This window comes from Pholcus phalangioides, unplaced genomic scaffold (genome assembly GCF_987345545.1).
Source record: "Pholcus phalangioides strain wild (caught in Gottingen) unplaced genomic scaffold, Ppha-v1.0 ptg000007l_1, whole genome shotgun sequence".
NCBI classification, from domain to species: Eukaryota; Metazoa; Arthropoda; class Arachnida; order Araneae; family Pholcidae; genus Pholcus; species Pholcus phalangioides.
In genome coordinates this window covers 44,057,412-44,179,553 of record NW_028301600.1, presented here as the reverse complement: position 1 = coordinate 44,179,553, position 122,142 = coordinate 44,057,412, and the positions used below count along the sequence as shown (strand labels likewise).

Here is a 122,142-nt window from a genome sequence, read left to right as displayed (position 1 = left end):
AATAGTAATTAATAAGATAACGCTCCTAAAATCCTCATCGCCCATTCGCGCCCCATTCATTGCAGATATATTCATTGCATCTCCCCCTGAAACTATGCCGTGGATCCGCTTAATGAATCATAAAGATTTGCACATTTTTAAGTTCATGTCCTTATTTTGTAGAACTTGGATTACTCTTAATGCTTGGGTCTCACCTGGACTGGATACAGCCCGAGAACCTCATGACAACTAGATCCAGTTTGCGACAAACTGGTAGGCAGGTATTTTTAGTTTCATTAGGAGGGGGGGGGGGGGCTCAAATAAAATCAGTTTGTCCAAGGTCCCTATGAGCTGTTAAGAAGGCCCAAGCTTACTTTTATGGAAATTTCACGAAATCTCATTCGAAACATTCAGCATCAACGTGGTCTCTAGTTTGCAATATTATTAGTTTGTGCATTTCTGCCATTTTTTTAAAAGGCCTTCAACTATACAATGACTCGAAAATTCTAGGAGTTTTGCCGGATGCTTGATGATGGAAAAAAATGGTGCATACAAAATGTGCATTTGATAATTTTTTTTGTGGTGCTCGATTTTTCCTTAATGCCCTAAGCACATGCTTATTTTGTCGAATGATTAATCCATCCCTGCTCACACACTTTCTCAGCCAACGTTCACCTCTCATATCAACGGCACTTGGTGTTCCGTTAAACAGTTCATCTCCGTTAATTCGTTAATTATTTCATTTAATCGCAGTGGTGCCTTTGCCTAGTGAATGTACACTTAAATAACATCAGCAAGCAAATAGTTCACAAACTGCAATATACCGCACAAAAAAATGTGACTCGACTGTGTAAATCATCCTGTGCGTGTTAGGCCTATATTCTACTTCCTCTCAAGAGTCACATCAGATAAGCATTTTCAGGACTACGTGGTCTTTCCTCATGCTAAATTATTCAAACTACCTATTGCGAGACAAACAAAAGTCACGTTCAAACTCAATTGCAACAAACGTTTACCCGACAATTTTTCTTCATTATTCGAAAACGCAAAAATTTTGCCGCAGTCATACTTTTTTTAAAAAATAAGTAAACGTGTAGTAAAATTTAATAGTTTTAATATAAAGTAAAAGTAAAATAATATTTCCTTTTAACAAATGTTGATCATCACGTACAAGGACGGGCTTGAGTATTTTGCGGCCCTCTAGAACGGGGTTTCCTAGTGATCATGAACACCCTGGTGCAGGCCAGGTTTACATTGGCACCCGAGAATTACTATCAAATTATTATTTAATGGCCATAAAATAAAAACATTAGGCAATAAATCGGACGATAGGACTCACCGAAAAAATTACAAGTGTGCTCCCAAGGCACTTAAAGGTTGAGGGCTGTCAGGGCTAAAGGAAGCGATTATCTACCCAGGACAGCGACTGGATACATTCTTAGCCAAGCAAGCATATATTATGCCGTTTCTGTAATTTTAAATAATTTCAAAAGAAGAATTTAGCTCTCCCCCCCCCCCCTGGTCCAAAACCATTTTCTTGGTTTGGGAGGAAGGGATCCTGTCAAAACCCTAGGCCAGAGGGTTCAATGTCTGAGTTTTGGAGATCTCGGACAGAATTTCAAGCTATTGCTTTAAAAAGTTAAAGATATAATGCAATCAAAGTATTCTTATCCCGTTTTTTTTAGGCCCCCTGAAATTTAACGGCACGGTGTGGTAGCGTCCTTCGCACCTGCCTAGGTCCGGCCCTGACTACGTATAAATCACAGTCCATACGATAAAAAACTAATCCTTCATCTATCTTCATCTATCCTTATATCTCTAAAGAAGTGATAAAAATATCCGACATTAATTTTTCTCCTTAACTCTTTTAAATTTCAAAACATTTTTTTTCTCTCCGTAATAAAGTATTCTTGAGACATTCAATTATCTAGAATTCAGAAAATTTAAATAATTAGCTTCTTTTTCATTATGAAACAATAACATATTTTTTCTGAACAATAAGTTGCTATTTTTCACACATAAAGTGTATAATTCAGATCCAATGGTTTGCTTTGAGGATTTTTCGAAAACTAGCTATGTATTTGTTTTTAATCAACGAATATGGAGAAAACTGGATGAAAGCCACTACTAAAATCATTTTACCGCTTTCAATAGAGGGTTCACGAGCTCTTTTATTTTAAAAAACTTCATCTTGGACAAAGAAACCACTCTGTTATGTAAGAAAATGAAAATTAATATTGTCCTCAAAATAGTAACTATTCAAGAATATATTAGAATTCTCGTCTTGGCCGCGTGGTTGGGATCGGACATGTTTTTATCGCGCTCCGCTCTTCAGCTAATAACCGTAGGTTTAGCCGGGACCGTTGCCGAGGGATTGTCTGTGGTGTCGGTGGGCCATTTTGCGTTTTTCTTCGTTCTCGTGAGTTTTATTTAGCGTGTTTATTTATTAGGTTTTTGGGTCAAACTCTAAACTCTGAGGTGCATTCTTTATATTTCTAGATTGTGTGTTTAATTATTCACTTTAGCTTGATTTTGCCACCGGATTTTGAGAAAGACCAAAATTGTCGGATTTTCGAGATAAGTGGTTCTTTTTGTATTATTCTCAAGTTTTTTCATTTTCGTTGGGTATTTTCGATCGACTTAAACTTTTTTTTTCTCGCTCTCATTTCATTTTCATTCCACTTCCGCAAGGTTTTTGACCGTTGTTTCTTTGTCGATAGTCAATTTCTTCGTCCACGTGCTTGTATAAGAGGGAATATCTGGTTTTGTTTCCAGCCATTTTGGTGTTCTTTCCCGCTTCTTTGATATAATATCGTGGGTTTTTCGGGGCGTTAGTGTTAGCAAAAAGTGTATACTTTTTCCCGGGTATTCTCAGTAATTTTATTTGGGCCTAATTGTTTTAGTGTTAGTGAATAGATAGTTAGCTAATACTAATAAGTATAAATAGTACTTGGTATCTCAACACTTTTTAGGGATGCGTTGTTTAGGCTACTATGAATATATTCTGGGCACTATGAATGTACACATTAGGATGGAGGTATATTTTAAAAGCAATTATAGGGGGTCTCATATATGCCATCTCATCTGTTATCTTACACTTGCCATATTATATACGCAGGATACAAAAAAAAAACGAAATGAGAATCTTATGGTGAAATATAAGAACTGGGGAACAGGCTGTGTAGGGATTTTCTGAGTTTCAACCGCTGTTGTCTTCTTGGGGGGAAAATTAACAACGTTCGAGACGTTTTTCGTCGTCGAAAGTTGCCCTTGTGGGTTATCCTGTGAGTGGGAAGGAATCAGGTAGGAGCGGATATCAGTGAGTTTCTGTCAGAGTACCGGGACTTGCTATTATCCGCTCGGGATGGGGGTTCAGATGTGGCAGTGATAAATTAGTTCAGGTTATCTCTCTCGATGGGATTGTTACTAAATTCACAGATGACGTGAAGCTAATGGGGGTAATCGGGAATCAAAGCGATAGGGTGTTGCTTTCTGGAGCATAGGCAAGTGAATGGAGCATGTCTTTTGCGTTGACCAGTGCATGATCACTCATTTTGGTTCGAACAATCCACGTTTCTTTTACGAGTTGAATGGTGTCACTATCCCGGATGCAACTAGGGTCACCGATTTGAGAATTCTCATTGACGAGCGGCTTAGGTTTTCTGAACATTGTTCAGCGGTGGTCAAAAAAGTGAATAGAATGCTCGCGGGGGGCGGTTTCATCCTTAAAGAGGGTTTCTTCGCGTTCTCCTAAAGTTATTCTTCTTCTTTTCCGAGGCTTAGTTCGTCCTGGACTGGAGTATGCTGTAAGGTTTTGGAGACCATACCTACAGAGGGACATAGACTTGGGGTGCAGAGGAGAGCTACGCGTGCCCTTGTTGACACACGGGGCTTGAGTATTGAAGAGTGACTTAATTTTTTGAAGATGTTTACATTAGAAGAACGCAGGTGTCGGGGAGATGTGTGTGTGTGTGTGTGATCCACATGATTCCACATGAGCACCACCACAGGGAATAACGCATTGCAGGTGAGACAAATCTAGCAACGGCAGAGTGCAGCAGGTCCACATACACGGTTTACAACGGTGAACTGGTTGCGGATCAGGAGCTCAAGTTCTTATAACCGTCTCATTTGCATATTTCCACCGAAGTCGCTCTTACCCGCGCCACCTATCGGCTGTTTTTTAGGTATTTTTTCCTGTCTTGAAGAAATTCCCGTAACCTAGTGATGCTAACCCTGCAAACCGTTTTTTATTTCGGTTATTTTTCCGGGTTTTATGAATTTTTAAAGTTTCTACGGACTTTTTTCCCATCTTGTATAAATCATATTTAGTTTGTTTCATCGTTGCTGGAAAACAGGAGTTTGAGGCAAATTTCATTATTTCTGTTCATTTCAAGTCTTTTTTTCAAGCTTTCTCCAAGGTCTTAATTCGGAACTTTTTAACTTTCCAGGTATCTACGAAGCAGCATTAATCATTAAGATTGAAATGTTCGCACGCGGCTCAAACGTGCCATGAATACTGCTTATTTATCTTGTAAAACTTCAATACGATGATTACCATTGATTATGAAGAACCTTTAAATCACTTTTTGTTTAAAGAGAGAAACGGAAGATTTTTTTTATTTGAATTGCTCACTTAACCTTTTGCGACATAGGGCCACATCAGGAACTTCTCGTTGTTACAACGGCCCCTTACGAAAATAGGAAGGCCTCTATGAATTTGGCTTTCTCAGCGACACTTATAAGCTATAAAAAAAACATGAAGGAACAGACATCCAGGGGCCTTCCTCATTGTGGGGAGGCGTTATAAGGTACGAACTGCACCTATGAAGTACCAAAAAACCTCTGGACCGCAGTGTCCAAAGTCCCAAAGCAACGGAACTTGTTGTCTACCGGTGATGCATAACTTTTGTGTATTTATGTATTGGATCGGGCCATGGCCTTCACATAAAGGCTGACAAGGTAGTAGCCCGTTATGAATTCCATTAATTTTTTGCTGTTATACACATATTATAACTCATTTTCCTTCACTAAGATAATGCGATGATATTTTAGAATTTACGCAATCTATAATGAGAGATCTCTTGTTGGAACAAAATCATTTGATTGCACACATCGTGAAAAAAATCAATTGATATTTCTATACAAATGATTTTTTTAATATTCAGTGCAACCTCGCTACAACGATACTCTATAAAACGATAAATCCCTCCACGACGATATTTTTTCAAATCTTGTTTGGAATTGCATGTAGTCTAATGTGTTAAACTCCTCTCGATGCAACGATATCCATTAATACGATAAATTCCTCTATAACGATATTTTTGAGATTTTTCAAAACCACTACAACGATATTTTTTTAATAATAATAATAACGCGATCTTCTCACGTATTTCCAAGAGATCAGCATGATCCGTCCAGGGAATTTGTAGTGTTAGATTAGTAGACATCCATGCCGGAACCCAGACCTGCACAGTGAGAAGCTAGTTCCCTCCACTCGACTGCCAGGCGGCAAAATAATTTGCTCAAAATCATTTAAAATTTGATTTTAACTTCCTCACTCGTTTTCGTCGTTCTGAATGTTTCTCATTACACAGAATCAGTGAAAGCGCAAAGGAACTACATAATTGGTGTTGCTATTTTCTGTGTACAACACAAAAGTGCAACGCAATAAACAACTTTACGGGGACAGTGCATCTAACTGAATAATTATTAATCAACTAATCAATTACAATTTTTTGCTGCGAATAAATACCTGAAAGGGTATTTTCTAAAGATAGTAACAATGCCGATTTAGAAAAAATGACAACAACAGCATAAATTTGATGACGTGATGATAATGATGCCTTTCGATATAACGATAATACCTCTTCAACGATATGTTTTCTTGATTAGCAGAATATCGAAGTTTCACTGTACAATATAAATGTGATATAACTTTCTCAGTATCAACGATACAGCATCACATGCAATAAACGTTGCATTCATATGTGTGTGTGTTCCCAGGAATAATACCAAATAATGCATCGTCCAAATAATATACTGTAGCAATGAGCAATAGAAGCCAAAGAAAGCGAATGAAATGGTCAAAGGAGTGGACATTATTCTGGGAACATACCTAAACCCTAACCTCGTGGAAGCTGTAGGGAAGCAATCGATTTAATCAGGGAGCCCTCGAGCTTGTTTCCTTCTCCCGTCCAACCTGATTTAATGACATCACTGGGTGAGAGTTGGTTGTAGGTGATAGAGAGAGAAGGGAAAAGGCTATCGGTGTAATTATGTAACCTAAAAGCAAAGCTGAAGCATCGCCTGATTTACAGGCTAAACTGCCAAATTTGACGTTAAACACGGGAAATGCCGGTCGTATAACTCTTTCCGGCTTAATAGACTCGACGAAGGTAACGAGAATCGGGCAAACAATTCCATTATTAATAAAACTCTCGAAACAATGAACTAATTGATCGTAGGGAAAAGTTTCGGAAAATACCTTTGAACTAGCGTATTAAATTACGGGTTTTGCTGATATCACTAAAACACACTTAGCTCGACGAAGGATTCGAAATTGTTAAATGTTGAATGTCAATTCGAGTGAATAACTTATGTTAATATTTCAATGGATACGTCCCTTCGATGATTAGATAACTTAGAGTAGGAATACAAATTTTAATTCAACATACTTATTCTTGAACCTTCTTTAGTTCATCAAAATTGATTATTAACACACCCTTTTTTGTTATATAACACCCATTTATTACAGGCACGGGCTAATCATGGATAAACACCGAACTGTTTTCATAAAAAATATCGGAAAATTTATCTTTAAAAGTTCCTTTATGTACTTTATAATTTATATTTGTGTTGTCTCATATCTTTCTAAAGCCTTCGTCGATCGGAAGCGCGTTTTTGTTTTTACCTAAAGGGGGAAAAAAAAGAAACGAGATTTTTTGAAAGGCTATAGTAAGAGTGTCTGGGCAACTCTCTCTTCTTTTTTTTTTTCTCTACCTAGAAAAGATTTTGCAGGTCGTTTGCTGGCGATGTAAACTGCCATCATTTACTGGATCAAGCTTAAATCCCGGGACCTGGAAATCGATTTCCGTTAACGAATACGATAGTTATCGACAGATTTCGTTCACGAACCTCGACAAGGTGGAAGTAAGCGACTGTCCGTACAACAAGACCGTAATTGTTCTACCATCACAACACCTGCCGATAAAGCAACGAATAATTGATAGAAAATCCGCACACGTGTACCAATAAAAAGAGAAATATAATAAGAGAGTTGGGCTATATACTGATGATGAAGAAAAAGCTTCGAGGAGAATCTCGTGATAACGAAAACAAATATATAATACTAAGGTAAGGAACAAAATAAAACCAGATCTACCAAGGTCACTCTGGAAGTTTTTAGCATAACTCCATTAGATGGCGGCAATAAGACTGTTATCGTAATTTATACAAGCAGGGATATTTATGTAAGTTTTATGAGGATCTGGCAACTTTCATCTTCCTAAGGTGCATAATATAGTTGAGGAAGGAATCTTATCTAAGGCAAGGTGAAAAAAATTAAGCCAAAAAAAAAAATTATCTCAGTAATCAGTGTTGCCAACAGTCAAAAAAATGATCACCTAGATTCCTCGTCAAAAACAACTACAAACCAGACCTAAACAACCAGTATTAATTTTAAGTCATTATTATCGTGAAAATAATTATTAAAATTGGTAAAATCACATAAAGCACAAGTTGTCTTCAATATTCAATAACTTCAGCAGAAGTTGACACAATCCCTAAAAGTCATTGGAATCTGCGTTTTGTGTACATCAATCCAGTTTGTTTCAGGATCAATGCAGAAAATTTAAAATATGACAGCTCAGACAGATAAGACAGCCATAAGTATTCTTATGGGCATTGTATAATATTTCATCATGAATATATATTGTTTGTAATTGCATTTTTAATTGGGTTGCTGTATTTTTTAAATATATGACATTCATATTTATTATGAGCATCTTTTTCTCAGCCACCTCGTTGGGCATTTTGCCTGTTGTGGCTTGTATTTGTATTTCTTCTGCGTAGGCCGGCACAAATTCCAAAATAGCATTCACCATGTCTATACTGATTCTGTTTCTAAATTTTGTATTGATAAGAATTAATTTATTTAACCCTTTAACTCTTTAAGCGGCGCAGCAGAAATCACTAAAAAAATTTCAAAATGTCGTATCTTTTTTAATAAAGTAGGCTTTCTTCTGATTTTCAGCAGATGCAAACTAAGGGGTATAGGAAAAAGTGCTCCATTTAGAACTCAACTTTACAAAATTCTTTGCTTGTCAATATAGTACTAAAATAAGATGCTTTTAAAGAAACAAGATATCTCGTCAATTCCGCTTAGGGGATTAACATTCTTACCATCTACGTAGAAAAATAACTAGAAAACTCTTGGTATTACAAGCGGAACATTTTAAAGAACCTTGACATTCCTAATTCTAAATTTCAATCCAGATTTAATTAATTTTTAATTCATAATTTAATGAAAATTTATCGGAGTATTTCTTTCTAAAAGAATTTATATATCTGCATTTTATACAAAAAGATTTACATTAAAAAAAAGTAGACTGCAATCGCACAGGGAAATTTTTTTTAAATTACTAGATTTCTCACTAGCAACTATCCAGCTTTTTCTCAAACCAAATAATTCAATTCAATTCAATTTTATTCATAAATACAAAAAATACAGAATAATATAAGCGGGATAAAAATTGCTGAGAAGCCCAGATATGGCTCTTATTAGCAATCACAATTTTTTTGGGTTTTAGACATTAGTTGTAAGGATTTGATTCAGAATTAGATAATTCTGAATCAAATCCTTACAAATAAGATAATAATAAATAAGAGAAGACAAAAAAACCAAGAGAAAAAAAAAGGGCGGGGAACTCGAGAAAATAATGACATGACAAAATAAAAATAATACTTACTGGTTTCAATTGCGGTGCAGCAGCAATAGTAATCGGAAAGAAATTGTTTCATCTGTTTTCCCATCAGTTGATTCAGACATTTTGTTGGATTGAACTTAATTGATACGTCAAAAGAAAAATAATCCTTCAAAAAGACTAGATTCGATTGCAAAACAACCAAGTGGCCCACTTGAGTCATGGTTTTCTAGGGTTTCAAGTAGGGGTAGCATTTATAAATGAAGAGTTTTTTGAATATTTGGTGAAAACCTTTTATGTGTGGCATTGCACCTACCGAGCAACAATTGTAATCTGAAACCATCAGTTCAACAAGGGCAGCAGAATTTGGAAGATATCTTCTGCACGAGAGGATCCGCTAAAGACGTAGTGCTCGAAATCATGCAAGTTATGGTCATCAATGGAAATCTAAACGCTATTTGCTAGAAGATTGGTCAGATACTATCCAAAGTATAAGTCACTTTTTCAGACTTCTTCGCATCAATATTTCAGCGTATGAAAAGTTGCAGGTCATTTGGTGGAACATCTGCTGACGGGAGCACAGGAATAGGCTAGTTTATGTTGAAAAAAATTTCACAGCTGTTTCTAAACATCGCCACAGGTGATGAAACCTGTATTTATGCGCAAGAGCCGGATTAAGACATTCGAAGGCCCTAAGCATTTGAGTGATGTTGGTGCACTCCCCCCCCCCCCCCCACACACACACAAGTATATTTTACTCAATATCGAATCAATAAAAAAAGAACAGTAAATAGTTTTAAATTTAAGATAAATATCCTATTTGATAATTTTTCGTGGTGCCCCTTTTCTTCTGATGTCCTAATCACTAACTTATTCTGCTTAATGGTTAATACGGTCCTGCTTATGCGTATGATTTAGAAACCCAAACACTAACTGACAATTTGGACCTATATAGATGAAAAATCGTTGTTCCCTTGAATTATGAGAATATCTCCATGGAATGCAAAAGCAGAGATTCATAGGACATTTGAACGGTCTGTTAGATAGAAGTTTCAAAATTCTTTCAGGAAGTTGTCCTTAAAAAATGCAAAAGTGCATTCAATTTCAAGAGAATATTTCAAAAAGTTTCGAATTTCAACTCTGTTACATATGAAATTAATTCACTGCTGAAATCTTTTGGGTTGACCCTACATGCATAATAGATTCAATTGAAACGACTTAAATGAACTAGATTTCTTTTCCCACAATAATAAATAAAATTTTTGCGGGAAATTATATTCATTAAGAAACTTTTCATCATATTTATGCATTCATAAAAAACTAAATTTAAAGTTTAATTTCTAATAAATGAATAAATCAAAAGCATGCGACAAAATTTTTAAAATAAATCCAACTTTCGGGAGAAAAAAAAAGATAGTGAAAACGTGTTATCGGGAGAAAGAAAGACATTCCCATTCAATTTATTCAAAATTATTCAAACTTTAATAAAAAAAAACTTTTTTCCATTTTTCAGAAATTAAAAAAAAAAAAAAAAAAACCCCGAAGCTTGGTTCAAACGCAAACAGTATCAAGAAGCATTACAAGAAGGGAAATCGATACAAATTCTTTTTTTTATAATTTTTTTTCCTTGCTGTCCCGTATTTTCACTTTTTTTTCTTGGAGTTTTTCTTCTGTTATATATTATAATGTATACAAATATATATATATATGTGTGTGTGCATTCCATCATTTTTTTTGTTTTTGTTCTTCCTCTTACCCCTGGCATCCTTGTATTACGGTTCGAAATGCGGCGGAAGAATGATTCACAGAACAGATACATTTTCACGCAAATGATATCAGATTCTTTCTGCGCAGGTGATGGGAGCAGATAAGTAGAGCACAACACAGAATCCCGCCGCGAACTTGCGGATGCCGGTGAGCAAGATTTATCCAGTAGACGGCGCCCTTTTTCGGAATTCACAACATCCCGATCTGATCCTGGAAGAAGCAGTATTGGGAAAGCATTCGGCTCCCACGCTAATATTTTTGTCCAGTTCAATAGTACTCAAGGAAAGCAGTAGCAGCACACCACGGGCTCGACGTGTGCAGATTTTATAGTATATAGAACCATCAAAGAGCTTTTTTTCCCCTCAAATCCTATTTTCCCCCTTTTTTTCCCAATTTCTCCATCAAAAAAATCCTGAAATACCTAATAATAAGAGAACGAAAAGAAAATGATTGGTTCAACATGGGAAAATAAACAGCCGCACAAGGTACATAAATTTCCTTTTCCCTCAAAATAAAAAGGAATGAGGATCAAGTAGAAAGAAAGAATTTAGGTAAGAAATTGAGTTTTAGATATTTGAATTTTGAATTTTTTGTAACTGTTGAATGCCCATGACATTTTATGTGTGATGTCATAAAATAATTTACAGATACTTGAAAGATCTTCTGTCTCTGAAGAGATGCGATTCTCTGAAGTCTGTTTTAGAGGTCAAGGTTTCGGTAGCGTTCGATAAAAGCTCTATTCCCATAAAAAAGGATGAGCTATGTCATTTGAAATTCCAGGTGGTCGTAGCATGTTCAAAATTTTATTAATGGTATAATGAACACTATGCTTCTGTAAATAGTGTTCATTGATATTAGAAAACTTAGTCAACTGATATAATAAATTTCTTCACTCGATGGAATCGGTAGGATTTATCCGTGTTGGTTTGTAGTTTTTAACGTTGAATATGCACTCCTCGGGGAAAATTAGCTGTCAATCAGTCACACTGATGTTAATTATAAATTTATAAATTCCATTTTGACAAATGCGAAATCGATGAGCATAATATTTCAACATCATTTGTGTCGTTTTTCTTTTGACCCCTACTATATATATTTATTATTTATTTACTTTTTGACTTTTCATATGGTTGTTTTTATATGTCAAACGTTTAATTAGTTTAACCCCATCGAACAGCTCGCGAGTCATCATCAGCGTATCGATAAAATCAGGAGTTTCTCAATGAGTTTGTGATCTCGAAGTCCAAATATCCTTGGGAGTTCTCTTGTTCCAATTTTACACATTTTTTGGAGGGGAGGCGTCAAGATACAAACATACCGTCCATGTAATGAACTGAAATGCTTAAAAACACGTACAAAAAAGTATGCTCGCACTAAACGAAGAAATTGGTGAAAATTCGGAACAAATAAAATTTTTCAATAATTTAAGAGCCCTGTTTGACTCGAGGCCCTGGAACCTGCCCACGGCCACCCAGCTGTAAAGGTGCCACTGGATAAAATCTTTCGTTTAGACTAGCGATTGAGTAAAGCCGGGATTACACCATAACAGTTTGATAAAATCCTTTTTACAAAACTTGAAAAATCCAGCCAATAAAGCTCATAAGTTACATTCGAGCAAATACAACCCATAATCTTGCTGGTTGAATTTTTCAAATTTTATAAAAGAACTTTTGGAAAACTTTTATAGTGTAATCCCAGCCTTACCCAAACTTCATCTAAGTTGTGTCAAATACCAAGGAACCAAAGAAAGAAGAAAAGAACTATTTTATTAGGTCTATTTTTATTATCATTAAAAATCGAAATTATTTAACGCAGAAAAAATGTATATTATCGGAGCAAGTGCGTAGCGAGAGGTGGGGAGGGGGGGGGGGGTTTCTGCCCCCCGAAATATTGAAAAATGATTTATTTTTATGGAATAACATGATTAAATCTGTTGTTCTATCACTTTGTTGCTCCCCCCGAAATACTAGTCACTCCCCCCCCCCCCCCTCTGAAATAAATTTCTAGCTACGGCCCTGTATTGGAGAGTAGTACCACAAGAGCGTAGAAAAGCCTTTAACCTTTTACGTGGCATGGTATAAATCACCAAATCCCGGTGAATTGCCAGTCTTTTTAATGAAGTAGGATGACTTTCTTCCTATTTTCAGCAAGTGCTATGTAAGGGGGGTATAGGGAAAAATGTTTCAAATGCAAATGCCAAGGCCACAACACAGGCAAATTGCCCAACGAGGTGGCTGAAAAAATTATGCCCATAAAAGATATAGATGTCAAATACAGCAACTCAATATAAAAGCATATATCACCAAAAAAAATTAATAAAATTATGTTTAAATTAATAAATCTCTTGTTTCATTGAGAAATGAACTTTAAAAAATATCTGGGCTTATCATTGATCAATGCTTTTATGTATGTGAGCACCTTTGTAAAATGGATATCAATGCTAAAATAAGAGGCTTTCATGGAGGCGAGATATGTCGTTAATGTCGTTGAGAAGCTTAAATGACTTGATAACATACTTTGCGTAGGTAAGCTGTGCAGGGATTACTGTTAGAGTGAGCTCCGTGGCTCCCAAATGACTAAGCATATTGAAAACAGTCACAATTCTCAGATATTTAAACTGGCGTAGTATAGAAGCTGTCATTGATGAGCAACATAAAATAAATTCTTCTTTATTACTTTGAATATGTTTCCATGGATGGATTGTTTTATTTATTGCATCGTGTCAGTTCATCAGATCTTCGACAAATAAACTTAGTATATTCCTGTATAATATCGAACATACTTTTGCAAATTTGTTTCTGATAACTAATGATTACGATAGATAACAAGTAAGAACTAAAACCCATAAATTATGATGAGCAAACATTGATGAGTTAACTAAAACATTATTCGTGAAATGTTTCTGAACATTAGGGAGTAAAACGAAAGCCAACGAAAATGAGGGGTTATTCAAGCAAACTATAACAGCGTAACAAATTTTTAATAATTATTGATGATAGTTTGGGTGGAGTTCTCCTCTGCAACGTCCATTTCCCTTAAACTTGAATGGGATAAAGTATTTTGGCCATTCAACGAGGCTTCAGCAGCAGGTTTAAGTTAATAAATCTCTTATCCAATGTGACATACATCGTTCAAGTTTCCGAAAATTCGATTGTAAATGAATTCTGCAGTTACATCTCAGTTAAAGCTGCTCATCCAAGGTAAGTTTAACAAAACTGAAAAAAATTAACAGGTAGGTTGGATTTTTTTTTATTGAAGATCACTCACTCACTCTCTCTCTCTCTCCACGTGTGATTTCTTAAATGAGTATATTTATTTTAGTATTAAAAAATCATGTCCGAAATAAAACCGTAAAAAAATACTTAGTGTTATATCTGTCCAGCGAATGTCTTTCAGTTATGCACATCAGAATTCCCGAGGCCTTATAAGAAACAGAAGTGGACCATGCATATGTATGCATATGGTGAAAAATATTTCGAGCGTTTGGAGGTAAAGTTACTTAGATAGAGGCACTTTGCGGTGAAATTTGCTTAGATGGGTTTTTGCCAGCAACTTTTGTATGCATGATTTTCTTTTGCGAGTAGATGAAGCGAAGCACAAAAGAAAATTCAGCAATCTATCAGCACAGGAACCTCACGGGAAATGAATGCGAAATGCGCACTTCATCATTGAAATACGCCAACGATGAAGGGGGTAAATACAGGAGATTTTCTCTCGTGTTTGAGACTCCCTATATATATATATATATATAAACTATGAGAAGAAGTCTGAAGCATAATCTTAAAAGCAGAGAATCAGTTTTCAGCGCTAAGTTTCATATGCTTATCGTGTTCTCCATCTGCATAGCTACGAGTTTGAAAGATGAATACATTAAAAAAGCTGTTTTTCGTCCAAACTGACTTATCAGCCATTCAAATGCAAGCGATTAGGCATCATATGTTACCAACTTAGCAATTTTTATCCAGTTACCTTATTTTCACGCATTAGCTAGCATATCCAAAGATGATGCCACACTCTTTGCTATCCATTATCCGCTAAGGTTTCAACAGCTGGCCGATGCGAAGATGAATTCATGAAAGAAAGAAAAATCAACTGCCTTTATGGGGAATCTCGAACCTACGTCCTCTCATTTACCGAGTGAGCGTGCTACACCACTAGACTACAAGGGCAACGAACCTCAATTCTTCCTTACAGCTCTAGCTAGTTAGTGAGAGGACGTAGGTTCGATTCCGGCAAAGACAGTTGAATTTTCTTTCTTTTCTAAATTCATCTGTGCATCAGCCAGCTGTTTTGAATGTTGCAGTCTGGTGCAACCTCGGCATGATAGGCAAAGGAGTGGTTTAATGAGAACCACAGAAATATATGTAATAGACCGATATCAATTCTGTGCTCAGATGGCGAAATGTCATAAGTCACTTTTCCCAAAAAATTGAGTTGTCCACATTCCGGAGTCTCGTTCGTCAAAATTTTGGAAGGTGGCAAAATTTCGTCTTTCTGTTTCAGTTTATTAGGAAACAACCGAGGCAAATTGTAATAAGTCAAAAAGCCACAGTATCGCATTTTGGCAAAATATTATTTACGAATTTGCCATCGTGAAATTTTGGAAAAGCGACTTATAACATTTTGCCATCTGAGCACAGAATTTATATTAAATGCAGAATAAGTGCGTGAATAGCAATAAAACATTAGTTTTAACTGTAGCAAACGCGTTTTGTCCAGGAAATAGATGACGTAATAAAAATTGAGCATTCACTTACTGCTTCAATTTAATTATCGTCAACCTAATACGAAAAACAGGTACTGTATTCTATACGTTCTTCTGCATTTTTGAGAGATTGAAGAAATATGCTATCCCTTTTGTAATACGAGTACCTCACGTTCTGTCGTGCAATTTTAAATTTTTTTTATCCACCTCTTCCAATTTTACACACATGATTACAGAATACAAAAAATGCTTTGCAATCTATTTATGTTCTCATTTTTAAATCGTCTAATCTAGGCGAACTTGGTAACCGAAATTTTTGATCTAGATTCCACAAATCCAGATTTGTGGTAGCAGAAGGCTAAAAAGCTGTCTCAATGTATTTGTAAAACAGATTGGTCAGATTGACATTGATTTTTGACCCTAAAATGTAGAGAACAGACAAGTTTCGAATTAGCCATTTCAATCGATTCTTGGAGTCCAGATATTTAAGAATTATCCGAAATTTGTGACTCGAATTTCCTGGCGTGACAGAAAATTCAGGTATTCCCGATATTCTGGTCTCCCCCACAGTTTCCCGACCTAGCGGCTAATGCGGGAGAATACGGTATTCGTCATAAGATAATATAATAAGTCATTGATCATTTTGATCATTTTTGTCGCACCACGGTCATTTTCTGCACACGAGGGCTAATTAGACCCCGGAACCTATAATTTATTGCCGATTCCGAACGGTAGGCTTGTTTTTTTACTCATCGAGGGGTTGGTGCGCTAACCTCTCGATGGGGGACTTCCTGCGGTAGCAATTTTTTCTGTGGTCATGTCGCCGTTTCTGTTGTACCCCTGTGTCAGGAAAGTTTTCTGACAAGGACGAACCGGGTATCGAACTCGTGACACCTCTAAATATCCTTTGGTACTTTAGGCGAGTATGTTATCGACCTGGGCTACCGCACCCAATATAATAAGTTCACTGAGAGAGGAATGGGGAGTCATAAAATGTAGCATTTCTACACTTTTTTTTTTTGGAATACCAAATGATTTAGTGAATGTGTGGCTAAATGAAAATGAGAGAGTGCTAGTATGGCAAAATTTCCATACATGGTAGGTCTGATAACTGTTGAATACGAAAGAATACAGGGTGGTCCAGAAATCCTGACTCTTTTTGAAAAATATATTTAAAAAAGCTATTGAAGATAGAGACAAACAGCTTAAAGCATTTGAGAGATTTTTCAAAATTTTTTTTACTAAAAATTTTCACATGTGCACCTTTACTGACGCGCAGTATGTCAAGCCTATATAACATTTCTTGCCATGTTATTTATAATATGGGTGTTACAACGAATGTGGATGTAAAGTGGATAAAAAAATAAAAAAAAACTTTTTTATTATGTATAATTTATTGATTTTATTTTTATATTTGTGGCTGGTGCCACTGAACTTTTTAATTGACTCTGTGGATTTTTTTTGATTTTTTCATATCTGTACTTTCATAAAATTCCTGGTGGCCCAGAAGTTCTGACATGTTTTGAAGAAAACATGGAAGAAAAACTGGTTGTTTTTTTTATATTTAAAAAAATTTAAAGATAGGGACAAACGGCTTATATAAAGCATTCAAAAAAGAACGATCTGTTTTACCTAACTTCTATTCTTTGTAACAACCTTATTACAAGTAACATGATAAGAAATGCTATATAGGCTTGACATCCGCCGCATCACTGGAGGTGAACATGCAGAAATTTTGTAGTAAGTAAAAGAAAACGTTGAAACCTTCTCTCTTTCAAATGCTCCAAGCCGTTTGTCTATGTTTGAATGTTTTTTTAAATTTTTTTTTTTTTCAAAGAGGTCGGAACTTCTGGCGCACCTAGTATTTTCACAACACTGCTGAAGACGATGTAAGTTATAACCTCGCATGATTTCCTTGTATTTCTGGCATCCCCCATTGAAAAAGTTTAATCAGTTCTATTTCACCATTAAATATTTATCTTGAAATAATGCATTTTCTTTCTAAAGAATAAAAGAAATGAAATATTTTCGTAAAGAAATAGAAAATTAAGTGCTGTACATTATCGCAGGAAATAACAGGAAAAGTTTGCTTTTTTCCATAAAAAGACAGTGTGTGAGTCCGCCATGAAGACCAAGTCTTAATCACTAATCTCATAGTGAAACAGCAGCGGCCGGGACCCAAAATCCTTTAGGAGCTGTTTTTATCTGGTGATCTGACAGAAATGACAAGGGATCTTAGTAAAAGCTGTTTGCCTTAAGAAAATAGAGGGGAAAGATTCAAGTAGAAATCCTTTGTTGGCTCTAGCTTCAGGTGTCAAGTGAAGCCGACCTCTAACCGGTTGGATTATGAAAGTGGAATTCCTAACGATGTTCAAACAAATGCCTCATTCGATACCATTTTCAAAAAAATCATTGCTGGATACTTTTTTTTTTCTTTTTTTTTTTTTGGAAATAACTTTGAACAAAAATTTTATTTTTTTATCTTCCTAAAAAATATACATTATCACTATTACACTATAATGTTGTTAAATAGTATAGTTTTCGATACTTCGGAGTTACTTCTCGACATTTGTATAGAAAGTGCAGGTTACATGGAATATATATACCATTTCTATTTTTTCAATTAGGGTCAACCGGAGTAAGCTTGGCGACAGGCTGTAATTTTTTAAAATAATTTTGTAGCTCGATATCAAACATATATTACTTTATAATAAGATCTGGGGTCTCTATATATTAATTATAAGAAAGTGAAACAGGCACAATTAAACATATTTATTTTTGTCACACCAAAAGGATACTACCAAGGAATTAAATTTCAGATTCAGAGTTTGTTTAGTCAAATTGTGATATTTTCTGCCATAAAAAAGTAGTTACACTAAATCTTCACGAAAATATTCAGTAGAATTTTATTTACATAGTAGTACGTATATAATATCAGATTAATTTTTTAATTAGCAGTAATGAAATAAACTGGGGTTTCACTCTTATACCCCGCATAAAAATATACGACGGGGTAAGTGTGGCACCTGTAAAAATGTAATATTTTTCAAGCGATTTTTGTCTCAATACATTTGTATTAACATTCACATACAATTGATTTTCAATCCACTACTCGTGTTAACTGCATTTAACATGCATGAAGGAGATAATCTATGAGGTTCCATGCAAACACAAATATCCAAATACAAGTTATGCTAAAGAAAATTGATGCGTGATTGCAACACTATTTTTTCCTGTTTCAACAATTTGTATCTGAAAGTAGTTACAGCTCATCTTATTGAACATGTTTCGGCGGGGAACGATTTTTCTTCCAGTGATCATCGTATCGTTAGTTTTTTCTGTAACTTTTCTTCGATCAAGGTTGATAACAAAAGACTGGTTCCTTGTTTTTGGAGAACTAACTTTGATGTTTTGAGAGAACGGTTAGCAGAAGTTTTCAAAGACCAGTTGGAATCAGTCGGAGTGGTAAGTCAATGGGAGGAAGTTTAGTATGAAGCTGTCCTCTGTTTTGCATGATGTCATACCCTTTGTTCCAAAAAGCGTGTTTGTACATCGCACCCCCTATGGTTCACGGATACCGTGCGTAACATTTATCTTGAAAAGAAAAGAGCATTCAGGAAGTATAAAAGTGGACGAGGCGACCTGTCATTGTTTACTGATAAAAGAAGGGCATTAAAGAAAGTGATAAGGGATTTAAAGAAAGTTCAATCTAGATTTTCAGATAACATTGACTCTGACCCAAAATAATTTTTTAGATACGGCAATAATGGACGCAAGGGACCGTTGCCCCCCCCCCCCTTCGATAGGAGGGTTTAGGGTAGAGAGCAATTTCGGCATGTGCAGTGCTTCCAATCACTTTTTCGTATCTGTTTTCAATAGAGAAAATGATCTTCAATGTACGGGAGTTGCATGGGGTTATAAAATCCTCAATGATATTCAAGTGGAAGTCCTAAATCTTCTAAAAAATGTGTGTGCAAGTAAAGCACCGGGACCAGATTATATCTATTCCAGGGTCCTCCGGGAATGTGCTAATGAATTTTTGGGGGCCAGTTGCACAAGTGGAGATCCTCAAGGAAGTGTCCTTGGCCCATACTTTTTTTCACTTTTTATCGATAAACTCGATCAGGTTATCGATGGGATTGCTAGCAAATTCGCAGATAACGTGAAGCTAATGGGGGAAATCGGGAATCAAAGCGATAGGGTGTTGCTCTCTGGAGCATAGGCAAGTGAATGGAGCATGTCTTTTGCGTTGACAAGTGCATGATCGCTCATTTTGTTTCAAAAAACCCACGTTTCTCTTACGAGTTGCATGGTGTCACTATCCCGGCTGCAACTAAGGTCACCGATTTGGGAATTCTCATTGACGAGCGGCTTAGGTTTTCTGAACATTGTTCAGCGGTGGTCAAAAAAGCGAATAGAATGCTTGGTCTCATTTTCAAAAAGGTCTCTTCACGTTCTCCTAAAGTCATTCTTCCACTTTTTCGAGGCTTAGCTCGTCCTGGACTGGAGTATGCTGTAATGTTTTGGAGACCATACCTGCAGAGGGACATAGACTTGGTTGAAGGGGTGCAGAGAAGAGCTACGCGTGTCCTTATTGGCACACGGGGCTTGAGTTATGAAGAGAGACTTCATTTTTTGAATATGTTTACATTAGAAGAACGCAGGTGTCGAGGAGATATGATCGAAGTGTTTAAAATTTTCAATGGGATGGATAGGATGGACCATGAAATTTTAGTACACCGCCAATCGACTGCTTTTACAAGGGGACACCAGTATCGATTGGTGAGGGACAATGCAAGGTTATGGTGTCGCAGGGAATTTTTCTCTAATAGGGTTGTTAATAAATGGAATAGCTTACCCCCGGAGGTAGTTAATTGTAACAGAATTGACACGTTCAAAAAGAAATACGATAAACATGTTGGGGTAAATCGAGAGGCTATCCATACTTAGAATACGACAACCATAAGTATTCTTTATGGGCATTGTCTGATATTTTATCATGTTTATATATTGTTTGTAATTTCATTTTTAATTGGGTTGCTGTGTTTTTAAAGTGTATGACATCCATATTTGTTTTGGTCATCTTTTTCTCAGCCACCTCGTTGGGCATTTTGCCTGCTGTGGCGTTGTATTTGTATTTACATTTATAATATGATTGAGTCGTCTTTTAAGGAGCAGATGATAAAAATTAAGTAAAAGTGATGGGTCAAATGTGTACATGAATTAATTTAAAAAATGAGTTCCTACTTAGTGGGTCATACGTTTCCTTAATTCCATTTGATCACATACTGGCCGTTTTACAGAAAACACTGAAAACATTCGTTAGAATTCACAGCACCTTGAAATTTGTATCTAAAGTGCATGTCCATAAAACACCTTAACTCATCTTCAGAATTTATGTTTCTTTTTGTTTATTCATGTTTATTTTTTAACTGCACAGCTTTTAAAAACATGTTTTTTCTGGTAGTACATTTTTTTAAAGTTTTTTCAGGATTTTTATACTTAACATACTTTGTATTCAATGTTTAGAAGACAGTTTATCATTTTAGGTATGCAAAAATATTCTTGTCGGGAGGAAAGAAAGGTATCGAATTAGCCTCACTCTCTTATAGGTTCTCCGGTATTTCTCTTTTAAAAGGGGAAAAAAATTGATGTCACATTTACCTTTTTTGAAACCACACTCGCCCCAATTCAAGGGGTAGGTGTGGCATACCAACTAGCTTTCCAAAAAAACTTTTTCTGTTAAAACTATGACACATTTGTCCCAAATTGGATTAAAAAGTATTTGCACTTATTTTATGGACAAAATAATAAAAAAAAATTGTTTCGCAGCTCCATCAGTTTATCCACAGCATTGCTTCAAAGTCAAACTTTAATTTCTTGTGCCACACTTACTGATTGACCCTACTCTAATTTAAAACATTAAAGTCCGTTAAAACATTAAAGAAACCTGAAATCTGTATGTTTAGAAAATTTGGAATCTTGTTTTTGCATTTGACAAGTGTATCGCATTTGAAAATAAATATTATATCTGAGAAAAAAGGCATTTAAAAAAATCGTTTTTACGGGGCAATATGGAATAGAGGGTTGAAAATGAAGAAAACGAATTCAATATTTAATGAGTCTGTGAGAATGAAAAATGAAAATTTCATCCTCTTTTTTTTGTAGCTGATGATGCGGTTGTGTCATAGCCTATTTACAAGAGTCACATTGTTTGGAAGCCCTAAGCACTTGAGTAATTTTGGTGCCTCCCTCCCCCCCCCCCTCCCCACGACTTTGCAATTTCAATTTTGAATATCATATAAACAATATTGAATTCAAAAAGTCCTTGAAGAAAGAGAGAGATAAATATATAGAAAGATCTATTTTTTTCAAGAAATTAGGATTGAAAATTCTAATGAAAAATATATTTTTATTCGTTGAGTAAAATTCGCGACCCTTCTAGTTCGGCGTACCAGACACACCTGCTCCTCCTTCCCCCCCCCCCCAGTTGCAGCCCTGACTGAATGGAGCAAATCCAGGGAGATGATACCACTGGAGAAAAAATGTAATAACCAGCGAGTAAATACATGCACTGTTGAAAAAATTTTCTTGGATTGAAACAAACTGGTGCACTGCGTTCATTTTGTAAACTTTCCCTTATCAATAAACCCGTTTCTTTGAATACCATAGTTGTGCAACTCTAAGGTGCCTACACACTTTCATGTGCTTAATTTCTTTCTAAAACCCCCTCACCATACTAGTTGTTTGCTCTAAACCATAGTTTTACAAACTTTTTTGTTCCATCGCCCCCCAACTCCAACAAGCCCATAGAATCCTATGTTATAACCGTAGCTTCTATCGCCCCTCCCCCCGACACATTCCATCGCCCACCAGGGGGCGATATTGCCAACTTTGGGAAAAGCTGCTCTAAACTGTTGTTAGTGTGACTGATAATAACAGTGGAATGAAAAGGATAAATCCTCAACTTCTTCCGAAAAAAAAGGAAAATGAAATGAGAGAAGAAATGTGGAAATTTTTAGAAAATGACACACTGACTTTGTATACATATCCAAACACAATAAAATTATAACGTTATAACGAATTGCCGCTAAAACGGGTTTCTTACATTATAATCCGTATATGGAAGATTTTTTCACTAAAAATTAATAGTAAAATGCTAAATGGGTTTGGCGCTATAACGGGGCTTGACTGCACTTATAACAATGAGACGCTTTCCAGATTCATCAGTAACGCAGTGTGGACTTTATGTACGTATAGGGGAAAGTATATACATTAGGGAAAAGTATATATATTAGGGAAAAGTATATACATTAGGGAAAAGTTGGCATAAAAAGAAGCATTACGTTTAGAGAAAAAATATTCAAATTCACATATAAGTCTTCAATAATTTAGCTCCCACCCCTCTTTAACCCAGGCCCTTTAGCCTACTTACCATTGTACAGAATAAGTCTTAGTGAATCTGCCCAGTGAATTCTAGATACTGCTGTGGGAGTTGGTGGCATACGGGCTTCACTGAAAGTTTTAATTTGACCCACGCAAAATGTGTGTGTGTCTGGAAGGTTGGTGACCACTGCTGTAGAACTTGCCTCCCTGAGTGCCGTCTTAACACATGGACCCACCCGGGTACGGTTTGAGAGCTTCATCATAACTAGATCTGTTTACGATTTTTGAGTGTAAGTACGCAAATTGGTAGACAAGTATTTTCAGCTTGGTAAGTGAGCCTCAAATAAATTGCTTTCCCGGGAAGGGGGGGGGGTCTATGGTGCTATTTGGACGGTTTTCCACTTACTTTAAGGAAATTGTGCTCTTGAATTTCTACTGGATTATTAATGCTGGGTAAAAAATGTGATGCCCCTTTTCTCCTGATACCCTGAGCACGTACTTATTTTTCTTAGTGGTTAATCTGACCCTGGTCACAGATGCAATCCTCCTTCGCTATCCCGAAATTGTCAAGATGGGCCCCACAGATAACACGATACACATTATTCCTAAACATTTTTTTTCCTACTTTCGAAGAAATATTCTATTCCAACTCGGGAGATATTTATAATATTGCATATTATCGACACATAATCTTGAAAAAAAAAAAACAGTACTCTATCAAACCGAAGAGGATCGCTCGCTAAAAATGAGCACAACACAATAAAATACAACACTTGTGATGCATATTGTGCTTAGTTTCAAATTATTGGATACATTTCCAATAACTAAAAAAAACCTTAGAAAACTTGCACGAGCGAATTTCAGGAAGTGAAAAAACAAATATTGTCCTATAGCAGCTGAGATGATGGTGACAACCGAGTGACAGTGAGTCTATAGCATCATGGGAGGCGGGGGGCATTTTGAAGTAGCTTATAACTGTTCCATTTGGCGGCCATCCCTGAAAGCGGAGAAAATCCGGTATTCCATATTGCCCGACTACTCCATAATCCCCGCACTTTCTATATATGGTAGAACAGCAGGGCCAGGGACTTTGTCAGATGCGGAATGTGCAATTGCACCGGGCCGCAAAATATTTGGGGCCATAAAACTGAACTTTATTACATTGACTACGTATAATATTTTAATATAACTGCTTTAAAAGTCTAAACTTGAAATTCTATTGATTCTATGGAAAATGTGCGATTTATAAACAGACACACAAAGGTAGTGAACTCTCGCAGCCTCTACATCCTTAAATGGCGCCTTGATTTTTGACAGGACCAGTTTAAGATTTATTTATTATTATTTAGTATCTGGCTTTTTATATTGGTTTTTAAGAAAATTTATAGTTTCAACTACATGAAAAAAATATAAGTAAGACTTATACCTAAGGTCTCCAGAGTCCTGTCAGCGTTTCGAAATGGGGGGTGGGGGCATGGTTTTAACAGCACCATAGGAGATTCTCTGGGCCTGTCACTCTATCAGACTTGAGGTGCCAGTCACATCGATTCCAAATCTTATTTCAATATTTTGTTTTGCATATGTCTCGTTACGTGAAACTCCTTATCGACCTACGCTATCCACTATGTCCATGTGCTAAGACGGCCCTGCTTTCTGGAACCTCCTCGGAAAGGTTTTTTGATTGATTCGAATTTTCAGACTTTTACCAAACTTCCTAAATTAAATTCCAGTGGATGTTTTGAGTAAAAATGAGTTAATCTCTGGGCCTAATGCCTAACTCAAACACGATATCTCTCGTAAAATTCAAGAGGGCCACAAAACTGTTCTCGCACCGGGCCGCTAAATGACCAAGTCCGGCCCTGTAGAACAGTTTTCAAGAAGAATATGTGCGTTCATCAGCGGCCAAGAAAACTTTATTCATTTAATTTTTAATTAAGCTTAAGTGCTTTTAGAAGTTTGCATGTATAAATGGTATTCGACTTTGAAAAAATTGGAAAACTCAAGACAGAAAAAAACATTAGTTTATACCTCAACGTCGCACGCACCTCATGAATAGAAAAGAGAAGGATTTTTAAAGGTAACTTTGCTCTGGAGCAAATGAATTTTTAAGTTGTTTTCTTCTGATTATTTTTTTATCATTATTATTTTATTTTTTTTTTCCTCGTTTAACGAAGTGTGGATGAGAAAGAGAAGTAGAGAGAGGCTAAGGAATAATTTATGGCGAATTCCCCGTTTTTCCGCTCATAATAAATTACGCTCGATTTGATTTTATTCATTCCTCTTCCACGCATGTTGCCTATTATAAATATTAAATAAGAATTTCTCGCAAAAAAGAGAAAAAATCTGAGCACAAAATATTATATTTTTGCTTTATGAATCACATTCACCGAATTTCTTGATTTTTTTTTTTTTTTTTTTTTTTTGTGTTTCAAATGTGTCTGGTAACACTCTTGTGGTATTGTCACTTCGTTAAATATCAGCCACGGAATAATTTATTATAACGAGATTTAGTACGTGAATTATTAGTTTGAATTATATCACTTGACTTTACATTTAGGCACCTGATATCCAAATATTTTGCTCTTGTGTGTAAATAATTAACCCTGGCTGCGGGAATAGAGGGAGATATGCTTCTCTCTGAACAGTAGCGTAAAAAATATTTCCTTTTTATCAGTTGTCTTTTGTGAAAGATAGATGACACTCAAACTCATACGGTGCAAACAACAGTGAAACTTATATAAGGCCGGGATTACACTATAAAAATTTTATTGAATTCTTTTATAAAACTTGAAAAATGAAGCCAATAAGCCTGTTGGTTACATAAGCTTGAATGTCACCGATACGCTTTTCGGTTGCATTTTTCAAGTTTTATGAAAGAACTTTTCTAAAACTTTTATTGTAATATTGGCCTAAAGGCTGCTGCACACTACTCTGACTCTTGGACAAAGGCAGATTTAACGGCGGGGGGACCGGGTGCGAGCCCTGGTCCCGACTTTTGTAGGTTCCCGCAAAACCCCAATTTTACACTTTTTTTCTAATTTAAAGGGCCCATTATTTCCTTATCACCCGGGACCTCAACCGACTTTAATCCATCTCTGCTCTTGAGTGACATTCCTATGTCACAGAATTCCACACGAATGAGAATTCGCCATTTCACTGGCATAACGTGGGACCACGTCACGTCATAGTAGTATGTAATGACTTTTAGACGGAAACTGTATGAGGCGGAAACCTGTCTTCGACGGAATCAAAAAATGGTCCCTTCATTGATTAATGTGCACCTTTATAAAATGGAAACCTGTCTAAAATGGAATATTATCTCGGTCTCTTGACGTTCCGTTTCGTGCAGTTTCACTGTACACAATACAATTGAGAAAGAGGTGCGATACGGAAAATCTAGGTTTGAGCCCCCCAATCATCAACAAAACAGCGATCGGTGGTAGGCAGCCACTCTACCCACTACCCAAAATTACACTTCCGTCCAATATAGTATAATACAAGAAAATCTGTTAGAAAATAGAGAAATAATGAAAAAATATAATGTATGTGTTCGCCATCTATACGTCATTCTAAGAACTTCATGTTAAAAAGAAAATACTTGCCTAAAGTACCAAAGGATGTTTAGAGGTGTCGCGAGTTCGATACCCGGTTCATCCTTGTCAGAAACCTTTCCTGACACAGGGGTACAACAAAAAAACGGCGACTTGACCACAGCAAAAAATTGCTACCGCAGGGAGTTCCCCCCATCGAGGGGTTAGCGCACCAACCTCTCGATGAGTATAAAAAACAAGCCTGCCGTTCGGAATCGGCAATAAATTGTAGGTCCCGGTCTAATTGGCCCTCGTGTGCAGAAAATGACCGTGATGCGACAAAAATGATTAAAAAGAAAAAATTCAGATCTTCACAGGTTGATTGAGCAGGATATTACGCTGATTATCTGTGGTTGATGGGAGCATTCTGAGAAATAATGCTTGCTTGAGTGTGATCTACAAGTCAGGGAGAAAAGATTCTCTGCTTTTATATGCAAAACGTTGTAATTTGCTGATCCGTTGTCACCTTTCTGTTGAATATTTGACTCAACAACTTCCAGTTCGATAGGTCTGGGTTCAAATTGTACACATGGCGAGACGATCATGAACTTGTTGGTTAGTTCAATACTATATCCTCCATCGCGTCATTTAGTTCTCTTTTTTGTTAATGTATATGCTAAAACAATATCAAGAATGCTGGAATACGAACATGATGGCAGATTAATGCTTCTGTTAAGGTTTCAAGAGACTTTCATCTGTTTCATCGGATAAAAAAGGCAACGGCGGTTCGCTGAAAAGAAAAGAAAATTTATTTTATCAAAAAACTATTCAGTTTTTATATTTTCATTTCATCAATTGGTTGCTCAAGTTATTTTTAAACAAATTTTTTGTGTAGGTTTATGTGGTAATAGATTTATTTGCAAATGATTGTGAAAGCCCTTAGCCTATATGGGAAAATCGATATTATTTTCAACAAAAAACTTCTAAATCAAATGAAATGTAAACCAGACAAAAGTCAATTTTTATAGGCCTGCCTAACCGTTTAATATAATTTCAGTTTTAAAACTATATATTGGTAATAATTATAGACTAGCAGTTGATTGGTAATCGTGTATATTTGCGAAAAAAGAGGAATCACAATCACTCAGGGTTTAAATGAGAAAATAATACAAAAGGAAAGAAAATAGAAGAGAGCAAACTAACCTATCAGGTATAAAAAACATGGAGCTATTCTGAGCTAATCCGATGCTTTTCTTGTCATTGTTTAAGATGTAAGCAAACATCATTTTTACTCTTCAAGCGCAATCCTTCTTCTCTTTCTCTCTTTGTTAGAGAACAAATTCTCGTCACGTTCAAAAAAGACGTTCTTCAGCACCGTATTCTTTGGTGTGTGTATATATGGTGTAGATGTGCTCTCTCTCCACACAAGACTATGCCTCAAAACCGCTCCAGATATATCAAAGAAAATAAAAAACATATATATATGAAAGAAACCCAGAATGGGTAAGGGATGAGACGCTTCCAGCTAGTGGCAATGATACTCTCTATTCAATTGGATTTCCCGAATGCAGGGCAATAAATCGACACTTTGGCGCATCACAAGAATGAATCATACAATCGGCCCATCAGCAAGATTCTAGGCTTTCCAAAAAGAGATTTGATTCTTGCTCAAAATCTATTTTCAAGTAATTGAATTGGTAGGTGACTTCGGATGCGCATTTTTTTTATACTGGTAGATCTAATATAAACCCAAATCGTACATTTGTACTAGAAACATCTGTTTGAACGAACGGAAAATTTTATGGCTCGAAGTTTATGCGTGCGGAATTTGAATGTAACCGAAACACATAACGTTAGCATATATCCATTGTCTGATATTTACGTGAGGAGCATATACTCTAGATATACTTGGGAAAAGTCGTTCGCAAGGAAATTATACTAATATGAGATTGGAAATCATGAAATTGTTGATAATTTTAGTTTATTTTTAAATGAAAAACTTGGACAAGATACTCTATATTTGAATTGAAATCGAGATCTTGATGGAGTAATTTAGACAGCAACTTCCAATTCGAATGATCTGAGTTTCAATGTCTGTAATAGCATGAATTTAGTGTTGCGGTTTCGGAATTTGAAGCAAACTGTAAATTTTGGTACAATATAAAATGATCATTTAATCACAAAATGTTATTCACCGTTTGAAGAAAACTGAAAAAAGTGATCCTTTGCTTATGTCTACGAAAGAAATAGTTCAATGAAGCCAATGATAAAAGAATACACGAAATGAGTATTTTTAAATCAAGTCCACAAAATTTGGGAATTCAGTGAGTAAAATGTCATACTCAATGACTGATTGGGAGAATGCATGAATACAATAAAGCATCAATCTCAACTTAGGAATTTTAATTAAAGTTCTCGTCGTATATATATACATCTTGAATCAATAACAGATAAGCCGGCAGTCATGTCATATGTCTACGTTAGAATCCAATTTTTTGGCATTGGAAACTAATTATGTGCGAACATACTGTTTTTCTGTAAAAAATACCTGAGGCAATGAAATAATAATTCTCGTGTCATAAAAACTCGAACTTACGGATTTAGGTATTTTGATTATATATAAAAGCTTTTCAATTCTTCGAATTGTTTTTCCTACTTCTCACGTCAATTTGATGTTACTGTATATAATATCGATATTTTATATCCTCCCCCCCTCATACTAGAAGCATGAATGTGCAATGTCCTTGGGAAACAAAAGAACGCGGGAAAAGACGTATGAATCCTCTACTTTGCTATTCTACTCACGCTACTCTATGGAATTTAGTTTCCTATGTTTTTAACACGTGTTTCAATAATGATACACATTCGCTTTTCAGGCAAAATTTAGGTAGCAAAATAAGGTACCCAACCACCTGATAAAATGAAAGCGAACATTTTCACATTCTTGCTTCTAGCATGAGAAGACTTCTAGCATCAATCAGTGAAATTAATTTTTTAAGAACGAAAATTTCAAACTTGGAAAAAAAATGTTTGCATTAGTTTCACACAGTTATGCTGAGGATGTCAAGAAACATTTTAGAGAAGTTTTTTGTAATTTTTTAGAGTGATCTAGAATAAAGAAAACCATATGAACAAAATCGAATTACAGACACGGTTAGAAAAATATAAGGATCGATCCCCACGCACGCGAAAACCAATTTTTTCTGGTAAGAGTTCAGAACAGAAAAAAGTCCATCTATAATATCATTTCGAGCACAGTATCCATCAACGTCATCTATTCAAAGAAATTCGGTTTTTTCGATTTCTCACATCCGATGAACAAATCTATATCATATTTAAAAAAAAAAAAAATATATATATATATATATATATATATATATATATATACACAATTATGAAACATAATATAATTTCGTTTTAAACAAATTCTATTTGTAAAGTATTTGAACTTATCCTCCATGAAAGAATTTATGGCCACGTTCGTTCCTGGTTTTCTAGTTGTCAACATGGTTTTATTGGTAAGAGATCTTCGTTAACTAATTTAGTCGAATTTTCTCAAGATGTAGCTCAAACTATAGATAATAAGCAGCAAATTGATTTCTCAAAGGCTTCCGAGTCAATCAATCATATTATTCTTCTTCAGAAGGTCAGGGGTTGGGGCTTTTCTGGACATCTGCTCAAGTGGATTGAGTCATACCTTACTGGGAGATCTCAGAGAGTAATTTTCAATGGTTCTAAATCCTCTTGTTATGCATGTTTTTCTGGTGTTCCCCAGGGGTCGATTTTGGGTCCCTTACTTTTTATTTTATTTATAAATGATTTACCTGATTGTATCGATACTAAATGCTTAATGTTTGCTGATGATGTAAAAATTTTTCATGTTATTAATAATGCTGATGACACTGCTAAATTACAAGAATCTATTAACAAACTGAATTTATGGTGTGTAAATAATAAGTTGTATTTAAACATTAATAAGTGCAAATGTATTACCTATAGTAGGAGGCATTCTCCACTTATATACGATTACAGTATTGATGGTCAATTACTTCTAAGGGTTGATTGTGTGAAAGATTTAGGTGTGATATTTCACAGTTCTTTTTCGTTTAACCAACATATTAATTATATAGTGTCTAAAGCATCCAGAAGTCTTGGTTTTATAATTCGTAATAGTAAGCTTTTTCACAATGTTGAAACTATTTTGTTACTTTTCAATTCCTATGTTCGATCTGTTTTGGAATACTGTAGCATAATTTGGAATCCACATTGCTAATTTAATATAGTTAAAATTGAACGTGTTTAAAACAAGTTTTTACGCTATGTATATTTTAAGAAACATCAGTCATATAATCACTACTTACCAAACGAAATACTTCGCTCATCGTTCTGTTATGATTCCCTTGAAACTCGCCGTCTCAGGGCCCTTACTAGGTTTTTTGTAAAAATTATTCACTCTGATATTGATGCACCTGATATTCTAAACCTTATTACTTTTTATTGCCCACGAATCAATCTTAGATGTCGTAATCTTTTTTATGTTCCTCCATATCGTTCTGATGTTCTGAAAAATTTTCCATTGTACCGATTTCTGAGATGCAGTAATACTGATTATGTATATTTTTAAACTTTGAATTTTGTATATACATGTTTTTCTTGTATTCATATATGCAAACTGTAACTGGGCTTTTGCCTGTGGTTTGTATTTAAATATACAAATACAAATACAAATACAAATACAAATACAACGCCACAACAGGCAAAATGCCCAACGAGGTGGCTGATAAAAAGATGCCCATAAAAAAATATGGATGTCATATGTTTCAAAAATACAGCAACCCCATTAAAAATGCAATTAACACAAATTATAAACAATATATACACATGATAAAATATTATACAATGCCCATAAAGAATACTTATGGTTGTCTTATTCTAAGAATGGATAGCTTCTCGATTTACCCCAACATGTTTATCGTATTTCTTTTTAAACGTGTCAATTGTGTTACAATTTACTACCTCCGGGGGTAAGCTATTCCATTTATTAACAACCCTATTAGAGAAAAATTCCCTGCGACACCATAACCTTGCATTGTCCCTCACCAATCGATACTGGTGTCCCCTTGTAAAAGCAGTTGATTGGCGGTGTACTAAAAGTTCATGGTCCATCCGATCCATCCCATTGAAAATTTTGAACACTTCGATCATATCTCCTCGACTCCTGCGTTCATCCAATGTAAACATATTCAAAAAATGAAGTCTCTCTTCATAACTCAAGGCCTGTGTGCCAATAAGGACACGCGTAGCTCTTCTCTGCACCCCTTCAATCAAGTCTATGTCCCTCTGTAGGTATGGTCTCCAAAACCTTACAGCATACTCCAGTCCAGGACGAACTAAGCCTCGAAAAAGCGGAAGAATGACTTTAGGAGAACGCGAAGAGACCTTTTTGAAAATAAGACCAAGCATTCTATTCGCTTTTTTGACAACCGCTGAACAATGTTCAGAAAACTTAAGTCGCTCGTCAATGAGAATTCCCAAATCGGTGACTCTTGTTGCATCCGGGATAGTGACCCCATTCAACTCGTAAGATAACCATGGGTTGTTCGAACCAAAATGAGCGACCATGCACTTATCTACGCTAAACGTCATGCCCCATTCATTTGCCCATGCTGCAATCTTGTTTAAGTTGGTCTGGAGCAACTCCCTATCGCTTTCATTACCGATTACCCCCATTAGCTTCACATCATCTGCGAATTTGCTAGTAATTCCATCGATACCCTGATCGAGTTTGTCGATAAAAAGTGAAAAAAGTATGGGGCCAAGGACACTTCCCTGAGGAACTCCACTTGTGACGTCTGTCCAACCAGAGAATTCCCCGTTCACCATAACTCGTTGCGACCTATCTCTTAACCACGATTCTATCCAATTCAGCAAGTTGCCCCCTATTCCAATCTCGTGTAAACGCTTCAAGAGTTTGCCATGTTGTACCCGATCGAATGCCTTCTGGAAATCAAGGTAAACAACGTCGACATTTTTGCTCTTACCCAAAGCCTTAGTCACGTAATCATAGAAGCAAAGGAGGTTAGTTAAACATGACTTCCCCTTCCTGAACCCATGCTGATTATCCGACAATACATTATTCTCGTCTATCCACTTCACAAACTGCCTTTTGATGATAATTTCCAAAATTTTCGAGAGGGAGCTCGTCAAACTCACTGGACGATAATTAGACACCACTTCTCTACTACCCTTCTTAAATATCGGAACAACGTTAGCCAGTTTCCAATCTCTCGGGACGATACCCTCAGCAACACTACTCCTGTATATCTGTGCGACTGGCCCCAACAATTCATTAGCACCTTCCCTGAGAACCCTGGGATAGATATCATCTGGCCCTGGTGCTTTGCTTGCACATACATTTCTTAGAAGATTTAGGACCTCCACGTCTTCTACTTGAATATCGTTGAGGGTTTTATTACCCCATGCAACACCCGTATATCGAATATCATTATCTCCCTTAAAAACCGACGCGAAAAAGTCATTGAAAGCACTACACATGCCTACATTGCTCTCTACCTTAGAGCCTCCTATCGAGAGGGGACCAACTGTCCCCTTACATCCATTATTGACGTATCGAAAAAATGATTTTGGGTCAGAGCCAATGTTATCTGCCAACCTAGATTCAACTTCCTTTTTGCTATCCCTTATCGCTTTCTTCAACAGTCTTCTTTTATCAGTAAACAATGATAGGTCACCACGTCCACTTTTATACTCTCTGAATGCTCTTTTCTTTTCAAGATAAAGGTTCCGCACGCTATCCGTGAACCATAGAGGGTGTGATGTACAAACACGCTTTTTTCGAACAAAGGGTATGACGTTGTGCAAAACAGAGGACAGCTTCGTACTAAATTCTTCCCATTGACTTACCACCCCTACTGATTCCAACCGGTCTTTGAAAACTTCCGCTAACCTTTCTCTCAAAACATCAAAGTTAGTTCTCCGAAAACAAGGAACCAGTCTTTTGTTATCAACCTTACCCGAGGAAAAGTTACAGTGAAATCTGACGATACGATGATCACTGGAAGAAAACTCGTCCCCCACCGAAACATGTTCAACTAGATCCTCAGAACTAGTAAGAACTAAATCCAAAATAGCAGTACCCCTTGTGGCTTCTGATACATGCTGATACAAAAAATTTTCGAGCACCAACTTAAGAAAGTCTCTTTCATACTGATTTCCAGATGAAAGGTTCTCCCAATCAATACCCGGGTAATTGAAATCCCCTAGTATGAGAACCCTCTGTCGCTTACACATGTAGGAAATTTCATCATGCATTTTGGCAATGTAGCTTTGATCCCTATTCGGTGGATTGTAACAAACCCCAACAATAAGTTTATGACGTCTTTTGCTCTCAAGTTCAACCCATATGGTTTCAATATCACTTCTCTGCACGTTACACTCTCTAGCCTTCAAACAGGATTTCACGTATATCAACACTCCACCCCCTTTCCTATCAGATCTATTTCTCAAAAAAGTATCGTATCCTGAGATGTGTAAGAAAGATTCATCCCCATCGTTTGCCCAAGATTCTGTAATGGCTATAAGATCCAAGCCCTCCACAACTATCATAGTTTCTAAAAAATCTTTCTTATTACCCAAGCTCCTGGCATTTATTAACACACATTTTAATTTGCCCGGTGGTTTGTTGTCAATCGAGAAGCCATCCAAGTCAGAGGTGGGTAATTTCAAGTCAGTACTGTTGTGATTATCATTAACTAACCCGCATTCCCGACTACGTGGTCTGGGAGTAAAAAACCTGACCTAAGACTATCGTAAACCTCCCAGACCCCTCTCTTATTTAGATGGATCCCATCCGAACGAAGCCACCTATCGGTAAATGCGGGAAGCTCCAAGAACGTGACCCCAAGTGAGGAGCAAATGTCCTTCAGGCCTATATTAAATTGGTGGATCCTACTCCTATATCCCCTACTACCCCTTGGCAGCACTGGAATCACTGCCACATCTGAACCCCCCTCCCTAGCGGATAATAGTAAATCCCGGTATTCTGACAGAGACTCACTAATATTCGCTCCTACCTGATTTGTTCCCACCCACAGAATCACCCGCAAGGGCAGCTTTCGGCGATGAAAAACGGCTCGAACGTTGCCAATCTTCCCCCCAGGAAGACAACAGCGCTCGAAACCCCGAAAATCCCTACACACTCGGTTCCCAAGTTCCCTAACCATAGAATCGCCGATGATTAAACCCCTATCACTATCCCCCTCTACCTCATCCACGACCACCCATTCGCCCTCTAAAATGTCGTTGTTCGTGGAGATTGCTTCTTCATCAACAGGTGGCTCGACGACCAGAGGCTCCGTTATAACCGGGCCCTCTAGCACCCTAACTTTTTCCCGTAAAGCTTCGACCTCGAGTTCCAGCCTTTTCCTATACAAGCACCCTTTACAATTGAAACTATCAGCTACTATACCCCTAGACCAGGGAAACCTCCCGTCGCAAGCTCTACACAACACTAGTCGAGGTCGAGGCATACTAACACTATTGCTAAAGCTAGATAATAATAATAATACTTAAAAATAGGAAAATGAGAAACGTTAACTGGAAATTAAAATAATGTAAAATACATTACTATGCAAAATATACGTAAGAGATTATACGAAAAAATTACGTAAAGTAGAATGCTCAGCACTAAATCACGAAGAATAAAATAAATATGTATATAAAGAATACAACACCACCCTCTAAAAAAAGTATTAAGCTACGAAGTACAATTTATACTTATTAGAATTAGCTAACTATCTCAAAACACTAACACTACAACAATAGGCCCAAATGGAAGGAAAACAAAATTATTGAGAGTACCCGGGAAAAAGTATACACTGTTTGCTAACACTAACGTCCAAAAACCTACGAACTTATATCAAAGAAGCGAGCGAACCTGGCGAAAAAACAACGAAAATGAAATGCGAACGAGAAAAATAAATTTAAGTCGATCGAAAATACACAACGAAAATTAACAAAAAATGAGAGCAATATAATAATAAAAAAAAAACACTTATCTTACAATCCAACGTGCGCTGAAAAAAAGAAAATCACTGCAGAATATGACCCAAAAATAAACAACACGCTAAGTAAAACTCACGAGAACGAAGAAAAACACAAAGAAAGACACAAAATGGCGCACTGGCGTGACGGATAATCCTTCGGTAATCACCCGGCAACGGTTTCGGATAAAACTTCTTCTATTGGTCGGTGAGCGGAGCGCGATAATAGCACGTCCGTTCCCAACGACGGCGAAGACCCGAAATAAATAAATAAATATAAATAAATAAATAAATATAAATAAATAAATAAATATAAATAAATAAATAAATATAAATAAATAAATAAATATAAATAAATAAATAAATATAAATAAATAAATAAATATAAATAAATAAATAAATAAATATAAATAAATAAATAAATAAATAAATAAAAGTAGTTTAAATTAAACGAAAATTATTATTATGAATTTCAAACCACCTTGGAGCTAAGAGTTGGCTTACTAAACTCCTGTTCGATCGACAGGGCCGAGTTTGAATCGCACTGAAATGCATAGAAGTTTACAAAGCCATTTAGAATTAAGGACAGACTGGTAATAGAAAAAAAAAATTAAAATTAAAAATGTATGATGATCCTAAATTCCTGTTAGCGGTCACCTCTTTTTTGCGAAAAATAATAATTACCATTTCTTCCAATTTCTTCAATAACAGCCCCCTCAATCACGGTCACCCCTTTTTTTTTACGGACGACTATTTTGGCCCGCATGTGTCCGCAAAAGAGAGGTTATATACTCTCTTCATGCATATCCTTATTATTTTTCTATACAGGGTAGTAAGGAAAGTCGCTAAGAGACATTTTACTGGCGAACCGTTGATCCTAGGGGCATTCGTCTAATTAGAAAAAGTATCCAAATAATGTGTAGATCTCAAATACGTCATTCATATTGCAAGGGGTTGTTTAATTATTAAAATACAAAAATTAATTTTTTATACGGACACCTTGTCCTCAAAAACCCTATTATAAAGTTGTTTTCCTGTCTCTTCTGAGGCCAACAAAAAAAATTCCACGTTTGTGAGTACAAATTTTCACTGAGATATTGAATTGAAAAATTGGGAAAGAATAGCATAAATAAGGGAAAGAAACGTTGTCCGTTAGTTTTTGCTGTTCTTTCCCAATGGATTCAAATATTTGAGTGAATATTTACATTTACAAACGTGAAATTTTTTTTGCTGGCCTCAGAAGAGACAGGGCAACAACTTTTTCATCAAAAATTAGAAGATATGGGGACGATATAAAAATTTAGTTTTTTTTATTTTGTGACACACTGTATTTTTGCTCTCAGAACTTGTATAGGGTGATTTCTGAACACATTTTGAGCATTTTTTAAATTGTAATCATACCTCTATAACGAACTATTGGTGAGAAAAAGGCCGAATTAGGACTCACGGAACACCCTGTATAAAGATGAAAACTTTTCATAACAGAAATCCCTAGGCTTGTTTGGTATCTTCCATTTTTACAAAGGTTAAAATTTCATACCTGGTATAGGTATGAAACTCCCAACTCCAGTTTAAAAAATAACTTGTTCAATGTGATGCTTTTTGATGACAAAATGCCTTTGGTTTAGAAGTTTTAATTAATTTCAACTTATGGCCGAAAATTGTTTTCTTGCCATCAAACACAAGCAGTTCATTTCTTTCGATGGGCCAAGGTGTCATCAAAACATTGAAAACGTTTAATATATTACTTTCATTTGCACAGATCTTAGGGAATGAAGTCTTTTTTTTTTTTACCGGACCGGATTGTCACAACGTAAGCCATAGAAGAGTACAATAACATTATAGTCGTAGTAAGGAAAAAAAAGCTAGCTGTTCTTCCAAAAATTTGGTCCCAATTACCTAATATTTTATGTATTTCTACGTTGTCATCGGTCCGATCTATCGCGTAACTTCGGGTATTACTGTATGTACACAAAGTCGTTTGAAATTCGTGAATCGTCACTTCGGTCGTTTAATGCATACGAGGTTGTAATTTGACCGGGACCCGTTGTATGTACTTCAAAGTATGTGAGCTGTTTGGCTATAAAAAAAAAGAAAAAGAAATGACAAATTCGATTAAATGGCATATGCATTTAATTAGTTTTCGGAACGAGATTTTCAACTGTATACCATCTTTCATTATTATACGAATGTGAATAATGATGATTATAGAAATAAATATTCTCGCCAGTTGAGAATTGAGTAATCAATGCAAAAGTACATAGCTCAAGAAAATAAATCTAATCTCTCAAATAAAAAATCATTAAATCTGTGTTTTGCAGCAAAAAGTGTGGACTTTTTTTTTATAAAGTTCCATTTTTTTACTATGACTATAATGCTATGGAACTCTTCTATGGCTTCATAAAATCGAACTTACGTTATGACAATCCGGTCCGGTAAAAAAGAAGACTTCATTCCCCAGATCTATGCAAATGAAAATCATATGTTAAACGCTTTCAATGTTTTGATAACACCTTGGCCCATTCATTGGAAGAAATGAGCTGCTTGCGTTTGGAGGCAAGAAACAATTTTCGGCCATGAGTTGAAATTAATTAAAACTTACAAACCAGGGATATTGTCATCAAAAAGCATCACATTAAACAAATTATTTTTAAATTGGAGTTGGGCTATACCAGATATGAAATTGTGATCTTTGCAAAAATGGAAGATGACAAACAAGTTTTGGGATTCCGTTTATAAATTCCGCCAAATTTTTGTTTTTATACAGGGTGTCCTGTGAGTCCTTATTCGGCCTATTTCTCATTAACCGTTTGCCGTAGAGGTATCATTAAAATTTAAAAAATGCTCAAAATGCTTTCGGAAATCGCACTGTACTAGTTCTGAGAGAAAAAATATAGTGTGTCATAAAATAAAATAAAAAATCTAAATTTTTATACGGTCGTCATGTCCTCTAACTTTAGATCAGAAAGTTGTTGCCCTGTTTCTTCTGAGCCCAACAAAAAAGTTCTAAGTGCAATATTCACTGAGACAATTGAATTTATACTCGGAGAAAAGTTTGGATAGAACAGCATAAACGACGGAAAGGAGCGTTGCCCGCTAGATTATGCTGTTCTTTCCATGCATCGATTTTTGAATTCAAATATCTCAGCGACAATTGCTGTTGAAAACCATAGGATTTTTTTGTTTTTGTTCGGCTCTCTCTCTCTCTCTCTGAAGAAACAGGTCAACAACATTCTAATTAGAAGTTAGAAGACAGGGAAACCGTATAAAAGTTTATATTTCTTTATTTTGTGACACACTGTTTTCACTCAAAACTGGTACAGAGTGAAGTGTTGTGCATTTTCAAATTAGAACCATACCTCTATGACAAATGGTTGATGAAATAAATGCCGAATTAGTAGTTGCAGAACATCCTGTACAACGTAGTCTTTCAAAAATCATCATAGTTTCACAACAAATACCGTTCTGATCGAATAAAACAATCTTTACTTGATGAAGTTACCATGAACTTTCAAAAGCCCTTAATTATCTCTACTATCTCATAAATAATCCCGCGATTATGATTTAATTTCGGGAATGCGCATTTTTTACAGAAAATAGCGCAACTCGGGGTAGCGTAAGTGATATTTATGTTGGAAATTGCTGTAATTTCTTTTTATGTACAGAGTCTGTACCGAATAATGTGGTTGTTTTTTTTTTTATACTACCATTGGAAGATGGTAAAAGCGAGAATTGATTTTTTGTTTACTGAAAATGCCGGGGAATGAGGTTACCCCAAGAAAACATCAGTTCCTCTTCGACCTCATCCATCTATTATTTCCCCTTCCAACCCGGAAAAGGAAAGTACTCACTGCAACAGAATTGCATGTCAGGAACATTTTAGCTCACAGAGAGAAATTCAGGATTCCTGCAAGAAGTACGATATGTTTTTTTTTTTTTACTTACTTACTTCATTTTTGCTTGTATGCTCAGGAAATGAAACGTTAGGCCGCGATATGAAATAGTAAACAGATGATGTTTCATCGCGAAGTATGTAAGGACACATTTCTAAGAAAGCTAGCGAAAAGGCATTTTTCGAATTCCTCGCGCACCGATTTTTCAACTCTTTCCTTATGCTTGAGAGACTCGAGAGTGGAATCACACTTTTTGATGTTGGTGAATAAATTCCTCCGATAGGAGAAAAGAGAAAAATTCACTTCATTCCCATAAAAGTAAAGCAAATAGTATTTTCTTCACATTTCTTTGCTTTCAAATATATCAGATTCTTTTTTTTCTTTTTTTTTATGGTTTGTAAAATACTTATTTTTCTTATTCAATTCCATGAAACAATGTTTTAGAGAGGGAAGAGAGTTCAGCTATAAAATATCAGTTTACATTGCACTTTGATGGATCGATAATTTGGAATTTACTCTTTCTATTTTAGTAGTTCCTTAACCCTTAAATGCTTGCATATGTGTATAAAAGATCTTTAAAACGTTCATTACTGCGGCCGGTTTGAAGATAAAAAAATTCCAAATTGCCTTTACACATAATGTAAGGTCATATTCTTTCTATTTTATATTTTGAATTTGCTAGTAGATGTCCCAATTAACGACAACTCTTTGTTGCAGAGCATGTGTAGTTGCGAAGTTGTGATTTCGCTAATTTGTTCTAATTTTTGGTCTGCATTTTTTTTTACCTTGAAGTTTGCAACCCAAATTTTTTTCTTACAATAGTTTGAATCACAAAGAAAATTGTTATATATTTGGAAAGTAATAGTAATTTTCAATACATTTATTTTATATGCGATTTTTGCTCTGTATGCCCTCTTAAAGGCCCTGTATAAGCATTAAAATTCAAAATAGATTTTTTTTTTAATGATTTGTCTGGATTTCTACACGTGTCATTAACTATGAAAAAAAATGATCAGGTCGAAAAAACATCATGCATTTATGGGTTAAATATTTAAGGCTTGGTAAAACATATTATAGTTATAAACTATGTGTTTTTTAATATTTCTTTCGAATTTTTCCTCATGTTACTATAGTTTTTAGGTTGCATTATCCTTAGGCTAACAAAAAAAATGAACGATGTAATAAAAAACGGATTTTCATTCAAAACTCAGCGGGAACTCATAATGTCTTTGTAAAGTGCGAAACTTATTAACTCTTTTGGCCCGATTCCCGGCTTTTCACATGCGCAAAATTAACTTCCCACGAAATGAAAGGTCACTGGATCAAATCCCAATACTTCCCCTTGTAAGAATTATAAAATTAAAGAATAACAGAGAGCGGACCTCTTTTTCGTTGCATTTGTTGAACTGCTGTACAAAATCAAAGTCTAGGATTTTTTCCCCTCCTTTACGTTCTCTCTAAGAAGAATCTAATGAAATTCTCTGAGAAGAAGTAAAACTCTAAAAACAAAGTAGACATTCAAGAAGACTTCCAGATAATCAAGTCGATATATTCTGTCGTAAATTACATTCCTACATCTTGCTAGAGCTGGCGAATCGCCAAGTAGTCTCCAGTTGGAAATTTTTCATGCACAGACGCAGTTCTTAAAAGAGCTTTGCCATAAAGATTGCCTTATCACATGAACAAATTAGTTTTAACAAGTTAATTCTCGGCAACTGACAACTCGTTTGGAACGCATCACATTTTGCTCTGGGGTGGCACAAATTTAACGCTTATTTAATGATATCGGTGGATTATTGCAGCGGGAAAGGGATGACGCTAACATCTGGTAACTCACACGAAGATCTACATCTGCGTTATGTTTAATGCAATAACCAATGACATTTTACATTAAAAATCGGGAAAAAAATTCATTCTACGATTTATAAGGATAAAAAATAATAGATGCGTCTTTAATATATGTGTATTTTAAAGTTTAACTTTCTTTCAATGAATATCCCAGTATATTCAGTGAAATCTCGACAGAACGATACTCTGAGGGCCAAGAAAACATACCGTTGTAGAGAGGTTATCGTTATATCCATAGGTAGCATTATTATCAGACGCAGCCAAATTTATGCTGTTGTTGTCACCTCTTCTGAATTGGCGTTGTTAGTTAACTCACAAAATGCATTCAACTCACAAATTCAGTCAGTTGTTTCACCCGCAAAGTAGTTGACTGCACAACATTTTTGTGTACTACACAGAAAATAACTTCACGGCAACTTCATTAATATTTTTAGAGGGTAGATAGCGCAAAATACCGCGCACGCGCACGATGTTGTTAAACATCTCTGAAAGAACAAAAACTGATAAAGAATTTAAAAGTATATTGAAGGTAATTTTTTGGGCAAAATATAAAAATTATCATTGTAGTAGTTTCGAAATCTCCTCAAAAAATATCGTTATAGAGGGATTTATCGCTGTCTGGGTCACTCTTTTAGTCCCTCGCGTGCTTATATACTGTTTTGGCCACTCACATGCTTGCAAACTCTTTAAGTCGCTCACTGAAATGGTCTCTTGCTCTGTAGGTCTCTCACTGAACTCGTTTTTTGCTCTATAAGTCACTGTGTTCACATGCTTGTAAACTCTGTACGTCACTTACTGACCTAGTTCCTTCCTCTCTTGACAGAAGCAGATTTATGTTTCTACCGCTTCTGGGCTATAAAAAATTTTCCACCCTTCTAGCATTCTAGTAATTTTCTTGACCACTCATTCCTCAAACTCAAACTGGTCGCCCCTCCGGAATTGCTACCCTGGGCTATAGCCCACCAAGTTCTCTAGTAAATTTGCATCTGCTCCTACCAAAGCAGCTCTGTATCATAAACACTGAAAAAAAAATTACATCTTCGGCAAACAACACCAACATTATTCGAATTTACTCGAATACAACAACAACAAAAAAAGAAACCTTGTAAATTGAATAATTAGATAATTCCCAGAATACAAATGCTATTCAGTAAAAGTCAACCAATGAAGCTTTTATTTTCCCAACTACTTTATGCAAATAAATTAGAGGAAAAAAAATAAAAGGAAAAAGCGGCGAGAGAGAACGATGATCCTCTCAAGGGAATCGTTCTTTGACAACTTAAAACCTATATAAGAGGGAGAGCGAAAAAAAAGCCTCCTTAAATTTATTGTTGAACCTATAAATAAACATGACATATTTCAAGTGGGAGCCGGTATTCGGGCTCCTTTCTTGTCAGAGTTTGATCATTACACTTGAAAAATGTTGAAAATGGAACAAGCGAAACAAATTCGGCCACATGCCGCAGTTCACAGAGAGTTGTTTTCCCCACCGTAGGTAGAATATGCATGCAAAAACAGCTTTACATAAAATATAATACATACATGGTATCACGGAAAGACGAACCATACGATCATCAGTTCTCTTTTCATCTATCTTTCTTGTCATCTTTTTACATTACTTTTCCCCCCGTGTTGAATCTATTCAATCTTCAGTTAAATGAAATATTCTACCAGATCAATTCTATCAAATGATTACAAAATATTTTGCGTGACTTTATGATAAATATATGTATTCTATTCTTCATTTTTTTTTCTTTCGATTCGATATTAATTTTACCGTGCAGTTAAATTTTCAAAAAAAAGCTATCAATAAATTTTGTTCGCTTTTTTTTTTTCTAATCTAAAATTAATCATCATTTGATCGTTTTTGTCGCACCACGGTCGTTTTCTGCACACGAAGACTAATTAGAACGGGATCAACAATTTATTGCCGATTGGCAGCATATTTATACTCGCCGGGAGGTTGTTGCACTTACCCCTTCGATGTGGGACTCCCTGCGGTAGCTATTTTTTTTCTGTGATCATGTCGCCGTTTCTGTTGTACCCCTGAGTCAGGAGAGTTTCTGACAGGGACGGATCGGGTATCGAACTCGCGACACATCCAAACATCCTTTGGTACTTTAGGTGAGTATCTTATCGACCTAGGCTACCGAGCCCAGTCTGCAACTCTCTGAAGCAAATATAAGACTTTTTAGTGACTTTTATTTGTTTCATGCAGTTATAACTCACTTTATTACTTTTTTTATACGTTTTCTAATGCAGTCTAACGATGGATACATATCACTGAATTTTTATGTAATGAAGTATACAGCTTGTCCTGTAAGCGCTAATCGACCTTTCTCTTACCATCCGTCCATCGTAGAGGTATGATTTCGATTTAAAAAATGCTCCAAAGGCGTTTGAAAATTTTCCTGTTGCAGTTTTGAGAGTGAAAATACAGTGTGTCACAAAATAAACAATCTAAATTTTTATGTGGTTCCCTTGTCTTCTTAATTCCAATTAGAAAGTTGTTTCCCTGGATCTCCTGAGTCTAACAGAAAAAATTCCACGTTGCTAAGTGCAATATTCGCTAAGATATTTGAATTCAAAAACGGTGAAAAATTATGAAAGAACAGCAAAAACTAACGGGCAAAGCTTCTTTCCCTCATTTATGCTGTCTTTTCCCAACTTTTCTTCGATTTTAGAATTCGAATATCTCAGAGAATATTTAGATTACAAACGTGGAATTTTGTTGTTGTTGGTGGTGTAAGGAGAGACAAAGCAACAACTTTCTAATTGGAAGTTAGAGGGCAGGATAACCGTGTAAAAATTTCGATTTTTTTTTATTTTGTTACACACTGAATTTTCATTCTTGAAACTTGTACAGGGTAATTTTTGAACGAATTTTGAGCATTTTTTAAATTGAAACTATACCTCTACTACGGACGATTAATGCGATAAAAGCTGCATTAGCACTTACAGAACACTCTGTATGTGCAGGGAGCATTGTTAACTTCCCTTGCCGAAAATTACTGGCGAACCGTTGGTCCTAGAGGTATACTTCTAATTAGAAAAAGTATCCAAATAATGTGTATACCACAGATACGTCATTCATATTGCAAGGGGCTGTACAGTTACTAAAATAAAAAAAAGTAACATTTTATCTGATCACTCTGTCCTTTAAGAACTCTGAAAGTTGTTGCTCTGTCTTTTCTGAGGTCAACAAAAAAACTTCATGCTTCCAAGTGCTCTCTCGTACTCTTTCCATCATATTCGCTGAGATATTTGAATTAAAAAATCGGAGAAAAGTTGGTAAGAATAACATAAACACTCAGACACACACAGATAACGCTTCTTTCCCTCATGTACGCTGTCCTTTCCTAAATTTTCTGCGATTTTCGAATTCAAATATCTCACTGATATTGTACTTGGAAATGTGAATTTTTTTATGTTGGGCCTCACAGAAGAGACAGAGTCACAACTTTCTAATTAGGATTTTTAGGACAGGGTGTCCGTAAAAAAGTTTTTTTTTTTCTTAATAACTAAAAAAAAATGAATGACGTATCTGAGGTCTACACGTTATTTGGATACTTTTTCTGATTGAAAGTATACCTCTAGGATCGACGGTTCGCCAGTAATTTGTAGCAAGGGGGCTATAAATTTTTCAATACTCTTTCCATCATATCCTGCACGACTGCGTAAAAGTATGTACACTTGAATTCCATTATAACAAACTCCAAAAGACCACAGAAATCACTTCATTATAACGAAATTTCGTTATCAAGGAATTCCAGATTTTTTGCATTGTTCCTATGTAAACTTATCTGGGGGACTATAAAAGTTTTCGCTAAAACGAGATTTTTTCACTATAACGATATTCGTTAAAACGGGATTCGACGGTATTTCATTCTCAATATTTATATTGATGTCCTATGGCGAAAAGCGAAGCGGAGGGGAATAACTTATGTCTTGGTGATAATAGGACTTAAATCGAACCTTGAAATGAAAAATCATGCTTTGAATTTATTAATGAAAGATTTTCTATTTTTAAAGGGATAGGCTAGAACTAAATCGTGGATATACATCTGAAGTTGCTAGCATTGACATTTATACAGGGTGCGTGGGGGTTTTATAATTGTTTGCTGTATGTTGGTTATATACAACATTTGACATCCATATTTTTTTATGCACATCTTTTTTCAGCCACCTCGTTGGGCAATTTGCCTGTTGTGGCCTTTGTGTTTGTATTTATATCTGTATAGCTACCAGCACGTACCGCATTTTACAGGTGAACCGTTGATCCTAGGGGCATACTTCCGATTAGAAAAAGTATTCAAATACGTGTGGAAGTCAGATACGTCATTCATGTCGAAAGGGTCTCTCTCTCTCTCTCTAATATATTTATTTAAAGAAAAAAATTAACGTTTTATTAGGACACCCTGTGCTCAAAAACCCAACGTAAAATTTGTTTCCCTACCTATCTTGATACCAATAAAAAAAAATTCCACGTTTCTAAGTGCAACATTCACTGGCATATAACATTTAAATAACGGAGAAAAGTTGTGAAAAAAAAACAGTTAAACAAACATGACTGGTGCGCCTGAGTTCTACTTGCGTTTATTTAGATACTTTTTTTAACTGGGAGGATGCCTCTCTAGGATCAACGTTTCGACAGTAAAACGCGGCGCGTGCTGGTAGCTTATGCACCCTGTATATCTACACGAGTTCAACTTATGTATTAACATTCACCATATCACATGTAGTTCCTGCATCGAATTTTGTTTATGAAATGATGTAATAAGAACATAGATATTCACGATTAAAAAATATTAATATTAAATATACCGATAATGTGTCGTACTTTTTCATTGGAAAAACTCAAATAATGATACGGCCCGTTTTTGTGAATAAGCTTTAGAAGAAAGTTCACAAAAACTTTGTCGTATTAACGGTATAAATAATACGTTGGTATCGTATAATGACGCCTCATTCCGCAGTGACTTTTTTTTTTTAATATAAAAGAGCCTTGGCATTATATATCACAGTAAGCGGGAAAAATGATTTCGCTTTCGAATAAAATAAATCATTTATAAGTCTTATTCTTTTGAACTTTATAAAACGAAATGCTCTCGGATCAGCGTGAAAATCGAGTTTGCAAGTCTGAACTTGGAGTAAATTTACTTTAACACATCGCATACATCATGAAAGCGAGATGACGGATGACTTCAAGTGAAACTTTTGAATATGCGAAAGCAAAATAAGGAGAAAAAAAAGCGTTTGAGCGTTAAAAGAAATGGACTTAAGAATTTTTTATCTTCACCACTTTCAGACATTCCTGCTTTGTGAGGGACTGTACACAAATATAATTTACAGTCGAACCCCAATTTAACGAATCATATAAAACCGACATTTCTATTCGGAAAATCGTTAAATCGGGGCAATGCATATATACGTACAGGAATTTCTGAAAAAATAGTTTAATCGAGGAGTTCGTTATATTGAGCCCGACTGTAAATCAACAGAGCTTTTCCATTTATCATTATTTATTTATTTTTTGCAAGTAGTTGATTATCTCATAAATCGAGTTTGAATCACGTTGCTAGCGATGACTTAAGCTTGTATTCATGGATTAATACTGATGACTAGATGCACAATATGCACGATCCGCTTATACAATGCACCTTGGGCTTAATTCCAAAGCGTTTGAATAGTAACATTTACGGAAGGAGAGATACCAGAACGGTGCGTCGAGCAAACGAGGCTTTAGGAAACAAGAGCCGACTGCTAATTCATCATTATGAAGATGCATCTTCACGCAACTGATGCTCGTTGTTAGCATCAAGGAACTCTGAAACAACATTATGAATAACGAGCAATTATTGACGCTGACGTTTAGTTGAGTTGATTAATAGTGAGGGAATCTAGTTATGCTTCTTGTTCCTATCAGCAAAGCTCCCACAATACATGTTTAATGAATTCCTTGCCTATACCAACAAATTGATATCTCATACGTAATAATACGCTTGTTTCCAGACGCTTCATTTCACTCATTCATTTGATTTATTCGTGCTATTTGCCATATATAATTCATACCACATGTTCTAGCTCATCAGTGTTGCTTGTCAAGTTTGCAGATATATATATAGTCGAAACTTTTCTTTTCTTACCCAGAATGCAGAAGTCGAGGATGTAGTAATTGGATTTATATTGTCGAGAGAAGAGAGAGATGTCCCACGTATGAGGCTTATGCATCTTGTTTGGGCTGTTAGAAGTACACACCAGAAGAATGCTAATTATTTTAATTGACAAGGTAGATATCTATTCTATTAGGACGAGCAAATGTTTTTAGGAGCCGGCCAAAAAACAAAAAGGAAATATTTTGGCGGGCCCGGACATATTCGGACATAAATTAATATTAACTTAATACAATATTCATTTCTAAGCATAAAAATTCCATTGATTCGTAATTGGAATTAGTATGCTTAAAAATGAAGTGGTGGGATGTGTTGTTTCGTTTGAAGACTGCCACGGTTTCATTGCAAATGAGAGATAATCGTTTATCCTTTACAACTGTGAAAAAGCTAATAAGTATATTTTAATAACTTTATATTGGATATAAAAGTTTTTGAATCCATTTCTATTTAGATTCTCACAACTACATTTCCCATATGCGAAAAAGAACAGCTCCCTTATATATATAAAGGAATCGCTTTAAAACACAGAAATTGAAAAAACTTTCTGTACTATTATTTTGAAATCTTCGGCGGGACGGATAGAACCTCCATGCTGGCCGTGGCTTGCCCATCACCATACTAGGACATGCGTGAAGAAAACAAGTTGAAACCGGCATTTTATGAATACAATAAACAGTTTAGGTCGTTCGAGGCACTATCGAATAATAAGATATTCTTACCCCGAGATTATGCCACCGATACAACTTCACAAAACTCATTGGTCATTCGACGGCACCTAAACATTTTAACATCCACTCAAAGCAATAATCGCCATACTGCAATAGTATCGGCATTTATTTGAGCCCCACAGCATCATCATCAGGTTGGTATAAGCTTAATTCTCCCCGTCCGTCCGTTCATTTTCAAAAAATCAGCCGAACCGTGGACTACTCGTTCCGTTTAGAACAATCATACGAATAGGTACCAAATTACCGAGCAAACAAATACCGCGGTCGCTTCGGAAAAACGCGTCAATTTTTCTCAGCGTAATGAAATTACTATTAGAAATCTCATTATCTTGTTTGGTAATTTATCTCCCTAACATAATTAATAACTCCCTGCAGCTGGCTTCACGAAAGCGAACCGTATTTATCGACCCAAAACTCTCGTAGCGATTCTATTATTCCAGGAATAATGTGATGGAAATGGTTAAAAACGCCGTTGGAGGGGAAATGGAGTATCAAGATAGCCGTTGATATATTGTGATGTCTGCAGTAGCATGGAGATAGCGTTTACATTCATGTTGATAGCGTTAATTGCTGACATTGAGAACGAATGGATTTGGTAATCAAAATCAATCAACAAATCTTTCTGCGATGAGATTTATGAGTGATTTGTTCTCCATATAAGAATAATTTAACTCGAAAACATCTATAATTCAATATTTATTCATCAGCAGTGAATATTAGAAATAAGCTTCGTACCTAGTAGCCATATAAAGATGATTTTAAAGTACTCATATGCAAACTAAATCTACAGTGTAAACACACGAAGCAAGTATTATATTAAATTATCTCTCTTAATACTTCAAATTTAAATCTACAAATCGCCAAAAGTAGCAATTGCTTGTTTCAAAACAAGACTGTCAGTTCACTTGATCAAATTTCATCGACGAAAACGATATTCAACATTTCGGTAACCATTGAGTGATTTCTCTTGTAACGGCGATAGCGTAATGAATTTTCAATAGAATCTCAGAAAATGCCTCTTTCCTCTTATTCACTAAGGCATTGAATAACAGTCTTAATCGCGTTAATTACACGATCTCGTCTCCTTTTGTTTTCAAAGACATCGTCACAAGCCCATCTATCCATTACCGTCGAAAACTCTAGTAAACTTACGTGAGTTTAATTATTTTAGCTCTCTTTTATACACAACCAGTATTTTCTCTCTCTCTCTCTCTCTTCCTCGTACATGCAACTGTTCTGAAATTCAATCCGAGGTGGTTGGGATAGCGACGGTGAATTTCATCAGGGATGGGAAGCTCAAGCTCTAATTCGTTCGACAAGCGTAGGGAACAGAAGTCTAGAAACCGCGTAAAAGCAATTACGTTTTGTTTAATTTATTAACGCGAATCGTCTGTTTCGTATTACTCGGTATGGTGGCATTTCGTTTTGGCCATGATTCTGGTGGGTAACAGAGGGGATGGTTTGATGTGGACATCCACCAAAAATCTGGAACTTGGGAGCAGAGAAGGAAAAGAGAGACGAGGCAAAAGAAATCATTAGCGCATGCGCCTACTGCGGCTAGATACGTCATCCTGGATCGATGGGATGGCCATATTACACACAAGATTCTCCACTCTCACACACAAATATCATTTGCCAACTCTAAGACATTCATAAGAAAAAACTGCATAGTGTTTTTTCATTCGTTCTTTTCGTCACTTTTCCACAACTTTTCTGAAAGTAAACATGCTTACATGGCAAAAGAACTTGATGAGTTACTATTATAATCGCATTATTTTTGTGATGCAGTATAGTTGATTTATCAACTTAATATTTTAGATCTGTTTTTTTACTCCCCAACTCCAAAAGTACTGAGCATGTATACTGATAGGGTATACAATGTCTTCCTTTTGTCACAAGTTTCTATTTCTTTTCGAGGTGAGGTAACTGAAGTTTACCATGCTTCTTTTTTGCTCTAAATTTAAGTTGCGTGTAGTTCCGAGACTTCCAAAAAAAAAAAGGCCATAGCGAGAGGGAACCAGGGTCTTGTGCCTCTCCCCCAGAAATGTGGGAAAAGACTGATATACAGCGAAACTTCGTTACAATGATGTTATTACCGTTATCTCGATATAACGGTAAATCTCTCTACAATGAGATGAAATGTTCCGGGAGGGGGGCGGTAGAAACTACGAGTATAACATAGGATTCTATGGGTTAGATTGCGTTGGGGAAGAGGCGATGGGAGAAAAAAATTTTGAAGAAGGGGGCGATGGGGGACAAAAAAGGTTGGGAAACTATGGTCTAAATTCTAATGTTAAACTCCTCTCGATACAACGATATCCTTTGCTGCGATAAATCCCACTATAACGATATTTTTTGAGGATATTTCAAAAGCGCTACAACGATATTTTTTGAGGATATTTCAAAAGCGCTACAACGATATTTTTCTATTTCACTCAAAATCACCCCTAAAAAATATATTTTTAAATTCCTCACCACTGTATTCTTTTAAGGTTTTTTTAATAACGTCGGTATTTTCACTATTTGCCTTCCGAAAGTGTTGATGAAGTTGCTGCGAAGCTACTTTCTGTTAGTACAGAAAAGTTTGTTGTGCGGAAAAACTGCTTTACACGGTGCAACAAATAACTGAATTTTATTCATCAGCTAATCAATTAGAATTTTTCGCTGCGAATAAATACTTATGAATAAATTTTATATTAAATAAAATGTTAATAACAACACTAATTTTGAAAAGACGCCAACAACAACATTAACTCGATGGTACTTGATAATAATGCTTACCTCTCGGTACAACGATATTTTTTCATGGTCCGCAAAATATTGTTTTATCGAGGTTTCACTGTATATGGAATATCATGATTAAGTCTATTGCTCTATCAGTTTAATTCCCCTCCTATCCCAAATACCAGTTGTCTCTCGCCGAAAGAAATTTCTGGCTATGGCCCTGAATACTTTTTTCACTAAATTTCATCGGAATTAATTAGAATGTCTGCAAATTCTGTTTTTTCTTCCTTTTCAGAAGAACTGTTTCTACTTTCTTCGGTGAATGTGACAATAACGCTCATTACATCAGTACTGAAAAAATTTCCGATTTTTGAGAAAAATTTGTTGAATAATCTCCATAAGTACTTACACTCGTTTGTGTATGAAAATTAGAACATCCCAGAAACTTACGAGCGCAGTTCATGAAGTACTCAAGTTAGAAATTCTAATTTCACACTACAGCTATAACTTGTATTTCCGTCTTCTAAGAAATATCTCTTGAGCATATCCGCAGTAAAAAAATCGCTTAAAATGGATTGAGTGAGTCCTAAAATGCCGAAATTGGTGGTTGTTTTTTTTTCAGAAACAGCGGAATGAAAACGAATTAATTTAAATGAATATCAAATTGTTTGAAAAAGTGTTTCACGTCGTCTATGGTTATATATATGTTACGGCTAAAGTTCGAAGTCAGCCAGTTGACCCGGCCAAATTCTTTGGAATTTCGGACATAGGCCGAAAGTGGTTGGAAATTCATAAAACCAATATCAATTTCTTAAGATATCGATATTTCGATTCCTTTGATTGTTACGGTTGTCATAGCTAACCATAATTATGAATGGCCATAATTATCACACAAAAATACGCCAACTTGGCAATGATCCCCGAATCATGTCTTTTTTTGGCCAGGGATCTCCAGCTACTGCACGAACTGGCTGGCTGAAGCCCGAATTGCGGACATTGGCTGGTCAGGCTTTGGCCGTAACATATATAAACCTGGAAGTCGTACAACACTTTTCGAACAAGTATATGCCCATTTTCATAAAAATATTCATGAAATAATCAGTTTTTATTCTAATGTTTTTAATTTTTTGAAACAAAAAAGAGAATTTTTTTTGGCAGTTCAACATTCGTACAGTCTCCTTTATGCAATTTGTTTTACCACAACTAGGCACCACCGACCCTCTTAGAAAATAGAAATGTGAATTATACAGCCATACTGTGTTGTAGAGAGAATTGGACTCTTTCGCATTTCATGAACTGTGCTGCTCAAAAAATAGTATTTCATTGGTCAGTGTTCTTCAACTACCGGTCCACGAAATTTTAATGTAGTTGTTGCATGAATGGGGAGCTACATTGTTGTACGGTGAAAGAATACTTTTGAAATTTCTGTTTATATGAAAAAATTGAATTCAATAAAAAATTCAATAATAAAAACCTAACAAAATCAACTTTATTACCCCTATATTTACAACCTTTATTTCCCGATGGACCCATGTTGGTATACTGAATAAAATTTTCTAAAAAAAACCGATGAATATGTCAAACCACTCGAAAATTGGAATTTTTTAAATTTTATTTTTAAGATTAATTCATGGCTATTCTGATCAAAGACCTTTCAATAGTATCGACTCGGGTCGAAAAGAAACAAACATAAACCACGATTTTACTGAAATAAAGTTGCGAATGACCAGTGACAAGACTATCTGAACAAGATTAATCTTTAAAGTTGATGTGTGATTTATTATACTGAATCTACAATCAACTGACAAAAGATAGGGTGAAATAATTTTGATAGGCAAATAAAGGATTTTTCACCTCTTAACTTATGATGTTGTGTCTAAAGTATTAACCAATCGTTATCGTATCTCCATGTATCGAATTTCTATGATAAGCTCAGTATAATTTAAGTATACAAATTTTTTATTCTTTGCTGGAGGTAATGCGATTGAATCAAGGAATTTTTGAACACGGATATGTGCTGTGCAGTAGATGTTCTGAGAGAATGAAATTCTGTAAATCGCAACGAATTCTCTTGAGAGAGCTTTCATATTTCACTAGGATAAAGATTTTTCCCCGACATTTCTTAAGCTAGTCGAATGCTGGATCAGTGCCAAGAAAATTTAACAATTGAAATGGCCGAGTCAAAGTCCCCTGATCTAAACTTGATTGAACACATGTGGGACACATTAGAATGTCATTTGAGACAGAGGAAAAACAGTCGAGAGTGCCGGCCGATGAAAAACTTGACAAGTAGTAGAAGCCAATTCCCAGCTGACAATGCCTAGTCATTCTTCAACTCAATGTCAAGAAAAATTGTCAGTCGCAAATATCGATTAATGGTTACATCAGTACTTTACAGACGATATAAAAACTATCATTCGATTAATATTATACGTTCCAGTAATATGGAATAATACTAATCTTTCCATCTTGAAGAGATATTCTGGCCCAACTCAGATAATACTTACAGTATTCCATATTATCCGACGCACCATCTGTGAAAAAATAGCGTTCCATCTAGCCAGAGATAAACGCTAGGTAAAAATGACACAGCAAAATAAAATAAAACACTTGTGATGTACATACATTGTGCTTAGTTTCAAATTAATGGGCACGTTTCCAATAATTAATAAACACCTTTGTAAACTTGCCTGAGTAAATTTCAGGAAGTAGAAAAATAAAAATGTTCTCCTATATAGCAGTCGTGTCGATGGTGACAACCGAGCGACACTGACTCTAGCAGTGTTTCCCAAAGTGGGCAATATCGCCCCCTGATGGACGATGGAATGGTCCAGGGGGCGATAAAAGCTACGGCTTTAACACAGAGTGCTATGGGTTCATTTGAGTTGGGGGCGATGGGAGAAAAAGTTTGGGAAACTATGCTTTATAGCAGCAGTTCTCAACCGGTGCTCTGCGGTTGCTTCGCAGCCGTTCGAGGAAAATAAAATCAATCAGTGAATTTGATAAATAAATAAAAAAAGAGGTTTATAAAGGGTTCCGCCATATTAATTATATACTAAAAAGGGCTCCTCCATAGAAATTATACACTGAAAAGGGCTCCGTGAGTTAGAAAAGGCTGAGAACCGCTGCTCTAGAGCATCATGGGATCATTTTCAAGTATTTTATCACTGCTTCATTTGGCGCCCATATCTGAAAGCGGAGAAAACCCGATATTTCATATCACCCGACTATTCCAGAATACCCGAATGTACTACACAGGGTGGTAGCTATCGACCGCCCAATAATTACACGCGTGATTCCTTGTGAAAAACTAATATGGAAAAGTGTTTTCAATTTTGGTTTTGCCGAATCGGCTCTATTTTTTAAGATAATGAAACTAATTTATGCGTGGAAATTTTTCTTTCAACTTTTTACTTACTTTTCTATTTCATTCAACACATCATTACCAGTCATCGTGATCTTTATGCATTAATATCAAGTTTATATCATAGAGGACGAAGTTAATACGTAAGTTATAAGTAATATCAATATTATAATATCACACTACATTGAAAAAAAAAACGCCAATCGTGAAGGCAGAACTTGGCTTCTATGGATTGAATATTTCAGTTAATTTTCAAGAAGTGACAACCCTCTGCTGGTGGAGAAATTTACTTTCGTTCGGAGTTTGGCGCATAACTAACCGTTAGAAAAATGACACGTCACAAAATTTCAAAGCTTTATAACTCACTTAATATTCGTCCGATCCAAAAAACGGAAAACACTTTTCCATATTAGTTTTTCACAAGGAATCTCGTGTATTATTATTGGGCGATCGATAGTTACCCCCCTGTATATGATATCGTGGAAAGAATTAAACGTCTAAAATGGGCTGGACATATTGCAAGAAGCCAGGACAACAAATGGACCGCAAGTAGTCAGGATTGATACCCCGAGGTGTTCATTACACTTCACTCACGATGATTTGAGAAAAAAACTCATAGTTAAAAAACTTGATTGCAGGTGGCAGCATTACACATAACAAGCATTACATAGAAACAAACTTCATGGAAGCTTCACTATACGTACACACACATTCCAACATGTACCAATTCTTTAGAAGTTCCGCAGAGGAATATGGACGAGGTGCATGTCTGGTTTAGTAAGGGTAGTGAATTAAGTTGTGAATTCAGCGATGAATGGGTGATTATGATCAAGCCACGAGAATAACGCGTTATCAGAAATTCCGTCCATTCGACATAAAATGATGTTAGTTGAAAAAATAAAAAAAATCATCGATTTTAACCGGACCGGATCTCGAATCCTGCGAACTATGTGGTCGCAGGGAACGCCAGCTGAAGGGGGTGATGTTTTAGGTTTTGTTTCACAGGTGAATATTTTCAGAGAAAATATATTACTATACAATACACGAAAATACAGCAATAAGGACAACAAGGTCGAATCTTTGCGAATTGGCGATGGCGATATAACATCGGTTCCTTTGGCGCTAAACATGGTTAACTGAGCCGAGAGCGTTAGAACATTGAATGGAAACCTCCTTCCCCACAAAAATAGACTCATCCATAAACTGGCGGACTGGCGCTAACTGAGGGGGCTCAAATGGTCTCAGCCCCTAGGTTCCGGCGCCTATATGAATACAGCTGGGAAACACACAATATAAGATTCATTTCACACAAAGTAAAATGACATAAAACGAAGAACGTCTACTACCTCTCTAGAGCGTTCGCTATCCATCCAGCGGCACACAGCTCAGTACATATTACCAGAGGGCGCTCGCATCAAACCGAGAGAGATAGGACGTCTTTCTTCTTACACATATTAGAAATTCTTCTGTAGATTTCCGACATTAAAGAGGCTGAAATATAGTTGAGGAAAGACAGTCGAGCCTCACTATCCTGAGCAAATTTATGATGCTGTGTGAAGCCTCCCAAGATCAAGAAATTTACGCTTTTGGCAAAAACACTGCTGGAAAACTGCAGAGTTTCAAGTTCCTTTGCTGTTTAGTCACCTGGCATGAGATACTGTTTAAAATAATCGCGGTTAGTAATATGTTACAGAAAGTGATCTGAGATCTACAAAGTTCAATGAATCTCATCAAAAGTGTCCTAGGGTTTCTTGAAAACATGAGGCCTGATGATGGAGTCAATGGGTGTTATTCCAGACGCAACGGTGCTTGCAGACAAAGAAATACACCCAAGGAACATAAAAAAGCAATTCCCTTATGAAAGAGAGGATGAACATATTTTAGGGCTGGAAAAAGATCTTTCAAAGTAAACTTTTTTCATGTTATATGCTTGACAAAGCGATCACATCACTGAAAGAAAGGTTCCAGCTTATGGAAAACCACAGCAAAAGCTTCGAATTTCTATATCAACGAACCATCTGCGAACATGAAATAAAGAGGATTTGAAGAAAGCGTGTTCGAATCTTGAAATTGTGTTGAGTGATGAAGAGAAACGTGGCATTGGTGGAAATGATTCCCTTCAACGAACTCCAAATATTTGCAACTATGTTGACCTCCGGTACCTCTCCAGCCAAAGCTTTATCACAAAAAACTGGCTATATGGATTCATTTCCAAACGTTTTTGTGAGCTTAATAGTACTGCTCACTCTTCCAATATCAGTGGTCAGTGCGAACGTAGTTTTTCAAATTTCAAATTAATAAAGACTTATTTAATATCTACTGTAAGTCAAAACCGATTGAAGGGACTAGCCTTAATATCCATTAAAACTGACATTCTCAACGAAATGGATACGGATGCAATAATAGGGGATTTTTCCAAACAGAAGGCCAGAAAAGTCTCTTTCTAACATGAATGTTGGAGTAACAATAAAAACAAGAAGCTTCGAAATATGTTTCAGTTGTTTGTAATTATCAAAATAAAATTTTTGATATACCTTACTTATTTGATATGCATTCACCTTATTAATTTCCATTAAATTCAGCGAATGACAGTCAGGAGACCTTCCTTGTCAGTGGTTTGTATTTAATAAAAATTGCTCACATGATTATTAAAAAGTTAGAACTTCGTTCTATATTCATCAGTAGTTGTAGTTGTGCCATCGGTCGTTAATATTCTTGGGGAACCAACGGATATTGAAGGAAATTGTAATTGTTATGATTCTTTGCAGAATATTTGTCCATTAGCGATTTCCTACACTTTTATTATCATTGAGGGAAAGGGGAGTGCACAAAAATATTAGCTTACACTTGAAAAATGTCTAGATCCGGCCCTGGGTTGTAAAACTCACAGAACAAAGAGGAAATTCATTTTAATGGGGTTTTTTCAAGCTTCTCTTCTCTAAAATGCATAATCATCAGTATAAGTTGAATAAATAAAATATTATAATAAGCATCATCATGTCCTCTTGAAATGAGGATGTTTCAGATTTGAAAAAAAAATGTGAACGAAATTTCGTTAAACATCGTTTATTTAACGAACGTCTCATCATCAACGACACGCAGATCATTCGTTAAAAAAAATCATGTGCTTTTTTAATAACCGAATGGGTCTCAATGATGGTTAAAAAAACTCTCACTTATATAATTGCGAGCTGGTGTTATTAGTAAAAACCCATATGTAAAAAAATGAGAACCCAAAAAAAAGTAAACTTGATTAAAAAAACCTCTTTCTAACAGGTAATTAAAGCAAAACGAAAGGGATTAAAGCGTTTATATTGGGTGCCATTCACGTAATTACAATGCTAATCAATTAAATGTCATCTTTTTTTCTGTTTAGTATACAGTACTTACTGCGGTAAAATGAATCTTTACCCCCACACCTTCTCTTCGCAAAAATCCGTCCTTGTAACAGCTGTTGGTGTTTTCTCTTCCCTCTTCATTTATTTTTTTTTATTATTTATTTATTTATTTATTATTCTCTCGTGGATTCCCGTTATACTTCCAAGAAAAAAAATATATTTTCCGCAAAAAAAACCCCACAAAAATTCCTTTCTTTTCCCGCGAACGAGAACAAAAAAAATATTCAATGTGAGAATAAGTACTTGGTTCTTGGAATTTCTTCATCGGGTAAACCTTATTTTCATGTTTACAGTTTTGAAGGAAGGAACAACAAAAAATTTTTTTTACTGTAAGTAAACTTCTTTCGTTGAAAAATAGTTGAAATTTGCATCTTTTTTTGTCCCTCAAAGAAGGAATTTTATTTATTTATTTTTTACTTTAACTACCTCTAGAAAGTATTGTAAAAAGTAAACTCGTATTGGATTTTTTGAAGTAGTTTTAGATACTTTCCTGAGCTTTGTTGTTGTTTTTTTAATAAAGTTCGTTCCGAATGCTGTTTTTTGGTGTTCAGAATATAGATTATCCGTTTCGCTTTAAAATTTTAGTTTATACATATGTATACAAGCGATTTACAGTAATTATATAATTCATATTACTGTTAATTATATAATTCATATTACTGTTAATTATATAATTCATATTACTGTTAATTATATAATTCATATTACTGTTAATTATATAATTCATATTACTGTTAATTATATAATTCATATTACTGTTAATTATATAATTCATATTACTGTTAATTATATAATTCATATTACTGTTAATTATATAATTCATATTACTGTTAATTATATAATTCATATTACTGTTAATTATATAATTCATATTACTGTTAATTATATAATTCATATTACTGTTAATTATATAATTCATATTACTGTTAATTATATATAATTTGCAATAGTAGTTCCAGTCGTTTGAAATTTTTAGTTTTTGAGGAATTGGTTCAACTTACGGCAGGGAATCGATTGAAATTTTCAACTGGTTAATCAAAAATTTTTAATCGATTAATTAAATTTAAATTGAATATTTTTTGTAATCATGTAATATTAAATAGTGCAATAAAAATACTTTTTATTCATTTCATATACCTATTCGGCAGATGTAAATGAATATAGGAAAAGATTGAGAAATTGAGGCTGCTTGCTTGAAGCAATTTAATAAGCTAAACATAATTTTGTCAAAACCTGTAATTTCTTCGCTCGGATTTTGTCGTTTTTTTAAAAAATCTGTTATTTTAGGTTATTCACTGATTTCGAAAATTCTTTCGATCATACCCCACTTGGTTTCCTAGAAACTTCTCCCAAACTGTAGGCCTACTTGAGAAGCTGATGCTACCAAGAATACGAAAAACTACTGTTCGCGTAGTGGAGATAATAAATTTTAGTCTGTTGCCTTCAGAACTCCCATCAAACTCAATTTGAAACTGAAACCATCAGTTTCTGTTGAATCAACTTGTCTAAAAATTTGATCAAAATATTAACTCAAATACTTTTTAATCGAAATATGGTCCACTTTTCCAAAATGTTATGTATAGGAACATAATTTGTAAGACATCTAATGGGTTTTGTCAAACAAATCAAGTTAATTAACAAGTTTTTAATAAAAATTTTAATCGAATTTTAATTGGATTGATCAAGTCGATTAATTCAACTAAAATTTTCAACTGCGATTAAAAGGTGGTTGATTAACCGACCCGATTAGTTGATTTATCAGACCAACCCTAGTTCAAGTATACAGGGTGAATGGTAAGTATCTCTTCATAACTTTGACAATCAAAAAAAAAACCGTAAAAATAATAAGATAAGATATGTTGCTTGTACAGTCACAAAAACACAAAGTTTGACTTGTATTCAAAAAAGTTTATTTTTAAAACTGCCTTCTTCTTAATCTAATTTAACTCAGACTCTAACTTAATCAAGCGTCAAAGATAATTCTGTTCTGCAATCAACCCTGTAGGTTTGTTTGCTTACGATAATTGCCTTCAATTATTTTTGTATTTTTGTCTATTATGTATTATTATTATATTTTCATAATAAATACATAATCAACTAGGTATTTCATAGTTTTTGTTGTTTTTTTTCCTTGTAGGTATGTGTGTGATTCCGAAAAACTGCATATTATGGAAAGAAATGTTCACAATGTGCCAAAACTGATTGCCTTAAAATGAACTCTGCTCACTGGAGAATGTATTTCCCAATCCAGCAATATTCCAATGGACTTAATTTTAGTCGCTCACACAAAATCTTGATCAAAGTTTAGAGTTTGGACTCCTTTTCAAAAGAAAACGTGGTCACAATATACTACTTTTTTTATAGAGCTCGAAATAATGTTTTCGTGTTTTCAGATGAGACGTCTAGTTTTTACTGCACGAAGATCAGAGGTACATATTAAGCTGAAATATACAAAAGCGTCTTCCAAGAAAGAATTTGATGAAAGTTGAAGACGTCTCTACAGATAATATCACGTTGGTAATTTGGTGCTTTGCAGATTATTAACCGTTGGCCCTGTTGTTGCAAGTTTTGTTGTTTGAAACAATCGTTAATCATTGACGTTTATGCGGTAACTTTTAACAAAAGTTTATCATTTACCTGTTCACAACGTTTTTTGCTCAATATGATTTATGATAGAATCAAATCTTTACATAAGCTCAATTGTTTTTTACACCCTCCACACAATTCCTGCCACTATAGGGAGAACAACTGAGTAAAAATGGTGATGCTATGCAATACAAATACAACATTCTGGATTTAGCACTGTCAACAGAATTTTTCTCACCACGTTTTGACAATCGCACGACCTTATATTTCAATAGATTTTTAACCCCAAGAAACGTTTCCCCCTTCTGATTTCATGCAACTTGATTGAATGGACTATTTTATAGGCCTATGTAAGTAATATATATATATATATACGGGATGGAAATTGCCCAACACCATTGATGCAATGATGAAAATGTAAATTTGTAGTTAAAAAAAATTCCTTCAATTGATAATTGATGTCAAGAGAAATGACAAATATAAAACAATGATCAAAATATTTATTTCAATAATAGTTTGAAAAGTTTGATTTTGCGAAAGATAGTGATAAAATTTCTACACAAAAAGAATGTCTCTCTTCCTACTTCTATTATTGATTGCAAGAACGCACATAGCTGCAGGGGGTGGTATCTCTCTCGATATTCCCCAGCAGGTTCCATTTTTAGAATACTTTGCAGATCAATCCTCAGAAACCAGAGAGAGAACTGCAAACAATGATCAGTCAAAAGTATTGGAATATCCGTTATTGGATGACAGCTCTGAACAGGTTATCGTGCACGCCGATGACAAAGACGAAAAATCTGAACAGCCGGTCAAGGATATTATTTTCGTTGAACGACAATATGGTACTTCCCGGTTATCAGCAAACTTCTCCTCGAATGTCACGAATTTAGAAACGAATGACTGTGGTGCGTGTGCCGATGGTAAACATTCAAAAAGTCCTATTATCAACTCATTTCAAGAAGTAACGCTCACTCCTTCTGTAATACAAAACGAAATCCAAGAGAAACCTCCCTTTTTAAAATTTATACTAAATTTCACATCTAAAATTTTGGACGAATCAAGAGCTATCCGGATACCGGATGTAAAAACCCCCCACAATGCTGACAGTACCTACGAAACAAGAAGTTCCAAAGTTACAACTGCTATGACTCCGTTAGAACGCAACCAACGGATAAATGAGTCATCCAATATTGATCTATACATGAAGGATGTTAAATGGATTCTCAATGATCATTCGCCACCGCATAATGACACACATATCGATAACTATTGGGTAGAACACTCGGCAGCCACCAACAAAGTGAAGCCAGGAAGTTCATTTGATACTCACAAAAAAACGAGTACTGACATTCCACTCAGAGCTAAGAAAAAACCGTCTACTAAGGACATTTATGACCGAAATCTAGCTATCCCTACTGGGTTTACAACACCAGATGGACACATGAATGATCCTCCATTCAGAGGACCTAATATTTCACCCGACATTGACCTAAAAAGTCAAGATATGGAACATTCAAAAAAGGAAAAAGACTTACGTAGCGTAGAAGAGCCTCATAAGTTTTATCCAGTTCAACCGGAGCTAGACTGGAAAAGAGCAAAACAAAAATGGGGCTATGCGTGGGAATCTCATTGTTATATAATAGGCACCCTATTCGTAGTAGTACTGCTTTATTCACTCGTTAGTCTACTAAGAGTTCAAGCATTTATGAAGATATTCAGCGATGGTTACGTAGCTACTGTGAACTCTTTCATTTTTATAATCTCTTTCAGCAGGGCATTTTACATGTTCTACGACCCTTACAATTCCAACAACAAATTAACCGTAGTTCTGTCGTATATAACCTTTGATATTTTATATCCATGCATGACGTCAGCGTATGCAGTTTTATTTTTATCAATATTACAGGCAACGAACGTTCAATTTTTGCCACTCAAATTTCAAAAACCGTATTTATTAGCTCCATTCATCGCCTTCTATTTTTCGTTAACAATCACTTGTGACATTATTGTCGGAGTTTTTATAGCTCCTACCAAACTACTGTTGGTGTGCCAAACCACATTCCTTGGACTAAGTGCAGTGCTCAGTCTCAGTTATTTTTATGTTTTCAAGAGAGTGTACTATGCTGCACTACGTAAGCAAGGTGAGATGATGAGAATCACTTTCACGAAAATGCACATTACTGGTTCAAATTTACCAAAAAAACTTCCAAAACCCACTCTCAGCCTTGCAGTCAAACTTACTTTGGCCACTTCCATCCTACAGCTATTGCTTTGTACGCTATTAGTGTATGGAACATTTTTTGCCCAATATGTATTTTCTGCCGTAAGCAAAATCGATCCTTGGTTATGGTGGTGCTACCAATTGCTCTGCAGAGTGCTAGAACTAGTTATGTGTGCAACCATGTCATTCACGACGGCACAGCCACTAAATCGTTTTGAAATAAACAGCAAAAAATTCTGTGATATCGTCAGATGGTTTCCTTGCAGCAAATTTACACGATGCTGGAAGAAAAGAGAGACTGTCGACTTTGAGGATCATTCAGATAACTATGCAAATTTGCAAGGATTTCGAAACTACGAATACCGAGCATCACCGAAACGATTCCATACAAACTCGCTTCCAACATTCAGAACGCCTTTATACGATGCTGATAACACATTACCTATGAGACACTTACCACATGTAGGAAGAAGTCGCAACACTAATCATCCAAGCGTGTTGTCTCTCTTGTCATACTACAGGTAAACTTTTGTTTCTTTTTTCCTTATTTTCGTATAATTAAAAAAAAAATCTTTCTTTTTGGCAATTTAGAAAGTTCTATGTGTACTTTGGAATTAACAGTTGTTGAGCACAATTTTTGATATCGGAAGCACAGAATGCTACCAACTGAATTGTTATCAAACGGTAGATTGACCACTAGCCCATAATATACTTCGTCATTGTATACACGTGAATATATTGATTGTTTTTAATTTAAATCTAATAGATGAATATACATTGCGTCTTTAAAATCCAGCATAATAGAGAAATATCGAGAAGATATTTCTCTATCAATTTACCGTATAAATTGATTCTATATGCATGGTATCTACTCTTATCTTCGTCTAATAGCTGTAATTCCTTATCTGTTAGTAGTCTTCTCGAGGTAATTTTCAAACCAAAACTAAGTTATGAAAAATAGTATTTCATGATTTTTTTTGGCAAATTTCTCATCTGAAAACGCATCATTTCGACCAAGCTGTACGGGGCCGTATAAAAATTTATACTTAATATTCAATATGATCTTCTTAGAGATTTCATTGAGTGGCATAACATATACAAGGAATTGTTAGCGTGCTCGCGATGAATAAATCAAATGGGTCAGAATTATTTGCCTTCAAAATTATTTTATGTATGGAACCTATTTTTCAACAAAAAAAATGATTTAACTTAATTACCACGTTACTTACTACTCTACGCCAAAAACTCAGTCAGTTTTTGTTGTAAAGTAATAAGTAACTAGTCACTGTTCAAGTCATTTTTTTACGGCTCATAAAATGAGGTGAAACATTTGAAACAATTTTTTTTTTAATTAAATTTTTTCCCGTTTAGCAATTAGCTATTGGAAAACAAGAAGAATAGACACCTTGTATATACTGTACTGTATGTATATTTATAGAGGAAAACGTTGAACGAATCGTTGATATACTTTTTTGTTATTCACAGATCCAAACGAAGTATCAGCCTTTCGGCTAACGAGAGGTTGAACGAAATGGAGCGCAACAATTTAGAAACTACTCCTGTTTGCACACTGTCAACTCAAAGAAATCCAAGTTCCCGTCCTCCTTCAATGCTATATAAAGACCATGGCTTTATAAGGTTTCGAACGGACAATGATCCGGAACAACCAATGGAGATGACGGACGAAGATGACGATACTAGTGCTGGCGATATGGATTCAACCAAAGTTGACGTGGGATCCAGCTTCTGTTCTCTATTGGAAGATGAAATCGCTCAGAGTAACTCACCGCCATTGTTTTACGCCGGGTACAATCGTCGGGCACGGAAACTCAGTAGAATATCCGTAGATACAACAGATAACAGTATCGATTTATCATCAGATCAACTGAGCAACATTATTACCTTCAAAAATGGCTATTCCAACGGAGGAATCGATTTAAACTCTCGTAAATATGGAAGTACTTGTAGCTCAGAAAGTGCAGCCAATAGTTTCGATGTTACGTTTTTCCTTAGTGGAAATATCTCTCCAGTTGCTCCGAGCAACTCGGCCACTACGACACCCGGATCTGCTGCAGATGGTTCTGCATCGCGGAGCGAAACCGAAGACGATAAAACTTCAAGTGTCGAGGGCCATGAACATTTTCTTCGAAGCATCTCCCCTATCGTGAAAAACGCGGCAGCGAAAAGGATGCATAACTTACCTCTAAAACTGAATCTTCCTAAAACGAGTGAGTCGTGCGACCATGGATGTCATGTAAACACAACTTGTGGAACTGAAGACATAACACCAGATTCTGCAGTGTACCTCGACATGCAGCTGTCGAGAGAGACTGCGCCAACGAGCAACGAATGCTTTCAAGACGATAAATTTCGTACTGGGGCTTTGTCTTCGATAACCCCTCCACTGACATCTCTTACCGATTCCTCAACACCTTCGAACGAATCGTCGTCTTCAAGCAGCCTACAGGTGGTCGACAGTACCAAACAAACCTCGCCTACTGCTACTAGCCAGTCTTTAGACGATTTAAGAACAAGCAATTCGTATGTTATCGTGTCTGGGGCACGAAAGTCAACTGGTGGATTTTTAAACAAGCTCAGGGGTTCCGCTTTTTCCTTGAATGCAACTAGCAATGGCTATGAACCTCTTGAATTGAAAGACGAAAGTCAAAAATCACAATGCAATAGAAACGGCAAAAAACTCCGCAGGGCATTGAGTGACAGAAAACCAGATTACGAAATTCCTCAACAAAAGCTGCAAAACAGTGAGTTCATAAAGTCGGCACCATTAACAAATATGAGTCATTTGGGTGACAGTGGATTACTGGATGATTGCCAGGAACAAAGTTTTACTTTAGCCGATGCTACTTCTCAAACTGAATAATTATGTTTACACAGGTTGGTATTTAGATATTCTCCACATACATGATTGAAATAGAACTTCTTGAGAACGGATTACTTATATACCGTGGGTAGCAAACTGGCAGGTTGCAACCACTAATGAGATTCAAAATTTGGAATTTCGCTTGTTATATATATTTTTTTAAATTTCAAATACAAAATTGTTCCTTATTATTTGATATCCGGTAACAGCAAGTAGAATATTACCATTAATATTAATCTAAATTGTGAGATCTTTCCAATACATTTAGTTGGATTTTTGAAATTCGGTTAGTTGAATTTAAACAAAATATGTTTGCTTTTTTGCAACAAGTAAACAAACTTTTTAAACTTTTTTAAATCGTGAACCCTAGCAGTTCATGAAATGTTCAAATAGGAGTAAGTTGAAGTTGGTTGATTAATCCTCTCAGGTCGCAGTGGCAATTACGAGATATCTCGTCTCCTTAAAACCCTCTTATTTCGGCAATGAAGAGACCAGATACTTTATAGCAACGCTTTCCCCAAGAACATGTTCCGATCCCCTCCCCACAGCCTGTCGATCGACAGCCAGTAATCGGAGTCAGCATTAGCAGAGTTCACGTTTTGATAATAGAAGGAGAGAGACATATGTGTTCCAAATTTTTTCCCTTCCCTTTCGGTAGTATAGACAGCCCCACAACTTTAAGATTCGACACTTTTATGATGGCTTTCTTTGTTCCACCTAAAATTGCCACCTTCTAAATTATGCCACTCAGGGCAGTTGCCCCATTCTGCTACCCTCTAGTTCCGACCCTGGTATAGGAATACTCGTACAGTAAAAATAATGGAAAAGAATAGAGTATTTCCTCTTTTTTTTAAGTTATTCTCGGAGTTGGGGACTGGGAAAAGCACTATTACTAGCACAAAATCGAAAAAATCTTCCTGAAAAACGATATAGTATTTCACAGAAGGTTTGGTTATTACTATGCCAGTTATAGTGCGGATCAGTGAAATTTTTATTTAAAAGAACCACTTAAACGTTAATGCTTAAATTTATAGTTTATATTCTTTCTTTTCTGTGTTAATCATTACAGGTTTTGTTTTTATAAACAAGGCAATTATGTACAGTATATGAAAGAAATACTATAATCTTTGTAAAAGATAACGCATAAATATTTAAAAAAAAAACTTTTAGTATTTAACTTCACAATTTAGGCTACTCATTTTATGTGGGCTCGTTGTTATATACGTTACTGCCAAAGCCCGAAGTGCGGCCAATTCGAGAAGTGGCCGGCCCTGTCGCGAATTGCAGAAATTATTTGGACTTGATTTGGCCGGATATTTCGCGAAGTGGCCGGAGATCCTCAGTCAAAGTTCGATGTGCTGATGTAAGACCGCCAAATCCATTTTTTTCAATCGCCAACGTGTGATACATGTCTATATATAGCAACTGTATTGGATTAACTCCATGTGACGAGAGAGAAAAAGTGAAATTTGAGAGAAAAACTATAAAAATAATTATATAAACATAGTTTTTTCTGCAAAATTTTGGAGAAAAAATTATTACTGCATCGTGACTGTGGTTTGATGGGTTGCCATAACTAACGTGGACATAATTATCACGAAAAAATACGCCGACTTGACGATAATCCCGAATATGTCTTTTATTATCGGACTTTGGCCAGGGATCGCCGGTCACTTCGCGAACTGGCCAGCCCCTCGTTGGCCAATTTAGGGTTTTGACAGTAACATATATACAGGATGATTCCATAATTCCCTTGTCGCATTATGCTGGTAAACCGTTGATCCTAGAGGCATACTTCCTTTTGAAAACCATCCAAATAATATGTAGAATTAGTTATTATGCTCAGATACGTCGTTCATGTTGCAAGGGGTTATTCAGCTATTAAAATATAAATATTAACTTTTTATATGCCTTATTATAACCTTGTCCTCAAAAACCCCATTAGAAAGTTGTTGCCGTCTCACTTGAGGCTACAAGAAAAAACTCCAACGTTTCTAAGTGCAATATTTCCCGAGATATTTGAATTCAAAAATTGAAAAGTTGGGAAAGAATAGTATAAGCTAACAGACAAAGCTTCTTTCCCTCGTTTATGCTGTTTTTTCCCCCCGCAACTTTTCTGTAATTCTTGAATTTGAATATATTAGTAAATATTACTTAGAAACGTGAAATTTTTTTGTTTGGCCTCAGAAGAGATAGGGCAACAACTTTCTAATTGGGTTTTTGAGAACATGGTGTTTGTATAAAAAGTTAGTTTTTTATTTTAATAACTTTACAACCCCTTGTAAAGTAAGTGACAAATCTGAGGTCTATATGTTAATTGGGTACCTTTTCTACCTGTAATTATGCCTCTAGGATCAACAGATCAATGGCTCGCCAGTAAAATGCAGCAAGGGGAATTATGGAATCACCCTGTATTCCAAGATTTTTTTCTTTTAAGTGTCTCATCTCATTAATGTTTTTTTTTTTTTTAGTTAAACAGTCAAGTTCTGGTTGACAATTTCATAAGGATTCTCTGAAATGCAACACCTAATTATTTCATAAAACAACTTCCAAGATATTTCATTACAAAAAAGATGCAAGAATTGAAATTGAAGAGTAGATTTGATTGAATATATTAAAAAAAAGAAGAGAGGAATGGAATTTTGGCATTAAATGTACATTTGCTACCCGTCAGCAAAATATAAGGAGAAAAATATGCATATTTTTAGCAAAAACCACTTGCAACATAAAACACATGATTTGATACAGACAAAGGGCATTTTAAACAGGATGCTCAGTCATATGCTCATGGCTATCACTCAAATAAACTATTGCAATGAATATGTCGTTAAAAATGTTACAAAAAATATGTGAATATATTACATTTGTCGCTTTATATTCCTACTGAAATATTGTCATTTTAGCATGTATGCATTAAAAAAAACAATGCAAGTAAAATTCAGAAAGAAAGAATAAATAACATTTTCGCAAACTAACATATGTGTGTTTTTTAATGAATCAGATTTATAAAGAAATCGATAGCTGTGGAAAAAATTGCAGAAAATATATATTCAGTGAAACTATAAATTAACAAATTCTGTTTTTTAAATTAGACATTTTTATTCTTTATAAATCAATTTTAAAATTAAACATATTTATCTATTTTGTGACCTTCCCCTCCCCTTCTTCTCAGAAAATGTTCCATTGCTCTCCTTACTAAGCAAATCCATAGGTTCTCATGTTGTGGAGAGGCACACCTACTTTGGGAAACACTAGGTCAGTGCATAGGCAGAGATTGACTTGGAAGTCTAGGGGGGCACGATGATGATGATGTCAGCTCATATATACATTAGATCAGTCGACTCCCCCATATCTCCGCCCATGGGTCAGTGGTTCTCAACCTTTTTTGACTCGTGGAACCCTTTTTAGTAAACAAATTCTATGGCGGAGCCCTGTAGGCCAATTTTTTAATTATTCATCAAAAAAATACTGATTTATTTTTACCCTTTAAAAATATATCTAATTATTTTTTTAAATTTTTCTGGGTTTTTTTTTACTCGAGAAGCCACAGAGCCCCTGGAGAGTGGTCAAGGAGCTCCAAGGGCTCCACCGAGCACTGGTTGAGAACCGCTGCACTAGATTAAATCAAGGAAAATAGTTAAATATAGGAGGATGAAGTGAACAAAGTACTGCATACAACACAAGGATTAAAAAAAAAAATTCTCTGCTTATAATCAAATCTTTCCATGTTCATTAGATTTCATGTTATTGCTCTTTGTTATTTTGATGACTTATAAAACATAACTAATTTCACTGAAGACCTCGCAGAAGGTTGTTCTGGTCTATTACCATGTATGAGAACCTGAGAATTTCTATCTATATTATACAGGCTGTCCCAAATTGTTTGTGCAGCGGATATCTCTGCAACCATTGACTTTAGAAACATACTTTCATTACAAAAAATTTTGAAATGATGTGCGGTTACTCAAAATGTCTTAAATTTTCCAAAGGGCCAGGTACATAAAAAATAGAAAAATATTAGCTTTTTATTTAGATGTTGTGTGCTGAAACTTCCAATTAGTGAAATGTAAATGCAGCTCTGAGAAGTTTGGGAACAAATTCTGTGAAAAAATTCATTTCAAGTTAATTTTTTCTAAATAGAAATAAACATTTACAAAAAATTGTATGTTTTTAAATGCAATATTAATGGATATACTTGACTTTGAAGTTTTGAGCATTTATCACCAATGATTGATTGTGTGGTTCACAAATTAGGAAATTAATTAATTAGGAAATAATTAATTAGGAAATGTAAATTAACATTCCCTAAAAATGGCAACTTATGAGCCAACACAGTGATACATTGCCAAAACATAGAGATTTCATAAATTTAATATCCGATAAATATTGCATTTAAAAATACGAAATTATTTACGAATGTTTTTTTCAGAGCGGGATCTACATTTCAATAATTGGAAGTTTTAGCATACAGGCACTGTATAAACAGGTTTTTTTATGTATACACTTTGATATTTTAAGTAACTGCACATCATTTGAAAACTTTTTTGTGATTGAAAGTATGGTTCTTGAAGTCAATATTTACAGAGATATCTGCTGTGAAAACAATTTGAGACAGCCGTACAATGCATAAATCATTATCATTTGCTTCGAAAATTGAAGCTATACAGTTTGTTTTTAAGCGAAGCACTTAAAAAAATTTGTGTGGACTGAGCATAATTCAATATCTACAATTTTAAAAAATGTGCAGAATTCGTTGAAAATGTTTTCTGATAGCGAATAAAACATTGGGAAGTAAAGATATACATAACTGAAAAAATTTTCAATAAAGTATCCGATTACATAAGATTTTAAATTTTCATTTTGATAGATTTTGCTATTATAATTCTTATTTGTTAAAGAAATGTTAACACATTAACAAAAATTGCATAGAACTCGTGAAACAATGTTGAATTTCAGCTAGCACATCATTATCAACCAAATATGGATGTAAATAACTTAGTTCCCTACATCACATTTTTCGGAATAAGCCCCATGTGTGTGGATTCTCATTTTCAATGATTTTCGGATTCAAATATCTCAGCGAATATCGCACTTAAAAACATGTTCTTTGTTGGGTTTTTTTGGTCAGGAGAGACAGGGCAACAACTTTCTAATTGGGAATTTTAGGACAGGGTGACCAAATAAGTATACAATCCCATTGGAATATGAATGAGGTATGTGTGGTCAACATAATTATTTGGATACTTTTTCTAATTAGAAGTATGCTTCTAGAAACAATAGTTTGTGAGTCATTCTAGGATAAAGGGGTATTTCCTGTGCATCCCCCTGTATATACATAGGTTGATTTTTTAGTGGTGATGACAACTATTTATTTTCTAGATACATATCATACACACAAGATTCTAAGTTTTACAGGACTCTGATGTAGTCACCAGCATTGCGTATAATGTGTTTCGAGCGATGCAGAAGCCTTTCGATACCATTGCCACTGCCTTATGTGCGAAGAGAGCAATCTATTGACTGAAGAACATCTTAAACTGTTTGCAAGCAAATCCCACGAAGTGGTTCCTTCTTTTAAAGGATTAGGTCAAAGTTGCTGGGACTCAAATCTAGAGAGTATGGGGTGGTATGAGAAGGACTCTCTCATAGTGCTGCAACTGAGTACGAGCAGCGTCATATCACAATGTTTCTGCATTTCTGTTAAATCATGTGGAACCCTTCAGTCCTTCAAGATGTGAAGCACAGTTGAAGGTGCCACTTCTATATCGTGGGCTAACTCACATCTTTGTCACTTACTGGTGGATGAACAGACCGAGACATGTACATGTTTGACACATTTTTACATCCTTCTCTGAAGACTCTCACCTACCTTGCTACTGTTCAGTAATGTAATGCAGATGCACTGCAAGCCTCTAGCACATTCAATTTTTAACCAGCTCCTCTGCTCTTGCTTCGAAAATATTGTGACTGAGTAATTTTACCGCATGTTCACAACTGCTCTGTTTCCATTAACTGCTACACACATATATTGGGGGGGGGGGACAGTTCATTTGCTTCGAGGGAGGGTAGGCATTTAACTTACTTGTAGTATAAACCACATGACTTGGCTCTGTTTCACGACATTGCTAAATCATTGTTGCCACTATCAAAAGAATCAACCCATGTATATAGATCACTCATACACGTCTTTGATGCTGGTGGGACAATGCTTCCCCCTTTCCCATCTCTGTCCATGCCTGCAGATGAACAATCTCTTGCTCATCGCAAGATCACTCAACAATAAACAGAGATGCTTGTGATGTATCTATACTAACTCTTCAAAAATAAAATATCTGGTTCTGCATTATGACGTAATAGAGTATCGGGGTACGATCGTATAATCGCAAGTTATTTTGTTATAGTTTTAAGGGTATATTATTTAGATAAAAGTATTGGTAAAAATGTAAATGTAAAACATGAATAAGTTTTGCTAAACAGCTCTATTTATTAAAAAAATGTTGAGTCTATGAGAAAGGCTAAATAAGAAACAAAGTAAAAATTTGGTTTTTTTTTATTTTCCAAAAAGCTACATTGTGAAAAAGATGGACTTATACACAGTATGAAAAGTTCACCCTAAGAGTGTGATGAGACCTAAAACAACCTCAAAACATAAAACTGGTAACAATATACACAATAACAAAGATGGCATGATCGTTTGGCTAGTTCAATGAACATACTGTTCCACAATGTACATGAATAATTTAGACATTAGCACACAACACAAACAGAAAAGAATTAGATTAGCACTCAAGGAAATTATCGCCACCTTGACATAACAAAAACTTGCCTTCCTTTTTGAAACTCTTAGTATTATATTAATCTAACACCTTTTTAGCTTGAAATGAAATAAAGTTTTTGATACAAATATATGAACAAATAATTCACATCAACAAGCAGATAGACTTAAAAACAACACATAATAAGCTAAAGATAAAGATTCTTCAACTTCTAGCCTTTACATTCAAGTGTTTTTGACAAGGAGCTGGGATTACTATAATTTGAAGAATCTCATGAGAAATGATGCAGAAAAAAAATTTTGATGAACCAGGAATAAAACCAAGACTTCTTAGAGCAACAGAAAGCTTCTAAGCATAAGAACATCATTTGAAGACACAAAAGTACATTCAACAGAGAAACATCACTGAAATAAAAATATTAGATTTTTCAAACAAAAGCATTTAAAAATGTTCAAAGTGCAAAAATTACATTAAATCGAAAATAAACACTATACAATAAGTGCAAACATATCATATAGTCTGAGTTAAATATATGAAAAAATATTCTGACCGAAAAAAAATCAGGTACTGGGTTGCCTTGACAACTGCAAAATTGGCATTGGTGCCATGAAATTTCTATGGGTGATTACTCAATTGGAGTATGAGGACATTACATTTTTATAATTTATATCATGAGTCTATTAACATGGAAAGGAGTCCCTTTCCACACTGTTAAACAGCATTTGAAGTAGGCTACTAATTGAAATCATGAAAAAAAAAAATAATTGGTAAAAACTGAAATTCCCACATTCAGCAACTTGTTACTGTCCTACTATTAATTCCAGTGCAATAACATGGAACCTGTGAAATAGTGGATGGCTTGCGGCTGAATGTCAAAATGGTTCCTTTTCAAAGGTTGTATCACTTGATTAAAATTCTCAGAACCATCAACGAATGGTTCATTCATTTACTGTGCTATCTTCAAATCCTTTATTGTGTTCCTGGCTGCCTCAGCTATGTTAAGGTCATGTTTGAACACATGAAGAAGTATTGCTATTTGGCTTACTTAAACCTTGTGTCTACACGATCATGCTCTAAGTTGACAATCAAATTATTTCTTGAGAGAATAGGATATTTAACTTCACTATCCAAAACACCATCACCACCTTGCAGTGTTTATGAATATGCAATTATCTTCATCACAAAATTCATTTGATAAGCAACATCCTGATAGGTTCATCTCATTATAAACATACATGAGCCATGGTGTTCTTCCAATTTCAGTGAAATTCTAATTGTTTGAAATTTTTAAAAGACTGCCATGTATTTGATATTCGAAGAAAAACTCTTGAAAGTAAATACATATATAGCCTACTTATATGACAGTCAATGAAATTACAGGGACATACCATATTTCTCCAATAAAATCATCTTCGTTTCTTCTTCTCCTGCCTGCTTCTTCTGCCAGCATGATGACTATGATGTCGATGATACGTCTGTCCAGATGTACCCTCTCCATACGTATCTTCGTCACTTGAATCCCCATAATCCTATCCATTGCAAAATATGTTTATTATCAATAAACACAGAAATATAGATCATACATGAGAGTACCATAAAAAATGTTTAAAAATCATCAAAATTTGAATATTTGTTAATTTTTTGGTATTTGTCAACTTGGTCACGGCTAAAATGATATTAAAATTTTAAATATCTCATGACACCTTTTGTTGATCTTGATCACCTTGGCACCTAAAATTACTTTGAAACACTAATTGGGTATATAACAGAGCTAATTTTTCAATAACATTTTTGCCAACATCCACCTCCTTCCATCTTTACGCGTGCATCAGAATCTGATCTCGAAACTTTTGGAATTCAAGTAGAGGAATTCCCTTTCAGGTTTTGTGCCTTGCAGGTATATTATGCACTGTCAATTTTTATATTAGAAAAAAGTTTTAATCTCCTTTTATGCAGCAACAAAATCAAAGGTGGTGGACAAAGCAGTTATCCATGTAAGTTTTGTAACATCTAGACTCTTTTTATGTCTGCTGAATCATTTTTATGTTTCACTGCAATCATCGCAAATTCTAAAAATTACTTTTTATGAACTTGTTGTATTGCAGCCATGCTATACAGCCACTAATATTTCAAGAATATAACATTTATAATAAGCTTGATGAAACATCCATTTATAGGATTTTATTTGAAGAAGCAAAAAAAAAAACCAGCTGAAAAATTTTGTCATTAAATCCAAAGTCTGTAGAATCGAGATTCACTTAATCAAGGGTTTACTGTATTAATTTCAAATCATATGCACAATAATATTAAACTGATAAATCAACAAATTTTATTTTATTTTTTCCCCCTTAAAATATATGATTTTTTCAAAGTTTCGGGAATGTGAATAATCTCTAGTTTATTTGACTCTCTTTATGTGTACAGCTAGTTTTGTGCACTTGCTAGAAGTATTCACCTATTCAATAGCATATTTACTCACAAATACATAGAACCAAAATCTTATTATCATGAGACCCTATGCATTCGAGGCCCCCCGGGCTGTGCCCAGTGAATCCATGAATCAAGACTGCCCTGCAAGTATCACCATGGACAACATAAATTATTCAAGAAAAATGTCAATGCATCGTGAAAATTCAGCATGGTGTTTTAGTTTCACAAAGTTATGGTTTTTCACATTGTTTACATCATTTTGTGCTCTTGTAGACTGTTTAGACAGGATTCGACAGTTTACAAAATTTTTTACAAATCATTATGGAGGAGTCCATATATATATATCTAAGCCTTTTTCTGTCTTATTTATCACATTTATCTTTATTTACAAGCTTGATGTATAAAGATCTTTGCCAAACTACAAATCATTTTTTCCTCTTTTTTTGGATTCTTCTTGAATCAAGAAACAAAATTCAAATTTTTAATTGATCATAAAGTGATGAAAATAAATTATTCCATATAATTCCATCAGGGCAGGGCTGTAGTGTGCATTATTGGGGCCCCTAGGCAGACTTTTCTTTAGAGCTCTTTTTGAAAGGGTTATTATTATGCAAAACAAACGCAAACTTTTGTGGGGCCTCCATTTGGCTCGGGGCCCAGGGACAGTAACCCGGTTGCCCCAGACTAGTTATGGCCCTGCATCAGGGGTGAGATCTACATTTCTTTGTGAATATTTTAGAGCTAGAAATATGTGCTGTAGGTATTGTTTATAAAATACAGTAAAACCCCTCTTAGCAGACATCCCTCAAATGCACTCACCCCACTTTTACAGCCAAATAATAATTTCCCTTGGGTAATAAAAGTATGTATTTCAAACCCCTGATTAACGGTCATCCCTCTTTTACACACAAATTTTTTTATCCCGCCAGTATCCGCAAAAGAGAGGTTTACTGTACTTATATGAAAACCTGCATATATACATACCCTGTAGTCTTCTTTTGGAGGAATTATAACAACTGCGGCAATGCATACCAGTTGAAAAATTGCTCCAAAAAATAAGCCATAACGCAATAGTTCATCAACTATGTCTCCCATCTTGGCAAACTATGAGAAATACACATATCAGTTATAAACAAAGAAAATTTTTTCCTTGAAACATGCGACAAAAAATCACACCAGTTCATGCACTACAAACAATCAACCACAAGTTTGTGCGCTATAAACAGTCAAACTTCAAATCAGAACTGATAGCCAGTCAGTTAAAGAGAAAAATCTTACATCATCCATTGTGAAGATTACCAAGAATTACATATCTCATAGATTATTTTGTGTATTTATCATCAATAATCACTGATGCACAAAAAATTGAGCCTGGAAGGTGTTAAGGGTTACTGATAAATGTGGTATTCCCAGAGGGGTGATACGTCTCTAGCGAAAACTAGGATGAAAACTTACACTAAGAATTTTGATTTAAAAAAAAACAGTCCCCCCCCCCCCTCTCCACGGACGTAAAATTATGGGATATATTGGGAGGGTTCAAAGATATTGGGGGGACTCAAACACAATATTTCTATAGGTACTATACAGATGGTGGCACATATTGGGGAGGGTCTTGGTCCCGATACAAGTTTAAACTTGGAGAGGGCTAAAGGCCGATAGTTTTCACTCAGCCTCTTTTAAGTAAATTTATAGAGTGAGAAAAAATTATTTAAAAAAAAAAGATTTATACTGGGGCACCTCGGCTAGAGCCTTCCCCCTCCCCTGGTGGGAAACAAATGCTCTCCAATAACACAATAACATACTTTTGAGATCGTCAATCATTTTGAGGAAGTCTATAAATTACTGCCGGTCAAACAGAAACCACAACCACTTTACTTATATATATATATATTTTCCCCATTCTATTTTACTTCTATTTTAATTGGCACATTTTTTTTCCACCACAGTTTACTCTTTCAATAGGGTAGCTGACAATGTGTGACACCCCCCCCCCCTCCACGATCCGCTGGGACAGTAGTTAATATCATCAACTAATTAGTGATTGGATTCAGTATAAAAAATATAGGTACATTATGCACTGATTTGAATGTATCTTCACATTTCTTAGCATCTTACCTTTAGTGTGAATTGCCAATAATTACCTTTACAAGTCTTCTCTGACTGCCAAACAATAATTTGATTGATTAGGTTTCTATTTAGAATTGGAATATACAAGAAATATTTTGATCTGACATGAACAATTCCTTCACTCTACTTTCATCAAATTGATTGACAGTTATGACGTTGTCGGTTTTTTCGCCGTAACTGGCTTCATGACTACTGTGACCATACAAACCGTATTTCCCGGGACAGTCCCGGTTTTTTCTGGTTTTCTGGCTGTCCCGACTTTTTTGCAAAAATGTGTCTTATTTTTTACGTATTTTCAAAGACGCCAACCTAACTTCAAATCACTGATTAACTGCTTCGCTTACAAAAAATGGCAAGAAATTCGGATAATATCTGTTTGATAAATATGATAACCTTCTTCTAACGCGGTGATTCCCAACGGGGCAACTTGAGTTTTTCTATGAAGGCTTTGAATCTTTTCCGAACTCCCTTCATTTTTTCATATCAGTTCAAATTTTTAATTTTAAACAATTTCTTGACGACTTCTTTCTTTTATTTTTCTCTTTCAGTGGAAGGGGATTTGACTGAGTGTATTTAATGTTTTATGTTCCACGGAAACCTTGTACTAGTAGCAGTGGCGGACCCAGGGAGGGGCGATGGGGGTGATCGCCCCCCAAGAGACGGAAAACAATAGGCAATGGAACGATCGCCCCTCCCAAGAGCCTTCAAGCAAACATATATATAATTCCTAATTTAATTAGTTCCCCGATTGTCTAATTTTTTTCTTTATTAATTCTTAATTTTTTTCATTTATTATTTTTTTTGACTTTTTGTAGAAAATCAAATTTGATTTTTTTTTCAATGACTATTGTTGGAAACCAGATTCTAATAATTATAAACCCCTCCCAATCCTGTTTACGAACTAAGGAAGATGGGGAAAATATATTTCTTTATTTCAGAGATGGGCCCAAGTCTTTCGCAATCTGGTGCGAAAACAGCTTTGTGGCTTTCTAAAACATGGTTTCAATCCCCTCCCCAGTGCATTAATGTACGCAAACGGGGGTTTGGGTACCCCCTCCCGATATTATGAATTTTTGCAGTTAAAAAGCATAACCCCCCGGGAAGAAAATAAATGTGAAACACTGCCTCCCGAGAAAATCCTACTTACTCTACTTCTCCCAATGTCCATGAACAGCCTGGGGTGCACTGGATTTACATTGGGACTCGAGAATGATTATCAAACCACTATTGCATCTTAAAAAAGACCATTTGTCAATGAATTTGAACTTATTAGTCGTCAACAAGAATTACTTCACCTGTGCCTCCCGTTACTCAGACAAGAAAAACGCGTTCCGGACGAACTGTCCATTCCCCAAACCATTTCGAACCGTAAGTTCGCTACTGGGGGGGGGGGGGGGGAATGTGTGCGGTGGCTCACCAAATACTGTGGCCAACAGTCGCTAAGTGCGGAGACCGCGCGTGTCGATATTTTCTGACTCTAGAGACCGGAGCAGAATGCTCATTCTATATACTGTGTTGTCTATGATACATAAAAAGGTCATTGCCGAAATAAGTTTTATCGTTGATTTGAGGAATAAAATGAAGGACAAAAAGTCAAGCTATCTTCGTTGAAAATACGTGAAACACCGGGACATTTTTGTTAAAAAGTCGGGACTTTATAGAGGAGAAATAGATTCTCCTCGGTGGTTGGGACAGCCAGAAAAACAGAAAAAACCTGGTATGTGGAATCTTATGACATGACATGACATTTTATTTTACGTCCTTTATATACCTACAAGGGCTTTAGGACCGCTTTAAAACAAAAATTTACACTATGTAATATACGTGTAAATATGTGAGTACATATACGTAATGTGAATACATGAATGCAAAATTTACTTTAAAGAGTGGAATCTTATCATCTTTAGTATAAAGTTGACGAAAAACTCACTAGAACCCCACAAGATCCTTCCAATCTGGGTAAGGGAATTTCGAATTTTTATTATTTATTAAGCATTTATCCCTTTAAAAAAAAAAATTCTTATCATGTCCAAAAGATCAGAGACGATCATTTAATATTTATTTCTTGATTTATTTATATATAATATATACATTTATTTATATATAATTTATAAAAAAATTTAATTCTGTGCATCGTAAGTAAAAAAAATTTCATAAAACCCATTTTGATTGGTTAAAACTTCAAAGCCGTTGCTGTCGCAAGTCAATATGAGCGCATGGAGGATAATGTTTTCATTTGATAATGTCTTGCGCAATGTGGCAACATTATTGGGTTAGACTGCCGACGTAGTAGATAGTAGTTGCCCGATGTTTGTTGTGTTTATATTGTAAATTTTTATTAGTTTTTCTTTTTCTATTATGTGTTTACATCTTAAATTAGTTTCGATGCATTCGAGATGCTTATTTAAGAAGCATGACTGTTCAATTGGTGCATGACAAGTTGCGTATGACTTTTAACAGACCTGCTGATCTGATTTGGTATGGAAATTTGTTATGTTCTCACCTAAGTGTTTATAAGCCCTTTTTATCAGCTAAAGACGCGCGAAATCGGGGAAAAAAAAATTAAGCATCATCTTTGAAAAAAATATGTTAAATTTTTGTTATTTTTTAAAAAAGTTATTAAGTTATGTTATCTAGTTTTTTAAAAGGCAAAGGTTACGCCACACTAAAAACCGCTGAAGCGCGAACTGATTTGTCATCAACAATATTGTTCCGCAAAAATTATATTTTAGTGGAAAAAAATAGGTTTTCGATTGTTTTGATAACTTTCTTCCACATTGAATGTTTAATGTCAATATTTTCTTTTATTTATTAATTATTTCAAAGTTCAATTTTTGTTATAAGGAATGAGTAAAATGGAGGAAGTTGTACATAGTAAAACTTCTAATTTTCAAGGAAGCTGAAATTAAGATTTAATTACCTTGTTGATATACCTCAACAATTATGGCAGGGAAATGCATTTAAGTTATTAAATTCATCCTTTACTGGAAAATCTAGGTTGTAAGTTCGAAAAAACATTTTGTCAACATAGATAAAAATTGAGTAGTTCAGTTTGAACTGGAAGTTGATTTTTAATATATTAATTTTTAAAAACTGACATTCTTTCTGAATTTGATTTGGTTAAGCCAGAAAATTACAGCTGGCTGAGCCAGCTTTTGGTTGAGATTTGTAATTTGAAGATGGACCAGTTTTTCCACCATATTATTGAGCTCTTGGGTGGGGCGATCAGCCCCCCCCCCCACCATCTCACTCTCAATCTGCACCTGGGAGGGCAGCACATCTATACATTAACCAGTCAAGTAATTACGACAGCATTTGCCGTCATTGCAATACGTAATGGTGATGCTTACGACGGCATTTGCCGACGTTTTTTTTGGTCTTTTTCACCAGTGAAGTGGTTAAGACAGTATTTGCAGTAGTGATATACGTAATGGTCATGCCTACGACAGCATTTCCAGACACGCAGACTTTTCGGTCTTTTTCACATAGATATGACGAAATAATTTGGCATGCATGTGCTGTCATCTTTACAGCCATCCTTCTACTTTATTATCTCATCACTAGATGGGGTTGAAAAATTATATTTCAAGGTCTGAGATTATTATCTTTGTCATGTTGTGCAAAGCTGCATCCCTATCGGGTTTTTTTTCGATTTCCGATTCCCTTGCGAAGATGCATCTGTTTTGTTACTCGTATATCTTTTAGCAAAGGTTCAACTACTATGGTTCCACGTAAATCCATCAACAGCATTTCTTTTAGTCACAGGACATTATGACCCTCCCACTTTTGGGGCGTCATATTACATCTCGACACATTCAAGCTATAAAAAAATATTTTAATATTTCAAACTTCCAAGAAAAGGAAAGAAGTTTGCACATCTTCAAAAAAAAGTGGGCACTGCGGGTAACGCTCGGAGAAATTAATTGGACAGTTGACTGGTTAACTAGCCATCTGGCTATGATGGCACATGCCATCACAGCCATGCATAGCAATAGTGCCTACGATAACATATGACCAGGGCACAACAAATCAGGGAAAGTATTTGGGCGCCAGCAAAATTTCATAGATGCAAAGCACATTTTCTTCAAAAAAAAGTGTGTTCTTTAATTCTATATAAGACTTGGGGACCCATTTCCTTGCTAGCAGACAGGCTGACCAGGGGTCTCTCCAGCAGAAATTTGGGTCTGTTTTACGGACCCTTCTTAAAATTCTGGATCTGGAAAACCCTTCACAAAATACAAATTAATGAAATCATAATTTTGGCATTTTATTTATTTTGTGATTAGTTAACTAGAATATTTTTCTTCCCACAAAATTAATGACCCTTTTCACAAAAATAAGGAAAATTTTCACAAAAACAGGACCTTACAAAAAAGTCTGGACAGATCCCTGCTGACATAATTTCAGAAAATTTTGTGGTCCTGGGACTTCGGTTCAGTTATCAAACATTTAAAAAATCTGAATTTTTTAGTCGCCATGGCAACCTGGTGCTTGTCCAGCCCTGCATTGGCACCTATGATGTCATGCTGATTTTCAGTCTATATCATGTGTTGTTGATGCCATCTCCTAAAATATCATTCTACAGTATTTTCTCGCCAGCAGATGGAGTTGAATAATAATATTTCAAAAAATACGATTTCCTGCATTCATTTTGAACTTGGACAACCCATGTTTACAATTTATCATTGTTTATGATTATATAAAGATTCAATATTTTGAATACTAATTATTAATTACTTCAATTATTGTTTTTTTTTCAAAAAACAGCAAAGAACATAATAAACTCAGTTTTAATGCATTCATAAAAAAATTCCATCAAAAAATATATTTCATTAGCTTCAAACTTCTAAAAAAGAAAGAAAAAGAAAAATGTGTGCACACATCTCTGTATAAAAAATGGCACTGCTAGCAGCATACTGAGAAATTAACTGGCCAGGTGACTGATTAAGTAGCAGTCAGATTTCTCAGAATCATGACATGAGCACCACTAGAACTCTGCAAGCTAACTTACCCCATTGCCTATATTTCTTCCAGCCTGGCAGAGCCTGGAACAATTTCTTAGTAGCTAAGCATGGTTTTTTTTTCTGAGAAAAATGTTCCTTAAAAATTGTGTTTTTTTTTCTTTTCTGGGATTGTGTGGTGTTCCCTCTTTTTATGTTTGAAGACACACTATCGTGAAATCTGAAAATTTTGTTCTCATATTACAAAAAAAAGCAAACTCCAATTCAGTATAAGTATATGTATAGGCTATACAAGATGAATCCAACATATTCTGCCAAACGAAAGGGGTGATAGATGAGCTCAATTGAATCATGAAGCACCCGAGCAACCCTGTCCTATCTCAAGACGTTTTCGAGTTATGGTGGATAATCGATTATGGCAAAAAAGTCATGTATGAAAAAACCAGAATTTGTGAAGTCTCTGAAAGACCTATATGTAAACTAAGCACACATTTGGAAAGAGCAGAAAAAAATGTTACAAAAGGTGACACCAATTCCATTAAAATATCTGGTTTTAATGGCAAGCTACAAGCGCTGAAATATTGGCAAAGTACAAATTTTGACGACAATTCGATTTTGAAATCACCAATTCTGCAAACGCCTTTCTAGCCGTAATTGAACCAATTTTCCAAAAATTTGTCCATTCCACCAGCTTCCGAAAGAGCTTACAATAAACCATATCTGTTTTTTGGTTCAAGAGAAATTTGGTCTTTTGTTTGCAATACATCACTGAAATCAGCGTTTGTCGAAATAGATATTTGATGAAAATTCGGAATTGGCAGTTAGATTTTGGTGACTATTTGATTTTGTACAAAAAATCCTATAAGGTGACACTAACTCTATCTGCAGGATATCCATATTTAATAGCGAGCTACAAGCGCTGAAAGATCGGTGAAGTGAAAAATCAAATTGTTGCCAAAACCTACTAAAATTACTTCAACGAATGCAGATTTCAGTGATGTATTGCAAACAAATGACTAAATTTCTCCTGAACTGGATGACTAATTTAGTTTATTCTAGGCTCTTTCAAAAGCTGGTGGAATGGACAAGTCTTTGGCAAATTTGATTGTAGCTGGGTGTTTGCAGAATTGGCAATTAAAAATTTTTTTGACGATTTACTTTTGAACTTTGCCAATCTTTCAGAGCTTGTAGCTCACCATTAAAACCAGATATTTCAATGAAATTGGTGTCACCTTATAGCATTTATTTCTGTTTTTTTCCAAATGTGTGCTTAGTTTGCATATAGGTCTTTCAGAAACTTCACAAATTCTGTTTTTTTCAGACTTGACACATTTTTTTCTGTAATCAACCATCCACCATAACTCGAAAATGGTTTGAGATAGACAAGCCCAAGTGAATTGTGAAACATCCCACCAACCTTGTTCTATCACCCCCTTTCATTTGATACGTGTTTCATTTATTTATTGCATGATTTGTAAACCCCCAGTATTGGCATTTATTTGCTTATGTCGTATGATAGTAAAGAAAAATTAGCAATTACATACAGTGAAACCTTGGTATGATACTCTGTGGACCAAGAAAAAGTATTGTATAAGGCAGGACTGGACAAATTCCCCAGGTCACTATGGCGAGTAAGAAATTGGTATTGGCGCCTAAAATTTTCTTTGTGTAGTTATTAAATTGCCGACGGAGAGCAGCACAAAATGTTTGGAATTTATAGTAGCATATCTGCCAACAAAAGGGTCACTATGCCCTGAAAAGGTCAAATGAAACATTATTTTTGTCCTTTTCTTTTCAGGTAAAATTTTTTTTGGTGTCTAAAAATTGTTCTGGCGCCTAGATTTTTTGTGATGACCAACCCTGGTGTAAAGTTGCTACATTGAGAGTCAACCTTGTCATCACGGGTCACCAAATGTATACTGTTGTTGACATCTTTTCTAAATCTGCACTGTTAGTGCCATCAAAAAAATGTGCTTTAAAGTATTTATTCACAGCGAAAAACAGGAAATTGGTTAGTTGATTAATTAAAAAAAGTCATCTAGATGCATTGCCTGTGTAAAGTAGTTTACCATATTGCACTTCCTGTATGTCTTACACAGAAAGCGGCAAAGCCAACACCTTAACACTTTTGGTGTACATGTGGTATAAAACACTGTTATTAGATGCTTCCCTGGAAGAATGAAAACAATTTAAGCTCAAACAAAGTCAAAATTAAGTTCAAGATGATTTTGAATGGAATATTTAACTCTTTACTAGGCTGCAGACGGCCAAGTTGGGTGTGTGTGTGTTGGGGGAGTGGGGTATATGGGTATATGAGATTACTGTGAAAGGGCAGGGAGGGATGATTGACAACTCTCGTCAAGGTGGGAATGAGAAAGTAAAGCGTGAATGTCCCTAGCTTTCTCAATTATCTCGCTGAAAAATTGCAGATGTTTTTCTCACTTATCTGTAGCTTTTGTGTTCCTGAGGTTGAGTTTTCATTTTTGAAACAGTAGGAAGTAACTATCCCAGGCTGTGAGGGAGAATCTTTGACATAAATCAGTCTAAAAAAAAAATTACAGAAAACAATGAAATGAAGTATTGTTGAAATATGGAGAGGATGTTGTAAAATTTTCTGAATGGGCCAATGCATCGACAATTTCTAAAAATTAATTGTAATCACACGGTACAAATGTATTAGATTTAAACAAGGCTTACCCATTTTGTGTCAAGTTAGAGAGGTTCCCCCCCCCCCCCCTGCTGAATTTAGTATTCTGCCAATCAAGAGAATAACAAAGCTGCATGTCAATTTACCATGGTCCCACTGTATTTTAAGACAGTGTATCTCCCCAACATTTTCTTTTTCTATCAGTTTGTGGGTACTCTTCTGTTATAACCATATCACACATTTTTGACACCAAATTGGTACATTTTGGCTTGTTTCTTTCCACACGCCTTGTTAAAAAAAGAATAAATATATGGGCGTTACATTAAAGAAAATTAACTTTAAACAGGAGGCATAAATTCTGAGAAAATTTGTCAAGACAAAAAAGGTGCCGAGTGGTGTGGTTATAACGGAAGAGTGTACCAATTTGTGTTTTTGATTTCAAATTTAATTAATGAAATTTGTTTCTAAACAGTCAATGTCTGAGAAGTAATACTATTTCTATCATGAAGTCATTGCTGCTTAGTGGAATTAATATAGCAAAATACTTACCTGTAAAAACTATCTTTTGAAAACTTTTTGTGAATTACCAGTGTTATAATTTTGCTTTGAAACTATTAAATAGACATATTCGTTATAGAAATTGAAACAATTTGTTTTCCCTTTGTGGTAAAATTTCACTTACAGATTACGATTCCTTACCAGATCGTGGCCATAATTTTTTTTTCTATTTTTAGTTATGGATCTGGAGCAATGTGGGGTGGAAAAAGTTAAAATTGAAATCTCGTCATCTGCAAGTGAGTTAATATTTATTAAATAGTGATAAAATTGGCTGCTTGTGTTTGTAAATATATATGAAAATTGGGGGGAGGAGGAATACGAGAGAGAAAAATGAATGGAAACATTAAAGTGAAAAGTTTTTTAAAATGACTGTCACAAGACCAATGCAAGGGTCACTATTGGTGGGGAAGGGGGGGCATTTTGTTATTTACTGCAAAACGAAAAAAAACCGAAATCTAGTCTCAAGGGTGGGATACCCCCTTCTTGCATACGCCAATACCTATATGTGTTGTAAAAACCCGAACATTTTTTAATCCCAGTTGTGCACCATAGCAAGGTAGTGGAAGTAGAAAGAATTCAGAAATATCTGATAGGCCTACATTATTAATAAATAAATGTATTATACTCTTTTTTACGAAAATTACAACTACATGAAAGAATTTCGTGAACATATGCTTTACATTTCTTGTAAGCTTCATAAGTTACAACTCCTTCCCTAGTCTGCATGTCCACCATGTCTTGTATTTGGCTATTTGACAGAGGACAGATTGCTTAACATTCTTATCTGTCTAGCAGTACCAATAAACTTTGAACTCTGATATGTTGTGGTTAGAGTGCTAAATCCAGTGATAGTATTAAATCACCCATTATTATGCAGAATTACCCACCATTTTGGTAAGTTTAATGAATTTTGTTCATTTATGCACAATCACCAGCATCATGCAAGCTAGTATTAATAAATTTTGATAAATTGTCAATGAAATAGGCCTACTCAAATTTTCTGGGCATTATGCATAAACTTTGGTCAAGGATGATATTCAGTTGATAATGTTGGTTTTGTTTGCACATATCGATAAGTGTGAAGAAAGCCAATATTCAAGACCGATAACAATTTTAGTTTTCATCTTCTGCACACTCATTTTAATTCATTTTTTATGGAAAAAGATGTGTAATGCACGTACCCTGGGCAGGTTAAACTGATAAGTGGTTGAATGGTGATAATTTATTCCATATTTATCGAACTTGACAACTTCATTTAGGAATTATGTATGATCACTGGTAAAAGTGATATAGTGAAATTTTATAAATTAAATAAGTTTTATCAAACTTACCAAAATGATTGGTGATTATACATAATCACCAGCAGGTGTCTGTCCAGCCAAAATTTGGGTCCGTTTTCCGAACCCTTCACAAAATTCTGGATGTAAAAAACAGACCCTTTACAAAATTATGGACCTGAAAAACAAACCCTTCACAAAATAAAAATTAATGAAACCATAAATTTGGAATTTTATTTCTTTTGTGATAAAGTAATTACTTTGCTTCCCACAAAATTAATGATCCTTTCTGCAAAAATAAGGGAAATCAAATTTTCACAAAAACAGGACCCTACAAAAGTGTCTGGACAGACCCCTAACCAATTTATCTCTTTTACTAGAATGTGTGAATACACACACAATGTGAAACTATCGTTATTGATGGCATCATGTGTGATGGGAATCTTTCACATAAAGATATTACTCTTTGATCTGATAGATTTCTTATATATATAAAATAACGCCCTGACTGACTGACTGACTGACTGACTAACTAACTGACTGACTGATTCATCATTGTCGAACCAAAACCGCTTGAGCTATAAATATCAAATTTGGTCAATAGTTTTATTTCATAATACAAAGACTCACTGAGAAGGGTTTTTTGCAATTTAACCCCTAAGGGGAAGTCATAAGGGGGATCAAATGTAACATAGAAAAATCACGCCAAGCCAGAACCGCTGAAGCTACATTCATGAAATTTAGTCAGAAGGTTTATTTCATGATGGGGATTTTATGAAATTCGACCCCTAAGGGGATCAAAAGGGGGTTCAAATGTAACATAGAAATCGCACTGAGCCAAAACTGCTAAATTCCATGACATTTGGTCAGAAATTAAATTTCATGACGTAGAAACTAACTAAGAAGAGGTTTTTAAAAATTCCCCCCCCCCTAAGGCAGGACTGTCATTTCAACTTTTTCCATGGGGTGGGGGAGGGGCAAAGAACATATACTCATATGTTATATATATAATATTTCCAGTATATTTTCTAAAGCCAAATTTGGTCAGAAGTTTTAGTTCATGACTTGAAGACCAGGGAGATCAGATCCAACTAAAAAGGGGCTTTTCAAAGTTCGACTCCTAAGGGTGTCATAATGGGGTTCAAAGGTAACATAGAGAAATTGCGTCGAGCCGAAGCTATACTCGCTATACTCATGAAATTTGGACAGAAGTTTTGTTTCATGACGTAAAGACCAAGTAAGAACAGGTTTTTTTTTTAAATTTGATCCTTGAGGGAGCCATAAGGTGGTTCAAAGCAGGGTTTAAGCTCGATAAAAAATTCCTTTCGCAAAAAAGTGAAAATAGGGATAAAAGCTTTAACAAAATGCTACCAATGCTAATGATTAATGATTGGATGTCTACTTGTTTCGTACCTCCTGTACATATTTTTACAAAAGTGGCTACTACTACTTTCGCATTCTATGGTTTTCTTTAGCATTTTGCGAAAAATGTGACCATAGCTTAAACCTTGGTTCAAAGGCAACAGAAATACCATGCTGAGCTGAAACTGCTGAAGCTAATATTCATAAAATTTATCAATAGTTTTATTTCATGACGTAAAAATCAACTAAGATGTTTTTTTTATAAATTCGACCCCTAAGTTGGTCATGAGGGGGTTCAAAATTAACATTCATGAAATTTTGTCAGCAGTTTTATTTTGCGACATTGAAATTTTATATTCATCGACTAACTAAGAATGGGTTTTTCGAAATTTGGCCCATTTATTGGGTCATAAGGGAGTTCAATGAATTGGGGGGGGGGGGGTTTATATGGAGAAAGCACGCCAAGCTGAAACTATAAATATGAAATTTGGTCAGCATTTTTTAACAGCTATTTTAATGTAGAGACTCGCTGAGAAGGGATTTTTCAAAATTAAACCCCAAATGGGGGTTAAAAGGTTATGTGGAGCATGGAGCACGTGTCACTGAGCCAAAATCTCTGAAGCCATAAATATGTAATTTAGTCAGTATTATATTTAATAATGTAGATACCCACTAAAACAGGATTTCGAAAAATTCCCCCCCTACCCCCAAGGGGATCATGAGGGATTCAAATGTTATATGGGGGGATCAACGTCGAGTAATTTTCAGATTACCAAATCCACACGAGCGAAGCTGTGGGTAACAGCTAGTGATAATATATACAGGCAAACAAGTTTATTCGAATTCGTTTAATTCAAATATTACCCTCCAATTCAATTGAATATTGAAATTACCTGTTTGATTCGATTTTTTTTTCCCCTAATGATTTATATAATTTGAAGTTTGATTCAGATATATATCATTACCAAAATTTTTCTTTTTTCTGCATTCCTGGTAAACATTTTTTTTTTAATTCAGTGATTTACTGATCAGTCCCAAGCACACTAGCTTTTGTCTTTCCAAGCACAGCTGGAGTTTTAAATGACTTGATTGGCACCTGTGAAGGCTATTACTCAGGAGTTACGAAATTGTATGTATGTGCTCATGAATCTCCTCATAGACAGATTGTTTAGAAGCTGGAGTGCCAAGAAATCCTAGCTAATTTTCTTTCTACTTAACTCTAGAAGAAGGGGGAAAAACTGGTGGACTATGGTGGGATATTGGTGAAGTAGAGAATGAAATTGTGTGGAATCTTCTCAGGAGAAAGACTAAAATGAACCTTGGCATACCTCAATCGAGAAAATATGCAAGCAGACTAAAGAAGCTCCGTGATAATGTGGCATTAGAAGCAGCCAAAGAAATTATTTATCACTGCGTGTTGTTCTTATTGCCATGTTTAGAAATATGTGTTTTGATATGATCTATGATATGACCTTGGCCCATTGACTTTATTGGGGACAAACTTTTTTTTAGGTACTAGCATGTCTATCTAGCTATTCTTGAAAATTATGTCCTATTACCTCTTGGAACCAAACCAAACTTTGTTGTTAGTACAAGCAGTACCCAGCTCACTGCTTCAGAGCTGTTATGCATCCATTTCACTATAATACTGTATTACCGTGATTTTCAAAACATGTTCCCAGAAATGTTGTCAAACATGATGAGAAAGAAATTGATATGTATCTTCTCAGTAATGGGAAGTGTAGTTAGAGTCTTTGTTTTTTAATTTATTCATGCAGTTACGTTCTTGAGGGTTGCGCAGATATATACAGTAAAACCCCTCTTGGTCACCCCTGTTTTATGACCAAATAAAAATATCCTGGCACAAATCCTATTTGAATGTATTTCGAACCCCTGCTTAACAGTCACCCTTAAATGTGCTCATGGACACCATTTTAATCATTCGTTCCATTGGATCGAAACTCCTACACGGACACCAATAGTTACAATTTTGGTTCAAATTATGCTCACCAGGTGACAACACAAGTGCCAATATTTGATCTACTTTTTGGTTGCTTTTCAATGAAATTTTTGTTTAAAGTTAGTGCAAATGTTTGGCAACTCTGATGTCAGTTCGCTGGTTGTGTTCATATATTTCACATGATTTCACACTGTTTAATATGGCTAGCTTTAAAAGCTTTCATCACTCTCTATCACTAACAGAATAGATTCCGAAGAGAAAAAATTGATGTAATCAAATACAGAGAAAATGTAAGACGGGAGTTCGTGCTTGCATGCAAATTAATTCAATGTTGGGGAGACACAAATATGCTCCATTTTTAAAAAAAGGAACATTGACGAAAAGACTTTCTAAAAAATAGAAACCAAGCTAGGAAAAAATAAATTTTCTGAGGGCAGAAGAACTTGCCATAGACGCAGTTGTGTACGATTGGTTTGTTTAAGCAAGAAGCAAGAATTGTTGACTCGATTCTACACAAAAAGCTTGAGAAGCTGCTGAAGAAATTGGACTCATTAGCTTCAAAGGTTGATTGAATTGTTTTCGTGTGCTTCATGAAATTGTATTTAAGAAATTGTGAGTGAGAATTTGCTGATGTGAATGTGTGCGAAGAATTAGAGTAAAAGATTGCCAAAAATTATTGCTATCCAGCCAATGATATATATGTTAATGCCAAAGCCGAAAGTGAAGCCAATTCATGAAGTGACTAGCCACTTCATGAATTAACCAAGAGTTTTGGCCAAAGCTCAATTTGCAGAAATGATTTGGGCTTTGGCTGGTCAATTCACAATGTGGGCAGAAATCCCTGGTCAAAATTTGATGTGCTGATGTAAAATGGTCTGGTAGGCACAAAATCCATTTTTTTTTTCATCTCCAATGTGTAATGCATGACTATATATAGTAGTTGTATTGGATTAGTTTCATGAGACGAGAGAGAGAGAAAAAAAGAAATTTGAGAGAAAAAACTATAAAAATAATAATATGGGCAGTTTGTCAATTTTAAAGGAGAAAAGATTATCGCATCGTGGCTGCAGTTTGATGGATTGCCATAACTAACGTGGACATAATCAATCACCAGGAAAAAATACACCACTTGGCAATGACCCAGAATCATGTTTTTTGTTATCAAACTCAGGGATCTCCACCCACTTTGTGAACTGGCTGGCCAAAGCCAGAAATTCTGACATTGGCCAGGTTAATTTACAAAAAAATTGGCCAGTGCACGAACTGGCCGGCCACTTCGCGAATTGGCCAATTTTAGGCTTTGGCAATGACATATACAAGGGGTGGTCAACAGCTGGCCAATGTTTGAAGGAGTTGGAATGCTTGGCAAAACCCACCAAACATCGATTGATCAGTTTTTCCAAAACATGCAAATTCAGTATGTAAACTATGTATCGTATACAGTAGTTTACATATTACTTTTATAATTTTAATTTTGTGGGTGTTTAATAATTATGTACATTCATAATTTTAAAAACTTGTGTGTGTATATTGTCAGAATTTTTTTTTGTTCATTTGTAAACAAAATCGTTTCAATTATTGGTAATCTGTATTTTTCATGGTTTCAACAGGACCTCCCCCCCCCCCCCCAATGTGGTCACCCCTCTTTTTTTTGATATTTTTTTTTGTCCCATAAGTGTCTGCAAAAGAGGGGTTTCACTCTATATATAATCACAGCTAGAGAGCCTTGGGTATCTATCAAATATTTAGGAACCTCTGCTGTGTATTGTATTTGGACTGGCCAGTACAGAGTCTTGGTCCAAGAACAGTGGTTCTCAACCTTTTTGGAACCGCAGCCCAGTTAATAGTTTCTATGAGTCTATAGCCCAATCTGGAATAGTTTACTTGTTCATAAGATAATAATTGATAAGCAACCAATTGTCTTTTAATTGTGAGTTAATTTGATTAATTAATTTAAACCCACTTTAATCAATTAATAGAACTCTTATAATTTATTTAAATCATTTTAATTTATTAATTTAAACCATTTTAATTTATTAATTTAAACCATTTTAATTTATTAATTTAAACCATTTTAATTTATTAATTTAAACCATTTTAATTTATTAATTTAAACCATTTTAATTTATTAATTTAAACCATTTTAATTTATTAATTTAAACCATTTTAATTTATTAATTTAAACCATTTTAATTTATTAAAATACTTTTAATGAATTGAATCCGTTATTGTCCAAGGCTTTCATGACCGGCATTCAATGATTTGCAAGCAGTTTCCAGGCTATTAAGCCATGGTCTAAGACATTTTCTTCCTAACGTCTCCACAACAAGTGAAGAGCCTATCTCGCTTGTCACGGAGACCTATTTCCGTTTAACCTCAGAAGATGCCTGCCCAGGTGTGGGTGAAACATTTGGGGAAAAATGTCCTAGACCATGGCTTAATAGCCCGAAAACTGCTTGCTAATCATGGAATCCATTATTATCTTACGGACTGATGTAACATTTTTTTCTTTTTGGTACAGTATTAATAATGTGCAGAAATCAAAACATCAATGAAGCATTTCATTAGCAACTGGAGGAAACATCCTCATTGCATAGGCACCGGAACCTGGGTACTGAGGCGGTTTGAGCGGTACAATAAATTTTACAAGGGGGCTGAGCCCCCCAATAATTAATGAACATACAATGCAACACTCCTCTCCTGCATAAAGGCTTGAGCCCATATATATACTGGACGAATGGCAACTTTCAGCCTCAATGTTTTCTTCATTTCGATGCCTCTGCCTCATTAGAAACTTTAATTGATTGCAAATCTATCAATGTCTTAATATTCAATTTTACAAAATAATTTTGCATAGTTTGCAAAAGTACAAAGTTTTCATTCACAGTGTGCAGTTAAATTTATTTGTACTGACATAGACACAACACTTATTAGTTAACACTTTTTTAATAATTTAGTGTAAAATATATTTTACGATCGAATTTTGTATTTAATCTTAGCTAGAAAGAAGGTAATGAGATAAGAAAAATCAAAATTTGTCTATATTGTAACTCACCATAAATGCAGCTGAACAGCAAAAAATTGTTCAATTTTCAGCAAAACACTCTTTTTGGTATATTCATGGTAGACACTTATGCTAAATTGTGTAACTTAATAAATTTCATAGCCTTGAGCACCAATTTTTCTACATTAAAATTTGATAACTTTTCTCTATTTTTTAACAAAAATTTCAATTTGTGAACCTATTTGAACAAATGAAAAATATGACACTGGAAAAAAATTGGAATAAAAACTCTCACAACATAATTCACTGCGTTCTTGCAAAGAAAACAGTATTCATTATCACCAGTAGTTATGTGCATCTTGATGACCGATTCGAAACACAATATTTTCTGTATACTTCAGTTATTAGTCTGACATTTCCCATGCATATGTAAAATACTTCGTTCATTTCGGAGAACAGGTGAATACATACCCTATCATTATAATAGGACTGCTAGAGGTTTTTACCAGTGGTCATAAATAGTGGGTCCAATGGTCGAAGGTGGTTTTCTATTGCCCGGAAATTCTCAATCACTCACGGTTAAAATTATTCCCCTTTGAAGTTATGCGGCTTGGTCACTGGTGAGTAGCACAGATGTTTTCCAGTCTCCAAGGAATTCTACAGATACAGAGTTTTCACATGACATTATCTTCAGGACATTTTCTGCCGATAATTGGAAACAGTGAACATGCAAGCAACAGGGTCATCCGGTTGTCAACAGAGAGCCCTGAAGCAATAGGATATTTTCAGGAAAGAGAGACAGATAGTATAGAGAAACAATTTTCCCCCCTGCTGTATTGTTCTGGTTTCATGACGATTGATACTCAAAAGTGTGAAAATAAAAATAAAAAAATTAAAAATATATACACTAGTTTAGGGGGGGGGGTGCAGAGAGACACTTGTTTTCCTTCCTTGGGGCCTTACAACAAAACAAATAATTTCTTTGCGATAGGGAAAGAGGGATCTTCCAAATTCCTATAATTTACGGTTGCAGTTGGGAAGCCTATTGATTTGCCCATTGAAGCCTATTTGATTTCTATTCTGGAACTATAGGAAGGTTTTTCATCTTTCCTCTTGTATGAATTTTAGACTGAAACTTTGAATAATATGTTCCATAATGGTGAAATAAACCAATTAGTTATTCATGGAAATGCATTGAGAAATCAAAGGGCAATGAATATATCAGGGGTGGGAACTCTGCGCCAATTGCGCCGCACTGCACCAAAACTAATATCTTGCGCCATCCTGCTCCAATAGCATATTTTCGTATTTTTCTGCGCCAAATAGCGAATTTTGCTTCAGTATGCCCGGAATTTCGGAAAAGACAAAAAAAAATTTTTGCTCCTGCTTCCTCTTTGCCTGCTTGTCCTCTACGAAATGATTCTTTCCGAGAAGAGCGTGTTTTATTCCACTATGCCTAAACTATTGCCTTAAACTATCGGCCCCTGATCGGGCTTTCCATCGTGAAACCCCGATATTAACCGTGATCGTCGAACTGAAGATGGTTTGCAATGTCTTTCAGCGTCAAAGTGCAAATGCGAGTGTTTCCGTTTAAAAAAAAAAGTCGCCCCTGGAAGCAGCAGAAATTACTTTAGTCGATCGTCATTGTGTTAAATCCCGATGTTTCGTGAAAAAAAATTTCATTCCGGGAGTAAAAAGCGCATGTCCGCCGAATTACGAATGTTAGTTTAGAAACTTTGGCGAATAACGAGCGTTAAATCGGCAATATCGCCAAATAACAAGTGTCAGATCGCCAATTTCGCCAAATAACGAGTGTCGGATCGCCATTTTCGCCAAATAACGAGTGTCGGATAGCCAATCTCGCCAGATAATGAGTGCTGAATCGCCAAACATCGTGTTGATTCTTCCGAAATTCAATTCCATTTTGCAACAAAATCTTTCCAAGTATAAAAAACTTATAGAAAATTTTTTGCTCATTTGAAGTGCTGCTGTTCAAGACAGCAAATAGTGCCCTCAGTAAGCAAAAATCATCTTAAATAGACGGGTGCAAAAAATTTTATGACAGCCGCCCTTTCAAACAAGGTGTCAAAAGCCTTAAACACCAAAAACAAAAATCAAGCTGACGAAAAAATGTTTGATATCAAAAGACAGTGCAGTTTTATTTTGAAAAGGGTTGAGGGTTAACGAAAATATTCTTGTTAATTTCACTGTTCCAATTTATAACTATCTGCTCCGAATCCCATATTTTGCTGCTCCAAATCCTGAATTTGCTGCTCCAAAACTGCTCCGAATCCCATATTTTGCTGCTCCAAATCCTGAATTTGCTGCTCCAAAACTGCTCCGAATCCTGAATTTTGCTGCTCCAAATCCTGAATCTTGCTGCTCCAAAGTGGACTTAGTCACTTCCCACCCCTGATATATTCTCATGGCTCAATATGATTGATGTCACAGCCCGGCGGTTGAGAAACATTGCCATAGAATACCTATTATTTGTGTAGAAAATGAGTTTCAGAATCAGAAGTTTGAAACCAAGGCTTGCTATGCAGCATTGGTTAGCTGTGGTATTGTGAATTTAATTGATGAAATACTGACACTGTTGAAAATGCTGTCAGATGCACATGTTGGGAGCCAGATGTGAATCACCATCAAGCTAATATATGTCAATAAATACTGTTTTGCTTTTAAAACTAAGGTTGTCCAGTGGCTTTTGCTTGCGTAGTGTATGTACATGTTGGTAATTTCACTCGTACAACACAAGAGATCTTTATTGTATTTCTTATATTATAAGTAGTCAACTTTTTAGCTGCAAATCTAACACATGGCATTTGTTACTTCAGGGAAACTGGAACTGTTTGAAATAATAAAAATGTCTTTTGTTACAATGTGTATGCGTATGTGGTTTTTCTTTTTTTTTTCTTTTTGGCTTTTTGTGTAAACTGCTACAAAAACTGTTTAAAAAAATTCTTTACAAAATCATTTCTTCATTTGTCCCAAACCAGAGAAGCAGTAAGTAAGAATTGCCAAATGTTTATTTATGCTTGCTTATGATTTTAAACAAAGGCTATAAAAGTTGTGTTACAAGTTTGATTTTTTTTTAAACTGAAATTTATTAACATAACAAACGCACACATACACATGTGCACACACAAAGTAATAACACGACATATGTAAACATACATATATGCATACCTGGTCCGCTTCTGTTTTGCCTAAGGGATCGGGTATGATCTATTCAAAGCCAACTATTAACGATTTATGCAGATGGCAAACACATTCCAAAGCAGAGTGAATAGCATAATCTCAAGCATGGTTTTAAAATCAAATTAAAATTTAAAAAAAAAAAAAAAAAGCCAGATCCGATTTCATCATAATTTCAAAATGGTATCCAAATCTAATTACACATCTTTGATTTGAAGTAAAGAAATGTATATATATATTATATCATTGATTATTTATACAGGGTGTCCTGTAAGTGCTAGCACTGCCTTTATCTCATCAACCGTCCATTGTAGAGGCATGATTCCAGTTTAAAAAATGCTCAATAAGCATTCAAAAATTACCCTGTACCAGTTTTGGGAGTGAAAATACAGTGTGTAACAAAATAAATCTAAATTTTTGATATGGTCCTTGTCCTCCAACTTCCAATTAGAAAATTGTTGCCCTGTCTCCTAATGCCAACAAAAAAAATTCCATATTTCTAAGTGCAATATTCACAGAAATATTCAAATTTAAAAAACTGAGGAAATTTTGGAAAGAATAACGTTAAATGTGGAAGAACCGTTTTACCAACATAACCAAATAGAATGCTTGGTTTCATACTTGAAAAATGTCTCTTCACATTCTCCTAAAATGATTTTTCAGTTTTTTCAATGCTGTATGGTTTTGAAGGCCATTCCTACAGGAGGACATAAACTTGGTCAGAAGCTGCAGAGAAGAGCCACGCTGGTTCTTGTTGGTACTTGGCTTGAGCTATGAAGAGAGAGAGACTTGATTTTTTGAACATGTTTGCATTAGATAAACACAGTAGTCTGGTGGGGGGGGGGGGGATATGATTGAAGTGTTTAAAATTTTCAACAGGATGAACCACATAAGTTGTTGATGCTTTTTATTGAGTACATTAATAAAGAGACACCACTATCCATTGGAAAAGGACAAATACAGGTTCTGATATCACAGGGTTGTGAATAAATGGAATAGTTTAACCTTGGATGTCGTGAATTCTACCACAATTTAAAATATGATGTTCTTGTGTTAAGATAAATTGAGAAGCTATCCAAACTTAGATGAAGACAACCATAACTCTCTATGGGCAGTATATTGTATTTTTCTCGTAGTTTTCAGTTTTTTTCATGAAAATTGTATTTATTTTCTTGGGTTTCTGTACTGTTAAATATATCTGACATCCTTATTTTCATGGCCATTTTTTTTCAGCCATCTCATTGGTTAGCTTTCTGGCCTTTTGTATTTGTCCATTAGCATTGCTTTACTGCACACCAACTCTGGTCATATACGGCTATTGCCAACCAGTGGAGTTGGGGGGGAAATGAAGGCACCATCTATCAGTGGTTGCCCCACGCTCAAAAATTTTTCATTCTTACCACATTTTCTATTCTTGAGGTACATTCTGATGATATAAGTGGTTTTTTTTTGTCATGAAAGTAGCCTGAATATATATATTTTCTTATATAAAGTATCTTAGTTTCTTGAAGTTATATACAATTTAAAAAAAATCTAATTCTTACCACATTTTCTACCTTGGGCTACATTGTAATGCTCTACCTTTAGCAAATTCATGAATGAGGATTGCATCACACATCTAAATGTAATGGTGTATTATTTCACAGGCTTTTGTTTTTCCCCCTTCACAAAGAAGCAGCAACAGTAGAGACATCATGCTAGGGGCAGGTGGTCTTATCCAAATAAACACCAGCTGCCCCTAAAGACAAAGATCAGTGTACTAGTAGTTACATTACCTCAGACATTTTCATTTTTCTTTCCATAAGAAGCATCACATTTGGTACTGCATAATCACCGCCAAGCTTAGTATATTCAATAGTTTTTGTTTTTATACTTTCACCATTACCCCCAGTTAATCAAGGTTCTACTATACAGTAGTAAGTGATTTATGAAAAATAATAAGCTATATATACAGGGTGATTATCAGGGCCCAGATGTTGATAACATTTGCATTTTTTGCATTCTTCAGTACTTTTTCACTTTTATGGCATTTTTTCAGGTTTTGGGGCATTTTTAGGATATTTTTTAACATTTGAAATTTAAAAAAAAAAAAAAATAATAAGCTAAAAAAAATTTTATAACAAAAACATAAACATTTTTTTCATCACTGAACTCGCATCTTCCTTTATAGATGACAAACAAAGTTTAGAAGCAATTCCAGATAAATTTAGTATTTAGTAAAAATTCAAAGTGGCCATGTGCTTAACAAAACAATGAATGAAAGTGAATTCAAGAAATTATGATCCTCTATACGATATTGAGTGCGAGGAATTTTCATTATATGAAAGTGTAGTACTTACATGTACTACAGGGGGAAATTTCCAAATCTGCAAATTCATGTCAAATGATTTTGATCCATAAGAATTCTGGATGCAGTAAGATTTCCAAAGCGTTGTCTTGCCTTGGGAATATTGAAGAACTGATGACATACATAAGATTGATCTTCAGCATTCTGGTTTCCACCACTAACGTTTTGTCTTTGACGAGAAGTATGAAGCTTAATAGTTATTATTGATGCTATCAACAAAGTCAAATTCGCTATCATGAAATTTGAAAAAATAATGGGGAAAAAAGCAGATTTATTGCCTGTAGAAAAATGTTTGATGTCTTCATGGGAACGTCTTAAATTTTTAAAATTGAAGAGAAATTAACACTGTGATTAGATCAGATATCCCCAACATCTGTTGATGTTGAGAGAAGTTTATCTTTTCTTTTCATAAATTTCTATTTTGTTTTTAGATTTCCTAACCCACTCATCAATTATGAATTATTTATTTGAAAAATTCCATCAGCAATTTTTAATGAAATCTAATGTGAAAATAAATGTTGATTTTCAATAGATACTATAGGAATTTTTTTGTTTTGTTTACTTCCAGTCAATATAAATACTGGTTCAGTTTCTAAAGAAATTTTTGTTATTTTAATACATTTTTACGGGGAATTTTTCTTTTAGTTTTAACGCATTTTTTATTTTTAGGGCATATTTTCGAGTTTTCGGGACATTTTTTTAGGGTAATTTTTCAGGATTTTTTAGGTCAACAACATCTGGGCCTTGGCGATTATAATTCTGATTCACTATGAAATAAGAAACACTGGTCAGAATGACTTGAAAATTTTCAAGGGTACTCCTGATGTAATGGAATTTTCCTTAGTGAAAGAAACAAAATACCTGAAAATGCACAAGTAGATGGTGCTGTACTTGGCCAGCAATATAATCTATTTTGTGCAACCACATCATTTCAGCACTTCAATAGCATCAGTGTGTGGATAGCAACTTTTATCAAGATGCACATTATAACACCAGCAAAACAGCTGCTGAAGAAGTTTTGACAATAACATGATGACACGATACCTGGCCAGCTGAGGCAAGCAGTGCATGCTTGCCTCAGCTTAGGGGCTTAGGCGCCCCTTGTAATGATGAAGGAGAGGTTCAAGGGTGAAATTTGCACCTCCTTTGGTCCAGCGCCTGGGGCACCAGACTCGCCTGCTCCTCCCTAGTTGTGGCCCTGCCTGGCTGCCATGTTCACCTGACCTTAACCATTGTAACTTTTGGCTTTGGGGGCGGGGCGGAAGGATACCTCAAAATGTTATGTGCAGTGGTAGAATTGCAAACTTTGGTGAATTGAAAGCATATCCGCATCATTACCATGACATACTCTGATCTGTTGTTGAACAAGCATTTTTGCAATTCCACCACATAGCCATTTGCTTAATGATTTTGTTTTTGTGATGTTTCCATGAGTAATGAAGTTGTGCAATGCTAATTAAATTGTTTTACCCTGATTTGCTATCATTCCCATTTTTCGATAAAATTTCCCATGTGTTGGATTGAGTATAGCATCGTTTATTTTAAATTTTTAAGTATTTTTTCCCCTCCACCATACAAAATTCCATTGCTTCAGGAGTATTCATGCAAATTTTCAAGTCATTCTGACCAGTAGTTCTTATTTTACAGTGTTTTGAAATCGGAACTTTTTTCATAATCACCCTGTATATCTTAAACTTTTGCAAATTAATTTCCCAATTAAGCGTAGTGGAAGTAACTGAAGAAAACATCTGCGAAGTCTTGTCGTTCAAGGAGACGATATAACTTTCTTAAATTGCAAGCGTATTTCTAAATTAAAATTATGTAAATTTTTTATTTATACATTTAGCCGGAATAACGGCACGCAGACCTGACATGTTGACTCACTTCAATGTTTAGCAATCGAGTGGCTCTTCTTTTCTTTCCTGTGTGCACACACACACATATAGATCATTCGTGATATCACAGCTCAGTTCTTATTTTTGTAGGCAGCAACGCACATCTTTATTATATGGTTAATATTAACAATAAGAATTTTCAAACACAAAATAATTCCTTGAGTTAAGCTATAAAATAATAATGGAATTGCAAAAGTTGGTTTTTATTAAAGTATAAGAAATATTTATAGATTAATTAATATGGGAATAGTGTTAATTACATTGATAAACATTTAATTTTAATTAATTATCAGAAGTTTGACTGATTTTTTAGAAATTTTATTGTTTTTAATGCAAATGCTATTTTAAACCAAAAAAAATTGGTTTAAACAAAAAAAAATGATTTTTTTGGATGTTTTTATTTTTTAAAAATCTGTTTTTTTACTAACCCTGATCATTCCCAATGTATGATGCACTCACAAGAGCTATGTTGGCAAACAAGCTTGGCATTAAAAAATTACCCATGGTCATAATATTCTATATTTTAACCCATATATTTTTGTCATTTTTTGCTTTTGTTAATTTTATTGTGAAGATTTTCTAAGAAAAAATAATTTTGTTACCATAGGGTCCATAGTGACCTGGAATATCCAGGAAAATTCTGTGAAGGGAAAAAAACTCGAAAAACATTTTTAAGAGGTTAAAATTTTCAATTATATTTCTTTGTTCAGGAGTTTTGGTGAAGGAAATGATCAAGCAGATTTTGCTGGAAACCTTGTATTGACAGAAATAGGGGGTCAAGATCTACTGTTTAATCACTATCGATTTGTTGCCAATCACTGACTTAGATAGTAGACTCGGTCTGTAAACTTGTTTTCTGTGAAAACCTAAGCTATCAGTGTGAAAATGTTCTATTAAAAAATTATTCGTGAAAAATGATTTTTCTTAATTGTTTTCTACAAATATTTAGAAACAATTTTTTTTAAACACTATTTTTTAAAAATGTGTTAAAAACATTAATAATAATTTAAAACATTAAAATAATCTTTTTTTCTATTTTTCTGGGGCTTGTTGATCCTTTCCCATGTTGGTAGATATGTTTATGTAAAATTCTGAATAGGCTTATTTTGTTTTTTGCTTCAGACTTCAGCAGTCCCGTATAGAAAGTTTTAAGTACCAATATACATTTGAACCTTGATAACTCGACTACCCCAGTAACTTGACATCTATTATTCTCAAGCTTTGCACAATACTAAAATCAATGGCGAGAAACCTCTTTAACTTGACACATGGTGACTAAATCCTGCTTAAGATTTGAACTATTCTATCACAACTAACTTCCAGAAATTGCCCATTTAATTGATCAATTCAGAAAATTTTGTGATATCAATCACTTGTATTTCAATAATCTTGTCTCACTCTTTACCCACCCCGAGTTTATTTGGCGATCGATACATGTCAAAGATTCTTTCTCACACCTTTGGGTAAGCTTACTTCCTATACTTCCCGCAGTTTGGAATTTAATAACTTGACCTGTGGACAATAAAAGCCAGAGATATGAATGATTTCTGAAATTTTGAGCGAGAGATGATCAAGAAAGTTAGATAAAAATGTTTTAAGTGCGAGGAGGAAAGTTTTACTATTTCGGACAGTTGCAGTACTTATTCACAAATAAAAGATCTTCCGGCAATCAAAATATGATTTTTCCAACTAATATGGGATTATTCTCAACATGCAAACTACAGATCAAAACATTTTGTAGATGCTGCAATATAGAATTTTTTAATTTTATACAGGTACATATACATATATAAACAGTTTTTAATAATCACAAGGTTTTATTTCCTCACCTTCCAACTTGATGCCCGCTTAAGTAGACATGTTTTTCTATTCCCGTAGGGTGTCAAGTTATCAGAGTTCCGTTGTACCTATTTTTTAGTTGCTCTGGCAACATTGCTAAGTCCTAAGATAGAACCCACTATAATATTTTTAGATGACAAATTGTCATATTTAGAGTGATATGTGACATGGAGCCATGGCCCCCACATCCTGGAGTAGGGCCCCCTAGGCTGGGATCTTTTGCGGTCCCCAGACCAGACTTTCACGGGCCCCTTTATGATGGATTTATAGCGTGGAAAAACAAATAACGAAAGTCATCCCGGGCCCCAGAGCTGGAGCCTTGCCAGCCCACCCCTGGTGGGGGCCACGCATGGAGCATTGTTGTTTTGTAGGATTAAACTGTGTCTCTGTTTCCCTCATCTCAACTTTTTAAAAATTCACTTGGTTTTGGTTTTTTTGTATGTTGAATGAGATTTTTCTTGACTCTCCCTCATCTTTTACTGGTTCAAAGCTATTGTGAAATTATTTAAACTGTGTAAATGTTGTATTAGCCTCACAATAATTGACTGAACCAAACAAGTTGAAACATACCACATACACTTTTACTAAGGTATGATGTGTTGCATAATTTTAGTTTTCTGAATTCTCTTTTTAGATGGTGCTCAATAGCATCCTTTACCATTTTTTTTAACCCTGCATATAATCTGCATATTTTTCTTTTATAAGGGAATTGTCAGAGAGTAACTAGTACTAAAACTACATGTGAATATAAATAGAATAATTATATTGAATATCTTAGAATACATACTTATTCTAATTATAAAAATGTGAAACAACCAATTATAATTTGTGTGGGACTTAACTTTTCAGCCAAATGCCCCAATAACCTATTTTCCACAACATTTTTTTTTTCTGTAAACATACACAGTCTCTGTTAAAAAGTCTCATCACAGAGAGCAACAGACTTACAATGATATAAAGTTACATATCATACCTGGGACAATGTACAGTATGATTCACAATTAAGGACACATGGGTGTGATGATGGCCCAACAAATATTATCTATTTGCATGCATTGTGCCACAAGTATAAGTTTGAGGAGCCCTGATGTGTTTAAAAAAATTTGTCCCTGCCAAAAAAGTCTTCAAAGAGTAAAGTTCAATTGATATCATTAAATGTCAGGCAGTTCAGTAATTTCAAACCCTGAAGATACATCTACAACAGGGGATGAAGCATTCGTAACTAATGAAAGGAGACCACAGCCTGGTCAGTTCTTATTTTTTGTTAGAGGCCAGCTGTAAAAGTCTATGCCAGCAAAGACTTGCAGCTGTTCTTGTGGCAATATATTGTGGGGTCATTGTTTGGGCTTGTGGTCTTAGTGATGAGCTTGCATTGCGAGGACCCAACTTCAAACCCCACAGATGTGGTTGACTGAAGTTGGTTTTCTGTGGTTTCCAACTTCGAAGTTTGAATGCCAGCCAATCTCTCCATTAACAAGTCTTGCCATAGAGATCTATAGACTCGCAACTGCACAAATCATTACACTTCACTCATAGTTTCAAAAATTGATGGCAGCACTAAAATTAACACACAGTACTAGATACACACTGAGACTATAGTTGAAACTCATTATAATGACCATATGCTATTGCAACTCTTCCATTATAACAACTAGTTATGATAAGAGCCAAATTTTCTCCTATTTATCTCATGTTATTTTTCATCCAATATAATGACCTATAATCAACAGGCCATTCAGTCCAATACAGTTTCCAAATTCATCTCTGAATCTCCTCTTTTTTGCAAAGCAATGTTTCACAATCAGGACCATCTTAAGAGCATCATGGGCCCCCGGGCCGAGTGATATTTCTGAGGCCCTACCTGGCAAATTCTTGAAAATTTCAACCAAGTCTCATTTTTGGGTGGGGCCCATGCCTTAAGACTGCACTGTTCACAATCTGTGTTTTTCATTTGCCAAAATTGTGTTTGACCTAGAGATATTGGAGAATTTGGTACTTAGATGCATGCAATTAATTAATTTTTACAATTTTATTTTCAAAACCTGATGCATTTTCACTATAACTGATTACATTTATAAGAAAATGAATAATATAATTTTCAGTACATTTAAGTATGAAAATTAGCTTCTCCTAAAAAGCTAATTTCTTTTCCCCCAAACATTTGATTTAATGACCTTCTAGTATAACGAACGTCAACTATATTAGGCACATATGAAAACTTCCGGCGCAACTCATTTGGTAGTAATGCCATGGCGATAGACCAGAGTTGTACTTGGTTAAAAAATATATATTGTGGCATCAGATATTTATTTCTGCTGTATGGAGAACTCACAAAATTTACTAATGTGCAGAACACGTTCAAAACACTCACGAAAGTTCACATCTAGATCAGATAATAGCCAATTTGTTAATTTTTTTTTAAAGTTAGAGGTCTGTGTCTTTTTTTGCTAAATTTATATTCATTCATTTTTTTTCTTTTTAAATAGCTAGTGAAAATGAAAATTTCCAAGAAGCTTCCTCAGTTGGAAGCAGTGATGAATTCAACATGTTTCCTTTTAAAACGGAAGAAGAAAATTTTTTATATGACACTTATGACATTTCATCATCTTGTTTAATGAAATCTCCTCTTGTGATAGAACTGCTTACCTCCCATGGCCTTCTAAAAAATGGGCGCTTGGAAGATAATCCGTTAGATACTTCAGATACTGAAAGCAAAGTAAGTTTTCAACTGTTAGATAGATGATAGTCTAATAATCAAGGTACTTAGTTCAGATCATGAACTAATGAATTTATGAAATAACACAAAGTTATATGAGCACACATTCATCAACATATGGTAAATTGTTTTTTTTTAGTTTTGCTCTATTGATGACAACTGTGGCCCTCCTTCATTTTTGCGTGTTTATTCACTGCATCCACCTCAGAACTTTGGAGATTTTGATGATGATGATGAAGAACAGGGAGATTACCGGTGTGGTTGGGAATCCTGCAATTTATGCTTCAGTTGCAGGAAAGATCTTGCTCAACATGTAAATAGCTCTCATATTTATCAGGATGAGAATTCCCTTTATAGGTGTCACTGGAATGGTTGTATTCGTCAAGGAAAAGCCATAAATGCAAGGTAATACTTAATTCTGCATTTGCATTTTAGCTTTCATTTCTTCTTTTTTGTAAGCAGCTTTTGTCAGACAATATTTCAATTTTTTTTTCGTGTGTCTACTGCAAAGATCTTGAACAAGTTCAAAGTTTATGTTTTGATTTGAAGATTCATTTGGACTTGATTTAAACCTCTAAGCAGCATTGACAAGATATCTTGCTTCCTTAAAAGCCTCTTATATTAGCATTTATAAGCCCAGATATTCTGTGAAATTTGTTTCTAAAATGATACCCTTTTCTTATACCCCTCACTTTCCACCTCTGCTGAAAATCAGAAGAAAACCCACTTCATACATTAAAAAATATGTCATTTTATATGGAATTCAATGATTTCTAGTCTATTATGTGCAGAAAGGGTTAATATCCATGTAGTCTGTAAATGAGAATAGCTTGTCTGAAGTTCTCATGGAAAGTAGTCAATATTGAAATAAGAACTAACATAAATACAGTAGAACCTCATTATCAGTGGCGTCGGAGCTGGGGGTGCTGTGGGTGCTCGAGCACCCACACTCTCTTGTAGAACGGGGCAGAGCACCCACAGAATTGATTTAGGAATAAAAACCTCCTATATAGATTTCTGATTTTTTTTCCGTAAATATCGAACACTAAAAAAAAAAATTAAAGGAAAAACTGCCTGTTTTTCCTCTCTATGAGTCTTGAATCTTGCTGGAGTCCCCGCTGCCATCACAATTGATAGAGCCTTTAGGCGCTGATACAGCAAACATTTTACTGTAGTTCCCCCCGTTTTCTCACATTTCTGCTTGTGCCCCTTTTCCCTGTTTTGCCTAAGGGATGGAGGGTATCCAGATGCATATGTTTTGGTGTGGCGTCAGAACCCGGGGGTGCTGCTGCTTGAGCACCCAAAGTGTTTTGCAATAAACAAAAACTTGACAAAAAATGAAAATTATCACAAAAAATGAGAAACTTTGCCTGGTTTTAATTTATACAAAAATTTCCACGTTTTCAAGACAAATAAATTCAATTGGTCGACTATTCGACCATTTGTCTTGAAAACGTGGCAATTTTTGTATAAAAAATAAAAAAAATAAATAAAAAATATTTCTTTCTTCGTCCTATACCTCTTGCTCTGCCCTGTTGCTCTACTTATCCAGTGGTTATTCCTACAGCTTCAGGCACCTATGATGGGTATTTATGGCCCACACCAACGTTTTTTTACGATACTGTCCACGCAGGCAGGAGGGCAACTAGGGGGAAGCAGGCGGATCTGGTGCCCTGGGCGCTGAATCAGGAGGGGCGCCGAATTCATTCTTTAACTGCTTCCTCTTCATGCAAGGGTTGCCAAAATTCCGGCTTGTCCCGCGTGACAAAGTATCTAGTTGTGGCCCTGCATGCAGGCGTCCTTCCATTATCTCAGGGTAAAAGTATTTTACAATAAATGAAATTCTGCATTGATGGGGTGATGCAGACACACATTTCACTCGAATAAATGAATGCCTTCAAAGATTTTTTAAGGAAAATTTGTCTCCTTGTTTATGACTGATACCGGCAGACATTGGCGTACTCAAACGGGGAGCCAAGATTATAGTGTTATTTTGCAGGAAAAAACATAAAAAAATCTGAACCCCCCTCGAGAAAATTCATCGTACGCCTATGCCGACAGATATGGGGTAATTTGCTTACAAGTCTTGACAGTGGTACAATTGTGCGTGCATTCATTTCCTTAGAAACCAGCGGTTCTCAATCGGTGTTCTGCGGAGTCCTTGGGGCTCCATGTGCACTTCGGGAAAGGCTCCACAGTCACTCGAGAAAAATAAAATAAATTGGTAAATGATAAATAAATAAAAGATACGGAGCTACGTCATAGAAATTATATAATGAAAGGGGCTGCACGAGTATATAAAGCTTAAGATCCACTGCTTTAGACTGCTCATCAAGGCAAGTTCTCTGAGTGTTTGGACCTTCTTTCATTTGAAGCAGCTAGGTTAGCAATAGTTCCACTTATACAATATCAAGTGGTTCTCAAGTGTTTGCCAACCACGGCTCCCTCGTGCATGGCTCCTCCAGGATGTAGAGGCCATGAGATTGTGAGGGCTCAAAAGATGCCAGGCTAATGGCATCTTTTGCGGGGGGCCGCAACCTGACATTCACGGGCCCCTTTATAATGAATTTATAGCGTGAAAAACAAAAAATGACGAGAATCGTCCCGGGCCCAGGGCTGGAGCCCTGTCAGCCTTACCCTTGTGGGGCCCTGGTCCTAGCCATCGTTTCTCCTCCGCCTTTTAGAAGTTGTAAAAGAAATCAATTTAGAGCACGGAACAGGCACGCATCAATATTGCAAAGTCACAGTGAACCCACTAGGAACCGCAACGTGCACTTTTTAGAACCACTGATATCTAAATTTGTTTATGTAAAAAAACTGTGTTACATTAATGTATAGCAAAAGACTCTATATTGGGCAGGAGCAGCTCGCTAACAGGGTTTCAGTCCGGGGGGGGGGGGGGGGACAATTCTCCTAACATTTTTTGTTTTGCACATTGCAAATTAACTATAGAAGGGCACATGTGTGAAAAGTTTAGTCTAAGGCTCTGCTGCGGGAGGCCATAGGGAATAAGGATACAGAGAATATCTTCCGAAAAATCTTGCGGTAAAATATCATATATGGGTATTTTCTCTATATACCAATATGATATTTTAATTAAATTTTCTTAAATATTTTCAATTTTTATCAGTTATCTATTTCTGATCATATGGAGGCCCAGTCATCATTCCTTCCTGCGCACTCTTCTGGAGCCATGGTTCCATTTGGAGAAATATTTTTGTTTGAAAATCAAACAGTGCCGACTACAGCCACGGTTCCTAATTGAAAGGGGTGTGCCACGAGATCGGCCAAGACAGGGTGCCGCTGTACATAGTATTTCCAAGGTAGAATTGGCAGCTTGTGGTGGGAAATTTGGGGGGAAGTGCCAAAACAAATCTTCATTCTTGGTAGGAGCCCTGTTAGCCCCCATTAGTTGGGGGGGGGTATGATTTTTAGATCTCTGTTTAAAGGTAGCCCTGCGCATGATCATGTGGGCTCGAACATTTTTTATTTCGGTTCTTCCGAAGGATTTCAGGAGGGTCAATGATCTTGGATGAGGAAACGATTCACTTTTTATTCTTTTATTATATACCGAATATTATTCTTGGAAGGGTGACCATCCATGGGTTCCGTGTGACAGAAGGAAGACCCCCCTTTCTCAAACAGAAATCTCGTTGTTTTTTCATTTTCCATTTTGTTGAAGCAGACCAGACCTAAGCAGTTGCAAAAGGTGCGGTCCCATCTGGTCGCAAAATTTAGTGGGGGGGGGGGGCCGCAATTATCGTAAAAGAAATCCTTTTCTTCTGAAATGGGAAACATGATTTTTTTCCCTCCTGAAACTTACATTTCATGGGAGAAGAAACAGATTCCAGTTTCAAACCCTGATAACATCAAAAAGTGCTCGTGGCTATTACAATTAGTGAAGGAATTCTAAAATAGCATATGCAAAGACGGGGTCTTTCAGTTTGACCGACATCCCCTTGGGTGCGGACGTAGCAGCGGATATATTTGTGTGGGGTAAATGGTACCATTGCCTATCGCATACTGAAAAAAAATTCATTTTAATTGTTGTTCCCCCTCCCTCATAGGATTGTAGAAAAAAATTTATAACCAATGCTCTGGCATGACTAAATACTTATTCAATTGGTTATGATTAGTGCCACAATAAATTTGGTTGGTACTTGCCAAATTATTTGAAATTTAATTTACTCTCGATGGCTCGACAGTCTACTACTATGGGATATAATATTTTTAGTTGACCTCTTCACAGTCAACACTTTCAGGTTTTAATTATTGTATGTTATTCCGAAAGTATCCATCTACCTTAATTACCTTACCTTATCATAATTACATGCAAGTAAGCATGCATTGAAAGCATTTTGTATAAATTCAAAGATTTACGTAATAAAATATTTTCATAGATTAGGCTCGTAGCAAAAATAATTATAAAGAAAAAAACCATGACTTGTTTATATAAGAATCCAATAATGAATTATTAGAAATTATTACCAAAGTATCTTCTTTATCACGGGAAATAAAAAATATTAATTTATTAAGTACTGGAGCCGAAGACTAGTAAATAGATGATGAGAGATATATATTGTAGCAGCATATAAACAGGGATGTCTTTTGGGCTGTGCCCATGGGCGGAGATGCGGGAGGGGGGGCGTGCGCCCCTCCCCCTCTAGCGTCAAAGGTGGAGTCGACTGATCTAATGTATAAATGTATATATGAATTGACATCATCATCATCGTGCCCCCCCCCCCCAGACTTCCAAGTCTATCTCCGCCTATGGCTGTGCCACCGGCACAGAGCACTGCTATAAGGAAAAGTATTAAATCAGGAGTAAAGAGAAATATAATTGCAGAAAAGTTTAGAGAAAGAAAGAATGTGTTTCGTGTCTGTAAAAACACTCGAACTCTATAGTGCATTAATCTCTCTGAGAAAACTATTTTTTTATGCATTTTATCTAGCTAGAAACACAGTTGCGAATTTTCGGGATCGCTTCACTGATGCGGCTTATACGCCGAAGTGACGCGTAACCAATGTCGTCTCGCATGGTGAGACTTTCGCCCCAAGGTTCGAGCCACCCATGATATACAGAATTTATACAAAAATATATTTGTGTTTTTTTAAAAATATTTATTTTTACAAATACGTTTTAAATTTTTGATATCCTTCAAGGGGGGGTCCCCCCCCCCCCCAGCGAACGCCTGTGTGAGCACCCACTGGTCGAAAATACTTCTGACGCCCCTGCTCATTATAACTGACTATTGGGGTTAAAGGTTGTCGCTCTTAATGAAGGTCTGGTTTATAACAAATATTTATGAAATGGGTTGCAATGCATCAATAAAGGTATAGTAGTTAGCTATAAAAAGTGTTTATTGTATGTGTACAGTGTGAATGGGAAGTCCTGTACACATTTTAAAAATTAATAACAAATCAACCAACTGACATAAGTGTAGTTTGCACAAAAATAGACCTACTTGTGGCCTAGAGTTTTTAACAAAAAAGAATTACAAAAAAAGAGTTCAAATTTCACTCGCAAGTGGTGCTGTAAAACAAACTTGGCATAACACACAAAATGCTGCACAAATTAATATTAATATATGAATTAATATTTTAATTAATAGTGCATAATTAATGTTTATGGCAATTTGCATTACATAAAACTACTGCATTTCAATATGGGCATTTTTTTTTCATCTGGAGCTATACCTAAATGGATGAAAGAGTGCTCATGTTGAAATATGGCCGCCCGGCATTAGAGTGGTTAGGGAACTAACTTCTCACTGTGCATGTCTGGGTTCGAATCCCGGTTCGGGCATGGATGCTAACTAACACTAAGAAAGTCCCTGGATGGATCATGCTGATCCCTTGGGAATGCGTGAAGATCATGTTATTATTATTATTATGTTACTCAAATTGTCATAAACATTAATTATGCACTGTTTGTGTTGCATTTTGTGTGTGTTCTGTTGCGTTTTCATTTTACAGCACCACCTGTGAGTAGATTTTTTTTTTTTTTGATAAATTAAAAACTCTTAGGCCATGATAAGTAATTTAGTGCAAAGCGCACCTTTTTTTGTCAATGGATTCATTTGTTATTAATTTTTAAAATGTGTTTTGAAATTTTAAATTCCACATTTGTAAGTGATTCAATGAGTTACCATAAAATGGGACGACTTTGTGCCACTTTTTGAGGTTTTTCCTTGATATTTTTCTTTATACTTTGCCTAGGCTGCTGGGGATTTTACTGGCCGCTGTGGTGGTTGAGTGTGAGTGGGGATTTTACTGAAGGTAGCATCACATCTCAGCTTTGGATTTATGGTTTAAAAAATGTTTATGATAAGGAAGGGGCAGGGATTTTTTTCCACGTGGCACATAGTCACTCCTGTTGGGGGTGGCGACTATGTGCCATCACTTTTTCTTGCCTATAACTTTCCACAAATAAATCATGGCACATTGTCGCACCCAGTTTTATTGAATTCTGGGTATTAACTTTACTAGGAAACCTTTGAAAAAATTATTTCTGCCAAAAATAAGGTAATTTTTGAATTTTTAAATAAAATGGTCCCTGTAATCTAAGAAAAAGTTTATAGACATTTTTAAGTAAAGAAAAAATTTTTACTTTTGGAACATTTTAATTTCCTGAAACATAAACAAGAATAAAGAAGACTCAAAACTTAAAAATATAAGGCTCTTCTTAAAAAAATAACACTGCATAAATATAACATTTCTTCAAATCCACCACAAACTTGTTGTCACTGTCAATTGGTCGAGGTTTTTTTTTTTATTGTCATTATGATCCATCTCCTTGGATGTCAAATTTCATCCGCTGAGTCAGGAGTAAAATTTGCAACCCTTCTTCATAACCGTTATACACGCCTCTCCACTATCAGCAAAATTGGTGAGCATCTGCTTGTTTCTTATCACATGAAGAGCCTCTCTTCAAGTGTTTCATTTGAGTAATTGGGGTAAGTTCGACCACCCAGCTTCCGCACATACTTGCGAACCATCGCTAGAACAATAAAAAATATAACTAGTGAAAAAAGGCAAAAATGCTGAAAAAACATTTGGCATGAAGTCGCAACCTGAACCCTAATTTTTTTTATATGCATCATATTTCTGCCAAAAATTCAGTATTTTTACAATTCAAATAAGTATTTCTAATAAGTAACTTCTACATAGAAATATTAACTTACTTTTCGTTTCTACGAAACACACACTAGCAGCACCAGGAGAGGTTTACACGCACTTGAAAAATTTCGTGTAAATCACAATATAACAAAAAATTCTCCAGACAACAACTGACAAGAGATAATACAATAAATGCTGTCAGCAAGTCACCTACAGCTCCTGAATTGGCATGAAAAATCTTCAAACCGATAGTTCATCCGTACCAGGAAGCGCTTGTGTCCTAAAATCCATGAATGGCACAGTCGGAACCTTGGCATAAAGTTAGCCCAGATTACGGTATTTGAGTTTAAAAATTGGGAAAGAGTAGCGTAAGTAAGGGGGAAAAAAGCATTGTCCGTTAGTTTTTGCTGTTCTTTCCCAATTTTTCTCTCTTTTTTTTAAATTTAAATATCTCAGTGAATATTGTACTTACATACATGGATTTTTTTTTTGACTTCAGAAGAGGCAGGGCAACACAACTTTCTAATTGGGTTTTTGAGGATGGGGGTGTTCTTATAAAAATTATGGCTTTTGTATTTTAATAACTATTACTGCCCCTTGCAATAATGAATGACGTATCTAAGTTCCACACATTATTCGGATACTTTTCTAATTGGAAGTATGCCTCGTTGGCGTGTCTTTTAAGTATAAAGATTAGTCGGACAGTTGCCCATTAATCTTTAATTTCCTTTGCTTTAAAAATTAACTAAAAATGTAGAATACGAAGGCATATTCAACCACAGAGGCCCTGGATAGGAGGTGGGTAAGTGGTCACATTTTGAGTGGCGAATTGCTTTTTTTTTTGTTTGGCATGAAAATTAATTTTTTTATTCATGTTTGTTTAAATTAGCCTATTCAAGTTTTTTGATGAGTATTCATTTTATTTTAATTAAAATAAATGTTGCTATCTGGCCTCATGACATTACTCTGTATATTTCATTTAAAATTTTAACTGTGTTTCTTATATACTTAAAATATTATAGTATAAACCTTAATGCATATTTATTCATAGGTATAGGATGCTCATACATGTTCGAACTCACACACATGAGAAACCACATAGCTGTGATGTATGTGGTAAAAAGTTCTCAAGGCTTGAAAATCTGAGAATTCATATTAGATCACATACTGGTAAATATTGTTTTGAATCCTGAATGACTTTTTTTAAAATAGTTTTTGTTAGAGAAATATGTTTTACATTATATAATCTCATCAGACACTTAAAGATAACCTTTGAGTTTAAAAAGCATTAGACAAAAGGATAACAAAAAAAGATAATAAATACATCACCCTAATTTCCTGTATATAATCTGCAGATGCAAATTTGGTTACTTTGAAAAAAAAATCACAGTGTAATCCACAGCAATATATAAAGGGAAAAAAAGCTACAGATAATAGCATAAAAAAACAAGTTGCAGATAATCTGCAATGGTATTTTTCTGCAAATTACATGCAGGAAAATACTAAAAAAATAATTGAAATTATGTTTGAGCCTAAAAAATTTTGATTTAGTCAGAAACTTAGTTTTGTTACACGTGGGGTCTCTCACAAAATGGCTTTTGGCAAGAAAAATAAAATGTAAATTAACAGGAAAAAATATATATTTCTTGCGGTTTCTGGAACACTTATAGAAGTTTATTTTATATATCCCATCAATTACTAAATTATGTAATATGGAAGTGATGTGTTTAAATGACATGGTACTGAAAAGTACAATCAGTATTTTTTTGAGGGTTATACAAAACTGGTTCTTGTAATTTATAATTTTGGCATATTTCCTAAAATTTGAGTAAACTCGCTCTTAAATTACAATAAGTTCCCTGGAAAACAAGCAGAATCCTTTTTCTCAAATTAGATACATACTCTTCAACTAATAATTTTATTATAATCTTATACAAATACAACGCCACAACAGGCAAAATGCCCAATGAGGTGGCTGAGAAAAAGATGCCCATAACAAATATGGATATCATATGTTTCTCAAAAATACAGCTTGTTTGAGAAACGTTTTTATATCATAGAATATTCTTCATTTATGTCATGAATGTAAAAAAAAAAAAAAGATTCTGCAGCAGCACAATAACATGTATATTTAAATTTCTATATATGCTATATGTACATCTTTTCATGTTCTTTTTTTTTTCCAGGTGAAAAGCCTTATGTTTGCCCTGTTGAAGGTTGCAATAAAGCATATTCAAATTCTAGTGACCGTTTCAAGCATTCAAAAACACATCAAGAAGATAAACCTTATGTATGCCGTGTTGAAGGTTGTGATAAACGGTATACTGATCCTAGCTCTTTGCGAAAGCACATGAAATCCACAGCACATGGTGATGGTAATTCCAAATCGCAGAGTAATCATGTGTCAAACAGTGGAGCTGAAAGCTCAGTAGGAGAGAAATCTGGAAATGAAGGAAGTTTACAAAAATCTCAGAAAGATTTCATTGCAAGTCGGCCTTATGCATGTCGTGTTGAAGGATGTGGGAAACGTTATACAGATCCCAGTTCTCTTCGAAAGCACCAGCGATCTACCTCACATGGCAGAGATCCAGCTACTCTGAAAGCAAAAATGTTAGCTAAAACAAAATCCAATAAAAATACAACTGTAAAGATTGCAACAAGTAATGGTGATAATAACGCTATTTCTTCAGAAAGAGTACAAAGTGCAGACATGTCTTCATCAATAGAAAAAACCACCAAAGAATTACAAAATTATCTTCAGGTACAAAGGACTGCCAGTCTCGATGGCTCATCAATAGCAGATGATCTGAAACCATTGGATCTAAGTGTTGCTTGTTGTGCTTCTAGTACAGATGCATCTGGATTTCCGAATAGTCAGTGCACAAAGCAAGAAGTGTTTGCATCAGTAACAGATGGTCATTAATGTTTACATAAATAAACATGTGTTGTCAAGAAAGTTATATATATATATAAAGGATATATATACAAATATAGTATATATTTTGTTAAAGAACGTTTGTACAAACATATATTTTGATATATGAAAATATTATATAAAATGTGTTATATATTTGTAAGAGCAAAAAAGTAAGCTTTTTATTTATATATATTATATATACATACATATTATATATACATTGGTGTTCAGAAATTTAGAAGCTACAAATGCTGCCACGAATGTTTTCACAGTACCTCCCAGTCATAGCTTACCTCTTATTTCTAAATTATATAGTGTTAAACATATCACATAAGAGCTTTATAAAGGAAAAAAAATTTTCCCTTAAGTACTTAAGTTGACATGCATAGTTAAAATTATGGGAGGAGACATTTCTAAGGTTTCATGTAAAAATCCTAAATAGGCAGTGTCATTTCTATATTTAATTTCATTGTTGCATGTTTTCGTTGTAAAAAATATTTTGTAAGAGGATAGCTTAATATCATTGTGATACTTGAATGGAAAAATATTGGTGTTATGTTAACCTTTTCATGAGGCATCGGATTTTTGTGCATTTAAATCTATCATGGACAGGAAAAAAATTAATACTTAAAAGTTTTGATTTGATGTAATCTCTATTAAAAAGATCCAGTGCCATGTACTTGACATTAACATACACTTTTTTAGACTTTTATCACAATTAAAAATGAACCATGTTTTTACAAACTTTTAATTTTAAACTCTAAAGTTCTAGAATTTAGTTTACCATGATGATTGTGTATGCTGTCACTATGTGCATCTATATTGCAGATCACAAGTTTTAATGAATGAATGAAATATAAAAGCCTTCATTGTAACTTGAAATGAGTTTTAATTGAAACTGGAAGTTGTTCAATAGTTATTCTAAAAATCCTAACCATTAATTGTGCTAAAAAAATGATTGCATTAAAATCATTTAAAAAAACATGAAATGTGTTTATAGCAATTTTATATTTGGTTTATGTAACAAAAAATATATTAATTTTTTTTATGAAAGGTTATACATCAAAGCTAATTTGAAACGTAAAGAAAAAAATATATTTTATTAAACTGGTCATTACTTTTTTTTTTATGTACCAGTCATAGCATTGCTCATGTTACACAATCCCTTGGGTCAACTAAACTGTGGTTATTTTGATAAATATTCTTGCAAATATTGAATTTTTTTTAAATTGTGTTTTCTTCCCTACTAGCAAATTATCTTAATACATGGTCAATAATGTCAGTAGGAACATATTTGCATATGAATCTGATGCCTTCTCGATCTTATAAATCATTTATTTAAGGAAAAGACGAAGGGAGTGTGTGTGTGTGTGTGTGCGTGCTGGCACTTATTCTAGTTTGTGCAATTTGTATTTGTACCGGTGTTTTGATGTGTAAAGAAATGAGTTGGCTCTTTTTAAATAGTGAAAATCAATATTGTTTATATTTCAGTTGAGTATGCGGATTTGTGCAATCAATCATTAGTAAGAAAATATCGTTTTATATGAAATATATGAATTGGTTGATGAAATTGAGAGATTTTTTTTCTATTATATATACAGAGAGTATATTTTAAAAAAAATTTGGTTTCTTCTATTGTGATAAAAATGCTGTTGTAGTTTCTTGTGAATTGCTTTTGTTGTATTCTATGCTTTTATAAATTTATTCCATACTATTCATCTTGCTGTGTTTTCTGTTACTCTAGTCTTTATTTTTCTTGTCTTTCAAATTTGCTCTTTCTTGCCTCCTCAATTATATAAAGACTTCGCTTGGATTGTAATTATTTTCTTTGCCAATGTTGTAAGTGCATTTATTATTCAGATGTTTTTTCCATAGTTTATTTCTCAACTATGTTTTTCACAATTTATAAATAATGAAGTGTATTATTTGGTTTCAAAATGTCTCTCAAAAATTTTCATGAGTTTAATTTTCATTTGACCTGTTATAAATTTAACCTATCTCAAAAAGAATTGTATCAGTATTGAGATTTTTCAATACCTAACAACCCTAGAAACACCATTGATTTGTTTATGTTCAGGTCACGTGCTATAGGAGTTTTGACGCTGCTGTTTGTTGGTAACTTAACATCACTGTTGTTTTTAGTATTTCTGAAAGACTTCAAAAGGTACAAATCAATGTTTCATTATCTGCAGGAAAAAAGTAATACTACTTATTCTACAAGAATCGAAACAAGACTTATTTTGCATAGTAAGAAGCCACTTGCCAATCGAAGCTTTATTTTAATGATAAAATTTATAAACGGTTCTCTTCTAGATTCATAAATTTTTCAGTAATCCATTTGTCATAAAAAAAAAATTGATGTGATGAAAACATTTCGCCTCAACATCAATCCATAATCTTTATGTGCCTAAGAGAATGTGCAGTTTTTTGTGAGGCCAACTAGCAGAAATGTCCAACTTTATTGTCAAAAAGACTACTTAATTACCTGTAACATATTTAATCTCATTATTACATAGTGACTTGTTTGTCATTCCTGGGCACCAAGTGAAACTGTTGCCTATCTCCTGATTGGAAGACCACTAGTTTGAACAATGGTAATAACGAGTTCCCTGTGGCATTACTGATGTGTGTTTTTTTTTCACTCATTGATTTATGCATAAAGTTAGAGTGAAATTTCAGTAAAAGAATTAGATCTGAAACATGGGGGAATTGGCATGTTTAAATTCAGTTGAAAGAAAATTATCTTTTAAATGCTTTTTTTCTGATAAAATTCTTGCTCGTCTTTTAAAGTTATGCATCATCTGCTTATATGGTTAATATTAAAGTACACACACATTGAATATCAAATTTATACCCCACCCCAATGATTGAATGAGCTTTTCCAAGGACTAATGTCTTTATAAAAAAGTATACAAATAAAATGTGGGGAAAATGAATTGTTTTTGATATTTTGAATGAAAAAGTGATTATTATTCACAAATTTTTGTACTTGTATACTAATCAATGATTACAAACTTTGATCTAATAGTGCAATGGTTATGGTATCTTTACTAGCATACTGATGAGTGAATTTTTGTCCTTGGTTGGTTATAGAAATGATTGGGGCAGAGATATGAGGTATAGGAGGATGACTTTATAGAGAATGTGTATCTGATTGGTCCCCTCACTGTTGCTATCTTCAGGTGGGCATTCTTACAATTCCTATGCTGTCTATGCCATTTCTCTATAGCCAAGCTAAGTAGATAAATCTATGTATTGTCTGTAATGTTTTGAACATTTAACCATTCCACAGCTGTGTTGTAAAATTTTTGTTTTATTAGACTGAATCTGATTTATATTGTAATCTCACTTTCTGCACTAAGCTTCTGTTAGATGCAGTACAAAATTATTTTATGCCTTCTGTTAATGTAATATACCTAGGCATGTAAATTTGTATCATTTTACTCTTTTTAAATTGCATTTTAAGATTCTGTTTACTGTCATAAATTCTTTTTAATTTTAAAGTAAATTTTCAAATTGGTAATAAATATATTGTTGGTACAGTCAATTCTTAATAAGACACTGATTGAAAAGGAAAAAAATTAAGTTGCTAAAGGATTTTTAATTTGTTTACACTCATTTTGTATTTTATTCACCAATATTTATAAATTTAAAGACAGGATTTACCTTTGTTTCATTTTCTTTTCATTCACATATCAACACTAGGAATTTTTTGTGCTTGTTTACCCCGAGAAAAAAAAAATGTTGAATGTGAATTAACGCTTTACACCAATTTTGTTTTTCTGATTTGACAAAGAAATCTAAGGAAATGAGGGAAAGGAAGTGGTGAATCATGTTTCATATGGAGAGAACATTTCTGGTATTCATGAATTATTTTCTTGCAGTACAACTGTTTATTGAACTGTTCTCAATAGCTAATTGAAATGCCAGATTAACAATTCTTTTGCATTGTTATTCTCATAATGTTCTTTTTTTACACAAGAGCAGAGTTGTAATGATATTTATAATGTCTCATAATTCCTCAGTTCTACCTACAAAAAAAAAATTAATCAAAGTTTAAGTTATTTTGGTTAAACTATTTGATTATTTAACTTTACAGTTTAGACTGGAATCTTCTAAACCTTAAAACTTGTTTTACCATGCATCCCTAAAACATGCTTGATCATAATCTTATTTGATATATATAGAATTTATGGAATGGAAAGAATATATGTGGGGTTTTTTTACCACTAATCACTTATTAATTTTGCCAAGATGAGAAACATCATGGAAGCTCTTAATTGCAATAGTGATTCAAGTAAAATACAATGGTGTTTCTTGCGGTTCACTCTGTGACTATTGGTGAATCAGCCATTATCATTACTAGTTTTCTTTTCACAAATTGTATTTTGTTACAAGTAATTATTTTCCTTAGCTATTTGTAGAATTTAGGGTTATCATGTGTGTCTATAGATACTTCCTAGCTACATTGCTACTTTCTGTGGTATTTTTCAAATTATGTTTTGTTGACAGACTCGTAGAATACAGAGTGCATTCACATTATTAACATTAGAAATGAGCAGGGAATAATATTTTCTTTCAAAAAATTGACTTGTCAAGAAATTAAGCTTGCTAGGATTAAAATCTAGAGTTGACTGTACACACTTTTTACTGATTAGTTATTTACATGAAAATATATAATTTATGTTCATGATTTGTGTTTAAAAGCTCAATTCCTTTTCCTACAAAAAAGCGGATTTTGATGATTTGTGTAGATTTCGCAAGATTTTGTGTAGCACCTGAAAGAATATTCACAAGCATTTGTAATATATGTCTGGTATTACAAGTGACTTAGTTACAAATACCAGATCCCTGGGTGGTGTAATGTATGAAGATGATATTCTTTCACTTAAAATGGGAAAAGGGTGTGACAGTCCTACTCCCAAGTGTTGTCAAATCTGAGACAATCTATGTTTCAATTAGAGCTTACAATAAGCTAGTGATGTAATGTTGCTCTTTGCTTGGAACTGACTGGCTTGAGACATCTGAAATTTTTCACTCATGCTACAGTTCTTTGGAGCAGAATGCAACACCCCACCCCTGTGTTGTTGCCGAGAAGAAAAATGTTGGGTTCTCTTTTTTTAAACAAAGCTCTGAGATGTAAATGGAATGTCTGCATTACTATGCTGATATCTCACAACGTTTTTGTGTTGTGTGTGTGTTTTTTGTATTTTTGTGTTTATTGCATATCATCACAGCCCAGTACTGTGTGTATGTCTTGTTTTGAGAAATTATATGTATTTGAGCTTCATAAACCTCTCGGAATTTTTACATTTTCAGAACTCCATCCTGCAATGATAATAAATTTCATGGTAATAAAGAGATTACAAACATTGTTTCTTTTGCAGTTCTTTTTCCTAAATTAAATAAATTTCATGGCTTTTATGAAATTTAAGACTTTTTTTTTCAGTGAGGCTTGCATTTTGAAGACAACCTTTTTTTTTTTAAAGATGCAGTTGCCTGCTTGGTTTTGTGATCGGCTGAAGTTGGTTTTCTGTGGTTCCCAACTTCAAGGCACGAATGCGAGCCGATCTTCCCATTAAAAAGTTTCTCCACAGAGAGCAACAGGCTTACAATGTTACAAATATTCAATCATTACACTTCACTCACAAATTGAAGTATAGATGGCAGCACTGAAATATCAGGCACAACACTAGCTACACACTCAGACTGTTAGGTGCACTCACTTTGTTAAAAACTCTGCCGCGACTGGAAGAGATATCGGCAACGGAATAAGTCTGGTAGCAGAGCCCCTGGCGTCCATTCATGCCTTCTTGGTTTAAATGTTATAATGCCGTGAGTGAACAATATATCTGTAAAGTAGGGGTAACTTGGGTTTAAAAATTATCCATGCTAGACATTTCATTTGCCATAATTAAGGGGGGGGGGAAGAGACCATTTCAATAGTGATGATTAAGAGCCGCTTTTTATTTTCTAAAATATTTAATGAAATTACTTGGTAAATGTGTGGGCTTTATGAATGCAAAATATGGCGAAAACATTTTTTTGCATCCCTCAAAAGGGAGGTGGGTGGTGGTTTAGCAGGGTGTAACCGCCTATGTATAACATGATATATTGATAAATTTTCAAGATATTAGTTTTAGATCAAAAGGATGAACATAGTGATGAGTACTATTTCATTGATAAATAAAATTTTTTAAAATCTTTTAGGTTATTTAAAAATACGATATAAAAAATCTGGTATGTGTTTTGATTCTATTTTATAAGATTTTGTATCGACCGTTACTGAACATGAAAAGAAAACGTGCAAAATAAAATAAAGTACAGAAAGTTATCTAGAACTGTTCAATAAAAATTTATATACAAAATTCTTATTCGTATTATTCATTTCTTACCTTTACAAATCATGAAATTTCTGGAAACGTGCCACCCATATGATAAGAACAGTGTCACTTTAAAAGTACTGCACATAGTAATTGTTCAGTGTGAGACTTCTCTTTAGTATTACAAAAGGCACATCTTTGTGATGTACACTTTACTGGTACATAGATGTTGTCTTTCTCCAGAAAAGAGCAAAGACTATTTTCCCAAAAATATACAGGGTATCCTGTAATTGCTAGCACAGCCTTTATCTCAACTGTCCGTTGTAATGGTATGATTCCAGTGTCACAAAATTAAAAAATCTAAATTTTTATGTGGTCCGTGTTCAGTGCCGTCTTAACGCATGGGCACGGCCGGGGGGCCCCCCAAGAGAAGAGTGGCCTCACAAAAATGAGATCCGGTTGAAATTTTCCAGGATTTACCAGGTAGGGCCTCCGATAAACCACTTGGCCCGGGGGCCCCCATGATACTCTTAAGACGGCTCTGTCCGTGTGCTCAAGAACCCTATTACAAAGTTGCCTTGTCTCCTGATGCCATCGAAAAAGTCATGTTTCCAAATGCAATAAAGATCCACAACTTTGTAATTAGGTTCTTGAGCACACTGGGACTGTATACAAATTTAATTTTTTGTTTTGTGACTCACTGTATTTCCACTCTCAAAATTGCTACAGGGTAATTTGTGAATGCCTGTTGAGCATTTTATAAAGTGGAATGATACCTTTACGACGGACAGTTAATGAGAAAGGCTGTTCTAGTACTTACTGGACACCCTGTATAATTCCCCAGTCTCCCCACTTGCATACATATATTATACCTTAGCAACAAGGAAATGTCATACTTCTTAGCTCCAAGTGGGCTGTGGGTTACTCATGAAACCACCTAAACTCTTTGAAAAAAAGTATATTAGAAATGATACCACACACAATATATAAACTGAAGAGCCAAAAAAACTGGTACAGGCATGCGTATGCAAATAAAGAGATATGGAACCAATCAGAGTACGGCGCTGCGGTTGGCAACGCCTATATAACACAACAAGTGTCTGGCATAGTTGTTAGATCGGTTACTGCTGCTACAATGGCAGGTTATCGAGATTTAAGTGAGTTTGAACGTGGTGTTATAGTCGGCGTACGAGAGATGGGACATAACATCTCCGAGGTAGCGATGAAATTTGAATTTTCCCGTACGACCATTTCACGAGTGTACCGTGAATATCGGGAATCCGGTAAAAAATTAAATCTACGACATTGCTGCGGCCGGAAAAAGATCATGCAAGAACGGGACAGACGTGCAACCCTTCCGCAAATTGCTGCAGATTTCAATGCTGGGCCATCAACAAGTGTCAGCGTGCGAACCATTCAACGAAACATCATCGATATGGGCTTTCGGAGCCGAAGGCCCACTCGTGTACCCTTGATGACTGCACGACACAAAGCTTTACGCCTCGCCTGGGCCC

The 122,142-nt window shown here is 35.0% G+C and overlaps 3 protein-coding genes across 4 annotated transcripts; 2 read left to right on the top strand and 1 right to left on the bottom strand.

Annotated features, from left to right (window-relative positions):
- The first annotated feature begins 10,853 nt into the window (after positions 1-10,853).
- On the top strand, positions 10,854-68,147 carry LOC149085340 (uncharacterized). Its single transcript, XM_089233303.1, has 4 exons — positions 10,854-11,221; positions 59,619-62,812; positions 63,777-65,186; positions 67,644-68,147. Exons 2-3 carry the CDS (start codon positions 60,636-60,638, stop codon positions 65,170-65,172), a joined length of 3,573 nt encoding a protein of 1,190 aa, XP_089089429.1. The 5' UTR covers positions 10,854-11,221; positions 59,619-60,635; the 3' UTR covers positions 65,173-65,186; positions 67,644-68,147.
- Positions 68,148-71,704: 3,557 nt separating this feature from the next.
- Positions 71,705-76,657, bottom strand: LOC149085339 (uncharacterized). 2 transcript variants are annotated; one of them, XM_089233301.1, is made up of 4 exons: positions 76,494-76,657; positions 75,363-75,482; positions 73,337-73,477; positions 71,705-72,352 (listed from the first exon to the last, which is right to left on the bottom strand). In XM_089233301.1, the coding sequence occupies exons 2-3, from the start codon at positions 75,471-75,473 to the stop codon at positions 73,355-73,357; spliced, it is 234 nt and encodes a 77-aa protein (XP_089089427.1). In that variant the 5' UTR covers positions 75,474-75,482; positions 76,494-76,657; the 3' UTR covers positions 71,705-72,352; positions 73,337-73,354. The 2 variants fall into 2 exon arrangements, with proteins under 2 accessions (XP_089089427.1, XP_089089428.1); XM_089233302.1 differs by having other exon boundaries at positions 76,520-76,654.
- A 2,098-nt stretch (positions 76,658-78,755) lies between these two features.
- LOC149085338 (uncharacterized) lies at positions 78,756-114,474 on the top strand. The gene is made up of 6 exons (XM_089233299.1): positions 78,756-78,983; positions 84,848-84,907; positions 104,040-104,269; positions 104,409-104,674; positions 112,440-112,558; positions 113,575-114,474. The coding sequence occupies exons 2-6, from the start codon at positions 84,850-84,852 to the stop codon at positions 114,309-114,311; spliced, it is 1,410 nt and encodes a 469-aa protein (XP_089089425.1). The 5' UTR covers positions 78,756-78,983; positions 84,848-84,849; the 3' UTR covers positions 114,312-114,474.
- Positions 114,475-122,142: the final 7,668 nt, after the last annotated feature.

Excerpts from the sequence above, each read along its gene's own strand:
- LOC149085340 (XM_089233303.1), top strand. The coding sequence starts at position 60,636 with ATGTCTCTCTTCCTACTTCTATTATTGATTGCAAGAACGCACATAGCT. Across the intron at positions 62,813-63,776 it reads TCTCTCTTGTCATACTACAG|ATCCAAACGAAGTATCAGCC; the intron begins GTAAACTTTTGT and ends TGTTATTCACAG.
- LOC149085339 (XM_089233301.1), bottom strand. The coding sequence starts at position 75,473 with ATGGGAGACATAGTTGATGAACTATTGCGTTATGGCTTATTTTTTGGA. Across the intron at positions 73,478-75,362 it reads CTCCAAAAGAAGACTACAGG|GATTATGGGGATTCAAGTGA; the intron begins GTATGTATATAT and ends TGCAATGGATAG.
- LOC149085338 (XM_089233299.1), top strand. The coding sequence starts at position 84,850 with ATGGATCTGGAGCAATGTGGGGTGGAAAAAGTTAAAATTGAAATCTCG. Across the intron at positions 104,675-112,439 it reads GGAAAAGCCATAAATGCAAG|GTATAGGATGCTCATACATG; the intron begins GTAATACTTAAT and ends ATTTATTCATAG. Across the intron at positions 112,559-113,574 it reads TCATATTAGATCACATACTG|GTGAAAAGCCTTATGTTTGC; the intron begins GTAAATATTGTT and ends TTTTTTTTCCAG.